This window comes from Mus caroli, unplaced genomic scaffold (assembly GCF_978045245.1).
Source record: "Mus caroli unplaced genomic scaffold, Mus_caroli_1 scaffold_2, whole genome shotgun sequence".
Lineage (NCBI taxonomy): Eukaryota > Metazoa > Chordata > Mammalia > Rodentia > Muridae > Mus > Mus caroli.
This window is the reverse complement of record NW_028227257.1, coordinates 1822154-1936942: the sequence shown is the minus strand read 5'-3', so window position 1 is coordinate 1936942 and position 114789 is coordinate 1822154. Positions and strand designations below refer to the sequence as shown.

The window sequence follows — 114789 nt, the reverse complement described above, 5'->3', positions numbered from 1 at the left end:
AGATTTTAAAGTGGACCAAAGGATCAGCAGGTTCTTGCTAATCCTCTTGATGCTGGTTAACGGGACCCACCAGTTAGGTGTACAGTAGCCTGTACCCCGAAGCCATTAAGTGACAGGGAGCAAAACAATGAGAGCCATAGCAGAGCCCAGGCTCTGGAGCTCACAGGCCTCTTGGTACCATGGTACACAGCCTCCTTCCATGCTTAAGCATCCGCCGATGACACTTACAGCCCCTGAGCCATGGAGACTTGTTACAGGTGTAGGGTTTAGGGTCTGTGCCCACCAGTCCCTTCATTCCTTGCTGCAGAACCCAGTGTGGGAGCCTCACACAGTTCAGGTAGCTGTTTTCAAGTGCAGAGCTCTTAAGACTGAAGTGGGTGGAGCTAAAAAGTCTCCTCCCCTCCTCAAAATCTATATGCAAAGGGCAGTAGACACTATTAAAGCCTTAACCTTTGTCACTCTGGAGACTGAAGAACAAATTTTCTTTAAATTGTCTCTTCCTTTGATATATTGCCATAGGCCATTATGACTTTCATAGTTTGAACTAGCATTAAAAGAGAAAAGGAAGAATCATTAAATATAAAGTATAAGTACATAAAACACCCATTTTGTAGAAGCAGGGGACAACTTTTGCAAGTAGGTTCTTGCCACCATAGGTTTAAGGGATCAAATTTTTATCAGGCGAATGTGGCAACTACTTTTATCTGCTTAGCCATTTCACCAGCACAAGATGTTTAATTTAAAAAAAAAAAAAAAAAAGGCACAGCGGAGGGATAAAGAGATGGCTCGCTTGGTGAAATGATAGGATATGAGTTGAATCCCAGCACCCACATGAAAACACTGGGTATAGCAGCATGCATCTGTAATCCCAGCTATGGGGAGATGGGGATCACGGTATTCCTGGGTCTCACTGGCCCAGATAGTGTAGTGAAATATCCTGTCTCAAAAAATAAGAATGATTGAGGAATACACCTGTATACCTGATGCTGACCTCTAACCTCCATGCATACATGCACGCACCACAGAGAGAGAGACAGACAGACAGAGACACAGACAGACAAGAGTGCACACTAGATGGTAGCTGGAGACCTCGAACTGGTTCCTGCTTTCTGGGTGATTGTGTCAGGCACCCTTACCTTATGGTAGCTTCAGCCATCTCTGGACTCTCCTCTATTTTGTTTTGACAGAGCATCTTGTGTTGCACATGCTAGCCTTGATAGGCTCATTCCATCCTGTCAGCCTTTCACATAGCTGGTACCTCTCATCTTTTGGTGATACCAGTTCCTGGATTTGGGACCTACTAGATTCCAAGATTACTTTGAAAAGTTTTTAACACATTACAACTGCAACTCCTTTGCTTGAGACCAGGCTTGGATGGTCACCAGTCTTAGGACTAATGCATTGAGTGCTCTCTGCAAGACCAGAGAGGAGCTGAGGTTAGAAGGCTAAGTTCGTGGCTGGGTCTCACTCTTGGTCAGGGTATAAAGCCAAGTCTCAGACACTAAAGTTGCTGGGCACTAGTAGCACTCTTCTCATGCTGAGGTTAGCTATCCTTCTGTCCACACGTCATACACAAATGGACATCATGGGTCTGGTGCCTGCTCCTCCTGCCTTCTTTTGAAACTAACCCCGGTCTCCAGAGCCAGCTGTCTATAAAACTCCAGAATGACTCATGACAACATTCTCTTGGCTGACTCCCACAAAGGACTAACTATAGCTGTGTGACCGGGTTTACAGTTCAGCTCAGAGGAGCTTACTCAGAGTGCATGAGGGAGCCCAGCCTGTCAGCATGCCTGCACCTGGCTTCCTGAGCCTCCACCTCCCAAGTGCTTCATCATCAGCCTCACTTCCCAGGAAAAGCCAGCCATACCTCCTGCGAGGTGCAGTGTCGCTCTTCTCTATACAGTGGTTCCCTGAGGGTTTCTTTTTTGGTTGATTTCTAATAAAACTTGCCTCCCCCAACTGCACCCCCCATTCAGCTCACATGTCCAGTTTATAAAATCCTAACTCAATTTGGAACAGAGTATAGTGGTACACACATATAGTCCCAGCACTTCAGAAAGTGGAGGCAGGAATTGTTTAAGGCCAGCCTCAGCTACATAATAATGTGGAGAGCTGCTGGTCCACATAAAACTGTCTTGAAAGATAAAAAATAAACAATAACAGCAAAACCCCAGCAAACCTCAACTCACGTCCCTGAAAACTTAGTGCCGTTAAGTGTTGAATGATCACATTTAAGGTTTGGTGGCTGGCATGGTTAGGAAGAGCTAGTGAGATGCCTCAGTCACTGAGGATGCACCCTAAGAAGAGGGTGGAGCCCAGCACTTCCTCTCTGTGAGAGAGTGCCTGGCAGAAGAGCCTCAGTGAGGAAGAGCTTGCAGGAGCAGACATGGCAGGAGAACAGCCCATGGATTGCATTGTCAGGAGGTTGAGGATAATTGTAACCCACAAGAAGGAAGCAAGCAAGACCTGGCAGCCCTACTTGAAGGCCTCCCCTCTGAGCATCCTGTTTCATCTGCCTAGACTCCACTTCCTATAGGCGTCACCAGCTGGGGGCCAAGTGACCAAATGGTTGACCACTCAGAATTTGAAATGCAAGTCGGGTGGTGACATGCCTTGAATCCCAGCAGAGGCAGGCAGACAGCCAGGGTTCACAGAGAACCCAGTTACACATAAAAAGTACCTCAGTATGAAACAAATGAAAAACACGAGACCCGTAGTCGGGTAATCTTAAACGTAACTGAGGTAAGTTGGAGGAGAGCATGGGAGATGCCTGAGTGAGCCAAGTGCTCACCGTGCAAGCTGGAGCTAGGGTTCAGATCTGCACAGCTTCTGTAAGAGCCAAGCACGGGTGGCAGCCACCTGTAACCCCAGCACTCGGGAGGCAGACCAGACTCCCAGATCAAGCTGGCTAACTAGCTGGAATTGGTGAGCTCTGGGTTCATCAAGACAGCCTGCCTCGTGAGTGAAGTGGGACACAATCATGACATTGCAAAAATGCCATTTCTCCCCAGTGTCAGCTACAGACTTGGTGCAAAATGCAGTTTAACACCTCCCCCCGAATTGTTTTGCTTTTTTTTTTTTTTTAAATCGTTGATCACAAAAGTTGATAAGGCTTGTGTTTCCCACATGACAAGACTAACTCTCCTTTGGATCACACCTTAAACTCCGGGTGGACGAAATGATATAACATTTGCCCGGCTTTCGAGAGCACGTCCTCAGGTACAGGTTCTGGAAAGGAGTCAGCACAGGACAGGGAACTGTTTGTGCCTTTGGGAACTGCTAAGGTCAGCACATGGTCCAGGCCACTTAGGCAGAAAGAAACTCCAAAGAGCTGGATATCAAAGCTGGGTGTCACCCCTCTCCAGAAGGTATAGGGCATCCTAGACAAGAGAAAGCTTGAAAAGGGGAGATGAAGTTGGGCAACAAGTGCTGCCTCCATCTCCAGTTGGACTCTGAGCCATGTACTGGGGAGATTTTTCAAACAGCATAGCTCAGAATAAGACATGAAAAGCCATCCAAGTGGAAGATAAGGACTTGGCTCTCAGTCCCTAGAGTCAGCCATCAGCTGACAAAACACAGCCACTATGTCCAGGCCACAACCCCAAAAGAACCAGTACCAAAATAATATTATCCTAAAGTGGAGGTGAGGCGCAAACCTTTAATCCCAGCACTCTGGAGGCAGAAGCAGACAAATCTCTGAGTTCAAGGCCAGCCTGGTCTACAGAGAGAGTTCCAGGTCAGCCAGACTACACAGAGAAATACTGTCTCAAAATGTTTAAATAAATTTAAAAATCATTCATTCTTAACAGGAGGAAGGGAATTGGCCTGATAGGATTAGTATGTAAGGATTATAAAGTGGCTGTGGGCTGTGGAGATGGCTCCGTAAAATGTTCTTGCAAGCACGAGGGCCAGAGTTTCATCCTCAACAACCGAGTTTAAAAAGATTAAAGTTCAAAAAAAATTTAAGCTGGGCATGGTGGTTCATGTCTTTAATCCCAGCACTCCGAGACAGAGGCAGGTAGATTGCCAGGAGTTTGAGGCCAGTCAGGTGTACATAATAAAACTTTGTCTCAAAAAGACACAAGAATGCATAATTTTTTAATTCTAAAAATAAATAGCCTGGCAGTGGTGGCGAACACCTTTAATCCCAGCACTTGGGAGGCAGACGCAGGCAGATTTCTGAGTTCGAGGCCAGCCTGGTCTACAAAGTGAGTTCCAGGACAGCCAGGGCTACACAGAGAAACCGTCTCTGGAAAAAATAAATAAACAAACAAACAAACCCATAATCCAGTGCTGGGGAATTGGAGAAAGGCAGATCCTTGGGGCTCCAGGACAGGCAGCCTAGCTTATATTTTTCAGATGAGCGAGAGAGCCTGTCTTAGAAAAAGACAAAGGCTGTAAGAGGTCAGTGGGTAAGAGTGCTCGCTATGCAGGCATGAGAACCTGCATTTGCATCCCAGCAGCCATGTAGAAAGGCCAGGCATGGTCCATGCACAACAGTACTACAGTGCTCTGAGGGACACAGACAAGGAGATAGCTTGCGACCTGCCAGACTAGATCCAGGTCTAGTGACACATACCGTCCCAAATGCAAAGTCCTCCCTGCATACCTGTACATGTAAATGTGCATATCACATGCACATACGCATGCAGGCAAAAGCAAAAAAAAAAAAAATTGTCCTGAAGAACTCCTGAAGTTGTCCTCAGGCCTGCATGTGTACATGTTCCCCTACACACAGACAAATACATTTTTGAAAATATTATTTAACAGCTAGACAATACCTGAGTAACACCTGGAGTTGTCCTCTGTCACATCCCATCACAAACATGAACACAAAATTGACAACGGCTAGACCAATAATATCTGGCATGAAGAAAATTAGGCTTTCAGCCAATGATAGGTTTTTTTTCACAACATAACTAGAAACTATTTTAAGTTTATATTCTGGAACTGAGATAAAACTCAATGACTGGACCAGGCGGTGGTGGCACATGCCTTTAATCCCAGCACTTGGGAGGCAGAGGCAGGCAGATTTCTGAGTTCGAGGCCAGCCTGGTCTACAGAATGAGTTCCAGGACAGCCAGGGCTACAAAGAGAAACCCTGTCTCAGAAAAACCAAAAAGAAAACAAACCTCAATGATTGGGCCATGTATTGATAGAATTCATCTAATCTGAAAAGGAGAAGTGAGGAGTTGGGGCAGTATGAAAATGTCTATGTGTGCACTACTGTGTGACAGTGTCTATGTGTGCACTACTGTGTGACAGTGTCTATGTGTGCACTACTGTGTGACAGTGTCTGTGTGCACTACTGTGTGACAGTGTCTATGTGTGCACTACTCTGTGACAGTGTCTATGTGTGCACTACTGTGTGACAGTGTCTATGTGTGCACTACTGTGTGACAGTGTCTGTGTGCACTACTGTGTGACAGTGTCTGTGTGCACTACTGTGTGACAGTGCCTGTGCACTACTGTGTGACAGTGTCTATGTGTGCACTACTCTCTGACAGTGTCTATGTGTGCACTACTCTGTGACAGTGTCTGTGTGCACTACTCTGTGACAGTGTCTATGTGTGTACTACTGTGTGACAGTGTCTATGTGTGCACTACTGTGTGACAGTGTCTGTGTGCACTACTGTGTGACAGTGTCTATGTGTGCACTACTGTGTGACAGTGTCTATGTGTGCACTACTGTGTGACAGTGTCTGTGTGCACTACTGTGTGACAGTGTCTATGTGTGCACTACTGTGTGACAGTGTCTATGTGTGCACTACTGTGTGACAGTGTCTATGTGTGCACTACTGTGTGACAGTGTCTATGTGTGCACTACTGTGTGACAGTGTCTATGTGTGCACTACTGTGTGACAGTGTATGTGTGCACTACTGTGTGACAGTGTCTATGTGTGCACTACTGTGTGACAGTGTCTATGTGTGCACTACTGTGTGACTGTGCACTACTGTGTGACAGTGTCTACGTGCACTACTGTGTGTCAGTGTCTGTGTGCATTACTGTGTGACAGTGTCTATGTGTGCACTACTGTGTGATAGTGTCTGTGTGCACTACTGTGTGACAGTGCCTGTGCATCACTGTGTGACAGTGTCTGTGTGCACTACTGTGTGACAGTGTCTATATGTGCACTACTGTGTGACAGTGTCTATATGTGCTTTACTGTGTGACAGTGTTTGTGTGCATTACAGTCTGACAGTGTCTGTGTGTGCATTACTATGTGACAAGGTCTATGTGTGACAGTGTCTATGTGCACATTACTGTATGACAGTGTCTGTGTATTACTGAAATTACAGAAAAAAACAGAGGAGGGGGGAAAGCCCTGGAGGGAATTGTGACTGGAATTCTGTCTAGTGAGAGAAATACACTTATATTTTTATAAAGTTCTCTGAACTTCCACAAGAGTAAACTCACAGGAAACTCGAGGTAGGCGCAATGTGGTCAAATACATTCCCTGATCTACACAGCAAGTGCCAGGCCACTAAGGGCTGCACAGTGAGACCTATCTCAAAAGAACAAACTGTTGGAAAGATGCCTATCAACCAATTTAGATAGATCAGACCTTTTAAGAGTGGCAGTAAAGTTGGCCCTGTGGCACTGACCTGGAATCCCAGTTTAATCAGGCTCAGGTAGGAGGGAGGGCCAAGTTCAAACCTGAGCCACTTAGTAAGACTCTATCAAGATAAAAGGCAAGGATGGGGCTGTGACTATAGTGTGAAGTAAAACATTCACCCCAGGTGTTCCATCCCCAGTGCTGGAGAATGAGACTAAGTCAAGATATTGCCATGTAAAATTAAGAGAGCTCACCACCAGCAGACACCAGAACACTACAGGAAAGTATTTAGGCTGAAGGGATACCAGACACAAATTTGGGAACCAGAAAAAAAAATGTAAATTCTCAGAAATGCTGCCTATTGGAGTAAGCAAAGAAGGCGCTTTTCCACCTTTGAAATGCACATGCCTTTCTAAAGGCCGATCAGCAGCAGCGAATAGTGGCAATTTTGCAGTCATGATACAACACGCCTATAATAAAAAGTGGTCCTACAATTCTCAAGTGCTCATGCCTGTGACAAGCAGCCACAGATGGCAACAGGCATCAGTTCCCATGTCAGCAGCATTCCAGGGAGACAGACCAGTACCACTGTCAGCAGCCTGAAGAGCGCTCCTCCCCCCTTAAGAACTTCCCTTTGAGTAGAGCTAGATCCTTGGCTGCCAGTGCAGAAAAGAATGTCAGGGCCAGATAACTTCTGCTGAAGCAAAGTTATCGGGTGTAGGTTTCATTAAGTATTTAGACCCAGAGACATGTAGAAAAAAGTACAGTACACATTAAAGACGCCGCTGCAGACTTCTGCAGTTACATTCACACAGCTCTGGGTGTGTGCGTGTGTGTGTGTGTGTGTGTGTGTGTGTGTGTGTGTGTGTGTGTGTGGTGTACAGGTGCCACAGTGCACATGTGAAGGTCAGAGGGCATCTTGTGGTGATCCAATCCATGTAGTGGGTTCCCAGGATGGTACACATTCAGAGAAAGAACAGAATGTAATAAAAATGTTTTAAATGTTGTTTTCGGATCTGGAGAGATAGCTCAGCAGGAAAGAACTCATACTGGGCTTGCAGAGGTCTAGAGTTTAGCTCCCAGCACCTAAGATGGGTGGGTGGTTCACAACCTCCTTTAACTCCAGTTCCAGGGGTGTTGACCTCCTTTTCTAGTCTCCCTGGGTATCTGTACACACATCCACATATGCAAATTGAAGTAAAGTGGAATTTCTAAGATATTTCTTGTTAGGTAGCTTTATGAGGCTAGTTGCTTAGACTTGGGGACTAGGAGAGCGTTAGCCATTAAGCTGCAGGTCACACACATTCTCACCCAGTGGAAACACTGCTTGCTATTTTTGCCATGTTTAAGATGTCTTAGGACAGACACTATCTCTGCAGTTTTAAGTTTAGCAGCTATGGGTCTCTTGAGCAGCAGAAAATGCAAATTGTGTCCCAGGGTGGGGGCCTCTTTCACTCTGTTGCCTTTATTGTTTGGTCTTTCTATGCTGCCCCACACCCACTTTCAAAATCAGTCAACTCTCTCTCTCTCTCTCTCTCTCTCTCTCTCTCTCTCTCGCTCTCGCTCTCGCTCTCGCTCTCGCTCTCGCTCTGTGTGTGTGTGTGTGTGTGTGTGTCTGTGTGTCTTTGTGCTTGAGTGTGTGCATGTGTGTAGGTTGAGAGGCTCTTGTTCTATGGCATCTGTGTGAGGTCAGAACAATCTCAGGGTCTGTTTTCCCCATCCACCTTTTTTTGTTGTTTGCTGCTCTGTGTGAGGTTCCAGGGATTCTCCTGTCTCTATCTCAGCATGGGAGCACTGAGATTGCACACATTAGCAACATGGGAGCGCGGGGATTGCAGATACACACATTACCAAATCTGACTTCAGTGGGTTCTGAAGGCCCACACTCAGGTGCTCAGGCCTGCATGTTTTATCTACTTAACCACTTTGCAGACCCTTTGATGCCTGTCAGATCCCAATAAACCCATATCTAGTCCAGCAATTGAACATGCATTCTTCACACCCCAGACTCACAGTGCTGTTCCTGATAGCCACACACTGGGAACAGCCCTTCTCTGCTGGCAGTGAAGCCAGTGGGGAGAAACACCTGCTCAGCCTGTGGTGAGCGGCTCCTTCTCCTGAAGATCATTTCTCTGTACAGTTTTGACTGGATTTGTGAGTGCGGTTTTGAGTGTGTGTTTGTCCAGTTTTCAGTGTGTTTGTGAGTACAGTTTTGAGTGTGTTTGTGAGTACAGTTTTGAGTGTGTTTGTGAGTACAGTTTTGAGTGTGTTTGTGAGTGCGGTTTTGAGTGTGTTACTGTTGGACAAAAGTCAGAGCAGGCTGCAGCTCTTCTGTGCAAACTGACTTCCTGAGCTGGAAAGTGAAAAATAAACTCATTCTGTAGGAAGTAGAAACCTGAGCTCAGAGTACAGGCCTTTGGCCTTCAGAAAACAAAAGGCTGTGACCCAAACCAAAGATTTGTGGCCAACAAGCTGCTCTCCTCAGAGTCTCGCTCATATGTGTCAGTGGGCAACATGCTCGCTACTCAAGCACAAGATCCTGGTCTGGAATCCCTAGCGCCCACGTGAAATCCAGTGCTGAATGGGGGTAGTGTCAGGTAGATACCAGGGGCTCACTGCAAGCCAGCCTCAGTGAGAAACGCTATCTCAAAAATAAGGCAGAAGGCTGGAGAGACAGACACCTCAGTGGTTCAGAGCACTTGCTGCTCCGGCTGATGACCTAAGTTCAGTTACAGCACCCATGTCAGCAGATGACTCACAGCTACCTGTAACTCCATCTCCAGAGGGTCTGACACTCAGTCTGGCCTCTTTAGATACCTGCACACACATACACATACAGAGAGACACACACATACATAATTAAACACATACAGAGAGACACACATACATAATTAGACATAAAAGAAATCTTTAAAATATAGTGTACACACAATAGAATGCTATTCAGCATTATGAAGAAAATTCTGTCAGTGTAGCAACATGGGTGTGCCTGAAGTGTGTCATGCTAGCTGACAATACACCGAGCACAGAAGGACAAAGCTAGGTGGTCTCACTTAGATATGGAATGTAAAGACAATCAAAATGGTGACTGTGGACCATGAAGGAATTTCCAGGACCTGGGAGTGAGAAGGGACCAAGAGCAGAATGGTCAACCAGAGCAGAGTCCACCTAGGCAAGAGTCCTAGTGACCTACTGCCTAGGATGGTAACCACAGTGATGAGCAAATCACGGGCCAGGCACGGTGGTCTGTCCCTTTGGTCCCAGCACTGAGGAGCAGAAACCAATTAATTCTAGAGTTTCCATGAGAGCAAAGAACCAGAATGGCCCCACACAGTCTTGAAAAGGCAGAGGAGGAAGGACTCAGGGTCCTAGAAAGAAGTACTCCCCTCTGTAGCCAGCGGGCCACCGATGCGTGGAAACTTTTCTCAACACACAGGGCTAGACTGGACATACTATATGGAGAAACTGCAACCCACCCTACCTTACAATTCTAACAAAATTTCTTTCAAACCAGATCCCAGAAAAGCAAAAATATAAACATTCTAAAAGAAAACTCAAAAGAAAATCCTTGTGCTTGGAATTAGGCACAAACTGATAGGACATAACCAGCTTGGAAGGAAATCAGTAAACTGGACAGAGCCATATACTCTGAGGCATATGGGAAGCCAGTACACAGGAAATACAGGCTAACAGGAAGCACTGCTTAAAACCATTCTACCTGACAAGGAACTTGATTTATAGTACATTTGAAAAACTCTTACTAAATCCAACAACCACATTTTTTAAAACAGTGGCCAAAGATTAAAACCACTACTTCACAAAAGATGAAGCAAGTGCATGAAAAGATACTGCACACCTTTGGAAACCAAATTAAAACCACAGCACGACAGCACCACACACACACATCAGGGCTGACATTAAAGGACCCCACCCACCTCCCAAAGGATGAGGAGATCCAATCACACCCACCTGGGGAAGGTCCAGATCTCAAACAACTTGAAAGCCTAAGTGGCTAAACAAGCACTCCTCACACACTCCTAATGCCTCTCCCAGGTGGCAGTCCAAGAAAGGGAGACCATATCTACTAAGAGATCTACAGGGACTGTTCCTCAGAGGAGAAAGCTAGATATGATGGCTAACCTTGGTTGCTAACTACATCTGGAATCAACTAAAACAGTGTCTGCTATTTGCCTGCTTGCCCTCACTCTCACTGGCGAGTTCATCTACCCTGTTGCTCAAGCATTCCTTGGGGTACTGTAACCTACTTCTTTAGGATTCCAATGGAGTCTGAAGACCAGCAGCTCTCTAGGAACCCTCTGGGAACTCCAGCACCAGACTGGGGCTGCTGAGACATTCGGACTCATGAACTGAACCATCAGGTTCACAATCCTTTCCATCATGAGGGAAACATCATTGAATGACCCTGATCCTAGAAATCCAGCTTAATAAATCATATATACGTGAATATAATCCTTACACACACATTCATTCTATCAAATCTGTTCCCTTAGAGATACCTGACATGTATATATATATATATATATATATATATATATATATATATATATGTATATATATATATATATATATACACATACATACAGTGTGTGTGTAAGTTTAATTCTTGGGGGGATTCTTCACCCCTTTCATGCCCAAATAATGACATAATGATGGCATTTCTACACTGGCTCTTGCCCATTCGTTTTAGCTCCCCAATAAATGGCACAGAGATCTAATCAATTTATTGACAAGCTTCAGGCACTATGCTGGGCAGATACTCATCTATTGTAACCCGGCTGTGCTGCTTGCTTCCTCTTCCCAGTCCTGTGGCATTACCTGCCTTCTTGGTCTTGCCCTGGCTGTTCTACTCCAACAGTCCCCTCCATGTGACAAACCTTCCTGTCCCTTCTCTCCTTCCTCTCTCCTCTGTTTGCTTGGGATCCCCTGACTGGGATAGGAAGCCCCGCCCTATTCTCTTCTGCTCAGCAATAGGCTGAATCAGCTCTTTATTAACCAATTAGAGGTGGTGGAAAAGAATTTTTACACATCATTGAGACAGGAGACACTCCAAATATCATGACAATGCCAACATCCTCACTGCAAGCAGATCTCTGGGCACAGCAATCAGCATCTGAATGCACAGTGCAAGAAACCATCCCCCCACACACACACACACACACACAGAACCACAAGAATGGCATCTGGTTAATTACCCTCACTCAACCATTCTGTGACCTCCCAAGAACATGCAATTATTATTTCACAATTAAAAATATAATCATAGAATTTCAGAAGCTGAACATGGCCAGAATTTTTGTTCTTTTCTTGTGTGGGAGCAGGGGATCGAATATGGGACCTTACACATCTAATGGCTCTACCACTGCGTTGAAATGCCACCATGAAGGTGACAAACTCTCTGTATATTTTATCGCTCTTTTGTATTGTGGAAGGTTGTGTATGTGTGGTATGTGCGTTATGTGAGTGTGACTGAATGTGCACCTGTGGGTGTATGCAAGATGTGGCCCAATGATGGCAACAGGTGCCTCCCCTTGATTATTTTCTACATGTTTTTTTCTTTTTAGATATACTTTATATTGTGTATACAGATATTTTGCCTGCATGCATGTCTGGGTACCATATGCATGCCTGGTGCCCATAGAGGTAAGAAGAGAACATTGGATCCCTAGAACCAGAGTTATGGACAGTTGTGAGCTGCCACGTATGCGCTAGGAATCAACCTGGGTGGTCTGCAAGAAGAAGTGCTCCTAACCACTGAGGTGTCTCTCCACTCCTCCACATTTGTATGTTTGTTTCTAAGAAAGTGTCTCTCACTAACCCTGATGCTCAGCTCTTTGAGTGGAGAGGGCTGGCCAGGCAGTGAGCTTCAGTGATCTAACTCCCCACCCCACCTCTCACCCCCCACCCTGCAAACTGGGATTGCAGACACCGGCCACTTTGCCAGGCTTTGTAAGTGAGTTTTAGGGTCCACTCTCAGGTCCTCATGCTTGCATGGCCGGCAGTTTGTCAACTGAGCCATCACCACCATTTTAGCTTTTTTTTTTTTTTTTTGGTTTTGGTTTTTTGAGACAGGGTTTCTCTGTATAGTCCTGACTGTCCTGGAACTCACTCTGTAGACCAGTCTGTCCTCGAACTTAGAAATCTGCCTGCCTCTGCCTCCCAAGTGCTGGAATTAAAGGTGTGTGCCACCAGTCCCGGCTCTAGCATTTTTTTAAAAATTAGAAAATAGCATTCCAGCTGTGGAAGCAGGTAGACTGACTAAATGCAGGCCTCCATTCACTTCTCCCTCTGCTCTTCCAATCTCACTGCTCAGTAACAACCAACCTGCTGCAGCCTTCTTCCCACCACCACCCCACCTCCAGTGAATCACACAGCACAGACCTTTCCTTCCTAACTTACCACTTGCACTGGTGTGTGTGTGTGTGTGTGTGTGTGTGTGTGTGTAAAGAAAGCATGTATACACATACACACACACACACACACACACCGTGCTTTATCCCAGCTTTCAACTCCAGCAGGTCCAGCAGACACTCTCTTGAGAACCCTCTAGACCACCCTAGCTAGGAAAGCAGGTAATCTAACTAAAGACTCCCCTCCTCCTACAATTCCATCCCCCATCCTCATCCCCATCTGCTTCATCCTCTCCTCACTTTCTACCCCCATTCCCAAGGCACTAAGCAGATTCTGTGGAACACCCTAATTTCCTCCCTCCTGTGGACCCCCTCAGCATCCCCCGATCCCATCCCTATTCCTAAGTGTCATCTCCCAAAACATAGAAGCGCATTTTACATGGAATCCCCATTGGCAACACCTATAAGGATCCCAGAAGAATTTCCTACTAAACAACATACAGCCACCACACTCTCCTAAGAACCAAAGAGGTCAACAGAAACCAAGAAACAGACAAACAAGAACAAAAACAAAAACAAAACAAAATAAAACCCATCCAACAAAGACTAGATGTCAGCAACTAGAATTATATTCATCCCAACACCAGATGCCTAGCTGCCAGCATAAAAACACTATCAACAATTACCAGAACACCATGTCTCTGCTACAGCCCAGCAACCCTACCATAGCAGACCCTGAATATTCTAAAAATAGCTAAATCTCAAGGAAAAGACCTTAAAATAGTCTTTATGAATAGGGTGTCCTTTAAAGAAATCTATGAACCAAAAGCTGTGGAAGGAAATGAATTAAAACAGTTTAAGTCCCGGAAGTAGAAATAGAAACAGTAAAGAAAACCTTAACTTAGAGAAATCTGGAAATAAAAATGTTTCCAACTTAAAGAAGGAAGTGCCTGTGGCAAAGCACAAGAAGCATACAGAACACCAAGTAACTGGACCAGGGGAAAAGAAAGTTCCCTTTGCACATAATAATCAAAACACTAAACATATAGAAGAAAGAAAATATTAAAAGTTTCAAGGTAAAGAGACCAAGTAATTTATAAAAGTAGGGCCTGGGCAGAAATTTTTTAAAAATCTAAGAGACCACAGATACCAGGCCAGACTACTATACCCAGCAAAACTTTCAATCACCATAGATGGAGAAAATAAGACATTCCATGTAAAAGCCAAATTTAAGCAATATCTGCCTACAAATCTAGCCCTATAGAAGGTTGTAGAAAGAACACCAACCACACCCAAGAAAACACACACACACACACAAAATAAACTGGGAAATCAAAAAAAGGGGAAACACACATACCAAACAATGAGAATGAAAAACTACTGCTCATTGATATCTCTAAATATCAATGATCTTCCCCCAATTAAAAACAAAACACTAACAGTATTAACAGTATAGATGTGAGCCGGGCGTGGTGGCGCACACCTTTAATCCCAGCACTCTGGAGGCAGAGGCAGGCGGATTTCTGAGTTCAAGGCCAACCTGGTCTACAGAGTGAGTTCCAGGACAGCCAGGGCTATACAGAGAAACCCTGTCTCGAAAAACCAAAAAAAAAAAAAAAAAAAAACAGTATAGATGTGAAAATAGGAGTCATTCTGCTGCTGCCTCCAAGAAACACTTAACATCAAACTACTAGGAGCACATATCTCAAGCAGCAGCTCTTCTCCTTTGCCATTCTGTGCTTTGCCCTGCCTGAGGCCATTGGGGCTCTTGTTTGACAGTTGCCTTCCTCATTGTCTTCGCTATGGAGGCTCCATGGGGTCACCCAGCTGTCTATGCTGTCTTGACTCCATGCCAGTCCTGGTGATGCATTCTGAGCTTTATCATCATCAAACAATGACGTTTCTCTAAAGGAAAGAAAGGGAGGAAGGAAGGAAGAAAAATTGGGCGGATCTCACACTAGTAACTTAATAACACATGTGAGAGCTCTAGAACAACAAGGAGAAATTTCACCAAAAAGGAGTAGACAACAAGAAATAATCAAACTTGGGCTAAAGTCAATAAAATAGAAACAAGGGCTGGTGAGATGGCTCAATGGGTAAGAGCACCCGACTGCTCTTCCAAAGGTCCAGAGTTCAAATCCCAGCAACCACATGGTGGCTCACAACCATCCGTAACGAGATCTGGCTCCCTCTTCTGGAGTGTCTGAAGACAGCTACAGTGTACTTACATATAATAAATAAATAAATCTTTAAAAAAAAAAAATAAAATAGAAACAAACAAACAAAATAACTACAAAAAAAAAATCAATGAAACGGAGTTAGTTCTTTGAGAAAACTTAAGACTGACAAACCCTTATCCAAATTAACTAAAAGGCAGAGAGGAAATATAAAAACTAGAAATGATGAGAGAGACATAGCACCAGACACAGAAGAATGCAGAAAACTTCTAGGTCATACTTAGAAGAAGAAAAAAAAACTGTACCCCACCAAATTGAAAAATCTAAAAGAAATTAATAATTTTCTCAATGCTACTTACCAAATTAAAATCAAAGCCAAATAAACAATTTAAGCAGGCCTATAACCCCTAACGAATAGATGCAGTAATTAAAATCTCCCAACCAAAAAAAAAAAAAAAAAAGCTCACGGCCAGATGGCTTTAGCAAAGAAATTCTGCCAGACTTTCAAAGAAGAGTTAATGCTGAATACTCCTCAAATTATTCCACAAAATAGAAACAAAAGGAACATTGCCCAATTCATTTTGAGAGGCCACAGTTACCCTGATACCCAAACCACACAAAGACTGGACCAATAAAGAGAACTATCATAAGGGACCAATTTCCATCATGAACATAGATATGAAAATTCTCAATAAAATATTTACAAACCAAAGCCAAGAACACACAAAAAGATTATCCATTATGATCAAGAAGTCTTCATCCCAGAGATGTTGGGGATCGTTCAATATACAAACATGAATAAGTGTAATCTACCATATAAACACAGTGAAACACAAAAAAGACACGATCATCTCATTTAGAAGCAAAAAAGACCTTTGACAAAATTCAACACCCTTTCATGATAAAAGTCCTAGAGAGTTTTGAGATACAAAGGAGATAGCTCATGACAAATGCAGCTTCAGCAAGCTTAAAGCCAACATTAGCTTAAATGGAGAAAAACTCAAAGCAATTTTCCAAAATCAAGAACAAGGAAAGGGTGTCCACACTCTCCACATCTATTCAATTTAGTACTTGAAGTCTTAGCTAGGGCAGTAAGACAACTGAAGGAGATCAAGTAGCTACATATTGGAAAGGAAGAAGTCAAAGTATCTTCATTTGCAGATGATAAGATAGTATATGTAGGTGACCCTAAAAATTCTACTGGGAAACTCCTAAAATTAACAAACACTTTTAGCAAAGTAGCTGGATATAAAATTAACTCACAAAAATCAATAACTTTCCTATATACAAATGACAAAGAGACTGTGGAAAAAGTCAGGGAAGCAATAACTTTCACAATATCATCAAATAATATAAAATATCTCAGGATAACTCTAACCAAGCAAGTGAAAGACTTGTATGAAAACTTTAGGACATTGAAGAGGACATCAGAAGATGGAAAGATCTCCCATGCTCATAGACCAGTAGGATTAACTAGTAAAAATGATTAAATAGTAAAAATGGCCATTCTACCAAAAGCAGTCTACAGATTCAGTGTAATCCCCATCAAAATTCTAACACAATTTTTCACAGTTATTGAAAGACAATTTTCAGCTTCATATGAAAAAAAAAACCCAAGATAGCTAAAAAAAAAAAAAAAAAAAATCCTGAACGATAAAAGAGCTGTAGGAAGTATCACTATTCCTGATTTCAAGTTGTACTACAGAGCCATAGTAATAAAAACAACATGGTATAGGCATAAAACCAGACATGTTGGTCAATGAAATCCAACTAAAGACCTAGATATCAATCCATACACTTATGGACACCTGATTTTTTTTTATAAAGAAGGCAGAAATATACAGTGGAAAATAGAAAGCATCTTCAGTGGATAGTGCTGGTCAAACTGGGTGTCTGCATGTAGAAGAATGCAAATAGATCCACTTTTATCACCCAAAATCAACTCCAAATGAATCAAAGACCTCAACATAAAGCCAGATAAAAACATAAAACCTGATAGAAAAGAAAGTGGGGAATAACTTTGAACTCACTGGCACAAGAGATGACTTTCTGAACAGAACACTGTCAGTACAGGTGATAAAGACCAACAATTTCTAATGGGATCTCATGAAACTAAAAATCTGCATAGCAAAGGACACTGTTGTTTGTACAATGTGGCAGGCTATAAAACGGGAAAAGTTTTTTTTTTTTTTTATCAATTACACGTCTGATAGAGAGGTAATATCCAAAATATATAAAGAACTCAAAAAACTGGATATCAAGTAAACAAATAACCCAATTTTTAAAAATGGGGTACAGATCTAAGCAGAATTCTCAAAAGAGGAAATTCCAATGGTCGAGAAACACTTAAATGTTCAACATCTTTAGTCATCAAGGAGACACAAATCAAACCTCTGAGATTTCTTTTTACACCCATCAGAATGGCTAAGATCAATAAAACAAATGACAGCTCACACTGGTGAGGATAGAGTAAGGAGAACACTCATCCATTGCTGGTGGGAGTGCAAATGTGTACAGCCACTATGGGAATCAGTGTAGTGGTTCCTCTTGAAGATGGGAATTGATCCAGCTATACCACACTTGGGTATCTACCCAAAGGACACTTCATCCTACCACAAGGACATGCTCATCCATGTTCTTGACTGCTCTATTCATAATAGCCAGAAATGGGAAACAACCTAGATGCCCCTTAATAGAAGAATAGATAAAGAAAATGGGGGCTGAAAAGATGGCTCAGCGGGTAAGAGCACTGACTGTTCTTCCAAAGGTCCTGAGTTCAAATCCCAGCAACCACATGCTGGCTCACAACCACCCGTAATGAGATCAGATGCCCTTTTTCTGGTGTCTGAAGACAGCTACAATGTACTTATGTATAATAAAAAATAAATCTTTGGGCCAGAGTGAGCAGGGACTGAGCGAGCGGGGTTGGCTGGAGTGAGCAGAGGTCCTAAAGATTCATTTCCTAACAACCACACGAAGGCTCACAACCATCTGTACAGTTACAGTGTACTCATATACATAAAATAAAATAAACAAAATTTAAAAAAAAAAAAAGAAAAGAAAATGGAGAAGCTTCCATTACACAATGGAGTATTACTAGCCATTAAATTTTAAGAAAGAAAGAAAGAAAGAAAGAAAGAAAGAAAGAAAGAAAGAGAGAGAGAGAGAGAGAGAGAGAGAGGGGAGGGGAGGGGAGGGGAGGGGAGGGGAGGGGAGGGGAGGAGGAGGGGAGGGGAGGGGAGGGGAGGAGGAGAGGAGAGGAGAGGAGAGGAGAGGAGAGGAGAGGAGAGGAGAGGAGAGGAGAGGAGAGGAGAGGAGAGGGAGGAAGGAAGGAAGGAAGGAAGGAAGGAAGGAAGGAAGGAAGGAAGGAAGGAAGGAAGGAGTTAATTCCCAGGTAGAATAGATGGAAGTAAAAAAAAAAAAATTCACTCTGAGGTCCCAGACCCAGAAGGAGAAATGGTATATATTCACTATATGTGAATGTTAGCTGTTAAGTCAATGATAATCAAACTACAATCTTAGAAACACCGAGGTTAGGTATAGAGTAAAGGACTAGGCAGGGACAGATAGATCTCCTTAGGAAAGAGAGAACAGTTAAAGCTGGATGGGAGGGTGGAAGCTGGAACAGGAGGAGCAAGTGGGGAAGGGGAGGAGCAAATAGGGAAGGGGAGAAAAGGAGATAAGGGAAGATGGGGAGAGAGAGCTAAAATGAAGGGCCATTTGAGGGGTAATCTAGAGACCTAGTAGAGTAGAAGCTTCCATACACACACACACACACACACACACACACACACACACACACACGAAGGCGATCTTAATGAAATGTCAAATAATGGGGGAAACAGCTAGCCACCTTTTTTTCACTAACTGAAGCTTTTAGTCTTGGGATTGGGTTAGGTCCAATTAAGTTGTTGGCCAAAGGAGTCCCATGAATCCCCAGACAACCCAGGCTATTGCCAAGATTATATATTGCTCGCTACGGGCTGCCAGCAAGGTCCCGATGTTGAACACAACATCTACACAACTCATTGAACCTAGAAAAGTTGAACTAGTGCCTACATAGCTTTCACCACTATGTCCTAGTGTCTAGAAGTATACAAGAATACCTCTTCATGCTACCAAAAGAAGGTCAACACCAACTTAGCCACACCTTTGGTCAACAATGGTGTCTAGTGCCTGAAAGATAATGCTAGTGTAATAGTGGCAAAAGCTTGTGGGAGTAACCAAACAAAAACTGACTTGACTTGAAGCCCAGCCCACATAAGATAGAACCTCTATCCAACATGGCTTGGGATGACCAAGAACCTAAGTCTAGAGAGCCTAGGAATCTGAGTGAGGTAAAACCAAACACTGCTGTTCTACAACAAAAACAAAGGACACATAGTGACAAAATGGCTGTGCTGCACCTGCTGCACTCATACATCCGTGCCCTGCTCAGCCATCCTCAGAAAAGCTTCCTCCAGAGGCAGGTGGGAACCAACACAGAGAACCACAGCCAGACATTATGCAGAAAGTGAGACACCTTGGAACACTGTCTCAGTCAGAGTTTGTATTCCTGCACGAAATATCATGACCAAGAAGCAAGTTGGGGAGGAAAGGGTTCATTCAGCTTCCACTTCCACACTGCTGATCATCACCAAAGGAACTCAGGACACACTTCACAGAGGCATTTCCTCAAGGGAGGCTCCTTTCTCTGTGATAACTGCAGCTTGTGTCTGGTTGACACACAAAAGCAGCCAGTACAGACACTCAGTCCTAAGTGGCATCTCCATCAAGCTCCTCCCCTCATGGCTCAGGGAACCCTGTGGATGAGGAGGCAGAAGTAGAGCAAGAGCTGGAAGGGATGGAGGACACCAGGAGAACAAGTTCTTCTAAATCAACATGACCAAAGCACATTGGAACCATAGGGAGGGAGGCCGCATGTGTGGGACCTGCACCAGCCCCTTTGTGTGTATATACAGCTTCCTGTTTCGTGTGTTTATGGGATTCCGAGTATGCACATGAGTGGGTCTCTTTCTTGTGCCTTCTCTTGGGCTCTTTTTCCTTCTGTTTGTCTTGTCCATTCCCGACGTGATAGTTTTTGTTTCATCTGTTTGTATTCTAATTTTATTTTATTATTGTCTCTTAGAAGCCTGTTTGTTTTCTAATAAAAGACAGAAAGATACTGGATTCAGATGGAAGGGGAAGTGGGAGGTATTGTCAGGAGTAGAGGAGAGAAATACTGTAATCAGGATATATTGTGTGAAAAAAATCTATTTTCTTTTCCTTTTTTTAAGATTTGCTTATTTATTTTATGTATATGAGTACACTGTCACTCTCTTCAGACACACCAGAAGAGGGCGTTAGATCCCATTACAGATGGTTGTGAGCCTCCATGTGGGTGCTTTGAATTGAACTCAGGACCTCTGGAAGAGCAGTCAGTGCTCTTAGCTGCTGAGCCATCTCTCCAGCCCTCTATTTTCAATAAAAGAAAAAAATAGAAAACAAAACAAAACAAAACTTTTGAGTGTTGAAGTAAAATAAGCCAGTCATCAAACCATTCACATTGTATGATTAAAAGCTGTATCTAAGGTCACCCACATTCATAGAAACATAAAACAGCTTTGAGATCCACAGGGACTAAGAGGAGGGGAATGAATGAATGAATGAATGAATGAATATTAAAGTCCCTAAGTCTTCACTTTGTCATCTGTGAACAGGAGCTTGTTTGGAGGAATGCTGAAGCAGCAGAAAAAATACCAGTTAGAAAATAAGATTATCGTTACTTATTTTAAAGGAATTTTGAGGGAGCTAGAGAGATTGCTCAGTGGTTAAGAGCAATCTCTCTAGTTCTAAGTTCTTCCAGAAGTCCTGAGTTCAAGTCCCAGCACCCACATGGTGGCTCACAGCCATCTGTAATGGGATCCAATGCCCTCTTCTGGTGTGTCTGAAGAGAGCAGCAGTGTACTCACATACATAAAAATCAATAATTCTTTTAAAAATATTTTTGAAAACCGGGCATAATGGCATATGCCTTTAATATCTGCGCTTATGAGGCAGAGGCAGGTGGATGTCTGAACTTGAAGACAACCAAAACTACATAGCAAGACCTTACCGAGAGAGAGAACGAGAGAGAGAGAGAGAGAGAGAGAGACAGAGACAGAGACAGAGACAGAGACAGAGACAGAGACAGACAGAGACAGAGAGACAGAGAGAGACAGACAGAGAGACAGAGTCACACACACAGAGAGAATCAACTGTCCTTATAAGGGAAGACTAACAGGGACTTCAAGGACTGTCCCTACCTGAGTGGTTGGAGCTGGAGGACTCTAAGAATAGATTCTCCTTCGGAGCCTTCAGAATGAGTCAACCCTCGATCTGGGATTTCCAGCCTCTAGAACTGTAAAAGGATAATTGTCTTTTTTCTTCTTTTTCTTAATGTTGAAATTTTACTAATAAACATGCAGGCCATATGAGCACACAAACATGTAAGTAAACAATGACTATTGGTCAGCATTTCTTGGGCACCTCTTCAAATTCTCATGGCCACACCCTGCAGTCCCCGACAGCCGGACAGCCGCACAGACCAACTGAAAGCAGATGGTCAATGGGTGTCACACAGCTGCAGCCTCCAGCCCTGCTGTCACCATTTCCTACCTTGATTCCCAAACCCACCCAACAAACACAAGACCAGAGTGTGACTCAGGCTCCGCCTAGGATGGGAGGTGTTGGCCAATGGGAACTGGGAGCCAAGGAATGGCGCAGCCAGTCTGGACTCATTGGATAAGACTCCCTGTATGATTTGAACAGACCATTCCATCTCTTCAGCTGGTGGGCAACTCATTCACCCAGGCTCTCCCGCCTCTCCAGCTGGTAGGCGGATGTGTTCACCCAGGCTCTCCCGCCTCTCCAGCTGGTAGGCGGATGTGTTCACCCAGGTTGTCATCTTCCCTATCCGTTTCTTCATTCCTCCGCTAACACACTCACAGAGAAGCTCCTGGCTTGTAAATCTGGCTTGAGCCCTGATCTCTGGGAGCCGTGACTAATAGATACTCAATAGACAACGATGATGAGGACTACATAGTAGAAGGGCATCCAGGAATGAGCCAGAGCTACAGTATATCAAAATAAAAGCATAAAGGTGGTATGATAGGGCTTGTATTAGTTGGGGCTCTCTAGAAGGACAGGACAATAGAATGAACATATCGCATAGAAGATTTACATAGCTTCCACATATGGCCTGCATCGTCCAACAATGGCTCTATCTGCATGCTGGAGAGGCTGAGAATCTACTCAGTCCACAAGGCTGAGTGTCTCGGGTGCCAGGCTGGTGCTGAAGGCCTACAGCTGCTCTTTGTCTTCGTGGGAAGGCTGAAGAAGCTGGGCTCTAACTTCAGAATAGTAGAAGCAGGAACAGAAACCCTCTGGGAGATGGTTTCCCCCTTAGTTAATCCTTCCAGAAATTACCTTCCCATATTGTTCTTACTTCCTTTCTGGTGCTGTGATTAAACACTCTGACCAAAAGCGCCTTAGGAAGGAAAGGGGTTATTTGGTTTACACTTTCAGGCCACACTTGAGGAAAGCCAGGGCAAAACCTGAAACTCGAAGCAGGAGGCATTCTGCTTGCTGGTTTTCTCAAAGGTTCATAGTAAGCTTTCTAATTCAGCCCAGGACCATCTGACTGAGGAATGGTGCCGCCCACAGTGGGCTAGTCCCTCCTCCATCAATAATCAAGCCAGTGCCTCTCGGACAAGCCCATAGGCCACTCTGCTCTAGAGAATTCTTCAACTGAAGCTGTGTGAAAATGTAAACAAATGTATTGGGTTTTCTTTCTTTTGTTTGTTTTGTTTTTCAAGACTGGGCTTCTCTGTGTAGCCCCAGCTGTCCTGGAACCTGATATAAAAGACCATGGCAGCCTGGAACTCAGAGATCTGCCTGCCTCTCTGCCTCCTGAGTACTGGAATTAAAGGTATGGCCAACATTTTCTGGACAGACATATCTCTTGGGTGTGCTTGCTTGCTTAAGCATGGTTATACACCCTTCTGCAGAATAAAACTTGGGTAACCAAATACTTTGGATTGTGTGGTCATTTTCTTGAGACCCCAGAGCCATTTCTTAGAGCTGTGTCAAGTTGACAGTGAAAGCTAACTAGGGCATCTACCCTCCAAGAGCTGTGTCTGACCCATAACTAAAGATAACAACCAGGATCAATCATAGGGCTCTTCAGAATAAACAGGAGACCTAGCATTAGGGGTGCACTCTGAGCAACCATTTCTTCATTGTATAGATGTCATCAGATGCATAGGATATCTATATCTCTAACCTACAGAGATATGGATATAGATATAGATAGAAAGATAGATATTGGCATATTTTGTTCCCAGACATTGGGCTAACCCATGATACCAAGACATGTCACATATATGGATACATGAGGTTACTGCTTATATCATACCACCACAAGCTATTTACAGTATTTAGTTTTATAAGTAGAAAGGATGCATGCTAGTGGTAAAATGTACAGTATAATAAATTCTGTATAAAACCAGTAACCAGTGTTTATTATCATTATCAAAGCCTATGTACGGTACCAAATTACATGTGTTTTTATAGCCAATGTAAAAGGTCTGTCTAAACCACCAGAAACATGTGAAGGATGGCATTGTCCTCTGATGGTTATGATGTCACAGGGCTGCAGGGGTTTTCTATCTTCCCTATAGTCTTATGGTACCTCCACTGTCCATGCATCCCAATACTGACCACAGGATTCTTTTGCCTCTTTGACTATAGGTGTAATGACATAGTGGCTTGCAGGATGATGGAGGCTGAATCCCATGCGTCTTCAGCTGCTAGCTAGGAAGTTAGCCTTGCTGGGCAGTCAAGTTTCAGAGGCTGCGCTTGCAGGGTGAGAACCACTGACCCAATGAATCACAGTCCCAGAGTAGATGTGAGAAGACATCATAAGAAGATGATGAAGCAGGAAAAGTAAAAATAAATTGGTGATTTCAACCACTTAGCTCTGGATAGCTCCCTTGGTGCCACATTCAAACAATGAAGGATCTTGAGGTGGCTCAGTGAGGCCTGGAGGGTGGAGGGCTCAGCCTGTGGAGCCAGAAAGCATGGCTGTGCTGCTCACCTTGGCTTCCAGAATATTCAGGGTATCTGGGGTGAGTTCAGGTTCAGTGAGGACAGGAGAGCTGGGTATAAATCATAAAAAGTGAATGTTGGAGAGATGTCTCCTTGGCTTGAGGACCTGGGCTCAATTCCTAACACACATATGGTGGCTTACAACTGCCTGTAACTCCAGCTCCAGTCGGTCCAATGCCCTCTTCTGGCCTCCATAGGTACCAAGCACATACAGTTGCACAGACATACATCCATGCAGAATATATAAAATAATAAATTTATTAAAAATTCAAAATAGAAAAGTCAAAGGGTCAGGGAAATGTCTCAGCAGGTGTGATGGTTTGTATATGCTTGGCCCTGTTAGAGTAGGTATGGCCTTGTTGGAATAGATGTGTTGCTGTGGGTGTGGGCTTTAAGACCCTCATCCTAGTTGTCTGGAAGTAAATTTTCTGCTAGCAGCCTTCAGATGAAGATGCAGAACTCTCAGCTTCTCTTGCACCATGCCTGCCTGGATGATGCCAAGCTCCTACCTTGATGATAACCTCTGAATCTATAAGCCAGCCCCAAATAAATGTTGTCCTTTATAAGACTTACCTTGGTCATGCTGTCTGTTCACGGCAGTAAAACCCTAACTAAGACACAGGTAAAAGCGCCCAGCATGCAAGCCAGATGACCTAAGTCTCAATTCCAGGAATCCATGAAAGTCAGATGCTGTGGATCATGTCTGTAACCCAAGTGCTGCTATGGAAAAGTGGAAAGCAAAGACAAAAGGATCCCCTAGAATCTTCTCTGCAAGACTTGAATACATATCTCAGCAGCAAACAAGAGAACCCCTGCCTCAAACATGGTGGAAGACAGACTGACACCTGAGATTGTCCTCTGACTTCCATGTGTGCCATGGTATGGATGTATCCTGAAGCAGGAACATGCACACATGCACACACATGCACACACATGCACATGTGAGTGCACACACACACACACACAACCACATGCACTATTCTGTTAAAGAATTCATGAGGGTCTGGGCATGTACTCAGTTGGGTGCTAGCCAACTATCACATGAACTCAGCCTGGTGACACACACCTGTAGTCCCAGAATTTGGGATGTGGAGGCAGAAGTTCAAAGTCACCTTCAGCATGTAGGCAAGCAATTACTGAGATATCCCTTCAGCCCTTAAGGAGAATCTTCTTGATGTCCAGAGCCTTGATATTAGGTGGGTAGAGAGGGGCCCAGGCGGGACTTCTGTGCCAGTGAGCTGGGTGGGACCCCAGTAAGGAGGGCCATGCCTGAAACACCATGTGAAGAAACAGAGGCAGGAGCCCCTGACCCTGAGCCTAGGACACCCCATGGCCATGGGACTGAGAAGACTTCAAGGGAACAAGTCTTTGTTGGAATCTCCCACCCTCACCTGTAGTGAGAATTCTGGTTTCTTAAGAATGTGTTTTCATTTTAATCCCAGATGTGGGATATGGGGTTGCTTCAGATTGTCCACAGCAGCTGACTATGATTTGCCTCATGCTCTAGCAGGACTGCGATTTTGCCAGCCTCAGATGTTTGCAATTCTGGGGACTCTTCAGAGAGTATACAAATGCTAGGGCCCTGAGAGGTAGTGTGGGTTGCTGGTTGGCTGTAGTTTGTTAAGTAGTTGTGCACAAAGAAGAAACAACAAAAAGAATTTAGATATGCTGACAGAGAAGATCAAACTTGCCTCAAGGATCTGGTCTAATCTCAGGGAAGCAGTCTTTCTCCTATCTAGTGTTTAGAGGTTGAAAGGGTGGAGCAGGGTGTAATAACAGAATCTACAAAGTAGCAAAAGTCTGGTTATGCCCACCCACACCCAAAGTCAGAAGAGGGGCAGAGGCCAGGTGAATGTACCACTATACAAACAAAAGTGGGGATGGAGCCTTCCTTTGAATGCATCCATGTGATTCTGGATACATGTAGAAAGTCAGGCACTGAGATTTCCTGGCCTGTAGAGAAAAAGAAGTAATGAAGACAGTTTAGGGTTCTTATTCTTGTGTGGTTCCCCTGTGTGCCATCCATAAATGAGAAGGCTGCATCCTGGGAGCTGCAGAGCCATTTGCCCACAGGAGAGGTCCCTCAGCAAACTTCAGAGCCAGGTCAGGACTGGGTACCATGTTCCAGGGAAATCCAAGGAGGAGGAGAGACAGGGCTGCCAGCAAGAAGAGGAGAAGCATGCTTGGGCACCCACTCCCTCCCCAGAGATGGATTTAAGGGGCTTAGTATCCTGGAGGTCACTGGTAACCTTGACAGCTCTATCTGTCTTAGCAGAAGCCTGCTTTGCACAGTGGGGATGGGTGAGCAGTAACAGAGGAGAGTGGCGTGGCCTCTGGAGGGGCGTCTCTGTAAAGGAATCAGAGAAATGAGGCAAGTTAGCTAGGGAGCTGAGGGAAAACATTAGAGCAGGCAAAACTGAAGGGTGACTGTGGAGAGTGGAAGCTAGATAAAAAGGGCTTACCCTCGGACAGGTGTCAGGCAATACAAGAAATGATGTCACCACATACCTAGGTGAAACTTTACCCAAGCTCCCCAGAGCCAAACAGCAGCCTTGGGACAAAACCAAAGGCAATGAGTGAGTTTGGCAGTCACCTCACAGCCCAGGATAGAGAGTGCAGCTTTCATCAGTCACCAACATCTCCCAGCTTCTAAGAAACACAGGTCACCACACACGTCAGTCAAGGAGGGCTTCCTGGAAGAGGAGAGACTGGCCTTCCAGGCAGGACCATGAGCTAAGCAAAAGCGCCCAATGAAAGGGACTGGGGACTGGACAGACCAGTTTGGGTTGTAGGCAGTCCTGGGCTTAGTCTGCAGGTTGCTCAGGAACTGAGCTATATAAATCCAGTGCCTCTTCTTACTCCTACAGACAAAGTCACCACTCATGCAGGCGGAAAAGGATCAGTGGCCACCTGCCAAGTGCTAAGCTGAAGGAGACCTGCTTGCCCAGGGTACCTTGTTCCACCTTGTGCTCTTCGAGTCGTGTTTGTCCGTAGGTGCTCTGGGGCCAGTTCTGGAGCCTGTGGATTGAAGTACAGTGTGCTGAGTCCACAGCTCATCTGTTGTGCTTTGTTTGGGGCTGGAGATGGAGTACAAACCTTCTGGAGACTCATTACCTCACATCTGCGGCCGCACGGGCTCTGGTCTAGAGTCCCAGAGCCTCACACAGCTCCGAACACACCCTGGGTTGGGCTCTTCCCACACCTTGGTTCCCAAGGTGACTATCTCCGTGAAGAAGCCCTTTCACCCCTGGCTCCTTCCTCGGGAAACCCTTTTCAGGTATCCAGATAGAGGAGGACCCTCCCCACCTCCCCAGGGCCCGTTCTGCTTCTATCACCTCCCTGCTGGCCGTATAATCCCTTCAAGGACTGCAATCCTTGGACAGCCAGATGCTTGTGTGTCTTTGGTGTGTATCACAATCCCCTCGGCCCCCAGCTGTGTGAACCCCTGGGTTAGCGTTCACAGAGGGCGATTTCAACCACGAACTAGACTAGATTTGGAATGATCAAACACACCTCTAGGTGTGTGCTGTGAGGGTATTTCCAGAGAGGCTTAACTGAGAAGCGGGGATCTCATCGTGCGTGTGGTTGGCACCATTACATGGGCTGAGGTCCTGCACTAAACAATGAGGAGACTATGAAGTGAGTGGCAACATTGTCTTTCTCTGCTTCTCAGCCGCCTTTGCCTCAAGTTCCTGCCGCCATGACTTCCCCACCAAGATGGACTGTATCCGCTCAGACCACCCACGCACGAAAATAAATCCTCCTGAAGTAGCTTAGGAGATGGCGTGGAGCTCCTTCCCGTTTCCGCACCTGTCTGCTTGCTTCCGCGGGGACTTCACATTTGTAATCCCATCTTTATCTAGTTAATACGTTAGTTTGCAGCTCCGCTATCACACCCAAGCCACCCCAGTCAGGGTCAGGCCACGGTGTGACCCCACTCTTCTCTTGGGTCTCGTGGGTGACCGATCTGCTTTCTCCCCCTCTTTCCCTTCCCTCAACTAGACATAACAGCCCCCCACTCTGCTGTCCCTGAGGACAAGAGAGAAAGGATGGGCTGGATCCTGCTGCTGACTGGCCTCAGGGGGTATTTCAGGATGCGCCATGCACTTGCTGAGCCCTGCTCTCCCAGAGTCAGGCCCAGGTGTGCCCTGACTTGGCTTCCAAAAGGACAAAGAAAAAACTCTGGCACTACATTGAGCAGGGTTGTAGAGTTTCATGTTAGAGAGCCTCTGGGATATTGGAGGTGTCCATGGTTGCTGAGGATGCTTTGAGCAGACAAGGAAGGGCCAGCTTCCCAAGGGTGGGCCATTAAAGTCAGGGAAGCTCCTGCTGGGCAGAATGAACAGGGTCCTCAAAGACTGCACTAAAAAATACCAAGCATCCTTGGTCCTATGGCCAAACTAGATCTCAGACTTGCTGGCCTAAGCCCCAGGTGCCAGAATGGAAGTGGCCAGGGAGACACTTGTCTCTGCTCCATACGGCCTCGGGCTCCAGTGTTGTTTCTGACCTTGTATACCTTACTGAGTCGCTCTTCTTCTCCAAGTCCCCAACTTACAAAGACAAAATAAGAGACAAGAAAGAAGGAAAACCACTTGCAGGTGAGAAGGTCTCCTATGTGAAAACCCCAGGGAAGCTGGCCTCGTGCTGTAGTCTGTCATCCCAGCTACGCAGGAGACTAAGGCAGGAGGATTTCAAGTTTGGGGTCAGCTTAGGCAACTTAGTGAGTTGGTCTCAAAAACAAAACTTTTTTTTTTCTTTAAAGAACCAGAAATATAGCTCAGTAATATAGCTCAGAAATATAGCTTGCTTGCTTAGCATGCTATTGCAAAGGGGGAGGGTGTCTAGGTTAGGGTTTCTATTGCTGTGAAGAGATACCATGAGCATGGCAACTCTTATATAGGAAAACAGTTCATTGGGATGGTCTTAAAGTGTGGGAGGTTTAGTCATGGTGAGAAGCATGGCAGCGTGCAGGCAGGCATGGTGCTGGAGAAGGAGCTGAGAGTTCTATACCTTGATCTACAGGGAGCAGAAGGAGACTGTGAGCCATACTAGGCTTAGCTTGAGCATAGGAGACCTCAAAGCCCGCCTCCACAGTGTCACACTTCCTCCAACAAGGTCACACCTCCTAATAGTGCCACTCCTATGCGGCAAGCATTCATGCACATGAGTCTATGGGGGCTAAACCTATTCAAACCATCACAGGAAGGGAGGCAGGGAAGGAGGGACGGAGGAAGGGAGAGAGGAAGGGGGAGAATGAAAATATGATGAGATGAAAATTCTAAGGAATCCACTAAAAAAGAAAAACTATTAATGTGGGCATAGCAGTGCACACCTTTAATCCCACCACTTGGGAGGCAAAGGCAGGAGATATCTGTGAGTTCAAGGCCAGCCTGGTCTACAGAGTGAGTTTCAGGTCAGAGCTATATAGTGATACCCTGTCTCAAACAAACAAACAAAAATTCATAGAAATAATGAATGAGTTTGATGAGATTGCAAGATATAAAAATCGGGGCTGGTGAGATGGCTCAGTGGTTAAGAGCACCAACTACTCTTCCAAAGGTCCTGAGTTCAAATCCCAACTCCCTCTTCTGGAGTGTCTGAAGACAGATACAGTGTACTTACATATTATAAATAAATAAATAAATCTTTTTAAAAATTAAAAAAAATCAATGCACAGAAATCAGTTTTACTTCTATATAGTCCTGATGAACAAATTAAAAACAAAATTAAGATAATGTATGGTATACTATAGAGATGACTCAGGAGTTAAGAATGACTGGCTGTGGGCTGGGCATGGTGGTGCACGCCTTTAATCCCAGCACTCGGGAGGCAGAGGCAAGTGGATTTCTGAGTTCGAGGTCAGCCTGGTCTACAAAGTGAGTTCTAGGACAGCCACGGCTACACAGAGAAACCCTGTCTCGAAAAACAAAAACAAAACAAAAAAGAATGACTGGCTGTTCTTCCAGAGGACCTGGGTTCAATTCCCAGCACCCACATAACAACTAACAAACATCTGTAAGTCCAGATCTATGGGTTCTGACACCCTCTTCTGCCTCCATTGGCATTGCATGCATGTGTGTGGTACACATAAACTCAGGTAGGCACACAAGCATAAGCATAAAACAAAATTTTAAAAAATGTTTTTAGTCCTTTATATTTAAAAAATAAAACATATTTATCTTAGGGTTTCTATTGCCGTGAACAAAATACCATGACCAAAAAACAAATTGGGGAGGAAAGGGTTTATTCAGCATACACTTCCATATCACTGTTCATCATCAAAAGAGGTCAAGACAGGAACTCAAACAGGGCAGGAACATGGAACAGGAGCTGATGCAGAGGCCATGGAAGGATGCTGCAGGACCCAGGACCATCAGCTTAGGAATGGCACTGCCCACAATGGCTGGCTGGCCCCTCCCCCATCAAGCACTAATTTTGAAAATGTATTACAGCTGGATCTTATGGAGTTTTCACACTTGAAGTTCCGTCATTTCAGATGACTGTAGCTTGTATGTCAAGTTGACATTAGACTAGCCAGCACAACACTGCTGGTAAGAATGTGGTCTGGAATTGCCACTTGGGAAACAGGCTGAGTGTTCTTCAAAAAGTTGGTCAGTTACCAATTGACCCCGCCAAGTCCACCTCAGTGTCCCCAAGAGGAACAGAAACTGTCCACACAAAAGGTTGTAAACCAAGTTCATAGCAGCACTGTCCTGCCTAGCTAAGAAATGGCCACCAGCTGGTGAGTGGGTAGGTAAAGATGAGTGACACCTGTCACTCTAGCACTTGGAAGGACTGAGGCAGGAGGATTGCCCTGAGATTGAGGGCACTCTGGGCTACATAGTTAATTCCAGGACACCTTGGGATACCTAACAAGACCCTCCCCCCCCATCACAAAACGAGACAAAACAGCAAACAAACAAATACAATTTCAACACCACCAAAAACCAAGAGGCTTGAGAGATGGCCCAGCAGTTAAGAGTACTCTGCTCTTCCATAGGATGTAAGTATGGTTCCCAGCACCCACAACCACCTGTAACTGTAGCTCGAGTGGGTCTGATGCCCTCTTCTGGTCTTTGTGAGCACCCACACCCATGTGGTATACATACTTAAGTACCAATTACTTTTTTTTTTCTAGCCGGGCAGTGGTGGCACTCGCCTTTAATACCAGCACTTGGGAAGCAGAGGCAGGTGGATCTCTGAGTTTGAGGACAGCCTGGTCTACAGAGTGAGTGAGTTCCAGGACAGCCAGAGCTATACAGAGAAACCCTGTCTCGAAAAACCAAAATAAATAAATAAATAAATAAATAAATAAAATTCGTTTGGTATGTGTGTGGGGGCACAGTTAAGACAGGGCCTCACGAGCCGGGCGTGGTGGTGCAAGCCTTTAATCCTAGCACTTGGGAGGCAGAGGCAGGTGGATTTCTGAGTTCAAGGCCAGCCTGGTCTACAAAGTGAGTTCCAGGACAGCCTGGGCTATGCAGAGAAGCCCTGTCTCGAAAAAGGGAAAAAAAAAGACAGGGCCTCACTCTGTAAACCAGGCTGACTTTGAACTCATAGAGATCCACCTGCCTCTACCTCTCAAGTGCTGGCATTAAAGGTATGTGCCTCTATACCCAGACTTTTTTTTTTTCTTTTCTTTTCTTTCTTTTTTTTTTTTTTTTTTTGGTTTTTTTTGAGTCAGGGTTTCTCTGTATAGCCCTGGCTGTCCTGGAACTCACTTTTGTTGACCAGGCTGGCCTCGAGCTCAGAAATCCGCCTGCCTCTGCCTCCCGAGTGCTGGGATTAAGTGTGCCATCACGCCCGGCCCAAAAGTAAATCTTAAAACAACAACAACAAAAAGACATGGCATATCTATACAATAGATTATTGTCCAGCCATGTGAAGGAATGGATTGCTGACATGTCTTAACAAGGAGGCACCTGGAAACCTTTATGCTGTAGGAAGAAGCCTGGGACAAAGCCCGCATCTTCCATGGTTCCCTTCTCACAAAATATCCAGAGGAGGTGCTCCATAACGAGTAGGAGGGGCCTGCAGTGGAAGGAGTCTTGGGTGGGAGGGGCCTGATGTAGGAGGGGGCTGAGGAGAGACTGCAATGGTGGTAGGTTCCTTGATTGAATACGCAAACCGTTCTAAACCATATTGGTGGTAAACATGGCCCCAAGACATTGAAGTATTTGTTTTAAATGGGTTCATTATTGTATATTTGAATTAATTGCCGATAAAGTTGTCTTCATTTTAAGTCTTTTAGGCTAGGCAGGGTCCTGGGGCAATTCCAGAACTCAGGTCTGGCTGTGGCAGGAGGGCTGTCCCGTGAGTCTCTTCGGCTGATAGTCTTAGCTTCTTTTCTTGTTATTATGATAAAATACTCTGAAAAAGGCGATTTTAGGGGCTCAATGGGTAAGGATGATGGTCACCAGGCCAGATAACCTGAGTCTGAGTCCCAGACTGTTAGGAATAAAATCTGACGGCTTGTTTTCAAATGTGCCTTGAGCTAGCTTTAGGTCCAGCTACAAATGAGCAGAAAACACTAGGCCCCCTTGCTTAATGCTAGTCTAGCTACACAGACTCCTGCAAAAAAAAAAAAAAAAAAAAACAAACAAACAAAAAAAGGAACAAACAAAACCCCCCTAGAAGTCTAGAGTAGAAAGTCAGCAACGCTTAAGCCCGTCTGATTGGCTCTAAAGCAAACAAGGATGTAAGATGCAGAGGTGAACTCGCTACAGGTTTTGTTGAGGAAAAGACACAATAAGCCAACAGAGTGAAAGGTGAGAGCTAGGTGATTGCAAGATTATCGTCCATGATTATTCAAGACAGGAAGGAAAGTACTGTGCTCCAGTCTATAGACTGTTGGAGGCCCCTCACGGAAGACTCGTTTCTGTCCTATTCCTGAGTCCCCAGACTCTTAATATGAAATGAGGATCTTGTTTCTCACAGGACCTGAGTGGTGGAAGGAAGAACTAACTCCATCAAGGCATTCCCTAACCTCCACACACGCAATGAGGCATGTGCCTCCCACCCCCACAAATAAATGGACTATATAAACATATATATAAAACACACAAATAAATGTGTGTATATATGTGTGTGTGTGTGTGTGTGTATACACATGTACATGTATATATATGGGGGTTTCTTTGTGTCATTTTGGGGGGGTTGTTTTTTGAGACAGGGTTTCTCTGTGTACCCCTTGCTGTCCTGGAACTTGCTGGCCCCAAACTCAGAGATCTGCTGGCATCTGCCTTCCTCCCAAGTGCTGGGATTTAAAGGGACACACCACCACTGTCCAACAATAAATGCAATATTTTAAAAAAGCAACTCAAGGGGGCTGAAGAGATGGCTCAGTGGTTAAGAATGCTGGCTCCTCTTCCAGAGGACTTAGATTCAATTCCCAGCACCGACATGGCAGCTCACAACTGTCTGTAACTCCTGTTGTAGGGGAAATCTGAAAAACTCCCTCGTGCATGCAGGTAAAACACTAATGTAAACAAAATAAAAATAAGTAAATTACAGAAAAACAAGAAAATAAAAATCAACTTAAAGGAAGAAGGGTTTATTTTCAGTTCACAGTTCCAAGAACAGTCTATCATGGCCGCTAAGCCAAGGTCTGAGGAGTTGGGGACAGCTTGTCATGTGGCCTCTGTAGAGGGGAACAATGAAAGCTCACATGCTCAGTTTGCCTTCTCACACAGCCCAGAGTCCCCTCCCCAGGACCCAATCCTGCCCATATTTAAGATGGGTCTTCACATAGCAATTAGTGTCATCAAGATAATCTCCCCGCCCCCTCCCCTTGGACTGGTGAGATGGCTCAGTGGGTAAGAGCACTGACTGCTCTTCTGAAGGTCCTGAGTTCAAATTCCAGCAACCACATGGTGGCTCACTACCACCTGTAATGAGATCTGATGCCCTCTTAGGGTGTGTCAGTGTACTAATGTATACTAATAAATAAATCTTTGGACCGGAGCGGGCAGGGACTGAGTGATTGGGGTTGACTGGAGTGAGCAGAGGTCCTAAAATTCAATTCCCAACAACCACATGAAGGCTCACAACCATGTGTACAGCTATAGTGTATTCATATACATGAAATAAACAGGTAAATCTTTAAAAAAATTTTAAAAAGGTACCCCAGACGCCTATTCTTCAGGTGAGCCTTGATTCTGTCAAGCTGACAATGAACTCTTAGCCATCACAGCTGGAAACAAGCAGTAGAATCTATCTCACAATAAAAGTGACAAGGGCCTACTGGATTGGGGTAGCCACTCACTACTAGATGTCTGTCCATGTCCACTTGGAGGCTGCCTCCTACCTGGACAGTCCTCATTCCCAATGCAGTTCCAGCCTCACTTGCCAGCTGGCAAGGCCCTGAGGATGGGAAGAGAAGCTGTACCCCCACCTGAGTGGCAAAAGTCACAGATCTGAGCCAATGTCTCTGACCTACCCAGTCTTGGAGCAGTCAGAGTGGCCGGATGCATCCCCCATCACCACCATCGTCTGTGGCTCCTGGACGCTCAAGCGTTACAGGAACAGCAATCTGATATTTAATTCCGGGGGCCGGGATGCTGAAGGACAGCAAACCAGCAAACACAGAAAGAACTCTGCCTGCATCTTTACACATCATGAGGTCTGGGACCAGGAGAGTTTGTCATGAAGACTCCAAGTGCCATTGAAGGCCACTGCAGGCTGAATGCTGCTGCTAGCTGGGCAGCATGGACCATTGTCAGTGATGCTTTCTACCTCAACTGGAGTGACAGCTAGCGGGATGTCGCCTCGGACTTCTGATTGAGGGCTTCTCTGCAGATCCCTACTGCATGTACCCATGAGGCCTTGCCTGACACAGTTCCACTGGGTATCCCCTATGTGTGGGCCTACTACCTTGACCTCAGCCATTGACCCCTACGCTTCCCCAGCTGGAGATCTGGCAGGTCTGATCTAGGGAGAGGCTCCAGGTCAGATTACCACCCCATACAGAATCCAAGGAGGTGATCCCTGAGCACCACATTCAGCTGGATTCTCCATAAATGGGACAGAGTAACTCAGACAGAGAGTACTCACAGTCCTCCCAGGAGGATTGGCCTGAACCTTGTCATGCCCTTGGTAGCAGCCACAGAGGCCATGCTTGCCCTGCTGTGAAGAGTCTCCAGAGACCAGCTGGGCAAAGATGGACCAGTGGGCAGTTTATCTGCCCACATGGCTTCTCTTACTGGCAGTCTGTGCTTCTTTTTTTTTTTTTTTTTTTTGGTTTTTTTTTTTTTTTTTGGTTTTTCGAGGCAGAGTTTCTCTGTGTAGCCTTGGCTGTCCTGGAACTCACACTGTAGACCAGGCTGGCCTCGAACTCAGAAATCCGCCTACCTCTGCCTCCCGAGTGCTGGGATTAAAGGCATGCGCCACCACGCCGGGCTCAGTCTGTGCTTCTTAACACAGGGAGTGATGCTTCAGACTTCTTCAGGTTCTGGTCACTATCTCTGTGTCCCTCCTTCCTCCTTTAAAGATGTGATTCCCAAGAAACCTCCAGTCACTTCAGCGTCTGCTTTCTGGAGAGTGGCAACCAGGGATGGACCAAACAAGGTCTGTTAAGATAAACTGTGCACCAGATCGCTCACAACTGAGTCAGTGAGGTGGTGGGTTCCAGGTGGTGGCCATACATTGTGACCAAGGCCTGAAGTTGACCATTCTCCTGAGAATGGTCTAAGAGCTAGCCTGGGGGACGGGTTGGTGCAAGAGGCTGTTCCAGGGCAGGTGTGGCCTTGACTCAACTGACTCAGGACTGTGTGGAGGGGAGGAGGCATTGGAGGGCTGTTAAGCTGGTTACAGCTGGATAATGAGGGGCTGAGGGCAATTAGCTAACTGAAAGCTGAGAGCAAGAGCAGACAGTTAAGCTCCCAACTTCAAATCTCCTTTTTTCAGAAAGAATGGAGAAAGTTCAAGTTCAAATCCAGATTTTATGGCCAGAGTGATGGACTTCAAAGACGGCTGAGCACTCAATCAACACAGCTGTTAGGCCAAAGTCCGGACCCCCAACAGGGGAGGATGGGGCCCAAATAGGTGGACAGATATCCCAAGGAGTTTATAGTTTGACCCCTCAGAGCCCCCTGAACCACATGAGCCACAGAAGCAGGCCCCTGTCCCCTTCTAGCCCACTCCAGGTGGGGATGACTAACTATGAATGACCTTTTGTTCTAGGTGGGAGTTGCTGTATATATATATATATATGTGCTCTTTCTGTAGCCAGACCTGTACAGATACAACCCAGCTGGTGAGATGCTGGGTTGGTGATGAAGATCTGGGACTGGACTCTGAGGTGTGTGGGTTCCTCTGGTCCCCCTCACAAGTTCTTCCTATGAATGGAGAAGCACAGCTTCTCTAGTCTGGTACAGTGACCAAAGCTCGTCCTGGAGAACTGCGGTGTTAACAGCTGGGTTACAGTGGAGCATGAGAACTAAGTTAGGAGGGGGAGTCTGTCAAGCGAGAGCTAAGCTGTAGCTACAGACACTGAGCTACCCACAGATGCCTGTGGTGTAAAGGTCAGCCTTCACAGAGGGACAAGTAAGCAGAGGGGTTGTGGTGGCAGAGATCTCTTAGGTGGCTGTGAGTCCTTTGGTTCCAGGATCTTGCTACCCTCTTCCCTCAGCAAAAGCGACTCTCTACCCAACCCATCCTCCAGGGCTTGCTTGGGGTTTCCCTGACAGTGCCTTCGGAATGGAGCCGTGGTTCTGCAGCAGGACAGAAAGACAGGCAAGACGGAGGGGCCGTGAGAAATGAGGGAAACCCTGAACCTTGGGATCTAAGGTTCCCACAGCCTAATAGTTAAGAAACATCAGCACAACTGATACAGCCAGAATTACAAAGACAATGCATGTTTCCCAAGAGACATCGTTTAAAGGGTGCTTAAAACAAATTGGACCAACTCAGGGCCAGAGTGTTTGTGTCTTAACTGTATTAGTACCTGGTCTAACCAAAGTCCCCAATAAAAATGAATAGACAAAAAAAAACGTACAGTTTACAAAAGGAAATCCTTTCAGAAGAAAATTAAGCCAGCTCACATGTTCTCACCTGCCAACCTTGCTCACATTCTAAACTTTAAACCTTGTTGTCAATTATATTTGTTGGGAAATACGATCTGGAGAGCTGCCAAATCATGTAGGCAGTCATTGTAAAGACACTGAACTACAATTCTCCCCAGGACCCCACCTGTGCCATGGGTGTGTGGACTCTCTGTTTCCTATATGACTCTGTCTAAACACCTAAAGGCCTCAGAACTCTGACTAGTCCTGAACTTTTTTTTTTTTTTTTTTTTTTGTATACTCAAGGAACTTGTTTCACTTGGAGCTCACTATGGGGGAAGGGAACTCTTCAGGCTCCTGCCACTGCCAACAGTACTAGAGCCCAGATAGGTCTGCCCACTGCGGGGCTCTGCGATGTCTGATTTCTCCCAGTTCCCTGAGGCCTGGCCGACTTCATGAAGTCTGCATCTCTACTTCCCACTCAGAGGCACCAGCTCCCACCACTCGCCTTCCCAGAGAAGCTGGGTCTATTGCTTATCCTGGGGAGACATGAATAAATGTCTGCTTTCTCCAGATAGTGCACTGACCATAAAGAGAACCAGCCCACCCATGTCTAGCTTGGCAAACCACTGAGCTAGTTTATTAAGCTTACTTACAGGTGATCCCACAATGGCTGCATCACTGCAAAGTCCTGCCCCTCCACCACCCCCACCCCACCCCACCCCACCCCACCCTGCTCAGAGCTTCGAAGGACGCCTTCTGCCCTCCCTTTCCTGTAGCCTGGTGCCTCCCAAGACCAAGTGTGTCCTGTCAGGGATAGAATTACAGACAGTTTTTAAAGGGGGCGGGGAGAGAGTGGCCAGAATCTTACGTGAGGGGCCAAATCTCAGATACTCTAAGATGGTGGTGATGGCTCTGTCAGGCCTGGAGGACATTGGTCTATAGCATCCTCTCACAGAGTCTTTCTTACAGGATAGGTGGGAAGGGCCAGAGAGTTATTTTCCTCAATCTAGGTCTGCATCTAGATGTGCTGGGATGCACAGCATGGCACTTCCCTGTCTACAGACCTGTCTACAAGACAGAGACAAGGATAAAATCTGCTCTCCTGGCTCAGATGTGTAGGTTGTTCAGTGACTGAGCCTTACTTAGCACAATGTCCAGTACACAGCCAAATGAGCCGCTCCATCTGCAGCTACTTTCTCTTTTGAGCACTAATCTCAAGGCTTTTGCTTCATGAGCTTAATTTTCTGTTCAGAATTAGGATGCCTTTGTGTATGTAACAGTTGCCCCCGAGATTAAAACATTCCATTCTGCAGTTATTTCCTTAAGCAAGAAGAGGGAAAAAAAATTCTCAAAACAGCACCCGGAAGTCCCTGAAACTGAGCAATTTTACTAGGCCCTTCCTTGCCAAGGTAAATAATAAAAGCTGAGAGTCCCTCTTGGGAGAGCAGAGCCAAGCTGCAAAGAAGACACTCAGACCAGACCAGCTGCCTGGAAGAAGAAAACACCAGCCCAGATCCCTGGAAGGAGAGGTTCAGACCAACTGAGGCACCTGGAAAGGACACTCTCCCACCTGTTGAGCTGCCTGCAGGCTGTGCAGCCTGCTTCAGGTTCCCAGCTCCGTGAGCCATGCTGGAGTGGGTTTTGGTGATGCAGCAGTCTGAGTCATTTCTGCTCCTGTAGGTGACCCCTTCCCAGTCAATATTCCTGAAAGCAACCCTAATAAAATAATGTTTACAAAAGTAGACTTGTGTGGTATCTGTACTTTTGTTCTTAGTGGGTTCCCTGTCTGGGGTTTGTAGATGTGTGTTGTACCTCTCCAAGAAAAGTTTTGTCACACAGCAGGTGCAGGGTGTGGCCATACTGGGGCAGTGATGGTAACTAGAAGACTGAGGGAGGAGAGTGGTGAGAATAGAGGATTGTGAGACTGGGGACGAGGCTCACTGAATGAAGCCTGAATTCCACATGAAGGCCGATTTTCCGCTTAGCATTTAGGAGGCAGAAATCAGGTCCCTGGGGCAAGCTGGCTATGGAGGCTAGCAGGAACTGGTGCACTCAGCAAGAACCCTACCTCTAGAAAATGAGTGGAGAGAGCCATAGAAAGACACCAAGTATTGCCTTTGGACCTCCATGCACGTGCATGCACATGTGAGTGTGTACCTGCACACACACACACACATAAGCTCTCTCACACAGCACACTCACAGACACGTAAAAAAGAAACCATGAAGATTGTCTAGCAAGAGTGAGGAGGAGTCAGCTCTGAAAGAGGTTTCTAGTCCTGTCTCCACCAGGAGAGAAGCCTCCATCTGCCTTGCTCACCTGAGACCCTGGGAAAATGTGGTCAGGGAGAGTGAGCGCTTAGTTCTGAGACGCTCGGATGAACAGGATGCCCTGTGCCTGAGTAGAAGGATAGGCTATTGAGGTGTCGACACCCTGTCCTCCGCCATAATCGGCACTGTAAAAACAGGATCTGCCTCACGCATGGCTGATGGTGGGAATATGAGGTTTTATTGGGATTGCTTTCAGGACTATGGACTGGGAGGGGGTTACCTTCAGGAGCATAAATGACTCCATGCTTTGGCAAATAGTCAGCAGCTTCTCACAGTGTGAAATATAGATTACCATGTGATCCGGATACCGTATTCCTGAGAACAATTAAAACAGCTAGGCAATGTTCATGGGGTATGTTCTTGCTGGGCAGCCTTGTCTGGTCTCAGTGGGAGAGGATGCGCCTAGGCCTAGCTCCACAGAGACTTGATGTGCCAGGGTGGGGGGGGCTAGCCAGGGGGCTCCCACCCACTCAAAGGAGAAGGGGAGGAGGAACTAGGGGGAAGGACTGTGGGAAGGTGTTGGGCCCGGGGTGGGGGCAGTAAGCAATCAAAGTAAAGTGAATCAATTAAGAAAAAACAAAAAACAAAAAAACAGCCAGGCAAATACACAGGTGTTCACCACTGTAATACCTAAACAGCGGCAATGACTAATGTAAATGTCTGTCAGGAGGCGGCGAGCCAAGCAGCATCATGAAACAGAACATTACCCAATAATCAAAAGGGAGCCACTGATCTAGGCTGCCACAGATGAGCCTGGAAATCATACAAACATATGCCAAGCGAAGGGGGACTGTGCATGATCCCATTCAGATGAAATTTCATTCAACGTCCACACCAGGCAAATCAACAGAAACAAAAACCCCTAAAGCTGTTTGGTACTAGAAGAGGGAGCAGAGGAAAACTGCTAATGAGCCTGGGGTTTCTATCTGGGGTAGTGGTTATACAACTCTGAACACATCTGAACGTCACCGAGCTGTGTACTCTCGTGCTATTACAGTAAGTAAGTAGTATCTCAGTAAAACCGTTAAGTAAATCAGAGATGATTCTGGTCCAGCCTAGTGTGGAAGAAGAAACCTCACCACGATTGATGACTGTCACTTGAGTTTTCTGAACCTGCAGGGCATTTAGGGAACATACTCCCAGTGGCTACCTTTCCTATCTAGTGCCTGGTACCTGCTTAAACAGTACAGAAGCCCTGGTCCAGGAAACCAGTATCCTCTAGGGACAGCCCTCTGCTCAGACTCTGCCTGCTCCCATCCTCGTTTCCCAGACACAGACAGTGTGTCCCACTCTGTAAGCCTCCATTGCTGGCGCATGACAATTTTGTCACAAGGAGCACTAATTTGCCCTTTGCTCTTGGGGTGGGGAAAGGATTGTGGCTGTTAAATCAGAAAGAAAGGATTGTGGCTGTTTGAAGTCAGACCTGCTTATGAGCAAAAATAGAATCTTCCGTTTCCCAGCGTGCCAGCCTTGGGCTGAGTGACAGAGCCTCGGAACAGGGACGAGTGTCCTGGGGTCAGCTGAGGACCAGCTCGGGGAATCTGGACATCTCTCATTTACATGACCTTGTTCCTTGGGTAGTGGTTTTGCCCGGTAGGTGCTTCTTCCCCAACAAGCATGTGCCAAGAGTGCCCAGGCTGGCTGGAATGCTCTCAGGTAGGCTTCTGGGTTGTCATGGCAACTACCTAGGAGGGAGGCATCTTGCATCTCCTGTGGAGCCAAGCTAGGATGAGATGCCAGAGAAAACACTTGGAGGACCTGCTGCTCCTCTCTCACTGTCCTGCTCCAGCCTCAGGGAGCCTTCTTCTGCCCATCAGCTGACTACACAGATCCACAAAGCAGGATGCCCAGAGGCTCAGAACCAAGGGTCGGAGGTCAGAAGATTTGGATTAGAGCCCTACCCTATCTACTGTCCCCTGGCTGTGTAACCCTGGCAAAGTCACCCAGCTCAGGATGAAACTGCATGATACCTCACAGGGCTGGCAAGGAGACCACTTGGCCGGGTGTGCTGAGATGGTAAGACTAGCTCTGAGTGAGCTTTTATTTCTATCCAAGAACAGAGGCCCAAGGAATTTGCCCCTCATCCTAAGCTGTTCCTGAGGTCTCAGAGAGGCTTGTCTCCAAGTAGAGGTCCATTTCTGTCCCATGTTCTCGAAGCACTTTCTGTGTTTCTGCCTCTCCAGCACTTAGAGAGCCAATATCTAGGGTTGCCTATACCCCATTAGGTTTGACTAGCAGCCCAGCCCCAAACGGCTGCACCTGTGAGAGTGGCTGAGGCTTGGTGATTGTGTCAAGAGCTCCACGTGCTTCTCTCTGCCTCCCTGTAGTACGGCTTCAACACTGCGCTTCTACAAACCTGGAAAACCTGGGTATCAGGGAAGTGGGGTGGGAAGAGGAGAAAGGCAACAGAGAGGACAAGAAGCCACCTGGGATGGAGGGGAGGGGACAGGCAAGAGAAGGGACAGAAAGATGATCTCAGCATAAAGGCAATTGCCAAGCCTGGTGACCTCAGCTCAGTCGTCAGAACCAACGTGACAGTAGGAAAGAACCAAAGCCCACAATGTCCTCTGACTATTGCACATGTGCAATGGCCCCCAACACAGATTCACATCCACACATACAATAAATAGATATATGTAATTTTTAAAGAGTAGGGACAGGGCTGGGCAGTGGTGGCGCACGCCTTTGATCCCAGCACTTGGGAGGCAGAGGCAGGTGGATTTCTGAGTTCGAGGCCAGCCTGGTCTACAGAGTGAGTTCCAGGACAGCCAGGGCTACACAGAGAAACCTTGTCTCAAAAAACAAAAACAAAAACAAAAACAAAAACAAAAACAAACAAAAAAAGGAGTAGGGACAGAAAGAGAATCAGGAAAGCTGGAGCTTAGGAAGCAGACTGCTTGTCTACTGTGCATCAAGCCTGTGTTTAATGTGGTAGCAAATGCCTGTGACCACCCCCCCCCCCAAACTTGGGAGGCAGAGGCAGGACGATCAGGAGTTCAAAGTCATCTGAGCTACATAGTTTACAGCCAGCCTTGGCTACTTGAGAGACCTCTGTCTCACAAAACAATATAGGACCAGGAAGGGGAAGAAGAGAAGGGGTGCTGGATAGAAAGGAGGGAGGTGTCAAAACACATGAACTTTGACCCTCTGTGCAGATTCTGGAACAGAAGGCTGGTTGAACTGTAGGAAACGGAGTTCATCTGGAACCAGGGACAACAGGTAAGACTGCAGGAGGATTGCTGCGTATGCAGATCCTCCTTCTTACAGCGCAGTCACACATGCAGCACTGGGATGCTAGGAGACAGCCACCCTGGGCTCCTCATCCTCTTCTCTCTGCCTCCCACACAGCCTACCTGTGCCTCCTCTTTCCACCCCAGCCAGGTCTGATCACAGAACTGTTTCCGGCAGCGGCAGCGTGGTGATGAGATTCTGAATGTGGGGAGGAGCCAGGTCAAGACTCCTTACCTGGCCTATCTCTATACATCAGACCAGGATCTTAATTGCTCTTTACCCGTGGACCATCAACCTAACCGTGTTTTGCTTTAATGCTTGATTTGTATGCTTTGTGCTAAGCACTGGTACCTGTGAGATCTGGTGTGCTTCTGAGTTACAGAATGGTTTTCTGTGGCACCACACAGTCACCTGCTCCGGAATACTGGCAAGTGTTATCCCAGCTGGCCAGCACTGAAGTGTGGGATGGGGGTTCACCTTCCTGCCTTCTCCCTGCCTTTCTTGGGGGTTGTGCACTCTACTCCCATGCAGCTTATGGCTGCAACGCAGGTTTCTGCAGCGAGCTCAGGTTCTTCACACATCCAACCTAGCCACTCTCAGAGCCTCATGCAGCCATTATCTTCTGGGAACTTCTAGTGGTCCAGTAAGATGAGCAGAGTAGCTAAATCACCATTTGGGAAAAGGAGAGACTGAGATAGGGAATCTGACAAGGTCAGAATTCCTCAGAAGCCCTGGCTACTCTCTATAGATCTCTCCACACGATTATCAAATGGGTGGGCTCAGCGGGCTCTCCAGACCTGCACACTTGTAAAGAGCTATATTGTAGCATTACTGGGTAGATGCGCCAGCCAGGAAACAAACACTTCCCCAGCGGATATCTGGGTCAAATTTCAGTCACAGCTATTCCCTTCTGTGCAAGTACCCTCCATTGCTGGTACTGGGCAGGACATCAGGAATGAATGGCAGAGCCTGTATTCCTGGACCTGGGCAGTGTGTGTATTTTTAGCCTCTGCACTGTGTGGCCATCTACACTGTGCCTAGTGTCCTCGGGGAACCACCCAGTTGCAGATCAGGAGCCTGGCAGGCACTTTGAGGCTACTGGGAGCTGAACCCCCTTCCTCCATCTCAAGTTGTAGGACTCAGGAAGAATCAGCCTCTGTTAGCTGAGGACACGCCTCCAACCCACGCGCCTCCAACCCACGCCTCCGACCCACACGCCTCCAACCCACGAGGCCTTGAAAGGTAGGGGCTACATAGAGGGCTCTGCAGCCAGGTCGCTGAGGTGCTCACAAGCACCCACAACCCCCCACCCCCGCCCCTAAACCCTCCATCAAGTACAACCTGAATGACTGAGTGAGCACGGCCATGCTGTAGTGACAGCCTGGATGCCCCAGACCAGGAGACCTCTCCGGAACAGGGCCTCAGTTTTCCTGAGTCAAGACCCTGGTGTGGAAAATATGGCTGATTTATATATAGTTGATCAAACAGGCTTTTCTGCCTTCTCTGCTGCTCGGTGATGGGGGCAACTCAGTGGGTCTCACAAAGTTGTGTGTGGGGCACGGAGGAGTGGTGTGGAAAAAGATGCATGGCGTTTGAGGCCCAGACTAACATCTCAAAGGACTCTCCAGGCTCACCAGCAATTCACCCACATACTATGCTTGTTTCTGCTTCTGTAAACTGGGGGAAGTTGTCCCACTATGGGTGTCTAGTGTGGTGGCTCATTCTCAAATTTTTGGCACATCAGAAGACTGAGGCAGGAGGTTAGAGACCAGTTTGGGCTGCACAGTCAGTTCCCTGCCAACCTGAGCTAAGAGTAAGACAGACCCCTGTCACAACCAAAACTAAAACTAAAAGAAAAACAAAAACAAAAACAAACAAACAAACAAACAAAAAACCAGGCTCAGCAAGATGGTTCAGCGGGTAAATGCATTTGCTGCTAAGTGTAACCCCCTTAATACCCATTTCCAGGACCCATATGCTTCCAGGAAGCAGAGAACTCCTAGCTGTCCTCTGGCCTCTACACATGTTGTGACATATGCACACACGGACACACATGCACATGCACCGAATAAGACAATATTAAAATTTAAAAATGTTCACAACTATTCCCAACATCCTCCGGCAGTGGTAGTAAATTGATGTCACTACAGTAAGAAGTACGTTTTATGGCTCACATTTAAGAGAAATTGTTTCACAAAACAGTACTTGTTTTCACTATATGGTATGTTCCCTTATCTCCTCTTTCATTCTATTTCACGTTTATAAAATGCCAATCGCCACCATATTTCTCATAGTAACTAATATTGGGCTCTAGTCTGATGGTGGAGACTAACTAAATTAGCATGAGCTCATACACACAAAGTTACCCACTATGCATGATGCGGAGCCAGCAACGCAAGAATGGGAAGCGATTTAGGGGGAAATCTCCCAATTTTATACTGCGGGCTGGGCTTTGGGCCGCAGTCTGAGGACGCGCGCACGCGGGCGCGAGCCACCCAAAACAGGGCTTATTTTAGGGATATCAGGCTTGGGAGCGCAGGGCTGCCCCGAGTTCCCCCTGCACTTTCTATTTCAGGGTCGTCCCCGCCGTGAGCGCTGCAGAACTGAGCAGCGCCAGCCTTGTTCCTTAGCCCCGGGGAGCAAGCGGGACTGAGGACGCACCTGGCCCGGCGCTGTCGGGGTCCAGCTCCAACAAACAAGAAAGCAGGACTGACTTCTCCGCCCTATTAACACCTGGGCCAGAAGGGTGCCCGCGGCACGCGCGGCGGGAGGAGCCTGGCGCTCTTCCAGGTCCAGCCCCCGCCCCGCCCCCGAGTTTGCAAACAGTGGCCTCCCGCCTGCCCCGCGCACGCGCGCTTCGCCCCGCCCGCTTAGTCTCAGGCCCCGAAGCCGTTCGCGGGGCCCGCCGGGAACCTGCTGGGAAGACCCGGAGAGGCAGGTCCCTGGCAGGCAGCTTCCAGATGCGCAGGCGTGGCCCCGCCCACCGCCTGCGGCGCGGCCATATTTAAAGGGAGCCGGCAGCGAGGAGCCAATGGGCTGCGAGCGTACGGGGGCGGCGCGCGGTGGCGGGAGGCCCCGGATGTGGCTGCGGCGGCGCTCCTCCCCCGCTCCCTTCAGACTCGGGCTAAGCGCCTCGCTCCGTTCCCTCTCCCGTTCGCTCGTGGCCCGCAGGCCCCTAGGCGCGGCAGGAGGCGCCTCGGCGGCGGCGGCGCGGAGCTGCGCAGGAGTGGGCGGCCAGGCCACCGCGCGGCAGCGGAGCGGGCGAGGCCCGGCGCTGGTCCCCCGCGCCCTGCGCGCCCCGGCCGCCGCCATGAGCGGCTCGTCCGGCACCCCGTATCTGGGTAGCAAGATCAGCCTCATCTCCAAGGCGCAGATCCGCTATGAGGGCATCCTCTACACCATCGACACCGACAACTCCACCGTGGCGCTCGCCAAAGGTAGCGGCCCGCCGCCGCCGCGCGCCCAACTGCCGCCCCAACAGCTCGCCGCCCCGCGCCTGCTCGCACAATGGTGTTCCCCGCTTCGGCGGGGGCTGTGGGAGGAGCGGATCAGGATCCTGCCGGTGTCGGGGGGTGGGGCGGCTTTGAAGCCATGGACATCCCCACCTGCGAGACGCCCTCACGGGGCGAGACGCGCGCCGAGGCGGGGGGCCCGGGTCCGGCGCGCTCTCCTTGGAACCCCTTGGTAGCCACCGCCCGTCCGAGTCGCGGTGCAGCCTCCCGCCGAGTTAGGGCGTCGGTTGAACTGCGGCTGTCCTGCTCTGAACTCTCCCGACCCTGTCCACTTGAGGGGTTGGTTTGATGAGAGAAGTCCAGAGTCGGTGCGCTAGTCGCGGCAGCGTGAGGGCCCAGAGCTTCTTTGTCTTCTTTCTCCGCGTTAAATAGGGCGCTTGTTTCCTTCGGCTCTCCAGAAGCGTGAGCGCCGCAGCCCGCCCGGGGTTAACGTTAGACCCTCGAGGGTGCAGATGGGAGGTTCGAGGCCAATCTGAAGCCAGCATGCTGCAGTCCTGGGCCATTCTCCTAAACCATAGCCATACCTCCTATTTGAAGCGAGGCGCCCAGACCCAGACTGGTGCTGCAGTGAAGAGCTCAGGGTTCGGGCTTTTTGTTCTCTTGAACTCTTCATGCTGCACTTGACGTGAGATCCCCCGTTGGAGAACCAGACCGAGAGTAGGCCCCTGTCCACAATAGGAGTTTGCTACCTAAAGCCTGCCACCAGATTCAGCTCAGCCCAGGAGTCTTGCCAAAGAGAGGTGTGCTAGCCTTCCTAGATCCATCCTGTCAAGGGTCCGTTGGGTCCAGGATTTCCTTTTCTGGACATAGAAACTAATGTTGGGGATCTGAGTTTGGAGATTTGTTCCCTTTGTTTCTGCAGCAACCATGGCCTGTTCTTTGTACCAGGGCTAGGGAGATTTCGTGCTTGCCTCAGAAAATCTCCTCAGCTGCAGCTTGTGATGAGGGCCTAAGGTTCCATCTGCAAAGTCAGATGTGAGAAAAGAGGTTCTGCAAAGAGCTCTGCCCATCAGAGGGCTTTCGCAGATTATCAGGGAACTTTGTGAAGCTTGGGATTCTATGGGAATTCTCATGTCAATTCCTGACATGTGGTCTTTGCCACATGGTGCTGTATAGGTATTGTCAGCGAGCTCGAGTAGCTGTTAATTGTGAAGAGAGTGCTGTGTCAGAGGGTACTCTCTGTAGTCAGAAGCTTGAGCAGATGGGCTTGGCCCAGGACAACAAGTTAACTGTCATTTTCTCAACCCCTAAGTGAGGTCCTTTGGTACTGAAGACCGTCCCACAGACAGGCCTGCTCCCCCAAGAGAGGAAATTTATGAGTACATCATTTTCCGGGGAAGTGATATCAAGGATATTACTGTGTGCGAACCTCCAAAAGCTCAACATACACTCCCTCAGGATCCTGCTATTGTTCAGGTAAGGGTCGACGCTTCTATGTGGCTGTGCCTTTACAAGAGAGGCTGGTTTCCACTTGAAAGTTGGTGTCATCTGTTTGGAGCACTCAGCTTGAGGAATTGCCCTCTAGTGAACACTGGCCTGGTTTTCACCTAGACGGTTTCTGTTCCTAAGGGGTTAATTCATGCAGAGCATACACCTTACAGGATTACATGCGCAGCATGGAGGGCCGCTAGGGAAAGAGACCTGTGCCTTGCTGTGCGTGAGGTACAGGTGCTGCTGCTGGTGGCCTTGCCTGGGCCTAGAGCATAGCAGTCTAGCTTTGAGTGGCAGAGTATAAGTGGCGCATCGGGTGTTTCGAGGGTGACGGGGATGGTTCTCTAATAGTTTTCTGTTGTGGTAATGCATTATTGTTGGACACTAAATTTGAAAGTCTTAAGCTAAGCCTGACTGCCTGGTAGGTTATACCCCAGGATTACAAGGGGTGGGTAGGGCAATTAGATTATTATCTTTTGTAAGTTTAGACCTTCGTTGGCTTCTCCAGTTCAGACTGCCCTGGGTTCTGAGATGAAGCTATATTTAGAGAGGTAGGAGTAGGTAGGGTGCAGGGTTGGCACTTGAGAGAACCCAAGTCAGATTTCTGGAAAGCTTGATGGATAGGTATTCAAGGTCTCAAAACAGGGAAAGTAACAACCAGACTAGAGGAGGGGTGTGGGGACAGGCCGTCCTCATGAGCACTCATCCCGGAGGCAGGTTGGTGGGCAGGTGATGAAAGACACATTGGAGATGTGTAAATAGTTTCTGGCCTCACAGCTGTCCCTCTTCAGGGAACCTTTCTCCACCTAAAAGTGGCATTTCCTTGTAAAAATGTCAGATTGCTATTGGCAGAGGGCAGCTGTAGGAGTTTTAATTCTGGAAGGAGCTCATGCAGCTGTAATGAAATGTTTGGGGAAGGTCTGTTTGGCAACAATGGAAACTACCCAGGACTCCCTACCATAGCAGGAGTGCAGGCAGACAGACCTGGCACCCTCTTCCTGTCTGAGAATGTGCTGTATATGGAGATTTTGAGGGTACCAGGATGTTGCAGCACTCTCACCTGTATTGTATGTCTCATTGTTCAGTCCTCCCTGGGCTCTGCCTCCGCCTCGCCCTTCCAGCCGCATGTGCCTTACAGCCCCTTCAGAGGGATGCCACCGTATGGCCAGCTGGCAGCCAGCTCCCTGCTCAGCCAGCAGTATGCCGCTTCCTTAGGTCTAGGTGAGTGACCGTTTTTGTGTGCTTGACTACTCTTACCGTGACAACCGTGCAATGGAGTCATGCACCCTGAGAGCCAGTCTTCATGTCCCTCAGCTGCTGGATTCTTACATCCTAACCACTCCTGATAAGTTACCCAGCGCAGCATCAGCGCGTTAGTGTTGACGAGCTGTTTCCTGAGACTGAGCCAGCATTGTTGAGTTTGCACCAGATGACATAAATCAGAATGCCCCTGGGATAAGAAGTTGTGGTGCAGCTGTAGTTTTACAGATGAGATCTGTCTGCGAGCCCACTGATACCCTGTTTCCTGTTGTAGCATAGATTGGTGTGTTGCAAGAGCCCAGCTCAAACGTGGTTCCACTGACAGGGCTTACTACTCCCAGAGAGCAGCCCTGTCTTTGGCCTTGAAGCTGTGTTCAAAACGTGGCGAGTTGGGCACTGTGTCAGTGCTAGGGAGGCAGAGCTAGGCAGACCCTGAGACTGACTGACCCACAAACTGAACCTAATCAGTGGGTTCCAGGCCACCTGAGAGACCCTGCCTTTAAAGAGGTAGATGACACCCAAGGTTGACCTATGGCCTCCACATAAGTGTGCACACGTGCATATATGTACACATACATGTTCCCCCCATTCCTAAGAACAGAGAGTTTGCATCTTGTCCATCCACCCTTCCTCAGACTCCAGCATAGGGTAGCTGAGGTAGGGATGTTAATTAAGCTCCAGACCGATGCTGTGGGCCACCTGTTGTGACTGCTGTTCTGATGTGGCAGGTGATGTTCTCAGCCTGGCTCTAAATACATCATTTGAGAGGTCACTTGGCTCTTTCCGGGCTTGCTAGGATAAGACAAGTATGTCCTGACTTATTTGTGTGCTTTCTCTTTGCTCTTCTCTCTCTCTCTTCTTCAGAGAAGTTGGTAAGCCCTCCAGCCTCAGCCGCTGCTTCCAGCCCTAGTTCTTCTCCATCTCCACAGCCTGTTTCAGAGCTTGACATGTCCTCAGAGCCACCTCAGCTCACTTGCAAGGGTAACAGCAGTTTGGAGAACTAAGTGCATGCTGTCTTGTAGACTGTGAGAGCCAGGGGTGAACAGCCAGGATGGCAGGGGCTGGGATAGAGCACCCATTAGGCCCAGGAACCAGGGTACTGCTTGCATTTGGTCAGAGTCAGCGTTTGACCTGTTCATGGCTGTTGCACGGGAAGACATAAAGGTGTTTGTTGGGGTTTTCTAGGTCTTAAACATGTTCTGAATTGCTGCTGTGGGAAATTTCCCAACAAGTCAGATGTAGTTCTCTGTTGAGGACATTCCAAGTGGGGAGCCCCAGGTGTCTGGCTGCAGGAACAGTGCCGTTGTGAAAGCCAGCTAGTCAGAGCTGCTGTGCGCTCACCTCTCTGCTGAAACACAGGGCTTCAGGACGCCTTCACCTTCCTTGTGTTCTCCTGCTCAGATCTACTTTATATGTGGTGTCATGCTAGTAGTTGGCTCAAGCCATCATCATTACACACCTCAGCTCAGGAGGCCCCCAGGGGTTGGGGCATAGCATGCTGTCAGTCTGTGTATGTGGGCTCTTAAGTCCTGAGAGCATTTCTGTATCTGAATTAGGATATACAGTATCTTTTCTAATCAAGAGTTGTGACTGGAGATTCTCCTATTTTTCTTAGGACTGGTCACGTAAATTTACCCATATGGCAAAATTGCTTCTTAAAAGCACACAAGGGGTTGGAGAGATAGCTAATGGTTAGGAGCAGAGGTTTATTTATATTCCAAATGTTTCCCTCCTTCCTGGTCCTCTCTCTCAAGAGTTCTTCACCCTATCCCCTCCCCCCCTGCCTCTGAGAGGGTGCACCCCAACCTTACCACCCTCCTCCAGCATCCTCCTTCCCTGGGACATCAAATCTCTATAGGATTAGGTGCATCTTCTCCCACTGAGGCCAGACAAGTCAGTCTTCTTCAACATTGGGGGGGTGGGGGGGTGCGGCAGGGGAGGGAAAGGCCCAGCTCTTTGGTTAGCGGCTTACCACCAACCTTCCTCGTGTTCTCTGGGAGCTCCCAGGGGTCCAGGTTAGTTGATAACTCTTGTTCTTCCTATGAGGTTGTCATCCCCTTCAGTTCCTTCTATTTCCACTCTTCCATAGGGGTCCCTGACCTCAGTAAAGTGGTTGGCTGTGAATGTCTGTATAGATGAAGTATTTTTAAAAACCACACACACGAGCGACTTCTGTGAAACTTTTTCCTGTTTGTTTCTTGGAGTCGTTCTTGCTGAGTGAGATGTCTGGCCTGAGAAACTGGCCAGCTCAGTTTCTGTTGGGAGAACCTTGTGGATCCCTGCCTCTCGAGTATCTCCAACCCTGTCCCTGGAGTTTCTCCACATCAGTGTTTTCCTTTTTTGTTTTGCCATGATCAAAGCTTGTGCTTCGTGTCTCAGTCCAGTTCCATAGCCTGAAGAATGTAATGTTCCCCTGGGTCACAGACCTGGGACAGGTCAGGGGCAGCAGAGAGTACTGGAGGCACTTCATGTTTCTTCAGCGGCAGAGGATGGTTTGTGGGCGTGGGGGGCCATCTCCCACAGTGGGCACCTGGCAGCCCATCCTTGCTTAGGAGGGACTTACTCTTTTAAGAAACTGGGTTGTTAACCTTTGTTGCAGTTTGTCCTCATTCTGGTTTTCATAAAGCTGTTCGAGAACTTAGCTTCAGAGTCTGACCACTGTACTTCCTAGAAGATCCCATGCTGGGGTGGTGGTTCTACAGCATTTCTTGAATTCTGAATTTGTTTCAGGGTTCTCAACACCTTCAGGGTTGGTCAGAGCTTGCCTAGAAAGCCCATTGGTAAACCTGGGGGAGTTCCCATTGGTAGCACAGTGACTTTGCTCTCCCTGTAGTTCCTTAACTTGGAGCTCTAGGATTGGTGCCCCTAGAGATTGGCTTTGGTGCCACCCTGTGATTTGGTTTCTTTTGTCACCTTGGACCAGCTTCAAAGGGAATGGGCCAGCCTGGGAGAGTAAACCCTAGGTTCAGATTTTTTCTAGACAGTATGTCACCTCTGTCCTATCCCCAAGGTGCCAGCCAGAGGAGAACTGGCTGAGGTGTGGTAGGTAAGCTTTCTTGGCTCAGCTGTTTCTAAACTTTCCTTCTCTCTCCACCTCAGGAGCTGGGTTCCCATCTACCCCAGTCGGCAAGAGCCCCATGGTGGAGCAAGCTGTCCAGACTAGTTCTGTTGATAACTTGAATGCTAAGAAACTGTTGCCCAGCAAGGTCACCTCGGCGACACAGCTCAATGGTCGCCAGGCTCAGCCAAGCAGCAAGCCTGCCAGCGGTACTTGAACACTGATTTCCCTGTAGTTTGCTCTGTGTTCCCAGTGAAGTTTCACTGGGTTGTGTTTTAAAGCCTTATCCTAGCCCAAACCACATGCTTTTGCAGGCAGGCCTATGGGCAGCCTCAGTCCTTCCTGTGGGCTGCATGTGGTGGTGGTGGTGGTTGTGGTGGCATACTTTGGTGGCTGGGTGCTGGCTTCTGGCTTCTGCAGGAGCTTTCCCTCACTTCTCCCTTTGCACCTTAGATGTAGTCCAGCCGGCACCTGTGCACACTCAAGGGCAGGTGAATGATGAGAACAGAAGACCTCCACGGAGGCGGTCAGGTAACGCCCATGGCCACTGAGTCCATAGCCATGAGCAGCAGGCTGTGCTTTGCTTGCCTGTGCTGGGGACTTGGGATTAAGGTGGTCTTCAGTGAGCTGTGCCTTCTTTTAGTGTGTGTGAGCTGCTTTTGAATTCAAGCTGGGGAAGAGTTGGTGACTTCAGCCAGGCTGTTTTTTTCTCCATGTAGGCAATCGGAGAACAAGAAATCGTTCCAGAGGACAAAACCGTCCAACTAACGTTAAGGAAAACACAATCAAGTTTGAAGGTGACTTTGATTTTGAGAGTGCAAATGCCCAGTTCAACCGAGAGGAGCTTGATAAAGAGTTTAAGAAGAAACTGAATTTTAAAGGTCTGATTCACTTGAAAGTTCTTTCCCAAGAGAATCCTTAGAGCATGATAAGACAGGAAGACTGGTGTCACTCGGGAATGAGTTGGGGTCCTGACCAATGTACAAATTGGAATAAACTGAGAAATAAATTAGATGTGTTGGGTGGGTTTGTGAAACTTGTGAGGAAAGGCTTTCTTTGGTATGAAATATTCCAGTCTATGGCTGCAGAGTGGACCCCCAGCAGGAGAAAACTGGGTAGTGTTTGTTTCTGGACCTTTGTGCTCTGTCTTGTCTTTTCAGATGACAAAGCCGACAAGGGGGAAGAGAAGGACCCAGCTGTGATGGCGCAGAGTGAAGAGACTGCTGCTGAGGAGGATCTTCTGGGGCCTAACTGTTACTATGACAAGTCCAAGTCCTTCTTTGACAACATCTCCTCTGAACTCAAGACCAGGTAAGGGCCTGGGTGCACATAACTAAAATGTCCTGGCACTAAGTCAAGCTTTGGAGCTTATATTCAGAGTGGGTATTCTGGGATCTTACATTCTATTCTACGTGATAAGCACAAGAGACCCGGCTGGGTTGACCTTACCTGCCGAGGATGTGCTACCAGAAGCTTCTGGCCGTCTCCGAGCTTAATCCCGACTTGCTGAGGGCAGGTCTTTGCACTCTGTGCTTTCCTCCAAGAGTTCCGTTCATGCTATTCTCTCTGGCTGATCTGCCCACCAGCCTGGGAAGCCCTTGGAGGACCTTGCTGCTTAGGCAATTGGTTGATCATCCTGTCTTTGCAAGTGTTGGAAGTCTGTCATTGTGATTTGTGTCAGCTGTATGAGCACCACAAACTGTATGGTAATCTTCACAGGAGGCATGGGGTACAAACTCAGACCCAGGAGTCCTGTTGGTTGAGTACTAGGCATGCTGCCAGCCATTGAAGAGCAGGAAATGAGCTAGGTAGCCTGAGTCATGCACACACTTTACCAGGGAAGCAACTGAATCAGGAAGACAAGCGAAGAAAAGGACTTAGACCCCGCTGTATCGTTATCATGTGCAAGAGCTGTGACCAGCGTTTGGCAGCAGGAGCTGTGGGAGTGGAGTAAGGGACTTTGTAGGTGAAGCCAAGACATGCATGTGGCTGTGCATCAGAATAGCCTGCAGGGTGATGGCTTGCTATGTGCTAAGTGAGGGCCCAACCAGTCAGGAGAACTTGCTGATCTGTAAGTCTTTTGGTCACAGTGGTCTAAGCTGGGCTGGTATGAGAGAGCTAGATAGCTCAGATGGAGGCTCAGACAGAGGGTGGTGACCTCATGGCTGCAGGAGGCCTGATTCTGCTGTATGAGGGTCCAAGCTCCCAGGCAGCAGCCCTGCCTCTAACAACTGTGGCAGAGGCCATTCTTCTCTGAACTGTTGAAGGACAAAGCCTATTTCAGAAACGTTAGTTGTTGCCCACCATAGTCAGATCTTAACATATCTCATCTCGGTTTAGTTCTAGGCGGACAACATGGGCTGAAGAGAGGAAGCTGAACACTGAGACTTTTGGAGTGTCAGGGAGGTTCCTTCGTGGCCGCAGTTCACGTGGTGGATTCCGGGGAGGCAGAGGAAATGGGACAACACGGCGCAACCCCACTTCCCACCGAGCTGGGACTGGCCGGGTATAAGGGTGCAGTACAAGTGAGTGGGGAACTTTCTGTATCCTTGGATAGGAGGGAGGTGAGGGAGCAATCCTGCCTGCTCACAGAAACTGCACCACTGCATGGATCGTGACCCTTAGAATACCACAGGCAGGTCCTAGGTGCAGTGAGCACCATAACCAGGCTCCTGCTTTGTCTGAATAGGAGGGCCAAGACCATGGCCATGACTCAGTCATTTGTGAGCTATGGGCTTGTACAGTGTGGTCTATAAGTGAGAATGGAAGCCCAGTGGCCACTGAGTCAGGGCCTGTTAGCTCATTATTGTGGAACAATCTGGCTGGGACCATCCCTGTGCAGTGCCATGTGGTATGCAGAGGGGCCAGGACTTCCTGCCTCTACTGCCTTCTGGGCACCAGGGGGAGGAGGACTATAGACGGCTGCATAAAAAGGAGCCTGTTGGACACACTCACTTCCTGTCCTCACAGGGTCCAGCAGAGGCAGAGGTGCTGCCCTGAAGATAAGGACAGAAGGCAACGCTACAGTCAGCAAAGAGAAGTGAACCTTGTGTACCAGCCTGGAAACCCTCATACTGCTACTTAGTTTGGACTTAACCTAACTTGGACATGGTCTGAGATTTAGAACCACTTGGTTTTGGGGAAGTATTTGTAGGTGACCTCTGAAGGTGTATTGACCTACATTTCCTTCTTGGTTGCACACAGCCTAATAGTAAGGTTTTGGTATTTTGCAAAAAGGTTTCTATAGGCAAAGGCTCAATCCTCACTTTGTAACTTTTTTTTTTTTAATGACAGCTTTGACTCTTAAAATGGAACCAAATTTTATTTGGCACATGTGGTGTCCAAATGTGTCTCTGCAACCCATCTGGCCCCTGGTGCTGCTGGCCTGGTACCCCAACTGCTAAAAGTGGGAAGTCTCAGGAGCCAGGCAGGGCCAGCACAGGGTGAGCCAGTCACAAGGGGTGGGAGGGCCAGGGACGGGGTGGGGGGGTGTTCCATGGATCATGTTGTGTAATGAACCAGTGATGTTCAATGCTGGGGGCTAACGGGATGAGTGAAGTAGTGGGAAGGGCGTGAGTGTCACATAGAGCCTGCCTGCCTTCCACAGGCACTGAAACCCAAGGCAAGCTCGTGTGGTGTGGTGTGTCCGACCTTCCTGTCAGCTCAGCCTCTGGCTGCACTTAAGTGTTCTCATTCACTTTTAAATGAGCCAGTCTTTTTTTTTTTTTTTCTTTTTCAAGGTCACTGGCCTTATTTCCTTGATTGTAAATAGTTATGTGTTTATTTTAAAGGTGGTGGAGGGAGGGCGGGGACATAAATTTGTTGCATGAGTAAATGTGTCAGATCTTCTCTATAAGCATGCATCCTTTGACTGACAGGGCACTGTTGAAAACAAGCACCTTGATAACCCAAACCCTTCAGAAGCCATGGCCACAGCGCTTCAGTGCTGTGCTGATGAAGTCACGGCGTGAAAACTTGGCTTTATCCTTGTAGGACTTCAGAGCTGAGAGTAGAACATAGCACTGGGGCTACTGTTGGGGTAATGCAAACTAAATAAACATTGGACTCTTCAAGTGCTGCCTCTGTCTGTCACCTGTGTCTTGCCTGTCAAAAGCACATGCAGGCTAGGATTCAGAGGTACTTACGGGGAACTATATGGTGCACCAGAAAAGTGACCTGGTGGCCACAGACAAGTAGACAGGGTGGTTCTTGCTGGGATGAACACCCCAGTCCTCAAGAGAGATGCATGGTCCTCAGGCTGGAGGAGCCTGAGGGCAGGAGGCCATCAGCCTTGGGACAGTTGACAAGAATGTATGTGCTAGGTGGAAGACGCCTAAAGCAGAAGACTGAACAGGGTTTCTTTCTGTGAGTCAGGGTTAAACCACACAGTGTTGTGCTAGGCCTAAGTTTGACCCAAGTTTGTTTTTACAAAACTTGTAAACCAAGGAAGGGCAGGGGAAAGCTGTAAGCTAAAGCAGGTGGCAGGAAAAACTGGTCTAGAAGCCAAGAGGAAGTACATTCTAGCCAAGGGAAAAAAAGGGTAGCCTCATGGTTAATGTAGAAAATATGACAAACAGGAAAATGGATTGAGCACTGAGCTGTTTGGGGTGGTATGGGAGATGGAGGTTTTCCCTCCAGGTTTGTGTATGTGTGTATATCACTGAGTATACACATCTATCATACTTGTGAACTGGAGACACTTGTAAGCTCTCTGATGTGTGTGCTGGGAACCAAACACCTTTGGAACCAAAGCCCTTTGGAAGAGCACCACCAAGTGCCCCATGTTAGCCTCACAGGGTAGGCTTTATACCACTGAAACCTGCAGGCTTTCCTTACCAAAAGTCTAAAAGGAAATGTATTGAGAACTCAGGACCTGCTACACCTTGAGTGGATGGAACAAGCACTCATGCAAGAAAGGCACCAAGATCCCATCTCAACCACAGCTGCACCCAAATGACAGGTTTTCATCACAGAGTTAAAAAATGTAGTAGTTTATTGAACTCGGACAAATGGCCACAAGGCCCACAGCACCGAGGCTTGCCCGGATGGAGGCTCAAAGCTGCTCTGACCACGCCTCTTCATCAAGATGCTTTCTTTTGCTTCTTCTTTTCATTTTCTTCTTTCTCCTTCTCAATTTCAGCAACATACTTCTCAATTTCTTCAGGATTTAGAATCTGCCCCACAAGAAGCATCATGGTTAATCTCTCCACACAGCACCACAGAGTAGGGAGGCTACTTTTTAACAGCCCTGTGGAGTGCTTCTGGGAGCCAGGCATGACCTCGAAGCAGCAGAGAGGGAGTCAGATGGGAGTGGGGATGTTGTTAAGCAAGGGCCAGGAGCTAATAGGAAACAGCCCTGTGAGAAAATAGACTTCAGAGGGAAATACCACAGGGCCTGGGGAGGTTTTTCCCCAAGTCACTTCAGCCCTGTAAGCTAAGAAAATGACACCAATAAAGCAAAAACCAATGTCCCTGCACACTCATAACTGGGTGTGTAAGGTCCGGAGCCCTTCCACCCAAAAGTAGGCTTACCTTGAGAGGCTGATCCCGCCTCATGACGGCAAGTTCGATGTTTTTGCCACCTGACTGGACCACCTTGAAGAAGGCAAAGAGTCAAGGTGTGTCTGGCCTCAAAGGTGGAACATCTATTGTCCCAAATGCTGCCAAGTCATGCCTACTCAAGCAAGATGCCCGTGTACCTCCAGCCTGTACAGCAATGGCCCCTGGGGCTCAAGGCCTGTATTTCCAGCTCTATTCACTCTGGCTTAGCCTCCATGCCCCAATTCCACAGTTCAGCAACACAAGCCTCTGGAAGAGACCCAGTCACCTGAGCAGGGGATTCTACAGCACAGCACTGTTTTTCATGTTCTGCCCTCAGGCAAGCCCCAACTGACCAAGCTGTATAAAGAACCCATCAACCATGCCATTGCCACCCAGCAGGCCTACCCTGTTAGGGTTGGGGGATGGGGTCTCCCCAGTACACTCACTTCTAACAGTGCCTTGATCACAAGTTTGATGGTCAGATCATCTGTTTCAATGGCATCATCTGTGTAGTTCTTCTCCAGAAATTCACGCACCGACTTGGCGCCCCGGCCTATAGCATTGGCCTAAAATACACGTGTGTCTTAGTAGAGCCAGTCTGAGTGGCTGGCTAGAGGCTGCCTCCCTCCTTCATGGTCTACAGTTGGCTCTCCAGAAGTGAAGGCACAGACCCAAGTCCTACTTTTTTTTTTGAAAAGGCTATCACCTGGTGTTGATCCTTGCCAACAGTGAAAGTTCTTTTATTATCAAGAGCCACTTAGGGAGATTTCACTCTAGGTCCTCTCACAATCCCATTCCCCATTGATACAATGCCAAACGGGAATGTAAAATGTTTGGATTTCATACACACGTCATGGAACAAACAGGCAGTGCGTGTAAGCTCAGAGGTTATCTGTTTGCTGTTGCTAGCTCATTACCTTCCAATAGCCTAAAGTTCCACTGTTTTGAAGCGACTTACCTTCCAAGCATGGTATGTGCCCGAGGGGTCAGTCTGATAGAGTCTGGGAGTGCCATCAAAGTCAAAACCCACAATTAGGGCCGAGATACCAAATGGCCTGCGCCCATTGCTCTGTGTATAACGCTGAAAGGAAAAAAGTGAGCACCATCAACCACAAAAGTTCATGCCAGACAGACAAGTGGTTAGTGCAGAGAGAAAAGGAAGCCGCCTGCAATTCAGATGGATGGAGAGCAGCCTTCAGTGCATCCCTTTCCTCTTAGACACACCCAAAGATTTATTTATGTGCATTTGTGTCTTGTGTCAGGAGGAGGGATTAGATCTCTCGCAAATGGAGTTAGAGACTGCTCGTAAGCTACTTTGTGAGTGCTGGGAATTGAACCTGAGTCCTCAGAGCAGCTAATGTCCTTAACTGCTGAGATTATTAGAAGTCATCTCAACACAGGCTGACATGTTCCAACTATAAGCTGTCTCTAAAGTTTATGAGTGTCTTACTACAGAGTTCAGGGTGACTTTCAGCACCCTCTCAACCAGAGCAGCAAGACAAATACTCGTACTCCCCTCCAGAGAGCAGAGTCAGGGTGAATCCAAACCAGAAGGGGCAACAGACTGGCACCTACCTGCTTCAGACTCGCAATGTAGCGGGTGATGTACTCCACAGTCACTGGGTCCTCCACTGTCAGCCGGTGGCTCTGGCACTCTACCCGGGCTCTGTTGATGACTATCCTTGCATCAGCGGTGAGACCTGAGACAAAGGTTCCTGTCAGGGCAGCTCATGGATATACAACAAAGCACACCGGCTTCTGCAAGCTGTTCCAAGCAGCAAGCACATGAACAACTGTGAAAGCAGTTGTGCTGGCACTCAGTTTTGTTTAGGGAATTGAGACTTCTTAGGTTGGATCTGTGGAGGATGGTACCTGACACCTCTAGTGCGAGTTAGGCTCAGCAAGGAGGCTCCTGGACTGGAGAGTCAGGGACTGTTGCGGATACAGACACGACTAACAGCAGCAGTCAGGTCCAAGAATCCCCAGGAGAGACCCCAAGCTACAACTGCCGTTCTTTTCTTGCTCTGTAGTCCAAACTAGCCTGGAACTCAGCAGCTCATATCCCCTTCCTTTACCCAGTTTACACGTGTCACAACTGCCCATCCCTTCCAACTGGTCACCAATGCTCTGCTTGCCACCCTGGTCCAACTTATACCTGCAAAGGCCATACAGACGTTATCGTCCAAGGCGCAGATTTTTCGTACTGTTCTTTCATCCTGTAGCTTGGCCACTGATTTTTTTTCCACACCAAGAACAACAATGTCCTTTCCTCGAACACCAACCTTAAATGAAAATACATGTCACTTTTAAGAATCGTATGAGGACGGCTATTATTTTCTGACACAGCAGAACGGCGTGGGGTCAGGCACATACAGAAGGCTTGGTGCAGAAGCCCTGCAGAAAAGTAAGCCCACCCATATCTGGTCTACCGCTTGACAAACTACCACAATGAGGATCCAGATCCGCTCCTGAGGACCCGGACAAGTTATCAGGACCTGAATGCCAAGTTCATGCCCTCAAAGCACTGAGGCGATACTGTATCACTGAGACCCTGAGTAGAAGCCTGAGGTGACTAAACCCCAGGCCACAATCCTGCCTGTTCACACTGCATGCACATAGTACTGGCAGGACCTGGTGTGCTACAAAGTGAACCACAATCCACTGTTTAAGACACCCCCCCACCCCGCCCATGTAGAAGGGAGGACGTGGCCCCTATATAGACAGGGGAAAATGGGCCGTGGATGTGGAATGGCGTTTGCCCAGCACCAAAATCAAAATCAAACCAAAAAAATTTTGTAGGCTATTTGGTCATACTGCTGATGGTGTTGTTTATTAAAAAACAAAACATCTTTTTAGCTGTGGTTCAGCCTCAGCTCACACCTTTTTAGCCCAAGGGCTTTCTGCTTGAATATTGTAAACAAGATTAAATAAAGTCAATCATAGGTCAAGAGGCAGGACATGCAACCAGCTGGCCAGAAGTGAAGATTATTTAAAAAACAAAACAAAAACCATAGAGTAAGAAGAAATCAGGAGGATGGAGAGAGAGAGACAAAGGAAGCAGAAAGGAGGGACATTCAGTTTGAAGGTTTTTTTGAGTCAGCATGAGAAGGGGCAGCATTCCTGGTGGGACACTGACTGAGGAAGAAGGTCAGCTGGGCTCTTTCTCTGCCTCTCGGAGCCAGCAGGCTTTCACTCCAGTATCTGGTTCCTGAGTCTTCATTGGTAAAATCCAGCGATTGAAATTTTGTTAAAACAACAACAAAACCCCACAATAAACCCAGGAAACCTCACTTAACCCTTCAATCAAGAGAGGAACAGAGGGCTGGTGAGATGGCTCAGTGGGTAAGAGCACCCGACTGCTCTTCCGAAGGTCCAGAGTTCAAATCCCAGCAACCACATGGTGGCTCACAACCATCTGTAACGAGATCTGGCGCCCTCTTCTGGAGTGTCTGAAGACAGCTACAGTGTACTTACTTATAATAAATAAATCTTTAAAAAAAAAAAAAAAAAAGAGAGGAACAGAAACAAATGTAGCAATCCCTGAAAGGGTGGTTGGGTAGAGGGCACTGCTCATTGCCAGCTCCCTCTGATGTGGAACAGGATTCCTGGACCCAGACCTCCAGATACCAGGAACCTCCCACAAGGCTCACCAAGGGCCTGGAGTGATTTCACAAGTTCCTTCGGTGTTGATTCCTGTGACCCACATGATCCAGAGAAGCTAGCTGGATGCAGCAGGCAGCTGCCAGTTGGGAGCACTGGAGACAGGCACCCCAGATTCCAGAACATTCCTACTCAGTGCGTGGAGACCAGAGGTGTGTACACTGGTGTCTTTCTCAACCCCTTCTCCAATGTCAAAAGCAGTTTTACTTTTAAGTATGCTGTGTCTGTGCCTCTGAGTGCAGCTGCCCATGGAGGCCAGAGGTGCTGGCTCTCTTGGAGCTTAAGTGTAAGGAAGGCAGTTTTGATCCTTAGAATCTGGGTGCTGGAAACTAAACTCAGTACTCTTCAAGAGCAGATCTGCACCCTTCAACTGCTGCATCATCTCTCCAGCCCTCCAACTTGTTTTTTGAGATAGGGTCTCACACTGAACCTGAAGCTCACAAATTCTGCTACACTTACTGATCAGCAAGCCCAGTGTATCCTCCTGCCTCTGCCTCCCAGACTGGGATTCCAGGCATGTCACCGGGTGCAGTGCAGGGCACCGGCCTCACAGGTTTTTGTTTTGTTTTGAAAGACAGTTTCTCACTAGCCATATCTCTTGGGTTTGGAGTGATGGCTCAGCGGCTGCTCTTCCACAGGACCCCAGGTTCAATTCCCAGCACCCATATGGCAACTCTAGCTCCAGGGAATCTGACACTCTCACACAGATATATACATATAGACAAAATGCCAAATGCACATAAAAATAACAAATTAATAATGCACACACACAACCACAAAGTCTTTATAGTTTTAGAAGTCTTTAGGGTCTTTAGTTTTAGAAGCCCAGGCTGGCTTTGTACTTGTGAGATTTTTCGAGCCTCAACCTTCTAAATGCCAGGATTATAGAGAGGCCTGCACTTCCAAGCCCTGTCATTCCAGAGTTCTTGGGTGGATTGGGTCACCAAAAGCTTTGGGGCTTTAGTTTCAAGGAGATAAAATACCTGGGAAATGCAAGCGTTTCAAGACTCGGAACCACGTGTGTTCCGGAAGATCCGGTGACTCGGGAAAAACAAAAACCAAAACTAAAACTGTCTCACTGCTGGCGCTTACAGGTGTGGGGAGTCCTTTTCCAAATAGTGCTAAGGCCTAAACAAAACTGGGGCGCGGTGAGAGGGGCCCACCGGAACCAGAACACGGCGTCGGTGGCGCATGCGGACCCGGAAGCAGCCTGTCACCATCGCAGGGCGGACGAATCGCCCTTTGTTCACAACGCCCACCTGGGCCTAGCTCGCAGATCCCCAAGTCCCCGCCGGCGCCGGCTACAGCCAGCCTCCCGCCGCCCGCGCGCACCTGCGGCCTCCGCCGTCCGCGCCGCGCGCACAGCACCAAGATGGCCCCGGCCCAGCCCCGGGGATACGCTCGCCTAGATGCTCCGCAGTGGGGAAGCCAGGCAAAATCGCCCGGCTCTCCGGGAAGCGCGGCGCGGCCCCCGCGACCTGGTGCCCTTCCTACGTCGTCAACATTCAGCTCCCGTCACCTCCTGGGCCACCCGCCGCCAACAGATAGCGCGGCCCCCGCGCCCAGGTCTGCGTGCCCCGCTTCCTTTTGCACCCCGTCGCGCAGGCCCCGGGCCGGCTCACCGCGGTGGAGCCCTTTTTGACCGCCTCCTGCGCGTACTCCACTTGGAAGAGGTGGCCGTCGGGCGAGAAGACGGTGATGGCGCGGTCGTAGCTCATCACTGCGGACGCGCTAGCTCGGGCCGCCGCCGCTCAAAAGCGCACACTCACCGTCAGCGCCCCGCCCTCCCGGGCCACGCTGCTGGCGTCTGGCGTCAGGGGGACGTGCGGCACGGCGGGGCGGGGCAGGGCGGGCGGAACCACCGAAGCTCAGCACAGGGGGCGGTGTAGCGGCTACCGGCTGGACGAAGAGCGCAGGCCGGGTGCAGGGGGCCTCCGAGCGGTATCCTGTCCCGGGAGGCAGTCGCGTAAGGCGTGGGGACGCGGGGGACTCGAGCGCGCATTGGCGACAGGCAGGCGGGCGAGCCCACGGCACCGCGCCCCCCGTGTCCCCGCCCCCGCGCTGCGGAGAATGGGCACCTCGGGCCGCGGGGCGCAGCCGGAGAATAAACCCCAATGATCAGGGGCTGAGTCCGCGCCACCACCATGTCCGTGGCCTTCGCGTCGGCGCGGCCGAGAGGCAAAGGGGAGGTCACTCAGCAGACCATCCAGAAGGTGGGCATGGCCGAGAGGGTACAGAGTGCGGGTGGGCGCGGGGCACGAACAAAGCCGGGACACAGCCCGCCGCACGGACCCCTGACGGCGGCTCCGCGCGCCCCCAGGAAAGCCTGCGCCAACTTTGCTGGAGGCACTGGCAGCGGGGGCCAGGCGGCCGCAGGGGGTGGGGACCCCGGAGCGCGTTGCGCGTTGTTCTCCCAGAGCGCCCCAGGCAGCAGACGCGACAGAGCGAGACGCCGGGGCCCGCGGCCCCTCCAGCCGGGGCGGGGGCTTGTCGCGCTCTGCTGACAGCCCTGGTAGCGACGGTCGCGCGCCTTTGCGCGCTGCTTGGCGAGTGGAGAAGGGGGCGCAGGCAGCGCGCCGCTGCGGCGAGCTGGCCGCTCTTGTGAGGTACTGCGGTGCCCTGCACAAAGGAACGCATCCAAAGTGTGTGTGCCATTCCAGAGCCCGCACCGCTGTCCAGAGCTTGCTGCACGCGGCGGACTTGAGGCTAGCGCAGCCCCGCCCCCGCTCGGGCCACTGGGTATCTGCGAGCCTAGTCTCCTGCACCCTGGCTTCAGACACCGCAGGTTTGTCCTGCAGTCTCTCAGTTCCATCCTTTAGTTTGGGCCAGTTTCTCAGAGAAGGCGTTTGCGTGGGTGTGTGGACGTCTTTAACAAAAGGAAGCTTTAAGTTTTGGCTTGGACACTTTAGCTTTTTACTGTTTGCCTTCGCGGTTCCAGGCATCTTTCTTACGTGCTGGCTTTTCCTAATTCTGGTTCCTTTTACAGAATTCTTGAATTCTTTTGAGCCAGTTAGTTCCCAAAGGAAATTGGCCTCTCTACTCCCTCAGAGGCTTGTGGGGATTTTCTTCGCTTGTCGCCTGTTTCCCAGATCACCCTTGCTATCCTCCTTAGGAACATAATGGTTATCACTGTTGGCAAGTCCTAGTTAGCAGGGGAGATTATTGGAGGAGAGCAGAAATGCAGCTTTTATAGATCTTGCCTCATTTAACTTTTTGCAGAAGTGACTTAGTGAAGGAGGCTACAGAGGCTACGTGGTAGTAGAGCTAATAGTAGCCCTTCCGTGTGGCTCCACAGGCTGCTGTCTGTGTGGCCATGAACTAGGAGCCTTGGTTGGTGGAGGGTGGAGTACTCCACACATTGGCAGTCCAGACAGTGTCCAGGCACTCTGGCTGCTGGATCTTAACAGTCACTGTTTCCAGCGCCACTTTTGGCTTCAACATTTAGTCAGAGTTTTGTAGTCAAACGTGCTCATCAAAGATCCTCAGTTTCTCCAGGCAAGGGTGTGTTGGAGGACGACCCCAAACATCAGATCACAAAGAGGAGATGTTGGCTGACCTCAGCTCAGGGCAGAAATTCAGCCTGTGAATCTTTGGAAGTGGGTCTTAAGTTTAGCCTGTCAAGGTCCTTAACCTGGTAGGGCCGGCAATTCACTTCCTGTCTCTGTGAATCCTTTACTGGGGAGTCTGAGAAGGCTTGAGGGGGGATGTGTCGTGTACTTAAACCGTGCACTCTGACCTGGCCTGATGATGCGCCACTGCAGTTACATTCTGCAGCATATGTGGCAAGACGGGAAGGTCTAAGAACAGCCTGAGCTACATGACAAGTTCAAAGGCAGCTCAAGGTGTGTGTGTGTGCGTGTGTGTGTGTGTGTGTGTGTGTGTGTGCACGCGCGCGCGCTAACCAGCCCACGCTGAGACCATTGGGGAGAGCTAGGGGTTCCAGAGAAGGAAAAGGCCAGTGGGTGGTGAAAGCAAAGGAAGTAACAGCTCGTTCTTGGAGGATGGAGCTTGCTAAACCGTCCCAGCCCGCAATGTCTTCTCCTCAATCTTCTCTCGACAGTCACAAGGCCATTGTAGGACTTGGAGGTATTGCTGGTGGCATATGAGTTAGCATGTACTGACGTGGCCTTTGCTGGTCCGTAGTCTTGCATGGTACACCCTATAAACTATAGAATCCATAGCACAGGTTCTGGCTAGGTGGATGTATTCCTGTCCCATAACTTCCCTGACTGGCCACGACCCAGGTGACATTAGACAACAGTTTTCACTCACTCACTCTGTCAAGGTGTGAAGGCTGGCTGGCTTCCTTCTCTACCGAAGTTCTGGGGGAGGCTACCTCATACCTTCCCAGCTTCTGGTGGCTCCCACAGCCTTTGGTGTCCTTTGGTCTGTGATGAGATCTCTGTTTTCCTCTTCTGGGATCTCCTCGCCTGTTTTTCTGACTCTTCTCAGAAGCATAACATTCTCATAAGTTAACATTCTCATAAGGTAACATTGGTTTGCAGATAGCCTTCTTTCCAAGTTTGGGGCTTTCCATAGAAGTAAGTGTATGAGGTCAGGAAATTTGAGCAAGCTTCGAATAGTTCTAGATGTGGCCTGCAGGGAGTGGTGACCCAGAGTGGGAGTCTGGAGAGCTGCCCTGACCTGGAGCAAGTGACCGTGTGACAGAGCACTGGCACCTAACGAGGATATAGTCAGAACTGTGCTTTGTGTGGACAATGTGTGTGCCTGGGATCCTGAGGTGGAACTACAGCTGGCTAGAGCTCTCAGAGACACCACTGGCCAAGGACCAACTCTAACTCTGTCTTTCTCTCCACTAGCTGAGGGTGCAACCAGCCAGGGTATAGTGCAGTGATTTGGGTGGCTGCATGCCTATTAGAAGGCCCACTGGACGCCCCCTGCTGTTTCATGTAACAATTACACAATAAAAGTTACATATCTCTGTTGCTGATATTATCATTATTATTATTATTATTTACATGCATGGGTGCATGTGCCACAGTGTACAGGTGGAGGTCAGAGGATTATGGAGTCAGGTCCTTCTCCTTTGACGGGTTCCAGTCTCCAGGCTTTTTTTTTGGGGGGGGGGGTGTTTTTTGGTTTTTTTTTTAGAGACAGGGTTTCTCTGTATAGCTCTGGCTGTCCTGGAACTCACTCTGTAGACCAGGCTGGCCTTGAACTCAGAAATCCACCTGCCTCTGCCTCCCAAGTGCTGGGACTAAAGGTGTGCGCCACCAGCGCCCAGTGTCCAGGCTTCTAAAGTCAATCCTGTTAGTAAAGCACCTTGGCTGCTTGGAATATGAGAGCTGTCCCCATAACGGTGAATGATGTGTGGAACTGAGTCTGAGTCTCCTATTAAAGTGGAAGAGTAATGGCTCTTGGGTAGCTGTTCTTGAGCAACAGTACTCCCTAGGGGGGGCACAAGGTTTCTCCTCCCATCTCTGGAGTGGGGAAGGAATGATATCCCTTCATTCCCCAGTCTGGAGCTCACCTTGGGGAGAGAACAGCCCTTGGCCTCTTTGCTTTCTGTCAGGCAGAGAACCACTCTGCATGGTTCTCAGCCTGAGCCTTGCATTCCTTGGATGAAGAGAAGAGGGGACAGGTGTTCTTTGGAAAGAGACACACAGGCCTGTACCCTCTGCTCACTGAGGCCTGGCTGGAAACATTCCCAAGAAGACATCTCTGGCCAAAGGCCAGATCTGTTCCCCAGTCTCAAGGGGAGAGTCACTTGGAGCAGGATTCAGTGTCCGCCACCTCCCTACACCCCATCTTTTGTGTGCCTTGGGAAAGAACACCTATCCCGTTTGGTATGTGGTGTTCTGCCTTAGGCATGTTCCTAGATTACTGGACCAGCGGGCTTGACTACCACTATCTCTGTGCTTGGAGCCCAGGGCCATTTCCAGAAAGTCCCCAAGCTACAGGTGAGGAACGCACTGTGTCCAGCAGGTGCAGTGAGGGCTAGATATGAGCACCAGCAAACGGCGCGGAACTAAAGCTGGAGGAAAGCAGCCAAGCTTCAGAGCCTAGTTCATGGAGTATGTGCGGGAGAGAAAGGCCTGAAGGAGTGAGGGGTGGGGGACTGTGGGATGCTGTGTAGAACAGGCTATGGGCAGGATCCATTTGTGCTACCTTTCAGATTGTGTCTAGTTGTAAGCATGTACACATGGGGGTCCTCTGGTGTAGAGGAATTTTAATTCAGCGGCCTGGCTGCTCTGGTCTGTATGAACTGGCTGGAGTGCAGACACTCTCTTAGTCCACAACTTCACTCCCTAACAATGAAGGGAAGGTTAGCTTATAGAAGGAAGCAGCCATGCTTGAAAGCTGTGTTTAATTGAGAGGCAGACAAAGTGACAAATGAGAGAAAGATTTGACAGAATGAGTCAGGCATGGGATACATCCAAGTCACACACACACACAAAACAACACAGCAAAGAGAGGCAACTTAAAAGTAATGAGAGAGGAGGCTGGAGAGATGGCTCAGAGGTTAAGAGCATTGACTGCTCTTCCAGAGATCCTGAGTTTAAATTCCAGCAACCACATGGTGGCTCACAACCATCTGTAATGGGATCTGATGCCCTCTTTTGGTGTGTCTGAAGACAGCTACAGTGTACTCACATACAAATAAATAAATCTTTTTTTTTTAAGATTAGTAAGAAGAAAAAAGATTTTGTGTGTGTGTGTGTGTATGTATTAGTTTACGGAAACAGGTGTGTGTGTGTGTCAGTTTTACTGAAACAGGTTGCAGAGAGAAGCCAGACACAGGTGAAGATAGAACAAGCCAGAGAATGAGAAGGAGCCAGAAGATCAGAACGTATTGCCTATGTTCTAGGAGGCCAAGCAGAACAATTTAATCAAAAGCAGAGAGCAGGCAGACTGAATCAGTCAGCTTGGAAGATTAGATTGTATGCAGGTTAGAAGCTTCCAGGCCTAGGCCTAGGGATAGGGATAGTTAGCACACAGAAAAAAATGTTCTGGGCTCAGCCCAAGCTGTGTATTTGCATAGCTTGAGCGCAGCTCTTATCCCATCATCTGAGGAAATAAAAATGTTTACACTCTGGACTGTGTGAGAGCAAAGAAGGCTGCTCCGGCTTCTTGGGCTCAAATCCTCTTCCATCATTTCTTCTTGACACGTGCTTTTTGGGCCTCAGTTTCCTGCTTTTAGAGGGAAGGTGATGTTGAGTTAAAGCCAGTTGAGCAGTATGGGTGGACCAGACCATCTTGGTGCTGTTATGCAAGAGTGCTGAGGCCTCTGTAGGAAATGGTAGAAAACCGTGGCCAGTCCAGAATCCTGTAAAGAGGCGGTTGGTGGCATGCAGTTTGGATTCATCTGAACATGCAGGGTTTTAACGTCATCTGCCATCTGTGTGTACCTTTCCTCAGCGCTGAGATTCTCATGGAGGCAGGGAGCTGTGCTGTGCTGAGCTAACTCAGTCTTCTCAGTATTCAAAGATGCACAGGACCAGAAATGACACCCGTGTTGTCTCAGGAAGATGGAAACATATTGTACCTGTGGTCATGTACTTAACTGCGTATGTAGTCTTTGAAAACCAGACATCTGTGTTAAGCGTGGTAGTGAGACTACAAGGCTGTGTGTTCCTCCCACAAGGGCCTGTGTGTGTGTGATTTTGGGACTGCTTGGAAGCTTGCACAGCTAATTCATGTCTTGTGCAGTGGGTGAATGTTCAGTAGGGCTGCAGCACTCTCCCGGAGTGTGCTTAGGTCGGGCATCTGCCTCCCAGAAATGACTCAAAGATAGCTGCATCACCAAAGGTTTCTCTACCATGGGTGACAGCTCACAAAGCTGGGAGCCTGCAGCAGACTGCACAGGCTGCAGACTGCTCGGCAGGTTGGAGAGCCTCTTCCAGGTGGATGGGTTTGTCTGGGAGTCTGCCCAGTGGTTCTTACTCCTTATATGTATACTCTTGAGGCCCAGTGAATCTGGTCAGTTTCAGGGACTTCCTGAAGCTATTTTGAGTTGTTTACTTCTTTCTTAAGGACGGTCCCTGTAGAATGGAGTGTTTTACTTCTCAGAAAATCCTGTCCTAAAATGCAGTGTGTCTCACCTCCCTTTTCACATCCTGGTCTTTAGAGAGTTTTTCTCTAGGATTGAAGGGAACAGAAAACAAGGAGATGAGAGGGACAGTTGTGCTCAGGACCTCAGCCCTTGGACTAGAATCACTCACAGTGGATGATGGGTCTTCTTACCCCAGTCTAATCTAGGTAATCCTTCAGTTGTAGACACTTGTGAGCTTTCTGAGTAGATGCTAGGTATTGAACTCAGGTCTTCTGCAAGATCAGCACTCACCCTTAACCACCGAGTCATTTCTCCATCCCTATTGTTTTGATTTTTAACAAGGTCTCTCTGTGTAGTTCTCACTGGCCTAGAACCCACAATGTAGACCAGGTTAGCCTTCAATTTCTGACACTCTTTCTGCCTGCTATTGGTATTCTTGGCACGCATTGTTTGTTTTGGTTTGGTTTTTATTCCACATATTAGTACACCTGTGCATGGCAGCTGTGGCAGAGGTTTGGAGGTCTGTGTTGGTTTTATTTGTTGGTTTGTGTTTGGTTTTGTTTTTTGAGACAGGGTTTCTCTGTGTAGCCCTGGCTGTGCTGGAACTAACTGCAGACCAGGCTGGCCTCGACTTAGAGATCTACCTGTTCCTGCCTCCTGAGTGCTGTGATTAAAAGCATGAGCCACCAATACCCAGCCATTTTTTTTAAAGATTTATTTATGCTTTTATATATGTGTGTATGTATAATATATATATACTACACATATATATGCAAATGTATATATATACACACACACAGTGGGGGTGGGGGGAGTGAGTGCTCTATTTGCACACCAGAAGAGGGCATTGGATTCCATTACAGGTGGTTGTGAGCCACCATGTGGGTGCTGGGATTTGAACTCAGGACCTCTGGAAGAATAGTTAGTTCTCTTAATCAGTGAGTCATTTCTCCAGCTGTATTGTTTTGTTTTTTGAGACAAGGTTTCTCTGTGTAGCTCTGGCTGTCCTGGAACTCACTGTGTAGACCAGGCTGGCCATATACTCACAGAAATCTGCCTTTCTCTGTGTCCAAGTGCTGGGATTAAAAGCATGCACCTATATTGCCCAGCACCCTATATTAATTTTAAATAGCTCTGTTATCTTTCATTTATATAGTAACTTGTCTTTATTCTTGTGTTCTGAATATTGAGTTGATGTTTTCTTCATGATCTTGGTTGCTCCAAGTGTTGGCCATTGAGACCCAATCTGAGGGATCAGTTTGGAGTTCCACATGTTAGGCAGATGCGCTACCACTGGACTGTACACCCAGCCTTTGGGTCTAGTGTCTGACCCGGAGGACAGGCTTCCTTCATAGGCTGATACTGGCCATCATAAACAGCCCTGTTGAGACTGGGACAGGGTCCGATGTCCCTGTGTGACAGCTGAGAGGCTCTTTGCCTTCCAGGGGTGGTGCTCCCTTCCCCCATCCCTGCCAGAGGAGTACAGGCAGGGGACAGCCCTGTCTTGAGCCTTGGCCACCCATCAGTGTCCAGGTCTTACCTAAGCAAGCCAACATCCTGTTTGCTGGAAAGCATGGGCTGGAGATGTGCTCAGCAGTTAAGCATGTACTGCCCTAGCTGAGGCTCCAGGTTCACTTCCTAGCACCCTCACTGAGCAGCTCACAATCACCTGTAACTCCAGCTCTAGGGGATGTGATCCCCCTCTTCTGGCCTTTCTGGGTACCTGCACACGTCACACACATACTAGCACACAAGTTAACATACACACAGTTATAAAAAAAAAAAACAAATGTTTTTTTGTTTTGTTTTGTTTTTCGAGACAGAGTTTCTCTGTATAGTCCTGGCTATCCTGGAACTTACTCAGTAGACCAGGCTGGCCTCAAACTCAGAAATCCACCTGCCTCTGCCTCTGCTGGGATTAAAGGCATGAGCTACCACTGCCCAGCACTAAGAAACAAATCTTAAAACATGACACCAGTTCTGTACTTGCAAATGCTCGGTTCTGTGTGAATCGGCACTGTCCCTCTGTGTGGCTGGCTGTACCATAGAGCTGTCAGCAGCCTCTGCATCTTCCTTTAGGCTGTTGTGGCTTTCATGACAACCTGGACTTGCTGTAGGGGTTTTACTTTGTGTCCTTGGAAAGAGCCTCTCCTTGAGAGTGAGGGGTTGAAGAAGAGGATTCTGGGAGCCTTGCTTTTGTGTGTGTGTGTGTGTGTGTGTGTGTGTGTGTGTTGGGGGGAGTGCAGGGAGAGGGGTGAGTGAAAGTCCTTACCTGCCCTTTAGATCATAAGCAGCTTCTGTGTGGCAGCGCCCCCTGGTGGGCACTCAGTCCAGGAAAACAGTGGAGAGGAGGCGCTTTAAAGGAGCTGGACAGAGGAGACTGTACCTGAGGTACTATAGGCTGAGGTGTGAGCTGGTCTCAGGCAGAGGGCAGGTCCAGGGACCCACAATGCAAAGTAGAGGGAAGGGCAGCCGGCAGCCTAAAGGAACAGGGCAAGTGTGTGTTTTTGTGAAGGTGGAGGAAGGGCCTGCCTGGTGTGAGCGCTTGAGTACAGACCCTGTGTGGCACAGGAAGTGACAGATGTTCCTGGCGTCCTCCCCCAGGGACAGTGGTCACTCCAGGTAGAAAGTGGCTCAGAGCTGTGCCTGCTGGCTGTCCTCTGCCCACTGGCTTGCCACACTTCTTCTGTCCCCTCCCATCCCTCCCTCTGTCTTTCTCAGATGCCCTTCAAGGACCATCAGGTGACAGAAGACCCTTGTGTACCATGCCTGTCCATAAGCTCAGCCCCCTTTACTCACAAGCATTTTCACGCCCAGTGTCCCTGATACCCCACTCAGTGTTACTGGTCATTGGAACCAGCACATGCCAGAACCGCCTTAGGGGCTGTGGAGGTCAGACTCACATGACTGAGTTTGGGGAGAGTGTGCTACAGTCTCCAAGAGACAAGACAGCACATCCAGGACACCTCTGGAGCTCAGCCCAGTGCCTCCCAGCGCTGCCATGTGTACCATCCACCTGGGCAGGTACAGGCCTGGGATCTGCATTTCTGACCAGCGTGGGCTGTGCCTGCTGGAGGGAGGGTCAGCTTCCTTCTCCCTGGAACAGAGACTCTGGCTTGCACCACATTTCTGACAGCCCACTGTCCTCTAGCATGTTCATGCCTGACCATTCACATTCCACTCCATGCTTCTAATCCAGACCCTATATGATGTGTAAGACAGTCTCAGAAAAGTGCCAGCCTCTGCAGAGTGTAGCCTGGGCCTCTGCCCCCTTCCTTTCATGTCCTCAGGTCTCAGGGAGATCATTGTCTTGCCTAGCCTTGTGTATCTACAGTGCCTCCTACTGGCCGTGCATTTCCTGGGCTTCTCTCACTGGCCTAGGGATGGATGTAAGCTGGCCCTGCCCTCTTGTGGAGTTGAGATTTGAGGGTCTGTGGAGCTCTCTAGGTAGGAGCCAACGCCTAGAGTGGGTGCCCCTATAAGCTGCCTCTGCGCTCTTGTGGAATTGTGATTGTAGGTAGGGACCAGGACCTGGAGTGTGTGCCCCTAGCACACTCCCCTAAGGGTCCTGATGCCCTAGATGTGAACCAGCTGCTGAGTGACCTTGCATGCACCCTGCTTACCTCTCCCCCAGATGCTGGATGAGAACCACCACCTGATCCAATGCATCCTGGATTACCAGAGCAAGGGCAAGACAGCTGAGTGCACGCAGTGAGTAACGTGCCGGCCCAGGACCCGGCCCGCCCCGGGCTCTGTGACTGCCTTCTCCACATGCTGGGAAAGCTTCCTTGGTGCAGAGCAGAGGGAGGTCAGAGGTGGTCCTGGAGAACAAGTGGCATGGAAAGCCTTCTCATGAGGGCTTGGGGGAAAGAGGCAAAGGGGAACATGGAGAGGTGTTTCTACAGCCTCCACCCATGGGGCCAGTAGTAGACCCAACCAGAAGGCAGCTTGTGCCTCTGGGTGGGCAGAGTACCTCAGACCTATCTCTCATCTTCACGAGGGGCCTTGGGTCTCCTGGGTCCTCATCTTGTTTAGCTGGTCGGAGAGAAGTGAGACCTTGCCTAATGTGCCGTGTGGGTGAGGTGCCTGAGTCCCCTGGGCCTTTCCTGTTTCCTTCCAGGGCACCTCAGGATGTCTGCTCTGTGAGGTCAGCCTCACATCTGGCTCTGTGGAGCAGGGCTCTGTTCCCTGTTGCCCTGCCGTGATGTCCAGGCCTCTCCTCCTCTCCCATCAACCACCTTCCTCCTGGCTCACGCCCCAGGGTCTTTCAGGGGTTCAATCATGAAATGGGAGCCTGCTTAGGGCTTGGCTGCACCTGACCCCTTGCTGGACTTTGGAGAGCGGCCAGCTGCCCGTTTCCAGCCTGGCATAGGTGTCAGTGTTCGCTGTCCTGCAAAGCCGGAGGCCAAGGCTGACTTGGTTCGACTTGGCTCTGCGTTGGATGTGGCAGCTTCACCTGTGTGCTTGCTTCTCCACAGGTACCAGCAGATCCTGCATCGGAACCTGGTCTACCTAGCCACCATAGCAGACTCCAATCAGAACATGCAGTCCCTGCTTCCCGCGGTAGGTACTGCGGCCGGTTTCTGCACGTGTCACCTCAGGTAGACAGGTGACCAACAGCAGCCCAGAGCTATGAGGCATCAGAAATTAGGGGTTCTGGGAGGGGTCGTAAATGACTGTAGTGGACAGGAGGAACTGGGATTTAGACTACTTAGTTTAGGGAGGTGGCCCCATGACCAACCCTGGGAATGTTAAGGGTGAGTTTTATGACTGACAGGAGAGGGTTTTTGCCTTTGTTGGAAGCCCTTTCTTTTCCCCACCTCCCCCCCAGCCAATGGCTTGCACAGTCCCAATGCATACAGGTATACGACTGGGATAGAAAAGTAAATATTTTTCTTAATAATAAATAAGTCTTTCTAGGTGTACTCCTGTAATCCTAGCACTTGGGAAGCTGACACAGGAGGCTTGCTGTCAGTTTGAAGCCAGACTGGGCCATATATCAAGTACCAAGCTAGCTAAAGCTACACACAATGAACCCTGTCCAAATAAATAAATAAATAAATAAATAAATAAATAAATAAATAAAAGTTAAAGGGGCTGGGCGTGGTGGTGCAAGCCTTTAATCCCAGCAATCAGGAGGCAGAGGCAAGCAGATTTCTGAGTTTAAGGCCAGCATGGTCTACAAAGTGAGTTCCAGGACAGCCAGGGCTACACAGAGAAGCCCTGTCTTGAAAAAGAAAGAAAGAAAGAAAGAAAGTAAGTTAGTTAAAAGGGGAACTCTCCAGTGCAGTCACATCCCAGATCCCAGATACCACTACAAATATTTTATTGTCTGTTTGATTTTCTGTAAATGCATTTTCCTCAAATTAAACTTTAACTGTGATGTCGGAGAGTATGCCTGTGGCCACATGAGATAACATGATAACGTGGCCAAGAGAAGAAGCCACCCATGATGACCAAGGCTGACCGCAGGTGCCAGGGCAGATGTGTTACCAGGAAATGACTTTCTCCTGGCACGTGGCTCCCTTGGAAAGCACAGGCTTTACAAGTGGCATCACCGTGGTCAGCTGTGGTGTTGCTCCTGCTGGAGATGACCCTTCTCATTTCTTTCAGTACTAGGGTTGAACCTAGAGCGTTGTGCATATGAAACTATATTCTTAGGCCTCTTTTTTACATCTTAAAAATAAATTTTAAGTCTCCAGGTCTGTTTTTCCAAGACTGAACTTGAACTCACTCTGTAGCCCAGGCAACACTTGAACTTGCCATCCTCCTGCCTCCACTTCTCTGCTGAGACTGTGGGCCTGTAGCACCAGTCCGGGTTAGGAGCTCCTTTTCTTGGCCAGGTATCGATAGCATGTGTGTGCAAACCTTTGCAGCCACCGTTTGGTGAGGAGAAGAGACACTTCACTTCTTCACAGTATGTTTGGCTGAGGAGATGGATGGAGGAGGAGAGGGGAGAGGATACAGGGAGTGAAAGTACAGGAAGCTAGCTTGCACACTGACTAGTTCATCGATGAATGTAGGCACTGCGACCCTTGGCCGGCTGATTTGTGTCTGATGTCATGGGTGTCAGCTCAGTACCATGCTGGTTGGTGGCTGTGCAATCAGCATGGGTCACTGAGTCCCCAGGGTGGCTCTCGGTGCTTATTCTCTGAGCTAACTCTCTCTTGCTCCAACCTCTCTGTCATCAACAGCCTCCAACACAGAACATGAACCTCGGGCCTGGAGCACTGAGTCAGAGTGGTTCCAGCCAGGGCCTGCACCCCCAGGGCAGCCTCAGCGATACCGTCAGCACAGGCCTGCCCCCTGCCTCCCTCATGCAGGGCCAGATCGGTAACGGTGAGCAGGTTTGCTGCAGCGATATCACCAAGGTAGCTATAGATAGCAGGCTATAGTGGCAGCCCACGCCCAGCAGGGCTGGGCACAGTGCCTTCCCTCCTGTCCTGCGCCCACCTCTCTCCCACTGTCCTGGCTGCAGGTACTCCTCTGAGCCTAAGTGTCTGTGGTGGTTAATAACCATGCAGAGGACATGAAGCTGACTCCAAGTACCCAGGTCCACTTTATTCTGACCTGTGGCATTTAATGTACGGTTATGTGCTTCTGTGTGCGTTCTTTAAGAATGGTAGTCTGGTGTTGCTGCTGTTCATGCTACAAAATAAGAACTCCTACTACCAACCGGGGGCTCTCAGGAACATGTGTGCGCTTGCCAGTGTGTGTGTGTGTGTGTGTGTGTCTGCGTGTCTGTGTCTGTGTGTTCATTAATCACTCACTCCATTCCTAAGTGTTAATGACCTTGGGTTAGCCTTCCTCTCAAAGTCATCTGAAGGGAACTTGGATGTCTTTATTTGATGTGGAAACCTGGCCTCCAGTGCCTGACGCTACCTCTTGGACCTTTCCTGGCAGGTCCAAACCACGTGTCCATGCAGCAGACGGCTCAGAGCACACTGCCTACAACCTCCATGAGCTTGTCAGGCAGTGGCCATGGTACTGGCCCTGGGTACAGCCACTCTGGACCTACCTCACAGAGTGTCCCCATGCAAGGCCAAGGTGCCATCAGCAACTATGTGTCTCGGACCAACATCAACATGCAGTCCAACCCAGGTACTATCCCTATACCTGGCCCCATATCTGTGGCCAGCTCCCAACCCTAGCAAACTCAGGCAACTTGTCTGTGTAGCTCCTAAGGGACAGTCCCCCTGGTGTGCTGTGGATCTTCCCTGGGCGTCTCCACAGGGCTGGGATGGTGGACAAACTGACTCAGCCCTGAGTGTTGCTCAGAGGCCTCAGCAATTCTAAGGAAAGGAAACCATTGGCTGACTTGGAAGAGGAACACTGGTCTCAGGGGAGGGACCCCTGGCAAAGGCTAGAAGAAGAAAAGATAAATGGAGGTCCAAATACTAAAGCTGGAGGTCACAGGTACTAATACTTGAAGTCACAGACAAGGAGGTCACAGGTACTGAGTTGGAGGTCACAGGTACTAAGCTGGAGGTCACAGATATGGAAGTCACAGGTACTAAGCTGGAGGTCACAGATATGGAGATCACAGATATGAAGGTCACAGCTACTAAGCTGGAGGTCACAGATATGGAGGTCACACCTACTAAGTTGGAGGTCACAAGTACTAAACTGGGGGTTACAGGTACTAAGCTGGAAGTCATAGATATGAAGGTCATAGGTACTAAACTGGAGGTTATAGGTACTAAGCAGGAGGTCAGAGATATGGAGGTCACAGATATGAAGGTCACAGCTACTAAGCTGGAGGTCACAGATATGGAGGTCACAGGTACTAAGATGGAAGGCACAGGTGCTAAGCTGGAGGTCCAGGCCTTTGTGCAGAGCAGGGGCCCTGGTTTACAGTGGATGCTGAGCATGGAGGTAGCCATGCAGAGGGTCATGGAATACCTGAGACTTGGCAGGTCCCAATCCAGATGTTCCCTAAACATCAGAGACACCTGTCTCAGAGGAATGTTGCAAAATAAGATGGTATGTTTCCTTCATGTTTTCTATAGTCATAGCACTGCAGGTTTATTTTGCAAGTGCAGTGTTACAATGTTTCTTTGAAGAGTGTTTCACCCGTTTTCTTTTTTTCAACATGGATTCTAGAAGCTTTTTCTTCCTTCTCTCTCTTTCTTCCTTTCTTCCTTTCTTCCTTTTTTCCTTTGTTTCTTTAGTGCTAGGGACTAAACACGGGGTCTCGTAATGCAAGGTAAGGGCTCTACTAGTGAGCTACACTCCCTCACTAAATTGCCATGGCTGGCCTTGAACTAGGGATCTTCTTTCCTCCATTTTTTGAGTAGCTAAGGTGACATGCATACTCTACCTGGCTTTCTACAAACTTTAAAACAAATGGCTCTTATTTTGTTTCTGTGGGATGTTGCTGTTTCAGTGACTTCTAAGCAGTGTGTAGCTGGGCCAGCAGGCAGGCAGGTATAGTCCACAGTGCTGTAGAGAGAGCACACTGTGACACCTGAAGGACAAGCTCTGGGGACAAGGAAGGGCAGGATTTTAGTTTCTGTGGCCAGGAGCTGTGTATGGGCCTGAGGGCCTGATCCGTCTTGCCCAGTGGCTCTTTCCTAAGATAGCCGAATGTTAGTCCTAACAACTGAGGTCTAGCCTTGTACCGGGTTTATGGATGCAGCTCACACTGTTACAGGTACAACTTGGAATCAAAGGTACTAGTTATCAGAGGGAGTCGGGTTTTCGGGGAAAGGAGCTCTACCCTAGAGCTTTCTCAGGTTTATTTTGGAGTCTCTGTCCTTTTACAGTCTCCATGATGCACCAGCAGGCAGCCACGTCCCACTACAACTCAGCACAGGGTGGAAGCCAGCATTACCAGGGCCAGGCACCCATTGCCATGATGGGCCAGGGTGGCCAAGGAGGCAGCATGATGGGGCAGCGGCCCATGGCGCCCTACAGACCCTCCCAGCAAGGTGAGGCCTGCCTGCTTCAGCCGTCGGCGAGGGGTCAGTACTCTCTCTCCGGGTGGGAGTCGTAAGGTTTTCTCCAAGGCGCAAGCAAGGACGCTAGATGCATAGGTGCCATGGGGGACCAGGTGAGCATCAGCTAGCCCAGGGAGCAGATATTTGGGTCTGAGGACACAGGAGGCTGTTGTTCCAGTTCCAGAGTATTTGGGTTATGAGAAGAAGGATTAGTGGTTGAATAGTCCTGGGTGTGTTCCTCCCATGGTCAAGGCTTTGCTGCTAAACCAGGTGTGAGTGTGTCTTACCCACTGCATGCTGGTCTTAAGTGTCTGGTCACATCCCTACAGGCTCTTCCCAGCAGTACCTGGGCCAAGAGGAGTACTACAGCGAACAGTACAGCCACAGCCAGGGCTCCGCAGAGCCCATGAGTCAACAGTACTACCCAGATGGTAAGGCGCACTGCTGGCAGCTCCTGGTTGATCTGCTCTTCATATCCAGAGCTCTGTGTCCTATCAGCAAAGCATCCTGAGTCCCCTCTGCTTAAGCACACTGGGGCATGGACTGAGGCTGGTCTCAGATATGGAGGTCACAGGTACTAAGATGGAGGGCACAGATATGGAGGGCACAGATGCTAAGCTAGAGGTCCAGGCCTTTCTGCTGATCAGGGGCTGGGTTTACAGTGGATGCTGAGCATGGAGGTAGCCATGCAGAGGGTCACGGAGTACCTGGGACATGGCAGGTCCTAATTCAGATGTTCCCTGAGCATCATCATGGGACTCCATCCACCTCTTTGAGTTTTCTCTGCCTCCCTTTCCCAGAAGGTAGTAACAGTCTGAGCTAGGTGGAGCCAGCCATCGATAACAGTTGTATATAACATGATGGGTCCCAACTTTTAGCTTCCTGCCCTCACTTCAGCGAATTGTCACTTCCAGTTACCTTTAAGTGGATTTGTGGAAGTGACATTTAAAATGATCTTAATATTGGGTATGGTAGCCCAGGCCTAGAATCTCAGGTCTCGGGTAGGTAAAGCAGGAAGATTAAGAATTTGAAACCAGCCGGGCGTGGTGGTGCACGCCTTTAATCCCAGCACTCGGGAGGCAGAGGCAGGTGGATTTCCGAGTTCGAGGCCAGCCTGGTCTACAAAGTGAGTTCCAGGACAGCCAGGGCTCAGAGAAACCCTGTCTTGAAAAACCAAAAAAAAAAAAAAAAAGAATTTGAAACCAGCCTGGGCTACCTTAGGATACCCTGTCTCAATAAATATCCATTGTAAATATAGATTTTGAGAGATAAAGGTAGAGTTCTCTGGGGAGCTCTGGCCAGGGCCCTGGTGTCAGCCATAGTATGAGGTAAGCTGTAAGTCTGGGATAGGGATAAGAGCAAGGTAGGTGGCAGAGACAAGTCTTGTACCAAGACGTGACTCCTGGTGGGAGGTGGTGGCATGATCCAAAAGCCTTTTCGTGGACATAGCATACTATTACCCAGAAACCCCCAGGAGCTGTACAAGGACAGAAGAGAGCAGCTGGTGCTGTCAAGAGTCTTGATTTGCTCTGTGGTTTACAGCAGTCCCACAGGGTTGGTGACATCTGCAGTTTAGAGGTGGAGAGGGAGGGAGGGAGGGAGGGAGGGAGGGAGGGAGGGAGGGAGAGAGAGAGAAAGAGAGAGAGAGAGAGAGAGAGAGAGAACAAGAACAAGAGAGAGAATGAGAGAGAAAAGAGGGTCTTGGAGAGGCTTGGAGAAGTAGACTCAGCCAGTTCTGCCTCATCCCCTGGCCCGAGCTCACTGTTGCAGAGCCCATTGTCCCCCAGGGCCAAGGCACGGAGACAGACACCTCCACACACATCACCTGTTTTCTTGTAGGCCACGGTGACTACGCCTATCAGCAGTCGTCCTACACAGAGCAGAGCTATGACCGCTCATTTGAGGATCCCACACAGCACTACTACGAGGGGGGTAAGAAGCATGGCAGGGCGCACACCATGCCCCAGTGCACAGAGGCGCAGCACAGGCACAGTGGTTCAGACACTACACCCCTCGACCTAGCAGTGCTGGCCTCCAGCGCGTCTCAGCCGAGTGATTGGTGTAGGTCTGTGGAGTTGGGTTTGCGGGCTGCGCGCTGCAGGGCTTCACTTGCCTTGTGCATTTGGGAAACAGGGCTGAGTTTGACTATGTTGGGGATTTTGCTGCTAGGAGACAAACATGGCAATTCTTCCAGCTTAATAGCCCAGGAGCTAGTAGGATGGCTGCTTTTTTTAAGAGCTTGTAGCCCCAGCATGGAGACCTTCGTGGTGCTGTGGGAATGGGGGAGAGAGGGATAGCTGTGTGTTGTTGCTGTGAGGCTCTGAGACAGAAAGCCTTGCTTCATAGCATTTGCCCCTCCGTGGTATAAATGGCTGGCAGGCATTGTCACTGATGAGATGCCATGGAATGTGGAAGTAAGAGGAGAGACATAGTCCCTGAGCAAGTTGAGAGGCAGGGGCTCAATAGGACTTAGCATGCACTTAGCATGCATGCATACATACATACATACATGCATAGTACATATTTATTATTTTTAAAAATGTGTGTGTGTAGCCATGTGCACCCTCACTGGGGCCATCCTTAAAGACCAGAAGAGGGTGTTGGATCCCCTGGAGCTAGAGTTATAGGTTGTTGTGAACCACCTAATGGACTGTGAGAACCAAATTTGGGTCTTGTGGGAGAGTCGCCACTCGCTCTTAAACCTCTGAGCCATCTCTCCTGGACTTTTTTTTTTTTTGGTTTTTTGAGGCAGGGTTTCTCTGTGTAACCCTGGCTGTCCTGGAGCTCACTTTATAGACCAGACTGGCCTCCAACTCAGAAATCTGCCTGCCTCTGCCTCTGCCTCTGCCTCATGCTGGGATTAAAGGTGTGGGCCACCATGCCTGGCTTCTCCTGGATTTTTTTGTTGTTTTTTTGTTTTTTCCACACCAGGTTTCACTGTATATCCCTGGCTGTCCTGGAACTCTATCTGTAGACCAGGCTGACCTTGAACTCAGAGGTCTGCCTGCCTCTACCTCCCTCCTAACCCTAACCCTAACCCTGAGTCCTGGGATTAAAGGCATGTGCTACTACTGCCCGGTGAAATGTTTACTAATTGACCTATAGTCTCTCTTAGAATAACTCCACATGGAGGTGAGTGTCCTTTTATGTGACACTGTTATGTCACATGTCATATGATTTAGCCCACAGGTTTGACTCTGCCTGCTTGGTCTCACTGAGCCCTTCAGACTTGATTCTCACCAGCTACCTGATTTATATTTTATTCCTTCAAAACCGAGCACCTAGTAGGTAGAGCAGTCCTCTCAAGCCTCCGCTGTGGTCTGCTCATTTGATGTGCAGCCTCTCAGGGCACCAGTTGGGCATCTTGGGACATCGGGCCTTCGCCCCCTCCTAGCTCTGGAGGCCTGAGATCTGAGGTCAAGGTGTCTTCAGAGCTACCTTCTGCCAGCTCAGGGCAGGTCTGCACCAGGCCTCTCCAGCATCTGCTGCCTGCCATCCGTCTGGCTCTCTCTTGGCTTGGAGAGACACGCTCCAGACTCTACCTGCATTGTCTTGTGGCCTCTGTGTATCTGCTCAGATTTCTCTGGCTTCACGCAGACCCTCACGCTTGGCATCCACTGAAGATCTTGTTTCTGATTAAGGTCCCACCCGTGTCTCAGGAAGTAAAGGTAACTTCGGAGGCGACAAAACACCGGACAGAAGAAACTTAGGAAGGGTTTGCTTTGGTTTAAAGTTTCAAGTACAGGTCCGTGGTGGCAGGAGCCTGTGACAGCTGTTGCATCCACAGGTGGGAAGCAGAGGGAACAAAAGGTGTCTCAGCTCCTTTCTCCTCTGTTCATTCAGGGACCCCAGGCCATGACTTGGTGTCACATACATTTGGTTCAGCCTTTCAAGAAACACCTTTCACAGACAGACTGGGTTGTGTGGTTGTAAATCCAGTGACCTTGACGACTAACAGTCAGATGTGTGCGGTAGAACTTGATCATTCAGTGCGCAGAACTGTCACCTGAGCAGCTACATCACCCATTTTATATTATCTGGCTTTTCAATTGTATTTTATAAAATATTAAAACAGAAATGCCATATGAGCTGAGCAGTGGTGGCCTTTAATCTTAGCACTTGGGAGGCAGAGGTAGGAGGATTTCTGAGTGCAAGGCCAGCCTGGTCTACAGATCGAGTTCCAGGACTGCCAGGGCTACACAGAGAAACCCTGTCTCGAAAAAAAACAACAAACAAAAAAAGCCATATGATATTTGAGCCATCGTGGGAACGTACTGCCTCTGGAGACATGTTGAAAGGATTCCTTGGCTACTCACTGTCCTGTGGGTGTCAGGGAGCCTCCTGCACTGCCCAGAAATGAGACTGTGCCCCTTCTTTCTGCAGGAAACTCCCAGTACAGTCAGCAGCAGGCTGGGTACCAGCAGGGCACAGCACAGCAGCAGACCTACTCCCAGCAACAGTATCCCAACCAGCAGAGCTACCCGGGGCAGCAGCAGGGCTACGGTAAGAGGGACGCCTGTCTCCTCACAGAGGACCCTCTGGTGTCTGCTGTGGGCTGCGTACACTGTGATGGAACTGTTTAGGCAGATGTTGAGTAGGCTTATTTTGGTGTGGCTATTGATCTCTGGAGAGGTTGGGGGTTGTTTTAAAGGATTGCCATGTACCCAATACCTGCCTCCCTGTGTCTAAGATCATCATTTATCCCTGTACAGTGGTCACAATCAGAAACCAACATCGGGGCCTGGAGAGATGGTGCAGCTGTTAACAGCACTTGCGGAGGACCTGGGTTTGGTTCTCAGTATCTACGTAGTAGATCCCAGCTGACTGTAACTCCAGTCCCAGGGAAGATCTGACTCCCTCTTCTGGCCTCTACTTGATGAGAGTGATGTGCAAATATATGTGCAGAAGGAAAGAAAAACAGGGCTGGCGAGATAGCTCAGTGGTTAAGAGCACTGACTGCTCTTCTGAAGGTCCTGAGTTCAAATCCCAGCAACCACATGGTGCCTCAAAACCATCCTTAATGAGATTAGACGCCCTCTTCTGGTGCATCTGAAGACAGCTACAGTGTACTTATTTATAATAAATAAATCTTTGGGCCGGAGCGAGCAAGGCCTGAGCAAATGGGGTTAACCAGAGCAAGCAGAGGACCTAAATTCAATTCCCACCAAGCACATGAAGGCTCACAACCATCTGGACAGCTATAGTGTACTCATGTACATATAAGTAAATCTTTTTTTAAAAAAAGGAAAAGAACAGCCTCGGGCAGGCCGTGAGGCATTGAAAGTCTCCCTGGGCTGGACTGCAGCTCCATGGGTAGAGTATTGCCATCTGTGGTGATCACACAAACATACACACACACACACACACTAAAAGAACAACTAAACAGACGTGGGGACTTTAGCAATCCTCTCCAGAACCTTCACCTTAGTCTTCAGAGGAAACCTGACATTTCTCTTCTGCTAGAGAATTTCCCTGTTCCTGTTGGCATTTAAGGCTCTGCTTTACGGGTCCACTATAACTGCCCTCCAGTGGTCCTGGGGATAGGCCCTCAGTGCTCCATATCTGTGTGGGCACAGTCCCAAGTCCTCACAGGACTCTCACAGATGGCAAGCTGGGTTGTGACACTATTGTAGCACAGGCTGTACCCACCAAAGGACGGCTGCCTGGTGCCTGGATGTTCACAGGCATGGTTGGTCTCACCGCCTCTGCTGTCTTCACAGGTCCTGCCCAGGGAGCCCCCTCACAGTACTCAAGCTACCAGCAAGGACAAGGTCAGCAGTATGGAAGTTACAGAACATCGCAGACAGGACCTTCTGCCCAGCAGCAGCGGCCTTACGGCTATGAACAGGCAAGCTTTCTGGGCGTTTCAGGAAGCGCTATCTGCCAAGTGTCAAGTGAGGCCTGGCAAGGGTTTCTCTTACTGTCCTGAGGAACAACAGGTGGGACTAGTTGGCCTCTGGTAAAGCAGAAGTGTGCAGCCACTGTGGGGCTAGAGTTGCTCAGATGGTCTTAATGACACAGGTACCTCTTTTCCCAGAGGCCAGAAAAGAATGTCTCTTGGATTTGTGGGTCAACAGAGAGGCATGCTAACTTAGTTACAGACTAAACTGGAGGTCATGACTACATCTGTCTCTAGAGGAGACACAGCAGTGACATCTCGGGGACAAGCATCCCCATCCAAACCTTTACTGCAGCCTGTAGGAGTTATAGCTGTGTGCCTCAAGGTCCCAACCAAGTCAGTAGGCCCATGACCTAGTCAAGCACAGGCAAGGTTTTGTGTGTACTGTATGTGCTTTCTGCTGTCCCTAGCCTCTACCCATAGATGCAGGTCACTCCTCCAGCCGACTTCCCAGTTCTGAGGGTCAGAAGCAGCTCTAGGCTCTGTCCTGTGTGTCCCTGGCAGGATGGAATAGCCTGGGCAGTGGCTCAGACTTGACTCTGTGCTGAGTCTGCCTGCCCTAAAGATTATACTCAAGGCCTCCTCTGCCCTCTGCTTCACCCCCCTGGGTATAGTCACCAGAAACCTGTCAGGCTGCTTTGCATAGACTCTTCACTGTAGGCTCCGAGGAGCCCTCCTCAGCTAGCTGTGGGGGAGAAGAAGCTGGGGTTGAGTGCCCGTGTCCATATGTCCTCCAGGAGACCCCTCTGTGTGCAGGGCTCTGTTGGCTTCCAACCCTGTAGTCAGCCTGGATTCAAGCTCCAGGTCTTTCTCTGTCAGATTTTGTACTGACTGTGTGACTGTTAAGAGGTCACCCGTGTTAGCAGCAGCTCTGCTGCCCCATCGGGGCACGGGGAACTCCTTTCCCGGAGAGCCACCATGATGTCTAGTTAGGCACATGGCCAGGCCCTTTCTTCAGATTGCCCAGTGAGGGAGGGCACATTGCCTGTGAGGAAAGCTGATCAAAATAAGTAAGAAAACAATTGTGGGGCTGGTGAGATGGCTCAGTGGGTAAGAGCACCCGACTGCTCTTCCGAAGGTCCAGAGTTCAAATCCCAGCAACCACATGGTGGCTCACAACCATCCGTAACAAGATCTGGCGCCCTCTTCTGGAGTGTCTGAAGACAGCTACAGTGTACTTACATATAATAAATAAATCTTTAAAAAAAAAAAAAAGGAAAACAATTGTGTAAGGTTAGAGAGTGACTGTTGGGCTGAAGGACGGTACCTCTGCATTGCAGAAGTGTTCATGGATTCCAGCAGGCTCTCCAGGGTTCTGGGCCTGCAGGGTTCTGGCTCTCCAGGGTTCTGGCCCTCCAGGATTCTGGCCCTCCAGGGTTCCAGCTGTGGGAGGAAGCTTCCTGATGTTTGGGTGTGCAGACCCAAACTATAGAGGTGTAATCTATGTCTTGTTCTCCTTTAGGGCCAGTATGGAAATTACCAGCAATAAAGAACAAGCATTGTCTTTGGACCCATCATAGTAGTATGTTCTGGACGAGCCGGTGGCACTTCTGATGAGTAGCGACATGTTGGTCACCCTCTCTGCCCAGTGCCGTGTCTGCATGAGAGGCAGGCTCGTTTCATGCTGGGTGTGATGCCGTGTGCACCACTGGCTGCGATGGCGTGACATGTTTGGTGCTGTGTAAAGTATTGTATATCGGTACGATGGGGAGGTTGTCCTGTTTGTGTCCCCCGCCCCCTCCCTGATGTTCTTAGCTAGCTTGGGGGGTGGTCACCGTGTCATCACATGTTCTGTGCCTGGTGATGAGACAATGTCTAAGAGACATCATGGTCCATGCTGCTGTGAACAGACTCAGTCTGCCCCCTCTCATACCATTGTTGCAAAGTGGACTGTAAATGTTTCTTCAACTGGCGGCTCATAGCTTGACATACATACACCGCTAGGTGACCATCTCTTCTGTGCCTAAGTAGGGCTTGAGGACACCTTCTGTGTCTTGGGTCATGTCACTATAACAAGGAAGATGTGCTTTGTGTGCAAGGACCATGAGCTGTCCTTTCCAGAACTTACCAATTGCCTGTGTCTCTCCAGTTTCCATGATCCCAAAGTATGTCTTTGTATTAGCGAGTGAAGAAGGATCGATGACTGTATTCCAAATGACAGTCCGTGAGGGTGTGGGCAGCGTGAGGGGAGCCTTCACTAAGGAGGGCGGTGTCTGAAGAGCAATTCTTGCTGTCTCCCAGCTGCTTGTGTGTAGTATGGCTTTGGCCCTTGGCATCATCTCTAGGATTTGAGTGTGCCCAAACCTAAGTTTATAGAGAATTTAAAGTACTCATGTTTAATTTTACAAGCAGTTGGCAAGTGTTTATATTCCTTCTTCGGGACCTCTGAGTTCAGATTGCCAAGCAGATGTTCCTTTGCATTTAGGGAAGTCTGAAATCCACACTGCATTTTTAATGAATCCAAATAACTTTATTACGTTCTTTAGAATGAAAAGGGCAAGTTTTATACAGTGAGGATTGGGTGGTTTTTTGTTTTTTTTTTTTTTTAACATTCCTAGGATGTTTAATCTCGTTTTAATTCTGTGCAAACATGAGAGACAGCCTTTTTGAAAAGGTTCTGTCAATGGAAAACACCGCATATAATGCAGCAGGCATATTTCTCAGCATTTATTTGGATAATAACAATGTTACTGTGAGAAGAAAAGAACAACCTTGAAGATGAGTGCTAAGAACAACCAGGAACATACAAAACCATCCCCAAGGATGCAGGGCTTGGTGCATCAGGCCTGTCCACCAGGATGCTTTTGCTTTATTTGTGTCTTATATGTAGCCCAGACTGGCCTCAAACTCACTACATAGCTGAGGCTGAACTTAATGATCCCCCAGCCTCCACTCCCGGGTACTGAGACCACGGACATGCACCACCACACCTGTTTTCAGCTGATAGTTTTTAAAATATAAAACTTACCTGTAGCTCAGTAGTAAGGCACCTTTGTGGGGTTTGCTTGAATTAATCTTGACAGTCTTGCTGGAACTTACAGTGCCAGCTCCATTTACTTACAGGAGAGTCAAGGGCCGGATCAAAGGACTGGTCTGTATTGGCTGCCGTCTTAACTCTAGGACATTCTCCCTCTCCTGTGGGACCGTTATCAACAACCATGGGCATATCTGTCTCATAGGCACAGGGTTTAGGAAACACACAGGCAAGGGCTGACTACATGACGGCTTTAACTTTACAGAAACAAGTTTCTGATCGCTACGTGGCAGAAGTATTAGCAACTTCATTTTAGGGACTCGTCATCTCTTTAGCTCCTTTCCTTTCTGTCAATTTTTATAAAAACTAGCCTACAAGCTCACTTGGGGGCTAAATATCCCATTGAAAATGTCGAAACATTTTAAGTAACTGTGAAAATGGTTTTTATTCCTTGCCAATCTGGGAATATGCCTTTTATGTATGCATACATGTGCAAGTGTGTACGTGTGTGTGTGTGTGTGTGTATATATATGTATGTGTGTGTATGTATGTGTGTGTATATATATGTGTGTGTATGTTAAAGTGCTGTATTAGTGTGTATGTGTGTGTGTATATGTAAAGTGCTGTGTTAGTACGTGTTAATGCTTTTTGAAAGAACACTTAAAATATGTATCACCCCAAAAGTTCAATTTGAAATGTCTTACATTAAGAATTTCTTGAATGTTGTGTATATATTTTTAAAAGCACTTTGTGAAATAGTTTGTACATTTATTTCCTAATTTATACCTGATTTTGGTGTTAATATATTTAATGATTAATAATATTGTTTATTTAATGTTTTGTTGATTTTTATGTAATTTTGTGGGGGAAAGTGATGCCAGTCTTTTTCATTGCCTGTACTATAGCTTTTCTTCTGTAACATGAATGTTTGAAAAGTCCTAGGCTGAAATGAACCCTTCGTGCAGGTGTGGTTGACTGTGTTTTGTTTTCAATGGCTCCTCCTACTGAAGGCCAGAAAAGATGCAAAGGGAGATTTGGAAATCGCTGCTCATTCTTCCTCCTGTTTCCCAGCATCCGTTCAATACTTGGTGAACTTGACCACTGAGGACTGGGGTTTTCAGATGTGCTGACCACTACCCGCTGCGCTTGTCAGGGGCTATGGGTGGATGGACATCTTTGCAGACTTAGCATATAGCACAGTGGGAGATGGGAGATGTCTGCAGAGGCACTGGGCAGACACAGGTCTGGCCCAGAAAGGAGGTGTCTTCCTTTCCTGTTATACCAGTTTTCAGACGTGGGCTTCAGTGACTGAGTGTCCATTCAAACTTGTAAAAAGAGGAAGACTTTCCATTTCCATTAAAACACTTTTTTAGCCATTACCTCAGTTCTGTTTATTGAGCATGTTACGTCTGTCTTGTTATTTGTGAACGAAGTACAGTTTTTAAACACCCTATCATTTTCACCCTTGTTTGTTTGGTTAGACGGAGGCGCACTGTACAAACCTATGTGACTCTCAGACATTCCCGGCCTCTTTTTTCCCGAGACTGGAATTAATAGCGTGCGACCCGGCACCTGGCTTTTTCCTGGTTTTGTGAGACAGGATCACTGTGTGTCTCCGGCTGGGCAGGAATTCACGGCGATCCTTCTGCTCAGCTTCCTTGGTGCCCAGACTTTGGCTTTGGAACCATAGGGAACACGGGATTCGGGGGACGGTGCCTCGCCTTCCGGTTTGCTGCTGCACTGCGCGTGCGCGGCTAGAGCCCGCCCCGGAACCAGTCGAGCGAGCCGAGGTGGGAGCTGCCGGGAGCCGGTGGGTGCGGGTGGCGTTGCATGGGTGTGCGTTCTCCGGCGGCAGGAGGCGGCGGGATGACTGGGAGGGATCTCTGTGTGCCGTGGCTCTGATGAGGAGAGCCCGTCCGGCCTGATCGCCGTAAAGTTGGTTTCTGAAAGACTCGCTCTCGCCTTAGCTTGAGCGTGATGGCGCACGCCTGTAAGCTCAGCTTCCCAGCTGAGACAGAAGGATTTCTAGGAGTTCGAGGCCCGCCTAGGCCACATAGTGAGACCATGAACAGGAAACAATGGCAGAAACGTCCCCTTGCACAGCTCTTTTGGAAAGCCTTTATGGATGCGCTACTAGGGTAGAGGCTTGCCTGTAAAGATGCAGGCGCCGCAGTGTGTCGCCTAACTATGGGCAGTTGAGTCTTCCTGAGTCCCCGCCTCCGCGGCTTTGTAGAGGCATTCTTTTAAATATGAGGTAAAGAAGCATTCTGCACATTAAGGATCGGTAGAGATGCGCCTGGGGTGCGAGCAAATGGCCTTGTTCCTACTCAGAAACCTAAAGGACCAGCATGGAACAGTTTCGGAGCTGTCGGGAGGTTTCCCTGCCTGCATATGAACCAGTCTGGGACCTTGAGTGCTGGGTCGGGGTGGGAGGGGGCAGCTGTCCCTCCAGTCTGTCTGTCCCACAAGGCCCCATAGGGCAGGCACCCAGATAGCAGCGTTGTTGAACGCGTGCTTTATTTTGTTTTTGAGACAGGCTCTCCCTTGCTGGCCAGGCACCCAGATGCCTGTCTGGCTTCCGGAGTGCATCTGCCACCGCACACAGCAGGAACACTTCCCCCCACCCCCACCCCCCGTGAATGGCATATAATTAAGTAAAAACCATGTAATGTGAGTTGTCAGGTGACAAAATGATACTCCAGTTTCTAAATCTTTTCCACATGAAGAACGAAGTAGATCACAAACATATGTAATGAAGTGTAAAAGTATGTAGCAGAAACAGTAATGCCCGCGTGGGATTTAATATCCTGTAGCAAAGTGAAAACGGAATGCTTAGAATTAAGTTAGTTAACTGTGAATACTGTGAACCAATTATGCTTAGCCTATAAAAGAATAACACTGAAGAAATGAAAACATTCCTCAAGAATGCTTTTTTTTCCCCTTTCTCTTTTTTTAAGACAGGTTTGCATGTGTCTGGCTCCCTGGCTGGCCTTGAACTTGCTAAGTAGTAGAAGATGACCTTGAACTTCTGACGTTCCTACCTCCACCTCCTGAGTAAGTGGTGGCATGCCTGGGTTATGTGATTCCAGGGGTCAACCCCAGGGCTTTGTGCATGCTAGGTGGGTAGGCATTCTACCAACTGAGCTACACCCCTCTTCCACAGTGCTTTCTTCTTTCTCATTGACGACATCTTGGCACATGTCTCTAGTGCCAGCTACACAATTAGATCAATCGGTTCACTGTGAAACCAGTGCAGAAGGTTCCTGGACACACCTCTTGTGGACAGTAGCCGGGAGCTTAGCATCCTGTATAGCAGCAGTGGCCCTCTCACACTGTAGCACCGTGGAATTACCCATACATGAAAGCCTTGCTGTATAGCCTTAAAGCATCTTGGCTCTCAGGCTCCAGGCTCTGACTCTCTTCATTGACCCAGCAAAGGCACAGTTAGACAGAAAGTGAGCATGCCCTCCTAGACTCCCTCTACAGTGTGCTGTGGGTAGACCCTACCCACTAGGACTTTCTGTGATGGCAGTATCCTAGTCGATATTTCCTGGTTTAGTCCTGTGTGGCCTGTAGCACTGAAGAACTAGGTACTTAGGCTTTATTTACTCTTGTGAGTGTGCATGCCCATGCATGTGAGTGTGCAGATGCACACACGTGCGCATGTACAGGTAAGAGGACATTAGGTGTCCTCTAGCACTCTTTCTCATTCCCTTGAGGCCAGGTTTCTCCCTGAGTCTTGCCATCTCAGCCTCCATGTAGTGTGCACAGTTGCAGGTTACACCACAAGCATTCTTGCCCACTGAGTCATCTCCTCAGCTGGATTTTAATTCATTTTAACTTTATCAGTCCCGGGTGGTCGTAGACACTAGATGGGACAGTGCAGAGATAGCATTAGGTAAGCAATGAGAGAGAGAACAGCAACGACGGGAAAGAGGTTTCATTTGCTCCCTGGCAGGGAGCCACCCATCTCAAAGTGGACACACAAACTGAAAGTGGGGTGAGGAGCGGACTGTGGCAGCGTACACCTTTGGTCTCCACACTTAGAGGTGGAAGCAAGCAGTTTTCCATGACCTGCCAAGGCTATATGGTGAGACCTTGTTGTCCTCAAACCAACCCCCCCACACCAAAAGAAAAAAAAAAAAAAAAAAACCCACAGGAAACACAGAAAGAAGGAAAGGAGCCAAAGCAGACCCAGGTCTATGTCAGGACGCCAGGTGGTGCAGCTGTTCCTAACCTTTCCGTTTGGCTCCACCAGTGCCAAACCAGCTGACAGTGACAGCCTGTGCCTTACAGGTCTAGCCGCCAGTGTGCCAGCAGGTGCCCAGAGCAGAGCCACCCACCACAGTCCTACGACACTCTTTCCTTCATGCAGTAGTTCAAGTCCTTGGTGAGTTCTGTTCCTGTTCTTTGCTTCAGCGTCTTCCATTGTCAAATGGGAATGATGAAAGAGTTTGCTTTGTGGAACATCTGTATAGATAGAATGGGTTCATCACTGGAACCCACTTTAGCAGGGACAGAATTCTGCAAGTTGCGCACTAGGACTAGGGCTGGAACATTTGCTACTGGTTGCTTGGTTTGGTTTGACTGGTGGGTCGGGTTTTTCTGTTGTTGTTGTTTTTAGGTTTACTTATTTTATATATGTGAGGACACTGTCATTGTCTTCAGACACACCAGAAGAGGGCATCGGATCCCATCACAGGTTTTGAGCCACCATGTGGCTGCTGGGAATGAATTCAGGACCTCTGAAAGAGCAGTCAATGCTCTTAACCACTGAGCCATCTCTCTCCAGCCCCAGTTGAATGTTTTGGTTTTTTGGGTTTTTTTGAGGCAGGGTCTCATATAACTCAGGCTGGCCTCACACAGTGTAGCCAAGGCTGGTCTTGAACTTGCTGAGGTTAAACGTGCACGCCAGCAGCCCCAGCTGCCTCGTGTGTTTAGATAAATTCTCCCTCTGCAGCCGAGAGCCTGGAAATCATAACAGCTTAGACTGACCTCAGAGCCAAGGGGATCCTGCTCCCCTGAGCTCCACTGTAAGGGTTGCAGATATGAGCTTCCATATCTGACTCAGTGTCCATTATTAATTTATTACAGGGTGGTACAGAGAGGTGACTTGGTGGTTAGAAACACTTGTTACTCTTACAGAGGATCCAGATTCAGTTTCCTAAACACACAGAGGTTCTCGGCAATCCATAACTCCACTTCCAGGGGATCTGTTGCCCTCTTCTGACCTCCATGGGCACTGGGTATTCACGTAGTGTACATACATACATGTGGGCAAAACACTCATAAAATAAATGAGAAACAATGTATTTTTAATTTATGTTCAAGTGCTTTTCATATGTGCACTGGATAAAGAAGATTGTGTTCTTTTTTTCTTTTGTTTGTTGTTGCTGCTGTTGTTTTGTTTTTCGAGACAGGATTTCTCTATGTAACCCTGGCTGTCATAGAACTTACTCTGTAGACCAGTCTGGCCTCAAACTTAGAGAGATTCATCTGCCTCTGCCTCCTCAGCTCTGAGACTGAAGGTGTGCACCACTATACCTGGCAAAGGGATTGCTTTCTTAACTTTAATTTCTAATTAATTGCTGCTGGTATATATGCAGTGGTTTGGATATGCTTGGCCCAGGAAGTGGCACTGTTAGGAGCTGTGACCTTGTTGGAAGAAGTGTGTCACTGTGGGGATAGACCTTCAGGTCGAGGTATAGAACTTAGCTCCTCCTGCACCATGCCTACCTGGAAGCTGCCATTCTCCTACCTTGATGATAACGGACTAAACCTCTGAACCTGTAAGCCAGCCCCAGTTAAATGTTGTCCTTATAAGAGTTGCCTTGGTCATGGTGTCTGTTCATAGCAATATAAACCCTAAGACAGTATAATTATGTGTGATACTATAAATGATTTTCCTGGGGTTTTCTATGCATTCAGTATTCTCTCACCTTCCCTTCTTTATAAGATTCTTAGAAATTATATGTCTGTCTGTCTGTCTGTCTGCCTGTGGGTGTGTGCACAAAGAGCAGATTTCTTTGGAGCCAGTACAAGGTGTTAGAGTTCCTACAAATAGTTAAATTTGTGGGTACTAGGGACTTAATTTGGATCGTGTGCAAGAGCAGTCTACATTTTAATCACTGGGCCATCATCTCTAGCCCACAGCTTCCTCCCTCCCTTCTTTCTTTCTTTCTCTCTTTCTCTCTCTCTTTTTCTCTTTCTCTTTCTTTCTCTCTCTCTCTCTCTCTCTCTATCTCTCTCTTTCTCTCTTTCTTTCTAACTGCCTTAGCATCTGAAAGCACATGGCTTACAGAAGTGAATGTGGGCATCCCTGTCTTGCCTAGGTCTCCAGGGAACCACTCATGCCTTTCCTTAGAAAGTGTGGCATCGGTCTTGTTCTGGCCACTTGTCATGTGCTAGATGACATTCCTTTCCCATCCTGCTTGCTAAGGTGTTGGTTTCCCTACTGGATGTCAAGAAGGTCCCAGCCATGTGCCCTAGCATGCCAGCCAGGACCCAACTGCAGAGGTGGCCTTGTGCTTTCTCAACAGACCCTGCTAGGTACTAGCCTGGAATCCTCAGAGCAGCATGTTGTTCTGAGGGGTACTAGCCTCTAACTTTGCTCTGTGTGAAAGCTAGGCCGTGGTCTGGAGCTACACTGAACTCGTAGAACAGATTGAATAGTATTCTAATGTATGTGAGCTTGGGGTTATTTTTTGATAGCATTTACCAGGAACTTAACCACCAGCGCTGAAATTTGGGAATTTTTTTTCTAGAAAACATGAGTTCTTGAGGTGATGTGGGGCTGTTTGTTCTTGTATTTGTTTGAATCTTTAATGATATGCCCATGCGGTTGCCAGGTAGGAGTGGGCATGGCTTCAGATAACAGCACCTGAGAGACAGAAACAGGCAGATTGAGTTCAAGCCTAGTCCACAGAGTGAACTCTAGGACAGACAGGGCCACACAGAAAAACCCTGTTGTGAAAAACAATTAAAAAGAAGGAAAGGAAGGAAGGAAGAAAGAAAGAAGGAAAGAGGAAAAGAAAAAAGAAAGCTATATCCATTTGCGTGAGTGAGTCTCAGAGCACCACGTGTGAAGAGTGGAGGAATCCTCTGTAAATCTAGTCACTCCAGAGCAATGTGCTTTAAAAAGATAACTTTCATAGTTAGGGCTGGGGTTGTAGCTCTGTGGTAGGGCATTTTATTACTTATTTATTTATTTATTTATGTGTATGCATCTTTTATCTGCATGTATATCTGCATGCATCAGATTACATGTGGTTTCTGGGACTTGAACTCAGGACCTCTAGAAGAGCAGACAATACTCTTTAACCACGAGCCATTTGTCCAGAGCCACTGAGCCATCTATCCCTCTAGGCACTGTAGAAATTAAAACAAACAAACAGAACAAACTTCAGAGGGCTCAGTGGTTAACAGTGTGGCTGCTTTTACAAAAGACTAAGGTTCTATTCCCAGGACCCACTTGGAAGCTCACAACTGTCTGTAACTCCAGTTCCGAGGTATCTGACATCCACAGACACTAGGTAGATATGTACACACATGCATGTATTGCACATACATGTAGGCAGAACACCCATATTCATAAAATAAAGTAATAAAGTATTCAAAATTGAAAAAGAAAAGAAAAAACATAGCTGGGCGTGGTGGCGTATGCCTTTAATCCCAGCACTTGGGAGGCAGAGACAGGCGGATTTCTGAGTTCGAGGCCAGCCTGGTCTACAGAGTGAGTTCCAGGACAGCCAGAGCTACACAGAGAAACCCTGTCTCGAAAAAAAAAAAAAAGAAAAAAGGAAAAAAAAAGCTTAGGGCTAGCAGGAGGAGGGTGCCCCCTGAATGTCTGTGTGTCTTAGATAGGGTTTCTATTGCTGTGAAGAGACACCATGGTCACAGCAACTCTTATAAAGGAAAGCATTTTTTTTATGATTTATTTATTTCATTTATAAGAGTACACTGTAGCTATCTTCAGACACATCAGAAGAGGGCATGGGATCCCATTACAGATGGTTGTGAGCCACCATGTTGTTGCTGGGAATTGAACTCAGGACCTCTGGAAGAGCAGTCAGTGCTCTTAACTGCTGAGCCATCTTACCAGCCCAGCATTTTTTTTTTAAAGATTTATTTATTTCATTTATAAGAGTACTAACTATAGCCATCTTCAGACACACAAGAAGAGAGCATCGGATCCCATTACAGATAGATGGTTGTGAGCCACTATGTGGTTGCTGGGAATTGAACTCAGGACCTCTGGAAGAGCAAACAGCCAGTGCTTTTAACCGCTGAGCCATCTCTCCAGCCCAAAGGAAAGCATTGGTTGGGGCTGCTCATCGACCATTATCGTCATGGTGGGAAGCATAGTGGCATTCAGACAGACATGGTGCTGGAGAGGAAGCTGAGAGTTCTACATCTGCATCAGCAGGCAGCAGAAAGCATGAGTGAGCCACTGGGTCTGGCTTGAGCTTCTGAAACCTCAAGGCCCACCCAGCCCCAGGGACACAATTCCTCCAACACAGCCACATCTCCTAAATATAAGCCTGTTTTCATTCAAACCACCACAGTATGTGAACATCAGTGTCACACATCGTCTAGATATGGGTCCCATGGTTCCTGGTTCCTGGAGGTGAGGCTGTCCATGGGGCTGTGCTTAGGAGAACATGGCTAGGGGCACAGAAAGGTGTTAAGACCCAACAAACTGGGAAGATCCAAAACTCCGAGGTAGACTTCTGCTGGCCATACCAGGAACAACTGGAGACTCAGACTGAGTACTGCCAAGAGCTTGTGTACTGACCAAGGAAAACACATGCATAGAATCATAAGCTGGTGGTGTGTGGAGGAGCAGGATCTAGGATGCCTCATTAGACTACTGTGGAGGAGAGTGTGGCCCAGCCTACTATGTGCTTAGCAGCACAGCTCTCCCCTGGCCTCAGGGTTTTGTGGGTGTGCTCTCACGGAAGCATACCTTTACCTCCTAGCTGTTGTTCCTGCTGCAGGGTGTGTGGTGGCTTTTCAAGCTTCAGTGCTGTCTGGCATTGCTTTGTGGAGGCAGGTCCCCACCCTGAAGCAGCAGGAGGGCAGGTCACCTCATTAGAGCACCAGCCACTGAGGCTCAGAGGCCCCCATCACTCTCATCTCTCAGGAAATTAGAAGGATGGGAGCTGCGCGAGGAACAGAGTGCTGAGACCACACAGACACTGCTCATTGTGTTCACAGAAGGACAGACGCCACGGTGCACCCGTGTGGGCTGGTCTGGCCTTGCCCGGCCTTTCCACTGTCAGGTGAGGAGAGTGAGGCAGCAGTTGCAAAGGTGACCTGTGTCTGGGTGTGTGGGTGCCTGCCGTTAGTCAGTGTTCTCCTGTGCCAGGCTAATGGTTTTCAGCTACCCGAGAGCACACTCTTCAGTAACAATTTAGCAAATGGCTGTTTTTACTTTGGAGAAATTCTGACTTGAGATTTAAATTCCCTTTTAATAATCTCACCAAGCAGATCCCTCATATTCTCCTTGGAGATTCACTCACCATTGCAAAGATTTAATTACCTAAAGCTGTGTGCCCAGCCCCTGGCCTGAGTGCACATGGGCTGTCGGACACAGACTCCATCCCCGTGCATTGTGGGGTCCAACAGATCACTTCCTCCCGTCACTTGTTTTCTCTGACACCATTCTGGATTCTGCCATGTGCCAGAGTCTGCTCTAGCTCCAGTCTGAAGTTCACGTTTAACCCAAGGGCCTTACTGGATCCTTCTGACTTTTTTTTATTAGGACCATGGTATCTACCAGACTTGTCTTGGCAAGGACTTGCACTGTGTTTGAGGGTGTTTTGAAATGGGCTCCATCCACATGTGCTGTCCTCAGGCCTAGCCAGCTTCTTCTGCAAGCATCATGCAGATTGCTCTCTGTGGGCATCATAGACCACGCTAAGCACCGGGAGCCTTCTGGGAAGAAGGTTCTGTCAGAGAAGAAACTGGTAAGTCACTGCCTAGGGAGGATGCCTTTGAGTCTGCCCCAGCCCAGCCCCAGTGCCTGTGCCTCTGTGTGTGTGTGTGTGTGTGTGTGTGTGTGTGTGTGTGTGTGTGTACTCATGGAAGTCAGGGTAAAAGGTAGGGTCCCTTGGAGTTACAGACACCTGAAATAGGTACTGTGATCCTAACTTGGGTTCCCTGGAATTGCAGCAAGAGTTCCTCACTGCCCTGCTGTCTCTAGCAGCAGCTATGCATTCTGGTTTGCATGACACACACTGAGGGCAACATGGAGATCTTGAAGAACAGACTGTGTGCCAGAAGCTTGCGGCCACACAAGGCCAGGTGGAGCTAGGGCCTGATTTGATTGATTGGTTGATTGATTTAGAGTATTGGGAATGGAACCCAGGGCTTTTGCCTGAGTGCTGAAGTGCTCCAAGAGCTGAACCCCTGCCTTAAGAGCTTATTCTACTGTTTAAAGACAGACTCAGGCCATCCAGGTGCCTTTAACTCCCTGCAGAGCTGAAGATGACCTTAATTCCTGATCCTCTGTCTCCAGCTCCCTAGGAAGGATGATGAACATAGGCCGCCTTACTCAGCTTTCCTAAAAGTATTTTTTGTGCATTTATTTATTTATTTGCATTTAAGTGTTTTTAAATATTCAAGTTCTGTTTTGACCCTGGGGATTGGGTATATCTTTAGATTTAAGGCTTATAATGAATAAGATGTTGGCTTGTTCATTTGTTTAATGCATGCAGGTGCCTGTGTGTATGCAGGTACCTGTGTAAATGTGCAAGAAGACAATCTCTGTCATCCTTAGAACACTGTCCGTTTCCTTTAATGGAGTCTCTCATTGACTACCATAGCAGCTCTTTATATGGGCTCTGGGGACTAAACCCAGGACCAAACACTTGAGGCTGTTACAGGAAGTTTTTCTTCTGTTTACAAGAACCTTTCATGAGTTCTTTTTTTTTTTAAGATTTATTTATTATTATATCTAAATACACTGTAGCTGTTCTTCAGACACACTAGAAGAGGGCGTCAGATCTCATTACGGATGGTTGTGAGCCACCATGAGGTTTGCTGGGATTTGAACTCACGACCTTTGGGAGAGCAGTCGGTGCTCTTAACCTCTGAGCCATCTCTCCAGCCCCCTTTCATGAATTCTTGCTGTTATCTTCTTGCTCCTTTTCTGTCCTCTTGCCCCTTCCCCCATCTCTCTCCACATGCTCATGACCAACCTCTACTTCTCAACTCTGTCTCTCTCTCTCTCTCTCTCTCTCTGTTTCTGTCTGTCTCTGTCTCTGTCTGTCTGTCTGTCTGCTTTTCTCTGTCTCTACTACTCTCAACTCCCCTCCCCATTCCCTGAATAAACTCTATTCTATACTTTAAAAAAAAAACCAAAGAAAAACTTTTATGCTCTTGTTGTGCTCTGCTCTGCTCTGCTTTGTTTTTCAAGATAGGGTTTCTCTGTGTAATAGCGTTGGCTCTGCTGGAGCTCACTGTAGACCAGGCTGTCCTGTAACTCACAGAAATCCTCCTGTCTCTGCCTCCAGAATGCTGGGAATAAAAATGTGTGCTGCCACTGGCCACAGGCTATCCTTTGATGATCTTTGACTAAAGAACTGACACATTAGGACTCACCTCGTTTTCACCTTTGGAACGAGCTTCAGTTGAGCAGCTGAGAAAAAGCCATGTTTCTTAGGGAGAGGAGCTCGGGCACCAGGCTGAGGAATGCAGCACCGAGGCTTCCTCAGGCATCCCCTGCTGGCAGTTCATGCTTGAGCGGGATCCTTCCTCATGGTCTCCAACCTTGTTTTTTCCTGTGAGGTGGATTCTGGTTTTGTTGGCTCGGTGCAAATTTACATTCTTTTTGAAGTAGCAGCTTATGGTTTTCTTCAGGGTGTGGCCAAGGAATCCTAGGATATTTGATTTGGGGACTTTTTGCTTATTTTTGTGGTATGAGGCATCAGATCTAGGTCCTTACACCTTACACGGGATGACTTAGTGCTGTGCTGCTGAGCTCTACCCCAGGCTGGACACTTTCTTAAAAACAGTTCATTCCTGGGGACTGGGTGGTGCCTTAGTGGCTAAGAGCACGTATTATTCTTGCAGAGGACTTGGCTTTGGTTCCCAGCACCCTCAGAATAGCTCACAACTACCCGAAATTCCAGTTCTAGGAGATCTGGCGCAAGGTTTTTGTTTTTTTTTTTTTTTTTTTTGGTTTTTTCGAGACAGGGTTTCTCTGTGTAGCCCTGGCTGTCCTGGCACTCACTTTGTAGACCAGGCTGGCCTCGAACTCAGAAATCCGCCTGTCTCTGCCTCCCGAGTGCTGGGATTAAAGGCGTGCGCCACCACGCCCGGCTCTGGCGCAAGTTTTACACACATAATGGAACATATACATATTCTCAGGTACATACACTTATACACATAAAATAAATAACTATTTTAAAAATCAGATGCTAGAGATGGAGGAGGAAACTGTAGCTGAAGGATGAGGAATGTATAAGGGTTTTGCCAGCGAGTATTTAAATGGACCATGCGTACTTTGTGCAGAAGAGGGTTTCAGATGTCCTGGGGTTAGAGTTACAGATGTTTGTGAGCCATAGATGTTTGCTGAGAATAGAACCCAGGTCCTCTGCAACAATAGCAAGAGCTCTTAACTGCTGAACCATCTTCCCAGCCCAGTTGGTTAATTCCTTTTCTTTCACTGTGTTCTGCATTAAGGGCCTAAAGAAAGCCTTTCTGAGAAGGTTCATGCCTGCCTCCCTGCTTCTCACACATAAGCCCTCGGGTGGCGCCCTGGGCAGTAGATTCTGCACGGTGAAAGTGCGGGCATTCCCCAGGGACCCCACCTTCTCCCACAGCAGCTATAGCTTTCTACTAGTAAAGACAGGGCTGCGGTTTTAGCAATACAGTTCTGTTTGAAAGAAGCTAGAGGGACACTTTGTTCAGGGAACATTTCCTAAACAAGCTGTGCTCTCTAGAATTGCTGAGTTCCCTTTTGAAGTGTGTACACCACACCAGCCGCCCGCTGTGTCTGCAGTGGTTCACCTCAGCCCTCTGGTGTGGGTGACCTGTAAGAGCCGGGCCTTACCTGTGGCTTCTGAAGAGCTCTGCAATCATATTAGCATGCTTAACCTCTAACGTTGGTAGAGAGGCATGTATCAAGTGGATGGTAATGGGTATGAGTGTTTTGCTTGCATGCATGTTTGTCTCCTGGAAGGGTTGCAGGGGTGCTAACATCCTCTGGTGCCTTTTACTCTCTGTAGAAAAGGCATTTCGTGGATCACCGAAGAGTGCTGGTCCGTGGAGGAAGTGGGGGCTCTGGCATGAGCTGCTTCCACAGTGAGCCCCGCAAAGAGTTTGGAGGCCCTGATGGTGGGGATGGAGGAAATGGTGGACACATCATCCTGAGAGGCACGTCCCCTGGGGCAGCTGGGGAGGGGCAGCCTGCACACAGGGTGGAGGTCCTGCTGTCCTATCTTGGCATGCATCTGCACTCAAACTTGGTGTGTACACAGCATTTTTATGAATTGTGTCTGTGCTCAGCACCAGTGTACCAAGGCAAGAGACTTTTGGACATCATTTTTGTTTTTTAATCTCAGAAACACAGGTTGTTTCCCATCAGGAGCCTCATGACAGCCCATGTCACAGGGTCAGACAGTGCAGCAGAGCCCTTGGCTGTACTGAGCAAATGCCTGGCATGAATATTCAGCAAGCTGGGTGCAAGCATCTTCACAGCATAATGAAGTTAGCTGCTGGTTATTGTACGTGTACGGGTGCTAGGACTGAGTGCTTGTCTGTGTATGTACCACATGTATGCCCTGCAGAGGCCATCTGACCTAGAATTGCAGACAGCTGTGAGCTGCCATTAGACGCTGGGCACCAACCTGCATCCTCTGCGTGAGCCGCCGTGCTCCTAACCAGTAGCCCAGCTCTTTAGCTCCGTAGGTGAATTTTTTTGTGTTTTTAATTGATGATAGTCATATTCACCTCATATGGTGATGCCTTCCTGTTGCAAGTTTGAAAAAATTTCAGGCCAGCCAGGGCTACAATTCTACATAGTGAAAACTTGTCAAAAAAAAGAAAGAAAGAAAGCCCGTGGCGGTAGTGGTGGTGGTAGTGGCACATGCCTTTAATCCCAGCTCTCAGGAGAGGCAGGCAGAGGCAAGTGGATCTCTGTGAGTTCGAGGACAGCCAGGGCTAAACAGAGAAACTCTGTCTCGGGGAAGAAAAAAAAGGTCATATTCTATTTCGGTTAGGATAATGAAGAGTGTGGGCGGCCAGCCGTACACCCAAGCCAGGGGAGGAGGAGGGTGGCAGATGTAAGGCCGCTGTTCCCGCTCAGCAGCTGCGTCGGCTGTCTTAACACAAAGGAACATGAGGTTTTGCTCTTGCTCTAGTTGACCAGCAAGTCAAGTCCTTGTCCTCAGTCTTATCCCAGTATCAGGGCTTCAGTGGAGAAGATGGTGGCAGTAAAAACTGCTCTGGACGAGGTGGTGCCACCCTGTACGTCCAGGTAAGCTGGGGAGCTGGAGCGGGAGCCGTCCCCTGCGTCCTAGTCACTGAGTCCATGGGTGACTAAAGCACCCAGCTGGGAACAGAAGCGAACAGTGGTGTGTTTTAGGGGTCACATCCCCACACAATCGCCTTTGCACTGGTGTGGTACCATGTTGCTTCTGACCCAAGAGAGTCTAAAGGAATGACCCTGAAGAGGGAGCCAAGGACATACTTTCCCATGTCTAGACAGGGGCAGCATGCCCACCCCAGGGTTCCACACTCCCATGCCGGCTCCCTACTGCTTGGTTGTTCAGGTCCTGTAGAAACACTTCAGAAAAGCCCCATACAGAAATGGGTTTCTGGTTTTATGACGGGGCCTCACTGTGGGACCCAGGCTGCCCTTGAACTTGTAATCCCCCTGCCTCAGCTGCCTAAGTGCTAGAAGGCAAGTCTTACCATACACCTTATAGGGCAACCATGACACCTTATGGGGCATCTGACTAGCCCCATAAAATCTCTTCGGAGCAGAGATTTGTTTGTTCTGATTCCTGAAGAGAACGGTTACCAGCGCCCCACCCCTCCTCTTCCTGGCTGGTGATAGAACAGAACCTGATGACGGTGATGGGGGTGGGGGTGGGGTGCTTTTCAGGTCCCTATGGGTACCTTGGTGAAAGAAGGAGACAAGATCGTGGCTGACCTCTCTAACCTGGGAGACGAGTACGTGGCTGCTCTCGGGGGTGCAGGAGGAAAAGGCAATCGTTTCTTCCTGGCCAACGACAACCGTGCCCCTGTAACTTGCACCCCTGGACAACCGGGTCAGGAGCGGGTCCTCTACTTGGAACTCAAGACCATGGCTCACGCTGGGATGGTATGCCCCCGACAGTGCCACACCCTGAGCTAGTGGGTCCCTTAGGGTGAGCACACTCTACCCTGGAGAGAATGCTGGCTTTCATTCATCCCCCCTGCTCAGTGCTCTGTCAGTGCCAACTGCTGGTGGCATTGACAGTGTCCTCCATGAGACCACAGGACACTTTTACTTTGTTTCTAGGTTGGCTTCCCAAATGCTGGGAAATCCTCTCTCCTTCGAGCCATTTCAAATGCAAAACCTGCTGTAGCTTCCTACCCGTTCACCACCTTGAACCCTCACGTGGGGATCGTTCACTATGAAGGCCACCAACAGGTAGCAGGTAGAGCCTCTAAAACCCTGCCAGAGGATGGGTTTAAATGGCCCAGTGATTCAGGAGAGCAATTATGTAACCCTGAGTTTCGCTTCCCACTTAAAAATTGAGACATTGTTTTCCCTGATTGAAACAATTTTAATGAGTCTGTTCTCTGTCAAAGTCAGCCCCTCCCCTCCCAGCCAAGAAATCCGATCCCTTCTGTTGGGAATTGTACTCTTGAGTTGGGAGCCTGAGGAGAGGACTGCCTCTTGCCTTCCTCTTTCTCTCCTGTGGAACTGGGCGGTATCAGTCATGCAGACAGCATGTGGTTTAAAAAGCCTTTCCTGTAGCATTTTAAGAGGAAAACTTTTTTCCAGAAGATAATGTACCCATTAAAAATAGCAAGCCTGCTGGTGAGGTTATTTGTGCAGCACTTTATATCTGCAAAGTGCACGATAGTGATTGGTATCCATAATCAAATTATCCATAGAATGCAGGGAGCCAGCTCCCTTTTATGAACTGTGTTTGAAGCCTGGGAGACAGGAATGTGTTAAATCTTCCTCATTAGATTAATCCACCATGCCTGTCACCCAAATATTTCAGAGCATTTTACAGACCTGAGAGCTGAGGTGCCTCCGTGTTGCTTGGCCTGCTGAGTCACCTGGGGGCGGATGAGTGGCTTTGATTCCCAGTGTTCCTTGAAAGTTGTAGAACATGAGATCTGGGCCAGAAAGGGTCTCCCTGAGGGGAGTCTCCTGACCGCAAGGTTGAGACCGGCATTGGAGGCCGAGAACAGGACCCTGACCTGATATAACTCTTACCTCTTTCAGTGGCAGACATCCCAGGCATCATCCGAGGTGCGCACCAGAACAAGGGCCTGGGCCTCAGCTTCCTCAGGCACATCGAGCGTTGTCGCTTCTTCCTGTTTGTGGTAGATCTTACCTTGCCTGAGCCGTGGACTCAGGTTGATGATTTAAAATATGAACTAGAGAAGTTTGAAGAAGGCCTGTCAGAGAGGCCCCACGTGATCATTGCAAATAAGATCGATCTCCCGCAGGCCAGAGCCCGCCTGCCTCAGCTGCAGGCCCGCCTCGGACAGGAGGCCATAGCCCTGTCGGCGCTGACTGGGGAGAACCTGGAGCAGCTGCTTCTGCACCTGAAGGAGCTTCATGATGCCCACATAGAGGCCGAGCTGGAGCAGGGCCGCCAGCCTCTCAGGTGGTAGTGGGCAGAGGGCTGTGCCCCAGGGCCAGCGTGGAACAGGGGGGTGGGCCATCAGTCACAGGAAGCAAAAGCAACCTTTTGTAAGCTGCGGGCCACTTTGAACTCCCGAGACTAAGTACTTGCAAATATATGAATGTGTTGGTGTCTTTGTTTCCCACCAATTTGGGGCACCCTCCTAAAGTGCCCCCTGGCCCAGCGTGATGGAGTATTCTGTGCCACCTGGTACCTGAATTGCTCCCTGTGCTTGGTGCGCCTGTCACCCCTGCTGCTGACTGGTTTGCTGGAGTTGACTCATTTGTGCTAATTAACACCTCATTAGTAGGAGGACAGTGCTGCTGGCTGAAGGTAGCAAACACTGCTGCCAAGCGGCCTGGGCAAACGCAGCTGAGCAGCAGAGCCATGGCTGGGCTTCTCATGCTCACACTGCAGGGTTTGTGGCCCTCGTTTTCCTCGTGTGATTGGGTCTGTCCACTGTCCCGCAGAGCAGCAAGGCCCCACACTAGCCTCTGTGTGGCTGTCTGCTGTGCCAGTGTGTCAGGGAAGCAAGGTGCAGTGGCCATACTTTGTTCTCCAGTGCCAGCTGACTGAGAACAGCGAAGGCCAGCTCCTTCCCTGTTGTTCCCAGAGCGCTGAGCTCTGTGGGGGCCGAACACCAAGGCAGCCTTGAGCTTCACGACTGAATGCACCCAATATCCGACCAGGCACGCAGCCTCTGGCTGTGCCTCAGGGATGCGCCAGCCAGCCAGTTGTCAACCAAAGAGATGAGAACCTTAAATGCTGGCAGCATTTCTGATACGTGGGCTCAGCTCAGCAGGATGTGTGGAAAAATGGCCAGAGACCTGTCCCTGGAGGCAGGGACTGCCACCAGTCTGCCCTGCCCTGGCCAAAGGCACAGCTCACCACAGCTTACCTGAACCTGTGAGTCAGTACCAGCCATTTTTGCCAGGTGGGACCACATTGCTCCTCCAGACACTGCCCTATGGAAAGTAACCCCAGGTGGTGCAGCTGGGAACCATGTGTCCCAGAATATTCCCCAGGGAAGTTGATGCCTTAGTGTGGCCCTTAGGGCCCTCAGAAGTACAATGAGGAGACAAGTGGAAATGAGGGCTTATCCTTTGGGGAGACCCCAGAGTAAGGCTAGCCATGCTCTGGCACACCGGCAGGTCCCTCTGTCGGGTGGGGCTGCTGAAACAGCAAGCCTGCCCTCAGCTTTCAGAAGCAATTCCGTTTTCATCTGCAGCTGGAACACGGGGTCCTTTTCCGGGAAGCTTTATTCTAATGTCTTATAATTTCAAAGGTCCTAGCGTTCTGGAGGCCAGGGCGGGTCTCGTGTCTGTGGCTTTTCTCTTTCAGGCCACTGCAAAGGGTTTTGTAGTCAGGCCAGGCCTGAGAGCATTAATTATCCTCTGCTGGCTTTCATCTTTGTGGCCGCTGTGCTCTGGAGACCTCAGAATGCCTCCCCAGGGCCTGGAGACCTGGGGGTGGGCTGGCTCCTTAGAGCTGTCATATGTCCTGGGAACCACCAACAGTCCTTGGCTGGGTGGGACTAAGTCACACAGGCTGCTGACACCAGGGCCATAACCCAGTGTCATCATCCTGAGACCACCCCAGGAGGGGTGTTTCTGAAGCTGGCTTCCCTCCCAGCCGGTGTTTCTGAAGAGAAGCAAAGTGGACTTAGTCTCTCCACAAAGCCAAATGGTCCCATCATTGACTTAGGGATTTGCTCTCATTTAAGGTCAAGTTGTTGCTGCCTGCTCATGGTGCACACATGTAGGGGAAACACTTATACACAAAGTAAGAAATAATGGGGGCTGGAGTGGCAGCTCAGCCATTAAGAGCACTGGCTGCCCTTTGAAAGGCCCTGAGTTCAATTCCCACCACCCACATGGCAACTGACAGCAGTCTGTAATTCCAGTTTCAGGGGATCCAATGCCCTCTTCTGGCCTTCAAGGATACTGCATGCGTATAGTGCACAATCCTACACATGTAGGCAAAATACTCATCCACATAAAATTAAAAACAAAAAAACCTGTGCCACTACAGGCCAGGGTGTGACATGGTGCCAAAGTGCTCATTGTCGTGTGCAAGGCTCTGGTTTCCATCCCCAGCACTGCGGCACACTGTGGTAATGAGGCGTGGTCAAAGGTCACCATCCTCAGTTATAGACACAGTATGAAGCCAACCCAAAATGCACGAGGGGCTATTTCACATTTTGAAAGAAAAACAGGAGCACTCGCATGCCATGTGTGTGAGACTCCAGGGCTGTGTGCCTGTCATGGATACCTGCTTTGAGCACAGTTCCACTCCCAGAATGGAATTCTGCAATGTCAGGCCCCTTCCCCTGCCTGCTTACATCCCAGCCTTGTAAACACCATGACCATGTAAGTGTACCACCATCTGTCCCTACAGACTTACATCCTCCGGACTCCACACAAGTAGAAGTCAGCGATGGCCAGTTACCTGTGTAGCACCCTTTTGTGGGGAGTGGAGTTGAGAGTTTGTCTGTGTAGCCCCAACTGGCCTGGGATCCACTCTGTATACCAGGTTGGCCTCAAACTCAAAAGAGATCCATCTGCTTGAGTGCTGGGACTGAAGGCGTGAGCCCTGGCACCCAGCTATACAACAACAGCTTCATGGCGCTTACTGTGCCATTTCTAAGATAGCTACTGCCGCCTTAAGTCACAGAAGGGCCACAGGCAGCATGGGACTGAGATTACCTCCAGGGCAGGGCCTGTGATTATAAGCTGTTTCCCAGCAACCTCAGTGAGTCTGAGCCCAGCAAGGCTCCTAGCTGAGTGCCTGTAGATGTGGGGTGAATGAGGGTGACCTGTCCTGGGTTCCTCTTCACTTGAAAGACTCCCTGCCCTGCCCTGCCCTTAGCTGGATACCATGCTTCCCTACTGGCCACTTCCAAAGAGCTGTTTGGGCTTCCAATAACCATTTGGGATACTGCTGGCCTTTCCCCACAGTAGACCATAGTCTGGACAGAGAGCATTGGAGGGGCTACTGTGCCGTGGCAAGCTAAGCTGTCTTAGAGCACACATCTGCCCTGTGTTGTTCCCCAATCACTTCTATGTTTCTGGATTCTTACCATCTTCCAACATCTGTCCCCACTGACTGGTGACATTTCCCAGACAGCACAGAAAACCAGCTTCCCTCTGATCCTGGGTTCTCTCTTTCTCTCTTCTCTCTCTCTCTCTCTCTCAGCACATTTGCCTGTGGGGTCTAGCCCGCCTTTGCTGGGGCTCCACAATCTGTCTCCTGGTGACAGTCATCTACCAGTGATTGTGTATGGGCATCTGCTGCAGCCTGTCTAATGCCAGGCCTTTCTGGAAGCCCAAGATTTGGGGTGCAGAGTTCCCCAGCTTTTGGCCCAACCCCCACTCAGGCCTGGCACTGTTGATCCAAAGCTGCACTTGCATGCGCTTGCTCCAGGAGCCAAGCCTCCAGGTTTGCTGTCAGTTTATCCTTGCTGCTGCTGCCAAGCTCCTCTTCCACTTGCCCTTCTCTACACAGAGATTCCCCTGCCCCATTTGTTTCCTGTTTTCACTGAAGAAGACAATTGTCTTGTACCCCAGGCAAACTGAGGGCTGGGTGCTTCAGGCTTCCCATTTAGAACCTCACAGGTTCCCTCCGTGGTGATGCTAGTCATGGGCCACAGCCGGACGGCAGGCCGCATGGGACTTTGGCTGCTGATGGTAAGTCTAGCTTGGCTCCCACCCTTCTTGTTGGGTGCCTGTGTCTGCCCTGACAACAAGGAGATACTGACTAGGCCTTCAAGAGCTCACACTCTGCCCTGTGGTGCCACCGTGCCCAGCACATAGCCCATCCTGGGCCTCCTCTGACGGAGAAGCCCAGCAGAGGCAGAGACCCAAGAAGTAGTATGGCGCAGAGACAAACTATCTACACATTAAATGAGACCCGAAACCTGGGGTCCGAGTGGCCCAGAACCTTGCTCCCTCTTAGAACTCTGGGAAGGGCCTTTTCGGAGTTGGCTACCCAGACCCTGGCTTATGCCTGCATTATTTTAATCCCTGCTTCTGTCTTCATGGGCCAACTCTTTCCTCACTTTGTGGACAGGGTCTTACTATGTAGCATAGTCTATCCCCAAATGCATAATCCTCCTGTTACAGCCTCCCAAGTATTCTAGGTGTAGGGACCACATCTGACATTCTCTTTTTAAGGATACTCTCATTGGACTCAGGGCCCAGTCTAAATCCAGATGTCCTCAAAGTCCTAACTGAACATTAGAACTAGAGGAGCAGCCCAGGTGGGGAAGGGCAGGCAGCAGGAGAGGTTGTCAGAGCTACATGAATGGAAAGCAACTTAGAGCCTCATGTTTGCCTAATATTAGGCACCTGTGAGGAAAGGAACATGTTCTCGAGAGCCAGGCATAGAGGAGACATACTTGCAGCCTGAGCAATTGGGAGGCCAAGGCAAGAAGATTAACCCTGGACTACATGTCGACCTCTGTCTAGAAACAAGACATGCTCCTCAAGTGTACAGGGACAGCTGCCCAGCATGACACTTGACACCACTAAGAGAAAACGGGGTTGGTGTTGATCCCGCACTACAGAGGGAGGTTAGCCAAGCGGAGCACGCATGGCCTGCACCTGCATGGAACGGGGTGCATGTTAAACGAGGAGACAGACTGATGTCAGTCTCCTAGCTTGACCCTGCAGCTGCTGACCGTTTGTCTGAGGCTCTACTAGGAACCAGGTCATGGGCACGTGGACCTCTCTGCATATCACTGTGGCATGAGGATCTTGGAAAACCCTCAAACAGAACAGTTTAGTGAGGAGCTCTGGAAGAGGGCCCAGCTGCAGTGCTCACCTGGCCCTCAGCTATGCTTAGAGCTGTTTGCTGAGAGGATGAGCCTGGGAGGGAGCCCAGGGGTAAAAAAGCTGCTTGCAACCAACTGCCTTCCCCTGGCATCTAATGGGATCCTCTACTAAGACGCCTGCACTCAGGATGGCACTCCTGGGTGAGGAACCTCATTTGAGCAAGCCATGGGGACCATAGAGGAGAGGTTGGAGTTCACAGTGAATTGAGGGGTGTCTAGGTTATAAAACTGTAGAAAGTCTGTGGACCTCCCCCCTTATCACTGTTGTATCTTTTATGATTGGAAGCACTGGGGGACATTTAAAGTTATACTGGGTCCCTGTCTTCCTTTCTGTCTGCTTCCTGGCTACTATAAATGACCCCACTTGATGTCTGCCAAGGATAAGTCTGTCTCCACACTAAACCCCTGGAACTGAGACCACTCTGTCCTTCTTCCCTTGGTTAGCTTTGGCCAGGTTTTCTCTCATATTGATATAATGTAACTAGTACAAAAAACTGGAACCAGAGAAGCGGGGTCATTACCTAAACTAAACCTGCAACTGTTTTTGGGAAGAATTTACAAGTGTGGAGATGTGTGCCAGAGAAGACCTAGACGCTGTAAGATGAGCTTGTCTTGTTTCATTTTGTTGTGACTGGGTGTCTCTTTCTGCTTTATATCAGAACAGTCCTCCTGTTCTCTCGCTTCCTCCCAAGGACTGCCCTTAGAAGAGCCACAGGGTCAGCAATCTCAGTCTGTTTATCTGAGACAAGGTCTCAGAGCCCTAGATGGCCTGGAACTCACTATGTAGATAAAGCTGACTTCGGACTTACAGAGATTCTCCTGCTTCTGTCTTATGAACATGGGTCATAGTTCTGCAGCAGTGTGCCTAGTTCTATGAATTCCCCTCCCAGTAAGCCTTCTGGTGAGAGTTCATGCGGGGCACGGGTCGGGGGGCGCAGAATGATGGTAGGAACTGGGCGAAGAGACTGTACTGATGTACTGATGATGTTTCTGGGAGAGAGAAAGACACAGGGTCTTCATTCATATACGTTCTTTATGTGAGGGTGAATTTAAAAATCAAGTTTCAACCCTAAAGGCAGCCCAGCCTCCGGGGTTGTGGCAGGAATATTGCTGGCTGCTTTTAGCTATGTTTACATTGAGAGTTTAGGGCTAGGCATGGTGACCTCAGCATTTGGGAGGCTGAGGCAGAAGGGTTGTCATGGGTTTGAGATCATCCTGAGCGACAGAGGGAGACCCTGTCTAAAAAAAAAAGAAGAAAAACCTAAAACAACAAACTTTCTGCAAGAAAGGCGATAGGAGAAACCACAACGGTGAAACCCAAACTACTGTGGAAACTCCAGGATTGTGGAGATGCCAGAAATATGGACTGTCTGTTTGCTGAGGAAAGCTACTGGCAATGAGTTAAACCAGTCCAAGAGAGAGGCCATGTGGGCTGCAAACAGAGCCCAAGCAGAACTGCCCAAGTCCATTGTAGCTCATGCAAAGATACCAGGTGCCCCAAGTGCCAGTGAAACACAGAGATTTAATGATTTTTAATGCTTGAGCTTCTGGGTTTAGGTCTCATCTAATCCTCTCTTTGATTCCTTTCTCCTCTTCCTCTTCTTTCTCCTCTTCCTCCTCCTCCTTCTAGATTTATTTTATATATGTGAGTACACTGTAGCTGTCTTCAGACACACCAAAAGAGGGCATCAGATCCCATTACAGATGGTTGTGAGCCACCATGTGGTTGTTTAATTGAACTCAGGACCTCTGGAACACCAGTCAGTGTTCTTAACCACTGAGCCATCTCTCCAGCCCTTCTTATTTCTTTTTATTTATTTATTTATTTATTTATTTTTTAGACAGGTAGCCCAGACTGTCCTGAAATTCCTTATAGCTCAGGCTAACCTCAAATCTGCCTTCTGCCTTAAATCCCCAAGTGCTAGGATTATAAGCTTAAGCCATACCTGGCTCCCATTCTTCATGTTCTTTTTTTTCTGTGACAGAGTCTTAAGTGTAGTCAAAGATGACTCTGAAGTTCTGCACCTCCAGCCTCTACCTCCCAAGTGGTGACTCAGAGGCCATCCCAAAACAGGGCGATGTGGCCCCACAAAGCTAAATGTAAGGAAGGACTGGTTGTGTGGAGAGGAATGCGGCTCCTGAGCAGAGCCTATCAGGCTGGGCTCAAGAGGGATACAAGAAGATGGTCCTGAATGCTAAACAAATTGAGACATCTTCACAGGAGACAGCTGCAGCTCAGCCTTTTACCAGCTGTAGGACATTTTGCTGCCTAACCCCAGCTTCAGCATCTGTAAAGGGAGAATCAGAGAAGCTGCCGTGTTTGAGAACCAGAGTTTAAGAAAAGGGATCAGAACCAAAAAAAAAAAAAAAAAAAAGCCAGGTGGTAGTGGTAATCCCAGCACTTGGGAGGCAGAGGCAGGCAGATTTCTGAGTTCGAGGCCAGCCTGGTCTACAAAGTGAGTTCCAGGACAGTCAGGGCTACACAAAGAAACCCTGTCTCGGAAAAAAAAAAGAAAAAGAAAAAAGAAAAGGGATCAGAGTATGGCCTGGGGGCACAGTGTCCTTGGTGTCATTGTGGCCTAAGTACAGTCCTTGGGCTGGTACCGTGGTAACCCTTCCCAGGCAGGGACAGGGAATGGTCTGCTCAATTCTCTGTCTCTTCCCTAGCCTCTGTACAGCCAAAGCCTCCTCCAGGGTTCCTACCTCAGTGTGGTCATCTGTGTGCTATAAGGCCTGGACTTCAGAATTGAGATGTCCCTCTGTCCTCATTGGACCTTAGGGAAGGAAAGGGCTCTTTGGTTTTGGGATTGGAGAACCTGCTGGGGCCACTCAGCTAGAAAACAGCTAGTCTTCCCTTTCTGTCACTCCTGTGCTTGCCCCACTGTGAAGGGACAGAGAGAAGCAGTAGGAAGGTGGCCCCTCCAGGTACCAGCTGTGGACCTTCCCCTGGCCAGGACCCACCCCCTGAAGCCTGCTTTCCTAAAGGGAGGTGAGACCCAGGCACTTAATACCAGGTTAGCACAGCACTACCCACTGGCAGCAGATGCAGGCACTGCCAACAGTGGAGCAATTGTGGTAATGACAGGAGGCCTGCAGTGGCCCAAGTGCCACTTTCTGCTGGCGGGTGGGGTGGGGGTGGGGAGGAGCCCTGCCACTCACATTTCAATGATGCTGGCACCTGGCCGCCCCAAGCCCAGCTGCTGAGCCTGAGTTGCAGAGGAGCAAAGCTTAGAATCCCCGATTCCCCTCCCCCACCGGGCTGTTCATGCAGACAGACCAGGATGAGTGTTCCCCTAAGGTGTGTGGTTTCTACTCTAACCCTCAACACAGACCAGCTGGGGAGGCTCAGGTAACTCTCGGTCTTCAAGTCACAGTGTCCTCTGAAGCATTTTTGCCACGTGGGCAGCTGAGCCTCAATTCCACAGTTCTTCTGGTCTCTTCCCACAGCACTGACTCGGCAGCAGTTTAGGGAAGGCAGAAACCACTCGCCCGTTTCCGTGTCTCAGCACAGGGAAGGGTGTACAGTGAGTGGCCAGCAAGTGTTGCTTTGCTCTTCTTTTCTCTCTCTTTTTTTTTTTTTTTTTTTTTTGGTTGGGGGATGAGATTCGAGACAGGGTTTCTGTGTGTAGTACTGGCCATCCTGGAACTCACTCTGTAGACCTGGCTGTCCTCGATCTCAGAAACTCACCTGCGACTGCTGCATGAGTGATGGTATTAAAGGTGTGTGCCACCACCACCACCCAGCTCAACACGTGTTTTGACCTGGACAGGTGATTCCATTGGTGAATGCTTGCTTGGTATGCTTGAGGCTCTGGCTTTCATTCTCAGTGCTACATAAGCCATGCATGGCAGCCCATGCTTAGAACCCTATCACCAGAAGGCGGAGGCAGGAAGATTAGAAGTTCAGGATCATCCTCGGCTACATAATAGATATGAAACCAGCCTGAGCTACATAAAACCTCACCTTAAACTCTCAACAGCAAATGCCTTGTGTTAAGATCAACAGCATCAAACTAGGCAGTGACGGCACACACCTTTAATCTCAGCACTCAGGAGACAGAGGAAGGTAGATCTCTGAGTTCAAGACCAGCTTGGTCTACAGAGTGAGTTCCAGGACAGCCAGGACTACACAGAGAAACTCTGTCTTGGAAAACAACAAAAACCAGCCAAAGATCATCAGAGCCTATCTCAGGAACCTTGCTTTCCTTCCCATACAAACCCCGCTCCTGCCCCCCCCCCCCCCCGCTGCACTCAGATGATAGGAGCTTGGATGCTGTCTTCCAGGACAGATTCCTGCAGAGGGACCAGCTCAGACACTGCCATCCACGGTATCCAAAGCACAGAACCACTCAGTACTGAGCATAGTACTGCTCAGGAAGAAGAGAGGGAGTGGAAGGAGCCTGGGCTCCTCATCAGGCTTGGCTTCAAATGCTGGCTCCTTGCCGATTGCCAACGTATGATGTGGGGCGAGCCTGCCGAATGGAGAATGCGCACAGTCCTGTGGGGTCACTCTGAGGACATGGGGTGCTAACCTTGACTCAAACCCAGCAAGAGCACTGTTATTAACTCTCAGTGAAAGGTTCCGCACGCCCCAGAACCTGCCCAGAAGCTCTGGGATGGGACAGAGAACAGAGAAGATGACTCTTGTACAACAGGTCTCAGGAAGCCTTGCCAGAGAGACCCCAGCCAGCCCCACTCACAGCCCTGGCTCTGAGTCATCTTCTGTGGAGGAACGGGCTGGGTACCCCACTAGCTTAAGCTCTTCCTTCAGGCTGGGAGGGTCCCCAGCTCGTGTGTGTCAGGGCCTCTCTCCATGGAGCATCTTCAGAGTCAGTGCCAAGAGTGAAGAGTTGTGCAGTCAGGGTCAACACCCAGGGGGACCCACTCCTCCAGGTGGCCCTCAGCCTGGCCATAGCCCTGACTTAGAATCCAAGTGGAAGTCTGTCCCTGTTGGTGGTCCCTGGTTGGTAACTGATCCTTCTCCCAGTCCCAAGACAACTCTGACCTAGAACTGCTTATCCCAGGGGTTCTTTATCTGTCACCTCTGGCTCAGGGCCCACATCTGTGCTGCTCTGCTGGCAACCCATCTTTCTGGCACCAGTGCACAGTAGGTGCTCAGTAAACAACATCTGTGCCACTGAACCCCAGCCCAGCTCTGTCTCCTCGAGGCTGGGACTATGGGAGCGGCTGGCTGGCACTGCAGAGGGCCCCCTCCTCCTGTTTGTTTGCTGCACACGCGGGCCCAATAGACTCCGTGTCTTTCTTCTCTCCTCCTCCGTCCCCACACAGCGACTCTGGGAGCGGCAGTTTCCAGAGATTGAAGGCAAAATTGCTTGAAAGCCTGTGCTTTTATCCTCCAATTTGTAGCCATTTAGTAGGGCCGGGCGGAGGGGCAGCCTGGCCACCGGCTATGCTGGAAGTACCCTTTGTCCTTTCTCCTTTCCCAGATCATTCTGGGCTTTGGGGACAGATACCCGCTGAGGAGGGAAGGCCTGGTGCAGTGTGAGGGAGCCAGTACCAGCCTGTTGGGGGAGCCAGGAAACCTCTTAGCTCTCAGGGACAAGATTGGGGGGGGGGGGGGTTGCTGAGCAAATGTGGTATCTACTCTCACCACTCCCAACTGCTTAGGATAAGGCCCAGGTTGGGGCAGTGAGGCACAAGGAACACTAACTATGAAGGGAGACCCAGAATCCCCAGGTTCACTCCACAATCCAGTGACTGAGGAGGGGCCTGAGTGATTCGAGGAAAGGAGGACCTGCTTGAGCCCAGAGGAAGCCAGACTCAAATCCAGGGAAAGACAGAAGAGGGAGGGTCTCTGCCTTTTGGGGGTTGTCAAGTAGCTGGGGAAGACAAGTGCTGGCACAGCTGCAGGGACTGCACATCTGGAGGAGGAAAGGCTTTGTGGGTTGCCTCCCCTGTGCAGCAATGAGCTAACCTGAAACTTTACTCTGGCATCTGTCCCTCACTGCAGTGAAGACCCCAGGGTGTCTAGACTTGGTGGCAGCATCCCTCCCT

The 114789-nt window shown here is 48.7% G+C and overlaps 4 protein-coding genes across 23 annotated transcripts; 3 read left to right on the top strand and 1 right to left on the bottom strand.

Moving 5' to 3' along the window:
* Positions 1-45830: 45830 nt before the first annotated feature.
* On the top strand, positions 45831-56130 carry Lsm14b (LSM family member 14B). Of its 4 annotated transcripts, XM_021156836.3 has the most exons (10): positions 45832-46233; positions 47561-47724; positions 48825-48960; positions 49864-49980; positions 52099-52266; positions 52511-52588; positions 52777-52938; positions 53218-53368; positions 54398-54582; positions 55028-56130. In XM_021156836.3, the coding sequence occupies exons 1-9, from the start codon at positions 45876-45878 to the stop codon at positions 54567-54569; spliced, it is 1506 nt and encodes a 501-aa protein (XP_021012495.3). In that variant the 5' UTR covers positions 45832-45875; the 3' UTR covers positions 54570-54582; positions 55028-56130. The 4 variants fall into 4 exon arrangements, with proteins under 4 accessions (XP_021012496.3, XP_021012495.3, XP_029330371.2 ...); XM_021156837.3 differs by lacking the exon at positions 52511-52588 and having other exon boundaries at positions 45831-46233; XM_021156835.3 differs by lacking the exon at positions 49864-49980 and having other exon boundaries at positions 45833-46233.
* Positions 56131-57032: 902 nt separating this feature from the next.
* Psma7 (proteasome 20S subunit alpha 7) lies at positions 57033-63061 on the bottom strand. The gene is made up of 7 exons (XM_021184910.3): positions 62881-63061; positions 59754-59880; positions 59174-59298; positions 58557-58679; positions 58045-58164; positions 57590-57652; positions 57033-57231 (listed from the first exon to the last, which is right to left on the bottom strand). Exons 1-7 carry the CDS (start codon positions 62974-62976, stop codon positions 57139-57141), a joined length of 747 nt encoding a protein of 248 aa, XP_021040569.1. The 5' UTR covers positions 62977-63061; the 3' UTR covers positions 57033-57138.
* An 18-nt stretch (positions 63062-63079) lies between these two features.
* Positions 63080-88463, top strand: Ss18l1 (SS18L1 subunit of BAF chromatin remodeling complex). The gene is made up of 11 exons (XM_085831763.1): positions 63080-63471; positions 72907-72983; positions 73751-73835; positions 75467-75611; positions 76176-76373; positions 78038-78202; positions 78541-78642; positions 80051-80143; positions 82595-82714; positions 83932-84059; positions 85573-88463. The coding sequence occupies exons 1-11, from the start codon at positions 63403-63405 to the stop codon at positions 85597-85599; spliced, it is 1209 nt and encodes a 402-aa protein (XP_085687889.1). The 5' UTR covers positions 63080-63402; the 3' UTR covers positions 85600-88463.
* Positions 88464-88834: 371 nt separating this feature from the next.
* On the top strand, positions 88835-104061 carry Mtg2 (mitochondrial ribosome associated GTPase 2). Of its 17 annotated transcripts, none has more exons than XM_085831726.1 (10): positions 88835-88874; positions 90046-90138; positions 91381-91474; positions 96227-96365; positions 96848-97052; positions 100317-100464; positions 101451-101566; positions 102197-102415; positions 102596-102734; positions 103538-104061. In XM_085831726.1, the coding sequence occupies exons 5-10, from the start codon at positions 96852-96854 to the stop codon at positions 103930-103932; spliced, it is 1218 nt and encodes a 405-aa protein (XP_085687852.1). In that variant the 5' UTR covers positions 88835-88874; positions 90046-90138; positions 91381-91474; positions 96227-96365; positions 96848-96851; the 3' UTR covers positions 103933-104061. The 17 variants fall into 17 exon arrangements, with proteins under 17 accessions (XP_085687852.1, XP_085687858.1, XP_085687879.1 ...); XM_029474590.2 differs by having other exon boundaries at positions 88850-88894; XM_085831737.1 differs by having other exon boundaries at positions 88851-88894; positions 90042-90138.
* The last annotated feature ends 10728 nt before the right edge of the window (positions 104062-114789 follow it).

What these genes read in the sequence shown, in the direction of transcription:
- Lsm14b (XM_021156836.3), top strand. Translation starts at nt 45,876, where the DNA reads ATGTGGCTGCGGCGGCGCTCCTCCCCCGCTCCCTTCAGACTCGGGCTA. An exon ending in AGGATCCTGCTATTGTTCAG is followed by an intron (nt 47,725 to 48,824) that starts GTAAGGGTCGAC and finishes CTCATTGTTCAG; the next exon opens with TCCTCCCTGGGCTCTGCCTC. An exon ending in GAAGAAACTGAATTTTAAAG is followed by an intron (nt 52,939 to 53,217) that starts GTCTGATTCACT and finishes TTGTCTTTTCAG; the next exon opens with ATGACAAAGCCGACAAGGGG.
- Psma7 (XM_021184910.3), bottom strand. Translation starts at nt 62,976, where the DNA reads ATGAGCTACGACCGCGCCATCACCGTCTTCTCGCCCGACGGCCACCTC. An exon ending in TCAAAAAGGGCTCCACCGCG is followed by an intron (nt 59,881 to 62,880) that starts GTGAGCCGGCCC and finishes TTTTCATTTAAG; the next exon opens with GTTGGTGTTCGAGGAAAGGA. An exon ending in GGCGGGATCAGCCTCTCAAG is followed by an intron (nt 57,232 to 57,589) that starts GTAAGCCTACTT and finishes CTTGTGGGGCAG; the next exon opens with ATTCTAAATCCTGAAGAAAT.
- Ss18l1 (XM_085831763.1), top strand. Translation starts at nt 63,403, where the DNA reads ATGTCCGTGGCCTTCGCGTCGGCGCGGCCGAGAGGCAAAGGGGAGGTC. An exon ending in TGCAGTCCCTGCTTCCCGCG is followed by an intron (nt 73,836 to 75,466) that starts GTAGGTACTGCG and finishes TGTCATCAACAG; the next exon opens with CCTCCAACACAGAACATGAA. An exon ending in GGCCTTACGGCTATGAACAG is followed by an intron (nt 84,060 to 85,572) that starts GCAAGCTTTCTG and finishes GTTCTCCTTTAG; the next exon opens with GGCCAGTATGGAAATTACCA.
- Mtg2 (XM_085831753.1), top strand. Translation starts at nt 96,852, where the DNA reads ATGGTATCTACCAGACTTGTCTTGGCAAGGACTTGCACTGTGTTTGAG. An exon ending in TTCTGTCAGAGAAGAAACTG is followed by an intron (nt 97,053 to 100,316) that starts GTAAGTCACTGC and finishes TACTCTCTGTAG; the next exon opens with AAAAGGCATTTCGTGGATCA. An exon ending in CCATGGCTCACGCTGGGATG is followed by an intron (nt 102,416 to 102,595) that starts GTATGCCCCCGA and finishes CTTTGTTTCTAG; the next exon opens with GTTGGCTTCCCAAATGCTGG.